The sequence below is a fragment of the Mustela lutreola genome, chromosome 1 (genome assembly GCF_030435805.1).
Source record: "Mustela lutreola isolate mMusLut2 chromosome 1, mMusLut2.pri, whole genome shotgun sequence".
Lineage (NCBI taxonomy): Eukaryota > Metazoa > Chordata > Mammalia > Carnivora > Mustelidae > Mustela > Mustela lutreola.
In genome coordinates this window covers 263,635,562-263,779,740 of record NC_081290.1, presented here as the reverse complement: position 1 = coordinate 263,779,740, position 144,179 = coordinate 263,635,562, and the positions used below count along the sequence as shown (strand labels likewise).

The 144,179-nt window shown below is 41.8% G+C and overlaps 3 protein-coding genes and 1 long non-coding RNA gene across 8 annotated transcripts; 2 read left to right on the top strand and 2 right to left on the bottom strand.

Moving 5' to 3' along the window:
- Window positions 1-25,795: 25,795 nt before the first annotated feature.
- On the bottom strand, window positions 25,796-36,882 carry LOC131811494 (uncharacterized). Its single transcript, XR_009345957.1, has 3 exons — window positions 36,651-36,882; window positions 35,576-35,650; window positions 25,796-29,515 (listed from the first exon to the last, which is right to left on the bottom strand). It is a non-coding gene; the product is annotated as an uncharacterized LOC131811494 (long non-coding RNA).
- A 20,845-nt stretch (window positions 36,883-57,727) lies between these two features.
- On the top strand, window positions 57,728-58,253 carry LOC131811489 (small ribosomal subunit protein eS24-like). The gene has a single exon (XM_059140104.1). The coding sequence runs from the start codon at window positions 57,759-57,761 to the stop codon at window positions 58,149-58,151; it is 393 nt and encodes a 130-aa protein (XP_058996087.1). The 5' UTR covers window positions 57,728-57,758; the 3' UTR covers window positions 58,152-58,253.
- A 10,995-nt stretch (window positions 58,254-69,248) lies between these two features.
- IFTAP (intraflagellar transport associated protein) lies at window positions 69,249-136,520 on the bottom strand. 5 transcript variants are annotated; one of them, XR_009345952.1, is made up of 8 exons: window positions 136,365-136,519; window positions 118,755-118,910; window positions 95,510-95,667; window positions 93,585-93,656; window positions 92,149-92,215; window positions 80,130-80,269; window positions 71,343-71,567; window positions 69,249-71,070 (listed from the first exon to the last, which is right to left on the bottom strand). XR_009345952.1 is itself a non-coding variant. In XM_059140076.1 (8 exons), the coding sequence occupies exons 3-8, from the start codon at window positions 118,885-118,887 to the stop codon at window positions 71,424-71,426; spliced, it is 714 nt and encodes a 237-aa protein (XP_058996059.1). In that variant the 5' UTR covers window positions 118,888-118,910; window positions 132,646-132,722; window positions 136,365-136,506; the 3' UTR covers window positions 71,328-71,423. The 5 variants fall into 5 exon arrangements, 4 of the variants coding, with proteins under 4 accessions (XP_058996059.1, XP_058996047.1, XP_058996065.1 ...); XM_059140076.1 differs by lacking the exon at window positions 69,249-71,070 and adding an exon at window positions 132,646-132,722 and having other exon boundaries at window positions 71,328-71,567; window positions 136,365-136,506; XM_059140064.1 differs by lacking the exon at window positions 69,249-71,070 and having other exon boundaries at window positions 71,328-71,567.
- Window positions 136,521-136,810: 290 nt separating this feature from the next.
- Window positions 136,811-139,794, top strand: RAG2 (recombination activating 2). Its single transcript, XM_059158517.1, has one exon. It carries the CDS (start codon window positions 136,831-136,833, stop codon window positions 138,412-138,414), a length of 1,584 nt encoding a protein of 527 aa, XP_059014500.1. The 5' UTR covers window positions 136,811-136,830; the 3' UTR covers window positions 138,415-139,794.
- The last annotated feature ends 4,385 nt before the right edge of the window (window positions 139,795-144,179 follow it).

The following is a 144,179-nucleotide window of genomic DNA, read 5'->3' as shown; positions in this document are numbered from 1 at the left end:
CTGCAACTGAAGGCTGCAGTTTCCCGCCAACAGAAAGGCCGCTCTGAGCTCATCATCTTTCTACGAAAGGAATGTGGTCATGGGTGCTCACTTGGCTTACCTGTAGTTTCTACTTCCTCCACACTGAGATGGATACATATATATACACATATGTGTGTGTGTGTGTGTGTGTGTGTGTGTATATATATATATATATATTATATATATATATATATATATATATGGCGGGGGAAGGGGAGGATGTAATGTTTGAGGTTTCTTCTGATTATCACTCAGTTCCTGTCTGTCCCAGAGCTAATACACATACATACACACACACACACACATACACACACACACACACTAGAGGTACAGAGAGAGAAAAATAACTAAAATACTACACTTTGGTTTTTTTTTTCAATTGATTGATTTTAAGGAAGAGAGAAGGGACAGAGGGAGAGGGAGACGAAGAGAAGCAGACTCCTCACTGAATGCAGAGCCAGACAGGGCTCAATTTCATGACCCCGAGATAATGACCTGAGCCAAAATCAATAGTCGCCCGCAGAACCAACTGAGCTACCCAGGTTCCCCTGAAACTAATGTTAATTAGGAACATCCTACATGTCAAGCACTGTGTTAAATGCTTACATTCATTATCACATTTAATCCTGCCAACAATGCTGAGAAAGAGTTGACTGGACAAACCTGCTATTTGCTGCCAGCATTCATTTCCCCCTGCCTCCTGGTAACAGTGCTCTTAACAACTGATGAGAAACCAAGATGGCTACATGCCTCACCATCTCCCCCCAAATGGTTTTCTGGCATTGCCCTCAGCCCCAGCTGTAGAAGTGAATCTTGACTGGATTCATTGGTCAATATATGCCTCCTGCCCACAGTGATTACTTCAAGGGCACACAAGACCTGAGCAGTACAGTCAGAAACCTCAGGAAATCTGTCAGGGATGTAGAGATATGGTCTCCTTCTATCCTGTGGGACTTGAACATAAGCACACAGCCCCATTATGTGCTGTCAGACATTCTGGACACATAAGAGAATATACTTCCAAGAGCAACTGCTAAAGAAATAGAGCCAAGGGAAAAAAAAAAAAAAGAGTAACAAAATGAGGGATTCAAGATGCTAGATCAAGCCCTGCCTGAAGCTACATTTACTCCTAGAATTTACTATTTAAACGATTTGATTTGAATTTTTTAGTTTCATGCAACTAGAAGTATCCTTTCTCAATGCAAACAGGTGTTATTATTATTCCATTTTACACATTAGGAACCTGAGGGTCAAGGAGGTCAAACAACTTGCCTTTGGTCACACAACAAGTAGGTAACAGAAATATCATCTGAACACAGGTCCATTTGGGTTCAAAAGTCCACGCTTTTGGGGCGCCTGGGTGGCTCGGTGGGTTAGGCTGCTGCCTTCAGCTCAGGTCATGATCTCAGGGTCCTGGGATCAAGTCCCGCATCGGGCTCTCTGCTCGGCGGGGAGCCTGCTTCCCTCTCTCTCTCTCTATGCCTGCCTTTCCGTCTACTTGTGATCTCTCTCTGTCAAATAAATAAATAAAATCTTAAAAAAAAAAATAAAAATAAATAAATAAATAAAGTCCACGCTTTTGAAGCACTCCACTCTGCTACCATGTAGTAGAAACAAGTGAAAATGTTTATAAAATGCAATTTTTTTTTTTAATTTTAAAAGTAGGCTCAAAATTGTAACCTCAAACCCCAGTTGAAATGAATTTTGTTAGTAACACTTTCACAACAAGAAATCTACCCATCACGTTAATCTCATGTGGCTGTTCAACAGCGACCATCAAACCCTGGGCAGCCCCAACTCCAGTGTCCTGGCCACTGTCCCCACAGATAGCACCCTGCCCAACCTGGCCCCTCCACTCTCAGCTTGTTCCCACCTTCTTAATCACTAAGAAACTGAAGATACTGGGTATTACACTCCTCAGTTTTCCTCTTAAAACCCATTCTGGCTGTCTCTGACCTATCGAGTAAAATCTAAGTTCCTGGTCTGATAGAACTTCGTTATTAGCCTGCAATTCATGGAAACCTAACGAGGTTTTGTCTGATATGACTGGGAAGTCCAAAAATGAATCTTCAGGAAGGTGGATCCAGGGACTCCAACAACATTACTGGATTCTGTCTGTCTCCCTCCATCTCACACCTTGTCTTCACCCCACCAGCAGCCTCTCTCCAACAGGGACCCAGTCAGTGGCCACAGGTCCACCTTCTTCCCAATCCGTCTGCTGCAGAGCAAAGAAAGCATCTCTTACTCGGTGACCATACATCAATCTCAGAGAAGACTTCTTGGTCTTGTCCCCGCCATGTGTCCCTCCCAACGCCAATCACACTGGGATGAAGTGGGACATCGTTACTGACAGTGCCACTGGGGCCTCCCAGAGCTGGACATTCACCAAGGGCTAGCAAATGGGCAACAGAATTACAGAGTGATTAAACAAAAGTCTAGAAGGACCCTCCTCTCCTCCGCTATCCTGACAATCTCATATTCTGTCCTAAAGATGGGCATTGCAGAGACACTAAACATCACAGTCTCCCCTAAGTTATGTGAGCTTTCATCCACCCGCACTTGGGCATAAACTATGCACTGCTGGGAGTGCCTCCAGCGCCTGGTGAATGCCCGGCTCAGATGTTTTTCCTCCAAGAATCCTTCTGTGATTTCCAAAGCAAGGTGAATCATACCCTCTTTGGGGACACCTCTGCCCCTGGCATGTGCTCTCATTGTTGCGCTTCCCACACCACACTAATATTTTGCCTACATATCTGTCTCCCAACAGACTCTAGTGTCTGTGAAGACAGAGACTGTGACATCCATCTTATTCCCAAAACGAAGCAAAATTACCCACACAGAAAAGGCACTTACTATTTGTTTACTAAATGAGTGATAAGTGAATTAATTAATTAACAATGACTGACTCCCTTGGGGAAATGATTAGCATGGCTGAAGATAAGGAACACTGAATGGGAACTAGGGAACCCAACTCCTCAACCAGTTCTTCACTTACTGAGTATGAGGCCTCGAACGAGTCATTTACTACTGCTGACTATTCCGTGCCCCATTTTTTAAAAGATTTTATTAACTTGAGAGAAGGAGGGAGAAAGAGTACTGTCAGGAAGAGAGGCAGAAGGACAAGAAGATGCGCCGCTGAGCAGAGAGCCCGACTGGGGCTCGATCCCAGGACCCTGAGATCATGACCTGAGCCGAAAGCAGACGCTTAACTCATCAAGCCACCCAGGCGTCCCATCTGTGCCTCATTTTTAACACAGAATAATGAGATGAGATCATCTTTACAGGAACCAAGGATCAGGATGCCACTGAGGAAAAATTACAACTTCTGAAGACTTTCAGGGAGTATTAATGACTAACAGAATTTTCCTCATATGGTTGAACAGATTCCTCTAAAAATAGGGCTGGATGGTAGTATTAAATCCAAGTTTGTTTGTTTGGTTTTTTTTCATCTTAATTGTCTCTACTTTCTAAACTTTCTACATTGACTATGCATTATCTCTGTAAAAACATTTTCGGAAGAGTAAGGTAATCAGTGAAAAATGACCTGCCTGGCAAAACAGAAAAACCATGAGAAATTTCGCAAAAAAAAGAAGACTCTTACAGTTGGGGCATGTTAATTTGTGGTAGGCTGAGTAACAACCTCTTCCCCAACATGGGCACATCCTAATGCTCAGAAGGCGTGAGCCTTACCTTATATGGCAAAAGGAATTTGCAGAAGTGAGTAAAGATCTTGAGAGGGAGAGATTTTCTGGGATCATCCGGAGGAGCCCAAAATAATCACAGGAGTCCTTGTAAGAGGCACACAGGATGGGTCCACGTGAGAAGTGATGCTAGCAGCAGAAACTGCAAGGATGTGCTCTGAAGACGGAGAGAGAGGCCACAAGTCAAGGAACACAAGTGGCTCCTAAAAGCTAAAAAAGGCCTGGAAATATGTCCTCTTTCTAAGAACCTCCAGAAAGAACCTCCCTGACATCAGTTCAGTGTGAAGTCAGACTTCTGACCTCTAGAACAGTAAGAGTACAAACTTAATTTTAGACTACATGTTTCTTTTATTTTAAAATAAATGTTATTTAAGCCACTAAATTAATGATAATTTGAGATGACAGCCATGGAAAACTCATATGTCACTCTAGACAAAAAAGACCAACCAAAAAAGAGGGGGAAAAAAGAAGAATTATCTCTATTTTCCAAACGTGGGAAAGGAGAGAAAGCGGAGATCTTCAGCTAGATAATGGGGGGGGGAGGCAGAAGGTCAGTAGTTTTCCTTCTCTCAGCATAGTGAGGTGGGGAGGAACTGAACCCAAATGAATCCAGAGAAATCCTAATTGGACATAAAGAGGAACTAGCTACTAGTCAAAGTTGGTAAGAGCTAGAATGCATTTCCGAAGGTGATTGTGCAAAAATTTCTTTAATGGGCTTCCTGAAGGAGAGTACTGGCAACAGTTAGGAATTTAATTAGATTTGCTGAAAGGCAAAATGGTGCCCTGGGGCACACTGTGCAGTTAGAGGAGGCTGTAAGTGTGCGTCTTCTGCTGGGAGGGCTGGGGAGCCAGAGCTGCCTGCGGTTTGAGTAGATGTGTTTCTCGCATAGGCATGGAAAGGGCTTGCGTAAAGCTGACCTGTCTGGCTTCTGTGTGTGGTTAGGAGAGGAAGTGTGAGCTACGAGAAAATGACCACCTATAAGGACCAGGGGGAGTTTAGGATGTTGGGAGGGGCACCCATAACTTCTTCAGAGGTCTGTGTACATGCATGTGTCAAGACCAAGCAGGTCAGTGTAAGCCCATGAACAGTATCCTCTAAGTCAAGCACAAGGGCTTCGAGGTCAGGCAGTCCTGAATCTGAACCTCAATTCTGTCGCTTACTCACGGTGCAACCTTTAGCAAGTGAACAGCTCCATGCTTCAACTTCTTCCCCAGCAAATACTAAGTAATTATCCCATGAGGCTTAAATGAGGTATTACATATAGAGTAGAATGCCTAGAAAACAATAAGTCATCATTAAAGAGTCATTATCTTTTTTACCTAGGTGTGGTCAGACCTAGCTGTGAGCTAGAGTAAGGTAAGCAGACAAGAGTGTCTTGGGGCCAGAGCAGCAGAAGACTCCCCGGGGCAGAGAGAACGCGCAGCCAGGAAACAGGCAAGTGAGCAGCACCAACACTGAACATCCATCCTCGAAGCGCCAGCATCCTGGGAGGACTCACTTCCGAAGCACGTGCAGTATCACATACAGCCAGCTGCCCTGGGCTTGGAAGAACAAGGTGGGGATTGAGAAGCAGACCCAGTGCCCACCTGCGGCTGTTCTGAGGGCTTCCTAGGCATTCTCATTGTGCTCTGAGCTCTCTACCAGGAGTGGCAAGTACATGACTTCGATGCCATCCTTTCCTCTCTTCCGATGCTCGTTCCCTTAACAAGTATTTGTGTGCTGTGTGCAGGGACCTAGCACTAAACACAACAGACATGAACAAATCCCTGCCCTAGCAGACTCTACAATCGAGTCTCATGGCAGACGTCACTCATCAATGAGTGGCATACTGCCCTTGTGAGCTCCAAAGCCCCTTTAGTCTTTCCCAATGCAATCTAGCTGTCCAAAGAGCCACCGCCAATCAATTAGAGTCGGTACTTAAGACGAAAACTCACTCGCATTCCAGCTTTGAGCTTATGTGATTGCTGAAGAGACACACTGATCCCTTCACAGGGGATGTCCCTGTCTCACAGCCGGGTGCTGACAGGGAAACGAGACCCCAAAACCAACCACCACCAGTGCAGAAATCGAGAATGTAATGAAATGTCTACTCTGATGACTAGCACTAAAATGGTCTTGCATATTTCACTGGTTATTACACCAGTCTAGGCTGAACTGATGAGGGTTTTATAGGTCATAATCCCAATTTCAGTCATTATATTCATGATCTCTGATTTTATAGCTCCAATCCCAGCCTTCATTCCACTACTTCACATTCTCCCCAAACACACACACACACACACACACACGTGCTTCATCAAGGAGAAGGACAAAATGGGTGTACGCATGCACAGCTAGTGGTCACATGATGTCACAGGAAATCATCCATGACACAGAGGAGTCGGTGGGCCCAACTTCTAGACTCCGCTCTTCCACTGACTCACTATGTGGCTTTTAGATATGTTCTCCTCTGAAAAATGGGAATAATAAAATTCATATCATCGTAACTTTGCAGCTTATCTCACATAGTTCTTTCCAGACTCTGATATGATAATATGTTACACATCCAGACTTCCCATTGCCCTGCTGACACTCAGGTGCTAAGAGGAAGTAAGTCACCTCCTACCTCCTCACTGAGCCAGAGGGACCAGGGGCACGTCAATGGTCACCGTACAGGTGGGCACATAGCATTCCCCCCGAGACAGCCCACTGAGGATGTGCTTGTCTTATGGCATCAGAGGGAAAGGAATGGGCCAGACAAAGAACATTTTAACATCCCTCTCCATCTATGAAGAGGTAGGTCCACGATTAAACCACAGAAAAGTAAAAGAGGAACATGGTTCCTGTACAGTGAGTCATAGGAAGTAGATTCACGACCCCATGGTTCCACTTTCTTGTGAAACCAGCTCTCAAGCTGAGCCCCCCAACAGCACAATACATGCCCCAACCTCCATGTGAGGATGTAATCCGGTTGCAGAGAGGAGGGGTGAGGAAGGTGAGGAAGCTGGCCTGGGACCAGGGCTTCCTGACACTCACTCCAGGTCCACACAGGCGGACCTGCCATTTGACTTTGCTCCTCTGTCTTATCTTTCCCTTCTTAGGCTTAATAAGAAACTGTTTCTCTGTTAAGCCAGAAGGCAAATAGAATAATATAAAAATACAGTGGCCAATAGCCACGAGTGGCTACTTAAATTAATTTAAATTGAATAAAATTAGATATTTTTTTCAGCTGTACAGCTCAGTAGCCATATGTGGTTAATCATTGGACAGCACTGGTCTAGACCCCCTAGAAGTGGTGAATATACCACATATATATTTCAATTGCTTTACAATGAGCTACGTTTTTATTAGAAAAATCTGTGGAAAACAAGGAAGACACTCCCCGGGCACAACAAGAAATATTGTTTAAAGGGAAGTGCAATTGCAGGAGACAATATCTACAAAATAGATTAGGAGAAAATTGTTAATATGCTTCATAAATTAACCTAAGTGCTGGAAAAACCTTAATGATAGATCATTCAAGGTAAAGAAATTAAAATGACAACAAAATATATGAGATGATCATCAGCATATCAATAATTTTAAAAATGAAAATAAAAGCGGGGCACCTGGGTGGCTCAGTGGGTTAAAGCCTCTGCCTTCGGCTCAGGTCATGATCCCGGGGTCCCGGGATCAAGCCCCGCGTCGGGCTCTCTGCTCCGCGGGGAGCCTGCTTTCTCCCCTCTCTCTGCCTGCCTCTCTGCCTGCCTCTCTGCCTACTTGTGATTTCTCTCTCTCTGTCAAATGAATAAAATCTTTAAAAAAAAAAAATGAAAATAAAAGCAATGAGGTAAAATACATGAAACCAGCAGGTTACAGAAGTGGTTTTACCAGGTGAAGACACTTTTACAAAGTAGTATCTATTGATATCATGCACATAAAATGTGAGACAGATTTAGAAATTGACATTTTTTCCAAAAACAAAGGTTTAAAGTGTTCTACAAATTTTGTTATCATGCTTTCAAAGGATGACCTTGCTTTATTTTCCTTTATCATCAATATTATTTCTGTATTAAACCTCTTCCCCACAGCCAACAAAATCAAAAGAAACAAGTCTGCTAAGCTTCTCAAAGAGCTTCTTAAAGCTACTTAAAAAGAATGTGGGATAGTTAATACGTACGAACGTTCTGCTGGGCTTTAATTTTTTTTCTTTTTCTTTGGATTTTCACATCCCATCCAAGTTGCTCAAATCCACTTGTCTATGAGAACACAGTTGAACTTGATTGGAAAAAGTACATTTTTTGATTCATAGAATTGATGAGTCTAAAAATGGGTCTCACTTCAGGTTCAGTTGGATACAGAGGCTCAAAGTATGTCATCGAGGTTTCTTCTTTCCAGTCCTAAATTGGTTTCCTGCTGGGCAATGTTTGTATCCTTTTCTCTAACAATGATCTTCCTATATACAGTCAGGAGGACAATCACCAAAGCCCCGTTTCCCAGCACCCCTGTTTAGTGATCCCAGTGAAAAGGGAGATTTTTCTCTCCTACCTTCCACAGATTAATTCTAGGTATAAAGTCTGATTGGTGCTATGATCTCATGCCTCCACACGAGGACACTTTAATTTCCAGGGAAAGGTTGTCCTCTTACACAACACCAGGGAGCACTGATCACATTCAAGTCTAGGTCAGTGGTGGCATTTGGAGTTGCTACAGTTGTGCTACAAGATAACCCTGTTCCCAAGGACAGGCCATTATGAACCTACATCATATAGGACTCCTGTGTCCAGGAGGGCAGGCTATGTCTCCAGAAGAAAGCAAATGATGGGAAAATGTTCTAGAGAGCCCAAATAAACCCATAATCCACCTCAACATATCACCCCAGAGTGAGAAGAAATGAAAAGAAAATTCTACACCGACCCTGCCCCCCATGCCTTTTTTGTGTATGTGAGCAGGGAGGGGCAGACACAGCATCTTTCCACCCTCAGAAGGAATCAGTATGTGTCTGCAAGATACTGCAGTGAGGAGCTGCCTTTCCTTTAAGGAAACAAGAACACACACACACACACACACACACACACACAGACACACGAAAAACCTTCCACTGATTTGTGATACAAATGACAAAATGCAGTCCATCTCGAAATACGGCTAGTGTCTGCTTCAGAAGCCACTTTCAGACCTGAGAACATTTTTTAAAGAGCTAAGACTCCAGAAATAAGGCACAAAGACTGGCTCATGTTCACAACATCTCACCTTTTCCAATTCACAACTCTGATGGACTCCTGGGTTTCAGAATGTGCCCTCACGAACCTGTGAATTAACCCACACCAACCCACTCCAGGGGCTGCCCTGGCAGGCCACCGGGGAGGCAGCTGGGCGAGTATAGGCCATGTCCTTGCAGGCTGCTCCTCCGACCCCAACAGTCAGCCCCTCCCACCACCACCCCCAGCTCCCCCACAGAGCTGCTGGAAGAGGTCAGCAGGCAGGGTGAGGGCAGGCACCCTCCTGTGCTTCCTGTCTCTCCACAATTAAATGGTATCTTGTTTTTGCTCCTCTGCATGTTGTGCAAAAACACACCTAAAGTACCTGTTTAAAACTACAGATTCCTGGGGCTTTTCTCAGGCTTTCTCATACAAATACCTAGGGGCAGAGGCCCAGGAACCTATACTCGCACCCAGTCGTCTAAGTCAATTTTGACACAAGGCACTGTGTTTGAGTTCGTTCGGCCCTTGTTTGAGACTCGGCATTATTGACAGAAAATAAAATCTCAGAGCCACTCTATGCCAGGTGTCCCTCTGGGAACTCTTGCTGACTCACATCACTATTTTCTGCTGGGGACCGTTGACACTCTCAGAGCCTACTGTTAGCAACGTCCCTGAGTAACTGAGTAACAGAGCTTTTGTTCATGTGGGCTGTATGTACTGATGTGTAACATATTAGCAATGGAGACGCTTCAAAATATTCAATAAACTCTTTACATGTTTACATTAATAATATATTTTCTAAAAAAAAAAAAAAAACTATACTTTCCAGAATGTAAAAAAAAATGGTGAGAGCGTGGCACTGTTTGACATCTTTAGAAATCTCTTTAAGGTGTGGTTCAATAGTAGACAGCCTTCCTATATTTGCTTTTACATTTAGTCTGTTGCTACAGCACGCATCATGTTGCCTCCGGAAAACTACATTGGACACTCATGAGAGAATGAGATCAAGAAAAGCAAATGATTGTTTAGTATTATTAGAAAAGTAAGTTTGACCTTATGATGGCTTTTGAAAGGCCTTCAGGGCCCCCTGGTTGTCTCCTAATCACACTGTGTGGACTCCTGTTCTGGCCCATCCCTCACACTACGTCCCCTCCGCCTTCACACACATGCTCGTTTTTCTAATTTCAGTGTTTGTGTATTTTGATGCCTTTTTAATTTTTACAAATGTTTGACTTGTTTCCCTAATCATGTGTGTGTGTGAGTATGAAATCATTAGCTTTTAGAAACAGAAAGCCACTCAAGCTAGGTCAAACCAAGGGATTTTTATGGTGAAGATACAAGGAAATTTCCCAAAACTCCACATGGGAGGTGCCACCAGGTCCCCTGTGTTTCTTCTCGTGGCTCTGTGGGTGGCCCCGCTTCCATATTGGTATCCTCTGCCAGGCTCTTACTTTCTCAAAGGCAGACTTTGGGTTACCATAAGGCTATCTCTAATGAACCCGAGTTCCATGTCCAACAACTTACTAGCGAGTCTTGATTTTAAAATCCTAGATGAGAAAATCTGATTGGCTCACTGTGAAGAAGTCCCCAGGAGGAGTGGTGTAACAAATCTGATGTTTTTATTTGTATCCATTGAGGACCACACAAGTAACCAAATGGTTCTCAATTCAAAGGTGGTCTAATTAGAGATCATAAACCAGGGTTCTTGGCACACTGGGCTGTCCTGCTCAGGTTGTGTGGGTCACAAAGAAGAGAAGATGTGTGGCAAAGAGGTAATGGACATCCTTAGCAAGACAGCCAGCACTGTTCAGTGGAAATATCATATGAGCCATGTATGTAATTTAGAGATTTTTTCATAGTCACATTTAAAAAATAAAAATAAACTGGTGAAATTAATTTTAACATATCTTAACCCAACATATCCAAATATTATTTCAACATATAATCAGTATTTCTAAAAAGCAATAGTGAGAAATTTCACATCTTTTTCTACAATAATCTTCAAAATCAAGTGTGCATAAGATATACCCTCAGTGGTACACTAAAATTTTCACCAGAATTACCTGATCTGTATTTAGAGCTCACAAAATTTACAACTGAAAAAGCAAACCCATGTACCTAAGTTGTTCCAGACATACTTAGAACTTCCCTTGTAGCTGCATCAAATATCAGTTTTAAATGTTTAATTAATTGTAACATAATTCAATTAAATTAAAAATTCAGTTTTTCAGCTGTATTAGCCACACTTTAAGTGCTTAATAGCCACATGTGAGTAGGGGCTACATTTCAGACATAGCACATGAAGGCTGAGAGCCAGAACCTGTTCTCATCCATTCTTTTGTGCCCCCAAAGCCAGCAGAGACCTGCCTGGCCAGGTATACCCAACAAGCACGGGGGGATGGAAACTGTCCAAGTTAGAAGCACTCAAGTCTAATTGCGGAAGAACCCTTAAAAGCTGCATGTCAATGTTTTGCTTTAACAAATCACATTATTTCAAATTCATTAAAGAACCTTGTTAGTTAAAGGACTCCTATTGTGATTTAACTCATTTATCAAATAAATCACCTTTCAGTCATTTGTGTAAAAAAAAAAAACTTCTTATATCAAGTTTAAGCAACGCATAGACATACAAAAAAACCAACTGAAGGCTCTTTGACAAGTGGGTAACCTAAGAAGCCATAAGCCACATCCTACACCTTCATGAAGTTGAAGTGAGTTTTTACAAAAGTCCTTGACAACCTGAAACAAAAAGGTGTGATTTCTGGTTCTGGTTAGCTGGTGCTGGCTCTACAGCTTATGCGAGTCCCCCCACTCTCACCCCCGCCCAACCTCGCCTGCTGTGAGTGGGGATGGAAAACATGAACAAAGATTGGTTGGTGAGCTAACAGCCTTAAGCTCTTTCCAACAGATGGCACTGTAATCAAAAGGACTGCTCCACGATGCCACAAATCAGATTTCCGCAAGGATCTCAGAAATCTGATGCCTTTACATCTGTCCATTATATTCCAAAGCTGGCCTATAGGTACATAGCCCATTTTGACTGAAGTGAATTATTTAAAGCCTCCCTTTGCTCAATCAAATAAGCATGTGAATGTTTAGTGATACCCGAACAACCTGCTCCTTTGTTCCTTCCGTCATTCATTTATTCATCAAACCCTCTTTGAGTGCTGTCAATGGCAGACGCCAAGCCAGGGGGCTAGAGACACGAGAAAAATAAGAAAAGATCCTGACTGTAGGAGCTCACAACCAGTTAGGAAAATCAGGTGTACACATAAATAACTGAAAAACACTGAGTTTTAGTACTGTGAATGAGACAGTTCTGTCAGGAAGATGGGGAAGAGAATAGAGGAAGGTTTGTGCATAGAAATAATCTTCAGATGGACGTAGAAATGTGGAGAGCTGTCTCTAGACAGAAGGGAAGAGGGGAGTGGAGGGTGAACATCCCTTCAGTGGTTACAAGAGACAAAGTCTCCTGCCTGGTCTCCCTGCTTCCACTCTAGCCCCACCATGGTCTGGTCACCAGTCACACAGTTGAAGGCATGATCCTTGTAAAAAGTCCATCAGATTCCATCACTCCCTGATCTCAAAGTTTCAACAGCTTCCTTACACACCTGGAATAAAATTCAAAGTCCTTGCCACAGACCAAGGACCTTACATGATGGGTCCTTGCTATATTAGAGATCTCCCCCCTTCCTTCCATGCCTCCTGGGCTCACCACTTAGGCCACAGTGGCCTCCTTTATGATTTTCAAACATGCTAGGCAAGCTCTCATCTCGGAACCTTCGCTAACGGCCTTCTTTGGCAATCCTACATAGAACAGAACTCTCCCATCATTCAGGCCCCTTGCCCTGCTTTATTTCTCCACACAGCACTCAGGACTATGACATTAGATCACAAATTTGGCTATTTTCTTGTGTACTATCTTCCTTCCCTCTCAGAATGTAAGCACCATGAGCATAGGAGCTCGATCTCTTTTGTTCACAAGTTATATCACCAGCTCCTGGAAGGTCCCTAGCACAAGTCAGGCTCCCCAGAAGAATTTGTAGAATGAATAAATAATTGAATGAACTGAGGGGAAAATATGCACATTTCAAGAGGTTGCAAGTACCCAGCATGACCAGTATACGAGTGGGGAAAGTGGCAGGCAGGAGCAGCTAGAAAGGGCTAGGTGCTCAGTGACCAGGTCAAGAAGGTTCCTGAACTCCTGACTAAGGGTTAGTGCTGTATTCTGAGGACTAAAGAGAGCTTGTGAAGTAAAGCTTGTGAAGGAAGAAGGACGCCTGGGTGGCTCAGTTGGTTAAGCAGCTGCCTTCGGCTCAGGTCATGACCCCAGCGTCCTGGGATTGAGTCCCACATCGGGCTCCTTGCTCAGCAGGGAGCCTGCTTTTCCCTCTGCCTCTGCCGCCATTCTGTCTGCCTATGCTCGCTCTCTCCCCTTCTCTCTCTGATAAATAAATAAAAATCTTTAAAAAAAAAAAAAAAAAAAAGCTTGTGAAGGAAGAGAATGACACAATCACAGCTGCAGAGTTAGAACACAAGTCAAGCTGCCATGTGGCGGGGAGGGACCGCAGGCAAAGAGGCATCAAGTTTGCTCATCTGTAAAATGGACATAACAACATCATCCCGGTCAGCGGCTACGGTGGATAGCATTAACTGAGCATTAACTACAGCAGCTACATGAGCTGAGGACATTAGTGCGTGCAAAAGACCGAACACAGTACCCAGCAAGAGGAAGCGATCAATAAATGGTATCCATCGCCACGCATGTTGAGGAAGCTCGGAGAATGATGTCCAGACTTCTGCTCAGGTGACTGACTGCTCAGAGCATGGTACCTCTGATCCCGATAGGACCTACAGAAGGAAAAACTCATTCCTCGGAACAGAGAATAAATCCTGTTTGGGGCAAGTGCCGTTTGAAACAGCTGTCGGATATCCAGGAGGTGAGACCCAGTGAGCAGTCTAATGTAAAGGTCTCCAGCTCAAAGAGGAAGTTTAAACCAAAAAGCCCCAACAAGAAATCATCTTACTGAGTTTTGAAAAGCAAACTACCATTGCAACAGTTGACTCCAATTCTGAGCCTCTCAGTAACTCCCGCAGATGTTCACATCGTCCTCCTTTGCATCTCGTCCAGACACAGAGGAAAGAGTTCCATGCACTCAGGCTCCTCCACATCCTTTTCCAAGCCCTCTCCACTTCCCTATTTTCCAGTGTGCCTCTGTAAGAAAGAGCCAAATAAGCTCCAGGAGTCTACACATTACAGCTAAGAGACTTCTTAGCTTTGAAGGCATTTTTTTTTTTCTCTAAGCTGAGTGAATTTTAAAACTCACCATGTTCCACTGCTACTCCTGCTTCTAGAATCTGAGCATGCGTGCATGAAGTAGGGTCTAAGGTGCTGGGGGATACGAGTCTGTGTCGAGTGCCCTGAGGCTACAGGTGTGAGGAGACCAGGAAGGGTAGAGATGTGGGTGGCTCTGGAGGTGGTGCAGAAAAAAGAGGCTTGGCTCTGGGCCACCGAAAGAGCAGTGGAACCAGGGCCACACAAGCATGTATGCATTCATGCAGTCATTCAACAAACAGCACGTAAACCGTGCTTCCTGCAGGGGAAGTAACAGTAAACCAGAGAGACCGTGGTCCCTCATGAAGCTTTGTGTCTCATCCCATTTCCCAGACCCACAGAGTTACTTAAAACACAGATCCTTCCTGTACGTTCTTCATTTTCATTTGTTCATTCAGCCAAGATTCATTGAGAGTGCGGTGCTGGTCTCTGGGGTTACAATGCTGCCTGGGATTGGACAGTTAGAATTCAGCTTGACCATCACAGTGAGGAAAACACACTATGCCAGGAGGGGTTGTAGAAAGGGCCCCGTGATAGAATAAGTTTGTCCACACATTTCTTGAGATTGCAATCCCCATTGGTGAAAAAAAATGTCTTTGTTCCCTCCCCTGAGTCTGGCCTGGTTCTGGGATTGTGTCAACCAGGACAATGTGGCAGAAGGGAAGCTTCCTCTAGGCTTTAAAAAATGGTGGTATGCTCTCTTGTGATGCTTGCTCTAGGCAACTGCCATGTGATGGGCCTGACAGGCCTCAGACTGCTGTGCTGTGAGGAAGCCCAAATTAGCTATGTGAAGGGGCTGTGGGGAGAGAGAGGCCCAGTGAGCTCTGGTTCTTCAGCCATTCCAGCCAAGTGACAACATTTAAGTGAAGAAGCCATCTTGGATATTTCATGTTGAATGGTAATTTGGCCTGAATGTTTATCTCACCTAAAATCCATAACTTAAAATCCTAATGTCCAATGTGATGGTATTAGGAAGTGGATGTTTGGAAGGTGCTTAGGTTATAAGAGTGGAGCCCTCATGCATGAAATTAGCATTCTTATAAAAAACACCTCACAAAGCTCCCTAGCCCTTTCCACCAAGTCAGAACACAGCAAGAAGGAATCAGCTATGAACCAGGCAGAAGAGCTTCTCTGGACCTTGCTGGCACCCTGATCTTAGACTTCCAGCCTCGGGAGCAGTGAGAAATGAATTTGTTTATAAGTTGATCAGTCTGTGGTATTTTGTTACAGCATCCCAAATGGCCTGAAACAGATGGAAAGGGCCTCTCTGAGGATGTGGCATTTCGTCTGAGATCTGAGGCATGAGAAAGATTCTGACATACAAGAACGGAGAGAAAGAGCACTCCAGGCAGTGGAAAGAGATATTTGAGATCCAGAGTTGGGGCAGTTCTTGAGGTGTTCAGGCAGCTGATATCCAACCTGTGGGGCAGAATATAGGGAGGAAAGTCAAGAGCTGAAGATTAGATTGGCGAGAGGACAGAGACAGACTGGGAAGGCCTCCTCAGCCCCGGCAAGGTGTCTGAGTTGTGTTCTAAGCAGAAAGGGAACGCCTTAAACCACTCTAAACACAAAGGCAACACAATCTACGTTACATTTTTCAGAGGATCCCTGCTGCTGTTAGGCTGGCTCTGTGGGTACCAGCTCTGTGCCTTTGATCACTGCTCCAGTACAGTCCCGAGAATAGTACCTATAGAAGGTGTTCAAAAAACAAACGTTAAGTGAATGCCTTAATAAGAATAGACTGGAGAGGATAAGAGTAGATAAAGGGAGACAGTAGGGAAGCCATGCAATAATCCAGGCAAAAGACAGTGGCCGTGGCTGGAGATGAAAAGAGGAGGGGAGTGTTGAGAAATAGAGGCAGAAGAGATAAGCCGCATCTTCAGGCTCTGAGATGTATCAGTTATATCACCTTGAGCAAATCAAACTCCCTGCACTTCTAATTCTTCACCTATAAAACCTTCTCCGTATAAAAATCTCTAATTCACACTAGTGTAAGAAGCTCATGAAAAAATACAAAGAAAGCACTCGGTCAAACTCTGTGTTGCAAATTCACGTGAAGAGGCAGGACTATAATTATTCCATTCTTCCCCTAAGAGCCTGGTGGATTCATCAGAAACACAGTCACTGGTTTTCATCAAATCTCCTAGTGTTGTAGGGTAGCAACTACAAGAGTCCAGTCCCTCTGGTCCCTGAAGCTGGCACCATGATTTCATGAGCCTCCTGAAGCTCCCCACCATGGTCACGAGAAGCCCCTTTCCATTTAGAGCAGCAGTTCTCAAATCTGAACACGCATCAGAAGCTTCTGGAAGGCTTGTTAAAATGCAGACTGTTGAGCCTCACCTCTAGAGCCTGATGCAGCCCACCCAGGAAAAAAACCAAGAACTGGCATTTCTTTTTTTGTTTTTTTTTTAAGATTTTATTTATTTATTTGACAGACAAAGATCACAAGTAGAAGAGATGCAGGCAGAGAGAGAGAGGAAGCAGGCTCCCTGCCAAAGCAGAGAGCCCGATGCGGGACCCGATCCCAGGACCTCGGGATCATGACCTGAGCTGAAAGCAGAGGCTTTAACCCACTGAGCCACCCAGGCGCCCCCAAGAACTGGCATTTCTAACTAGTGCCACGTGAGGCTAAAGCTACTAACGTGGGGTCTCCTTTGAGAACCGAGTGAGCATACACTCAATTGCCTTTTCTGCTTGGAGGGTCTCCTATTCTCAGAGACTCCTGAGACTGCCAGGAAAATTCAAGAACCGAAAGAAAACTTTCATCCACATTTCCTCCATATTTCTTTTTTTTTTTTTAAGATTTTATTTATTTATTTGAAAGAGAAAAAGAGATAGGGAGAGAGAGCATTAGTGGCGGAGGGCAGGGGTTGGGGAGAGAAGCAGACCCCCTGCTTAGCAGAGAACCCAACATGGGACTTGATCCCAGGGTCCTGGAATCATGATTTGTGCCAAAGGCAGATGCCCAACCAGATGAGTCACCCAGGCGTGCCTCCTCCATATTTCTTAATGAGATCTAGTGGTTCTTGTTTTAAACAACTATTTTTAAGATTTTATTTATTTATTTGACAGAGAGAGAGATCACAAGTAGGCAGAAAGGCAGGTAGAAAGAGAGAGGGGAAGCAGGCTCCCTGCTGAGCAGAGAGCCGGATGTGGGGCTCGATCCCAGGACCCTGGGATCGTCACCTGAGCCGAAGGCAGAGGCTTAACCCACTGAGCCACCCAGGTGCTCCCAAACAAATGGTATGTTTAAAAAGCCTGAAGCCGAGGGGGAGAGGGTGGCTGAGTTATGGACATCAGGGAAGGTATGTGCTATGGTGAGTGCTGTGAAGTGTATATGCCTGACAATTCACAGACCATACCCCTGGGGCAAATAAGACATTATATGTTAATTTTTTTAAAAAAATCTTTTTTTAAATAAATAAAAGCATGAAGGCAAATTGCCTAGCTTCAAAACTGTGTTGCATGACCTTGGCCTTGTACCTACCTCCTAGAATCAACACAAGGATTAGAAGTTAATACATGCAAAGCACTGAGAGCCGTAGCTGGCACCCAGTAAGCACTTGATAAATGCTTGCTGTTAGCATTATTATTCCAAAGTGTGACTCATGTAATTGGTTGTTTTATGGTTTTCACATAAAAACCAATAGGAAGTTCAGCTTCACCTCTGAAAAATGCATAGGACTGCACAGCCAGCGTTTCAGGAACAAACCTCTCTCCCAGCTTCATCTCACTTGTTAACCTGTCTCTGACTTAGAGGACTCCGTTCCCTCGCGTCACTCTGTCTTATTCAATCGTTATATGACTCTCTGCTCCACGTTCTTAAACAAGGTGAGTCCTACACATAAAAAATAGTTCTCCAGTCATTTATGCAGCTTCTTGACGAATAATCAAGGTGTTTCAGGTTCAGGATCCCTACACTTCAACTTCTTTGGGAATCTGGTCATTATTGCTTTATGTTCTCAAGCACCTTAAGCCCCCAGGAATAAACGAGACGTGAGAAGCACACATAAGAATCCAGATGTGTTTAAAAAAAAAAAAAAAAAAAAGTCAAATAAATAAATAAAATCTTTAAAAAAAATAAAAAAAAAAAAATAAAAAAAAAAAAAAGTACAGGTGTGTACACTTATTCTCCCAACCATCTTCCTGTCCTTTTGATTCTTGGAATGATGGAGAGTCTGCCATGCAGTTTTCACTGCCTTTCTCTTATGAAGACACGATTGACCTTCCATGGACAGAACAGTCTTTCCGTTGATTTTGCGGCATTCCCTCATTCAGGAAAAAGCTGAGTGTCTAGTACGTGTCACACGCTGTGCAGGGCACTGGGCAGGTGATAGCGCTTAAGACACTTTGTCCTCAAGGAATTCGGAATGTGACAAGCAAACCCATAAACAGGTAGCTATTACCATACTGCAAGACACACGCTCTGAATAAAGGTCAGCGACACTTGCTGAACACTTGGCTACGTGCCAGGCACGGTGGTAGGCATTTTACCTGAATGATCTCTTCTATCCTCCCGCTGACCCCACGAAGCAAGCACTGCCATTTCCCTCACTTTGTAGCTGCGGACGTGCAAGCACAGAGACGACAAGGTCAGACTGTAAGAGGCAGAGGCAGACTTCAAAGTCAGGCAGTCTAACCTCAGGGTCTGCACCCAGAATCTCTCTATTATGCTGCTTTTCCACAATGTAACAGGAACAACAATTGGGCAAATAAAGGTTTGAGAGATCTTTGGACCCAGTAATGCAAAGAAGTAGCAGTGGACAGAGAAAGCTAATTAGTGAGGAGAGAGAGGGCAGGACCCCTGGCAAAGCAGGTTAGGTGGCAGAATTGGGGAGCATTCCCTGGCATGGAGGCATGCGCTGAGGAAAGGCTGAGTAAGCGGCCTGTGGTAATGACCCGTAGAGCGTTTGGAGGCTGGCCACTGTAGCGAACTGCAGTACCAGCTCCCAGGAGGCCAGCCGGCCCCACACAGGTAGCCGTTTAATGTAACGTTCAAAATCAGCACTTTCCACAGAGTTCATCAACAGAGCAAGGACTGCTAAGACCTAAGGCCTAAAGAGGAGCTCACCTCCAGCCCTCACAGGTGAAAAAAGACGATGGATTTCGCAGACAGGGGCTGTCTGAGACTTTGGTGTCTACCGTGTTCTGTGCTTTAATGTTGGATTTGTGACCTATAATTAACAATCTTCCAAGTCTAGTTTTGGGTCCTATTCCAGCTGCCTATTGCTACAAACCCTATCACCCCAAAGCTAAGTAGTAAAAAATCCACCATTTTATGAAGCTCAGAGTTTCACAGGTTAGGACTTTGTGCACCCCAGAGGTGGAATGGCTTTGGGGTAGCTTGAATAACCGGAGACGGCCTGGACGATTCGCGGGGGGCCGCATGTCTGAGGCCAGAATTATGGATTCCAGATGAATTCCTAGGTTCTCTCCTACATTATACAAGCTGAGAGTAAAACACCAAAGACAGCTTCTTCGCTCAGATATTGGCACTTGGCGGAAAGGCTGAATAGTCGGAGCTCACTGGGCAGCTCTCCCCAGAGCCTCTCAGGGCCTGAGCTTCCTCACAGCGTGGCAGTCTCAGAGCACTCAGACCTCTGACATGGCAGCTGGCTCCCCTCAGAGCAAACATTTCAAAAGAGACGCTGCTACTTCTTTAGAGCCTGACCGAGGCATCACGTCTACCATATTGCACGGTCAACGCATTCTCGGAACCGAGCCAGGTGTAAGGGGAGGGGACAGAAACATTTCCTCTTAATGGACAAGAGAGTCAAAGAATTTGTGGACACACTAACTCCATCACAAGGCCCTTCCTCCAGACTCCACTGGTACACGCACTTGCCACACCATGACCTGTAAACTGAATTGTAACTGCTAATCTTAACATTATAACCCCAGAGGCCAGCACAACACTCTCAAAAAAGTTCTGCTGAATGAATGAATGGGTGGGTGACAATTAAGAGGGCCTGCCTTATATTTTAAATATCCCAAGGAATCTGAGGAACAGAAAACAAACTACCCAGAAATATTACTTGAATGAAATTACTAACATTTTACTCAGGAAGGTGCCAAAGAAATGTATATGTACACTTACACTTATATAATAGACACATTTTTGTACAGATAAATATGGTGGTTTTGTAGCTACATGAGAAAACAAAAATAACTATCCTGTAATTGTATAACTCATTATTCATACCGTGCTTGCCGTGTGCCCAACATTACGCTAAGCTCTTCACAAGAATCACCTCAGCACAGGAGGCTGAGCTCTGTTATGGACTGAACTGCACTCCCTGCCCCCAAATTCATATGTTGAAGTCCTAAACCCCACTACCCCAGAATGTGACCCTATGGGTTCTAAGATGGGTTCTTAGAGAAGCAACTGAGTTAAGATGAGGTCATTACGTGAGCACCCGTCTGATATGACTGGTGAAAAGGCAAGTATGGCACAGACACAGAGAGAAGACATGTGAAGACGCCTGTCTACAAGCCACAGGAGAGACCTTGGAAGAAACCAATGCTGCCAACACCTTGAGCTCAGGCTTCTACCTGCCAGACCTGTGAGGAAATAAACGTCCAGCGGAGAGACCACCCAGTCTGTGGCATTTCATGATGGCAACCCCACCAAACTCCTCCAAGGTCCCTGAGGCAAAGGGCAGTAATACTTACATCAAGCAGGAGAAGACCTCACTGCTTTCTCTGCCAAATGCCTAGGGAATGAAGGGAGGGTTGTGGTTTTTCCCTAAAAGCAGAAGAGTAGACCATAGCCTGCAGGAGATACTGGACATCAAAAAGAACCTCAGCGAGCCATCTAAGCTGTCAGAGCAGAGGGAGAAAATAAACCACTTCCAAAGTGTCAGAGGGCACCAAGGCCTATGAGCTGAGGATTGAAGGACGTGAGGACACTGGCGAAATATGGAACAAAAGGGGTTTTTTTCCCCATATAGTGGGGAATCCTGCCAATAAAACTTGCTTCTACAAAAGAAATAACTTCATGGTTCCACCGTGGAGTGTAAAGTTCCAGAAAGCCCCTGATATGGGCTCAGGGATGCTTGAGCTCCCCTAGGCACCACCAGCCCCATGACTGACCCCAACAGGCAGGTGGTTCCACACCAAAGGGGGGGTGAAGAGGAAGCTGACAGTGGAAAAGGAATACTGAATCAGGTTCCTGTGGCTGCTGTAACAAATTACAACAAAACTGGTGGCTGAAATACAGAAATGTATTCTCTCACTGGGCTGGAGGCCAAAAGTCCATAGATCACTGGGATGAAATCAACGTGGAGGACCTCTGGAGCCTTTAGAGAATCTGTCTCTTGACTCTTCGGCTAGTGGTGGCTTCTGGCATTCTTTGATTTATGGCTGCATCACTCCAATCTCTGCCTCTCGGTCACACTGCCTCCTCCCCTTCTGTCTCTAGGTCAAATCTCTCCCTGCCTCTCCCTTACCAGGACACTTACGATGGCATCTAGGACCCAACCAGTAATCCAAGATAATCTTCGCATCTCAAAGTTCTTAACTTACACATTCTTAAGTTCTTCACTTTATACATCAGCAAAAACCCTCTTTCCACCTTCAATGTATTTTACTGATATAAAAAATGTGTAACCATAGGACAACATTTACAGGTTCCCTGTAGGAACCTGATATCTTTGGGAGCCATTACTCAGCCTACTCATCCTTCACCTCTGCCTAGCAAACAGCATTCCACCAGCTCTGGAAAAGCCATTTTTGAGGCTGGTTGGGATGCTTTTCTTGACACGTTTCTCCGTCTGCGTAGACATTTGGTGGAACACCAAAATGCTAATTTTTCTAATGATAGGATTCTAAACACCTTTCACTCACGTTACATCTTCCACCTTTTAATTATTTATCTCTAGCAGGCAGGCTGTAGGATGCAGTTCACTGTGTATACAAAACATGCGCAGCTTCGCAACTTCTAATAAAGGTTTGCAAAGAGCTGCAGCTTCTCATGTTCGAATCCTCTGCAGGCTACTCCTGAAACACACAGAAAGTCGAGAAGAGTGAAGGTCTGGCACTCCGAGGCCTGAAGCCGCAGGATGGAGAGGATAACATAGGTGTGATTTTTAGGACATCAAGATGTGTCAGAGGGCGCCACGTCCATTTTACCAAAGCTAGCAACTATATCCTCATGTAACTTCCTCTCCTTATGGATCTGGCTGAGAGCTGTTCAAAAGAGGAACTTGCCGGAGAAAAGAAGAAGTCATTCTCAGAACACAGTGGACAGACTTGGTGACAGACAGATGCAGGCAGAGGTAACTGGCAACCTCCAAGCTTCCGGCCCCTCTTCTTGCACTGCCCCCCCCAAACAAGGATAGCCTCTAGCCAACATCTGGAGGCAGCAGCTGCCTCAGATTTCTCTCCTGGCCTCCTTTGCAGGTTCACTTCAGCATCCAGAACTCACAGGCTCTGTGATGTCCTGCAAGCTGTGTGTGACCTGCTCCCCTGTCTCCATCAGGTTCCGTGACTGCTCCTCTGGTTCTCCGATGGCCCCCTACCCTTCCACACTTTCACTTCCTCAGCTCCTCCCATGCTGTGTCACCTCTAGCTACTGTGGTCAACCCCTTGTTCCCACAATACTTCTAGTGGCCCAACTGATACACAAGAGATGGCTTTTCCCAAGCACAACTCAGCTTCAGGTAATGAACCAATAGTATTTCTCAAAGTTTAGTCCAAGATCCTCCTACAACCAGAAATACCTGGAGAGCTATTTTTTTTTTTTTTTTAAGATTTTATTCATCCACTTGACAGACAGAAAAAGAGAGAGAGAGAGCACAAGCAGGGGGAGTGGCATGCAGGCCAAGAGGGAGAAGCAGGCTCCCTACAGAGCTGGGAGCCCAACGCAGGGCTCAATCCCAAGACCTCCTGGTCATGATCCAAGCAGAAGGCAGATGCTTAACCAACTGAACCACCCAAGCTCCCCAAGAGCTATTTTTTTTAACTTATTTACTTATTTTAGAGAAAATGGTAGAAAGAAAGAGAGCACGGTGGAGAGGGGCAGAGGGAGATGAAGAGAAAAACTCAGGCAGACTCCGTGCCAAGCATGGAACTGACACAGGGCTGGATCTCACACAACCTGAGCCAAAACCAAGAGTCAGATGCTTAACCAACTGCACCACACAGGTGCCCCCTACCTGAAGAGCTTTTTAAAAATAAAAATTCCTGTTGCACCTGGGTGGCAAAGTCAGGTAAGCATCTATCTGACTCTTGATTATGGCTCAGGCAGTGATCTCAGGGTTGTGAGACTGAATCCCAAGTCAGGCTCCACACTGAGTGTGGAGTCGGAGATTCTCCTCTCCCTCTACCCCTCCCCCCGCTTACATTTCCCGCCCCCACCTCAGTCAAATAAATAAATAAATCTTAAAAAAAAAAATTCAAATTCCTGGACTCCCTTTTAGACCTAAGACTCAAAATCTCAGTAACAGGGCCCAGGATTCTGCACTGCAAAAAGGACGCCAGGTGGCTGTTGGGCACCTCCAAGTGAGAACAATAATATTACCACTCAGATTAAAATGTTTGAGATCACTGAGAACAGTAATGCAGTGTACCCCTACCAGCAGCATCTGTGAAGAAATACTACACTGTACTACAATTTTAGGTTGCACTTTCACGGCATGTATTTTATAAGCATATTCTTGCCATTGATGGGAGGCCCCCACATGTCCACATTTTCATAGGAGCTAAGGGACAGGTGCGGGCAGGGGTCCAGATATGTTCAAAAGTCTATTTCCTTATTCACAGAACCTTCACTGGCCTCTTGTCACGTGCTACAGACTGTATGAAGACGTGGAGATAATTAAGAGCCTCCCTTGTCCTCGTGGAGGGTGTGTTCCAATATGGGAAATTTAAATGTGATAAAGCTCACATTTATTGGATGTTTACCGTGTGGCCATTTACAAGCACTGTTTCATTAACACTTTAGGAAGACAGACTCTTATTGAAGTCATTCTCCAGGCAAGAAAGTTGAGCTCAAGCTTAATAAGCTTAAGCCCCAATGTCAATAACCCAAGACTCCTGAACTCTGAGCCTTCCAGCATCCTACAGAATAATGTAAGCTGGTCACGATTTACAGGCATCTTGGGTGTGAGGACTGAAGAGTAAATCAGGCTGGCAGAAACCATAAAGTGAGGAGGAACAATTTAAAACCCTAACGTGATTTTGGAACAATCTTGAAATCACCCATATCTCTTCCACCTCTTGGGCTTTGGTAGTTAGAACACAGAATTATTTCAATGCCCTACAAATCTGCAGATAAATGCTTGATTCCTTCTGTTAGGAGAGAGAGATCTGTTAAGACACCCTGACAATCCTCCATGTTCCCCTATGATATGTAAAAGACAATTTAGATATTCAGCAACCTGATGCGGGCCTTAACTGTGGAAGGCCTGAGGCAGTAGGAATCTAGAAGAACTATTTGCCTTGGTTATCTAAGTTTCCATATCAAAACTCTTCCCTCCTATTAGGGGAAAAAGGTTTCTCCAGTGGAGAGATACTTCTGTGATTGCTACAAACCTGGGTCCAAAGCTTGAGACATTAGACTGCCCTCTCCCCGGGAGGCTCTTGACATTCTGATAATAAAAATTGCCAGTTATGAAATGGCTTTTTCTTTGTATTTGAGGTTACTCTGGAAACTGCAGTTGGCCATGGCTCTGAGAAGGCTCTTGGAGCTATGAGAATAATCATGAGGTTAAGTAAACTAAGGTTTCCAGTCCTGGGACCCGGGATCCAGTCACAGCTGCCTCACTCCTTCGGAGCTGCTGGAGACTCCCACACTGCCAAGTTCCCAGGAATGTCCTCAGAACCTGTGACACACAGCACTCCCTGGGCCCTTCTCAGCTGAGCCTCTCCTATTTCCTATTACCTGACCAAGTCCCTTTGGAACAAAATACTTGGTACAAAAGACCCAGATTCCGTTTCCCTGCCAAATACCTTAGTATACAGTTGGTTACACAGTCCTGATCTCCACCTGGTTCCACCCTCTGACGGCTGGATCTTACCCTTCCTTGTAGGCCTCCAGGGCTGGTCTTGTTCATTTGTTCCCTTTTCTATGTGACGGCATCCTGGAATATTATTGATCTAGACGGGTCCTCGCAGGATCAAACACTGTCTGAAACACGTCAAAGATGGCTACAGCCACCACATCCTGAGCCTTACCCTCTCTCAGGTGGACAGTCGCATGAGACTCCGGCGTTTCAGCAGGCACATATGGCCAGAATCTCCTCTTTCCCCCACCAGATTCACTCAGCTTCATCTTCCTCTCCCATTTCATTCTCATATGCCTTTGTTGGAAATACATTAGTCCCTATTCAGTGGGTGTTTGACATTCTAACTAATAGAATTCAAAGTAGAGTCTTTGGTATGAACAGAACTGTGTCCACACCCAAAGAGAGTGCATATGCTCAACTCCAATGTGACTCTGTTTGGAGATAAGGCTTTCAGGAGGTTTAAGGTTAAAATTCCTAAGGCTTACGGTTTAAATTCCTAAGGTTAAATAAGGTCATATGGTGGAATCCTAATCCAATAAGATTGGTGGCCTTATTAGAGGAAGTCGTGTCTCTCTCTCCCTGTCTCTCCAGGCACAGGCCCCAAGGAAAGGCCATGTAAGTGCACAGAGAAGGCAGCTAACGGCAAGCCAGAAAGACAGCTCTCACCAGAACTCAACCACATTGGCATCCTGATCTCAGGCCTCCAGCCGGCAAAACTGTGCAAAATAAATTTCTGTGGTTTAAGCCACCCAATCATGATATTTTGTTATGGTAGCCCAAGCTAAGACAGTCTAGTTCTTAAATTGTAATAAATTATGCTAACAAAAAATACCATGATGGGTGCTATCATACAAATCAATACTATGCAATGTTGGACTAACCCAGCCTTGAGGGTAGGAAATCTCTCTAGAAGAAATGATGTCTAAAAGCTGAATCCTAAAGGATGAGAGGGATGGAAAGTATCTTCAAAGCAGAAGTGGCCCTGCATGTGCAAAACTCAGAGGATGAGAGTGACCATGGTTTCACTAGGCACTACAAGTACCTCAATATGGCCGAAGAGGAGAGTAGAAAGATTTAGAATGGCCAAAATTGGGACTGAAGATATTAGCAGGGATAGGTTGAGAAAGCCTTCCTGACCACATAAAGAAATTGAAATTTATTTTGAAAGTACAGAGAAGCCACCTGAGGATTTTTAAACAAAGGACTAACAAAACGGGAAGTATATTTTAAGAATGGTCATGGGAATAAGCAGCATGTCCATGTCAAGGATGCCTTCAGCAACAGCAACAGTAGTAATTCAACTAATATTTATTAAGAACTTATTATAGACCAGGAACTTTTCTAGGTACCAGAGATATAGAAGTGAACAAAACAGACAAAAACAAAGCAAAACAAACAAACAAACAAAAACCCCACCCTGCTCTCATAGCAACTTATTCTAGTATGCATAAACAAAGAAAAATAAAATGTGTCAGATAGTAACTGGAGTACCAGATGAGTATGGGTGAGCAGGTTATAGAGAGAATTTGCTAGTAAAATGACATTTGAGCAGAGACCTAAAAGAAGTGAGGAATAGACTGGTAGAATCTGGGGTCAGATCACCTTGGGAAAAAGAACAGCAAGGGCAAAGGTCCTGAGGTAGGAGCAGCCTGTCCCAGAAACAGGAGATGGTGAGAGAGGGGAGAAGGTGCAGAGCTGATGCCAGAGAGGCCAACTCATGTGGTTTCTTGGGATATACTCAAAACCCTCAATTCTTGGGCTGTCAGAGCATTGCTACAGCCCATGAAAAAGCGCACAGGATATAAATTCTGCCCCATTTCTGTTCCACACTTTGGACCCCAAAGCAGCTCTTCTTGGATCCAAAGTTTCTCTTGGACAGTTCTGCCATCTATTGACGACAGTCCCTCCACCAGATTCTCACACCAACAAGTTCGTTTTCATTCCTACTCCACTAACCAGAGAAATTTAAACCCAAGGAATTTAAATTCTAAGGAATCCAAAGGAAACTGGTACTAAACCATCACTTCATTTTTCATGCCACCTTTTGTTCCTGCGCCCAACCAAAATTCCCCCTTTCTTTCCCACAACCACACCCATGCGTCTGCAAATGTTGGAGAATTCCAATACTTAGAAGAAAAGATGGACCTATCTACACCAATGGTTCTCACACGCCTCCCATGAACCTGCCAAGAGCTGGATTTTCACTAAATCCTTAGTGAAATTTAAAAAAAAAAAAAAAAAAATAGTAGTAGTTGAATGGGTTTTCGTGAAATTAAATTTCTTCCACTTAAATTTCGTTTGGGGATCTGTTTTGATTAGCTATTGTAACCACCACCAAATACCTTAGCTATGTAAAACAATAAAAGTATATGTCTTACTGTGCTGACGATTAAGCTATTGTCTTTCTTCTCAAAACCCACCTTTTTCCATACTCAGCTATAGGGTGCTATGGCTGGAACTCCGCAAACCACATTCTCCTTTTTCTGGCTGTTTCCTGGAGGTTTTGCCAGGAGGGAGTGCGGCAAGGAGACTGAAAGACTGGACGAGGGATAAGGGACAGGTGCTCTCTTGGGCTGTTTTTGTTTCATCGTCTGTGTTTCTGCGGGTTGCTCTGTTTTGCTACAGCTACTGATGCTACCTGAGCACCAGTTCCTTACCTGGAGGATGCAGCTGATTCTGGAAGTAGCTGGCTCCACTTTCCAGGGTTTTTTTCCCCCCTGCTTTCCCAGATGAGCCTCATCAGGCTCCCAGAGAGGGGGACGCCGCTTCACCGGCCAGTGTCCCCCCTCCTTATAGTCTGAGTTTCAGCTCCGCGCTGGCTCACTTGGAGTCCAACAGAGTGAAGATGTTCTGGGTCGGCAGTGGCCATTCGGGCACACAGGTTCCTGCCTCCCCCGAAACAGCCCGGACTGGAGCTTCGGGACCTTAGCGGGAGGCTGGGCATCTGCTGAACACGTGCAAAGGAAGGTGTGGGGGGAGGATTTCCGGACCGGGAGAGCAAGCGCAGACGCTCACTTCCGCCTCGCCCAGCGCTCACCGGCAAGGCAGCTGGGAAATGTAGTCCAGCTTTTGTGGCCTGCGCAGCAGCCCTGCCGCAAGGTCCTTCCTATACCTCGTGTGAAACCCTCTTTCATGCGTTAGGGTGCTTAGTAGAGGATAGGTTTTCATGCCGGCAAAATAAGAGGTTACTCGTCCCCCAAGCCCCAGCGCTCAATAAGTCAGTGAAACCCAAAAGTTCGAGAACAACCCTCCCGGGATAACACCTGCTTTCCGTTGCCTTCTTTATGCTCACAGAGAGGATCTGTTTAGGTTTATTTCCAAGTTTGACTTTCTTTCCTCCTGAACGCAGTGATGCATAAAACTTCTCTCCCACTATAGTATGGAAAATCTATAGTCGTACCTCATCCTTGATTTCTAACATCAGGGTTGTAATTGTTCTTTAGCAAACAAGTATATTAGAGATTCCAGATGAGTGTTGAAACTGAGATAGCATTGGCCAAATTCGCTGAGCTCCCTAGAAGTAATTTTCTACTTAAAAAAGAAGAATACCGAGTTTAGTTTAGAACAAGCTCAAAGTTAGTTTTGTACTCGTTTCTACCTTTTCTTAAGCTTGCTTTCCAACTGGTTAAGTTAACGTACTTACACTTGGCTCTTTCATTAATCTTTGCAAATTATGGAATGTTTTGCATAAACCTCCGCCTACCCATAAATTGCTGTTGAATCCATATTGGGTAAGATCACTAAAGATAAAGGTCATCTGACCTTTAGAAGGTGACACTGATTATGAGGCCCTGAGGATATCATCCTTTTGCCTGCAAAATGAAAACAAATTTCGTCTTCAGTGCCATTTCTTTTTTTTTTTTTTTTTAAGTAATTGAACCAGAAGTTTTCAGGGTGAGCAGACAGAACCCTTAATTAATGCAGGAAGAATGTTTTACACCCAAGCCAGGACTGTGGGAGGTAAAGAGGCAATTAATAGTCTGTCTCTCTCTCTGTCTCACTCTCGCTCTCTCCCTCTCTCTCTCTTTATATTCATAACAAAACATTTAAAAGGAAAAGCATTATGCCAGCAGGGTTTTTTAAAGACAACTACTATTTCTTTTTCTTTTTCTGTAACTCCTGCACGTCCAGAATGAGCTAGACTGTGACTGACTATTGCTGGAAAATCTTAAGTTCTAACCACCCAGTGAACATCGAAACCGATGCATTAAAGACCTCCAGCAGCCTACTCCTCTTCCGTTTTCCCTCTCCTCTTCAAGAACACATCAGCATTCACCAAGTCACTGGAGCTAAAAAAAAAAAAAAAAAAAAAAAAAAACTTAGAATCGTTCTTGGCAGGTTCTTGTGTACAATTTCAGTGCACGTGGCATTGCATTGTGTGTATTTATTATTACTCGCTTCTCCTTCCAGCTACTGAAACCCAGGAACCCTTACTTGGTTTTGGATCTCTAGTGCTTACGTGATGCTCACACAGAGTCCACACCACGTAAATGAATTTTAGTTCTTCCTCTTCCCTAGCTCTTTATTTTTGGTCACCAAAAATGTCTCCTGATTCTGTCCTCTCCCCCAGTATCTACACCCCTGTCACTCTCACTTGAACTATCCAGAATCTTCACTTGATTATTCTCTCCAAGTCCAGGCTCACCCCCTCTTCTACCTGCCCTCCCACAGAGATGCCAAGTTACGGTTCGCCAACACAAGTCTAATCTACTTATCCTTTTGTCTCATACTTTCAGTAGTTCCCTAGCAACTGGTATAAGGTCCAAATTTCTAAGCATAATTTTCAACACAGCTTCCCTGCCCCAGTTCATTTCCAGAGACTTGCCCACCATGTATCCTAAGCTCGAGCCATTCCAAACAACTCATTATTTAATCAAGAAATACTCCTTTAGGGCTCTGAGTTTGTTCTTTCTCCTTTTCCATTCAAAATGCCTTTTCTACTCTCCTCAGAAAGCTCCTACTCATCCATCAACACCTAGAGATCCTGTTCCTCCACTAAAGTTTGTGCCTGTCAAAGGTAGGGACCAGGTCTAATTTATTATTGGGCTTCTGGTGCCTAATACGGTTTCTGACACCATCGGCATCAACAAATCTTTGTGAAGAGTAATTGCCAACAAGTATCTGGGAGTCTTTAGTATTCTGAATTCCTAATTGATATCTTCACTTCTATAAAGGCTGCATTCCTGCTTTTCAGGATGGCTCCCCAAACGTATTATTTTACTACATACTGGAAACCCTTCAGGACCTCTGCTCAAAATCACAGACATGATAATGTTCCTTTTTAAGTAGCTGAAGAAAGTGGATTTACTTATTTGACAAAAAACAGCTGGTGCAATAAACCTGAGATAGCACAAAGCTAGTCCTTTTTTCTAAAGATGATTATGATAATCTCATCTCACTAAATAATTTTCAAATTACTTCTATATACATTATCTTACTTGATAACATATTGACATGGCCGGCTAATGGTCAAATTCATTAGCAAGTCATCATTTGGACTTTGACAACAAAACGACAAAATCTAGCCCCAGCTCCTCCTCCTACTAACATACTTGGCCTTGGGAACATTACTCAACCTCCTTAAGCCTCCTCAAACCTGTGTTTCTTTGCTAGCAAAAATAAAGATACTGACAGTAAAAGTAATCGGTGTTTTTTCAAGGAAGTTTCTTTTGTTGTTTTTTATTTTTTTTACAAAATTGCATATATTTAAGGTATACAACTTGATGTTTGGATATACATGTTCTTTGTGAAATAATCACCATAATCAAGCTAATTACCATGTCCATTACTTCACATGGTTACCGTGTGTGTGTGTGTGTGTGTGTGTGTGTGTGTGGTGAGAACCCTTAACATCTAACCACTTAGCAAAGTTCAAGTATATGACACAGTGTTATCACAGTCAACATGCTGCACATCAGATCTCCAGAACTTACTCATCTCACATAATTGAAACTTTGTACCCTTTGGCTGACATGTCCCCATTTCTCCCTATCCCCAACCCCAAACAATCATCATTCTACTCTCTGCTTCTAGGAGTTTAACCTATTTGGTCAAAGGATTGTTACAGTAGTTTCAGGTTTTCGTGACTTTTAGATTAGACGTGTAAGTGAGCTCAAGCAATGTTTGTCTGTGCCTGACTTATTTCACTTTGCATGATGTCCCCCAGCTTCATCCAGGTTGTCCCAAAAGTTGGCTTTCCTTCTTTTTGAAGGCTGAATAATATTCTATTGAATATATACCACATTTTCTTTGTCCATTTATCCATCAATGGACACTTAGATTGTTCCCACATCTTTGTCACTGTGAATAATGCTGCAATGAACATGGGAGTGAAGTATCTTTTCAAGACCCTGATATTATTTCCTTGGGATGAATACTTCTGGACATGGGATTGTTGGATCATATGGTAATTCTGTTTTAAATCTTTTGAGGAGCTTCCATTCTGTTTTCCATAATGGCTGAACCAATCTACATTTCCAGCAACAGTGTTTAAGGGTTCCTTTTCTCCACACCCTCACCAACACTTCCCTTTTAATAACAGGCACTCTAAGAAGCATGAGGTGATATCTCAGTATGTTTCCTATAGGCAAACACTATTCTAAATGATTTCCACATAATTCATTTAATTGCATAAGAAGTGAAATAAATACCATGAACTGCCTTTAATTAGGGAACTGAGGCACAGCTAGTAAATGGTAAGGCCCGGGTGGAGACCAGTATTCTTACCCACCATGGAAACCACCTCAGAGATTTTACCCTAAGTACTAAAAGAGATCAAGTATATGCAGCCCTCAGTAAAATACTGGCACACAGTAAATGTTTAATAAACATTGGCTGTTCCTATTCTTATTAGCTGGAGAGGACAATAACAATCCTTCAACGAAACTCTAATGTAATCTAATCACCTGCCTACACCAAGCACCAAAATAGAATTATCCACTTCTCTTACAGCCTCAGTAGGAAAACAAAGAGGGGAGTAGAAGTAGCAACAAAATAAGAGTATATGGATGAAGGCAACTTAAAAGTCAAAGGTACTGTAGAAATGAATGGAGGTGCTGTGTCAGAGGCTGGAATTTTTGGAAGGGTGCCACAACACTGACATTTAATTGTCCTGTTGCCAGTATGGGGACTGCTCATCTTCCTCCTTGACAACCAGCCCAAGCCTATGAAAAAGTGAATAGGGCCCTACACTGTATTTTCCTGTGGAAACAATTCACATGATAATCTTGTCTGTGTCCACACAGGAACCAGCATGATACAGGGAACCCCTCCCAAATCCAGCCTTCCTCACTCCATCCCCATAGAACCCCTAAATTGGGCTCCCTCTTCAAATTCAGCTATCTTCTGTGTTTTACTATTTGACCAATTTTCTCCCCTCGAGACCACATGGATTCATTTCCCTTCCTCATGGTTTTACTGAAAGCCAATTAACAACAATTATCCCTTACAATAGCAGATTAATTAGAAGGAACTTTGTTGCTATAAGCATATCATATATGTCAAGTGAACATCTCCCTTTCTGGAAAGTTCTATGGCACGCTGTTCAATAGAACTTTCAGCAAGGTCATTATCTTCACTGTCTAATGACAGCCACTAGCTACATGTACATACTGGGCTTTTGAAATATGCTTACTGCAACTAAAGAAAGAGATTTTTTAATTTAATTTACTTTTAATAAATTTAAATAGGCAATTTAGGGAGTACCTACCATATTGGACAGAGCAACTGCACACTATTATCCACTTCTAGTAATCAGTGTGGTATGGGCTACTCAAAATTAAGGATCTGACCTCATAAGACCAAAAAAAGTCAACTTGGAGGAGGCCGGTCCTCTAAAGACATGATAACATATAGAGCTATAGCCCAAAACCAAGTATTTCTAAAATTTGCTTTCAGAAGAACTAGAAGGCCTGACTCTCAAACTGGCACTGTGCCACTTTATCGTTATTCAGTACAAGCACATAAAACAATTATTCTATCAGTTTTACAGAAAGATGAACAGTTCAGTGGCAGGAAAAGTCCAGAATGGACTGCTGGCAATCACAGCAAGTCCTGAAAGAAGAAATTAAAAATCAAGTATCAGCCAAAGAAAAGCCAACTAATTTGTCTCTATTCTTTCTCCCTCGCAGAAACGTATCCCCAGCCAGGCGTTGGCCTGGGAACTGCGGTGACTTGCCTTCCTATGAAGATCAATTTGCTAAGGAAGAGAGGGAAGGGACAAACTACACAAGGCAGGAAAAGAGCAAATGCCAAGGCTTTGTGAGAAGCCAAGTGTGTGCAAAGGAATATGGGGCGTGGATATTGAGAACAACAGGAAGCCGTTGGACTGCGTGGAGCAGGGAGGAGACGGGACCCACCCTGGGTTCTGTAAAGATGGCGGCAGGTGGCTGACGATAAGAGAGTTTGGAGTGGGGCAGCACAGCGCGAGAGACCAGTTAGGAGGTCTTTGCCACTGTTATGGCAAAAGAGATGGAAATTAAATAAAGTAATAAACAAACAAATAAGTGATAGAGCTGAGGACGGTGGGTGGCAGAGCCTAAGAGAAAGGGGCATGGTCAACAGGCAGTTAGGAGCAAAATTACTAGGGCTTCATAATGACTGCCACGGGGTAGAAAGGAAGCAGGTAATGAGCAAGAGGTTCTTCTCATTCACAGCTGAATGGAGGGAGAGGCTCTTCCCCGAGGTAGATGTTGGAAAGGACTGGATTTGAGGGAGGACCTAAGTTTCATTTCGGGCACTTGTCTTTGCAGTATCTTTAACACAATTAGGATGGCAAGTACACAGTTGGACATGGACCTTAGACACCAAAGGAACAATTTAGTCCCTACCTCTATTCTGTTTTGCCTTTTTTTTTTTTTTTTTTTTTTAAAGATAAGCTGGTAGTTTGATGAGATGTCTCATTTTTCAGCTCATCAAAGATGATGCCCAGGGGCGCCTGGGTGGCTCAGTGGATTAAAGCTTTTGCCTTCAGCTCAGGTCATGATCCCAGGGTCCTGGGATCGAGCCCCCGCATCAGCCTCTCCACTAGCAGGGAGCCTGCTTCCCTTCCTCTCTCTCTGCCTACTTGTGATCTCTGTCTGTCAAATAAATAAATAAAACCTTTAAAAAAAAAAAAAAAAGATGATGCCCAGAAGTCACATAAGTGCTTAAATAGACCAAGGAGGACTCCACAGCTCCATCCCTGTAGAACTTCCAACTGCCAACCCCTTCAGAAAAGACTGCACTCAAATTCATTTTGGAAATGCTGCAAACATGGTCAAGTCCTCACACACTCTGTCAAATGGCCATCTTGTATGGTCCTGCATGACGTACTCCAGAGTCCACAGGGGTCAGGCGAGAACTGGACCACTACCCAACTCCATCCCGTTGTTACATAGGAATAATTCGTATTGCTAAAATTGAAAGTTTTTAAGAGAAGCTGAAAATGTGAGGGCTTTTTTTTTTTTAAGATTTTATTTCTTTGAGAGAAAACACATAAGCTGGTGGAGGGTCAGAGGGTGAGGGAGAAGCAGACTCCCCGCTAACCAGGGAGCCCAATGAGGGGCTCGATCCCTAGACGCTGGGATCATGACCTGAGCCGAAGGCAGACACTTAACTGACTGAGTCACCCAGGCACCCCTTAATTTAAATCTCTAAATGTTTTGTTCATATTTATTTTTTTTTTAGAAGACCATCTGGGTTAAACAAAATCTCTCACAGTCCACACTTACTCCATGGGCCACTGGTTTGTGACTTTATCTCAGGGGCGGCACCTACAGAGAACTCATGTATCCCTGAGTTAATCCTCCCTAACTGATAGCCTTTCCCACTGAGTCTGAATGCACCCTCAGAATCCATCCCAACACAACGCTCCAAGGGAGATGATGTTCCAAAGCATTCAGAGCTATGGAAGTTGAAATTTATCTGCCCTGTATTTTCTGGCGGTAACCAATGTTGCTCCACAAAAACGTGAAGACGACACAAAATGCCCTCAATTCTTCCCCTCCCTTCAGGAGAAATTGCCTTGGGGCATGCACACACAAATGCCAAAACTCTTTGGTGCCTGTTTCTATTAGTGCAAATCATGTTTCCTGAACCTACAAACAATGTATTTCCATTTCTTCTGCAGCCGGTCTCTATGTATGGCCTTTTAAATACCACTGTAGCTCAGCAAAGTCAACATCTTTTTCTTTTTCTATTCACTCTGGGCCTTCACCTCTCCTCGAAACTTTTTTTTTTTTTTTTTTTTGAAATCTCTACAGCATTTCCCTAAACACCTCATTTTGCTTGATTAAAAACAAGACCTGGATGGTTTTCTCTGATTCTCTAATGTGATGATAACTGATGGAAAAGACTTTTCAAACACTGACCTCAGAACTCAAGTGCAGTGAGAAGATTCTGCAAGGCCTTTTTACTTCCTGCAAAGCCACTCGCTTTGTTTTCACCTGTGTTTCAATAAATGGAAGAAAGAGTTCCCATTCGTTCCAATTAGTTAAAAAAATAATCATTTTCTCATGCAAAATTAAAGCTTAGCAGGCACCTCTCTTTGGGAAGACATGAAGCTGAACACTTTTAATTTAAGCCAAACAAGCGCATTAAGAAGATGTATTTCTCTAGAGCTGTAGTCTTTCAGGGTCCTTGAATGCCAGTTATTGGCTTACTTTTTAGCCTGAGTAAAAGATCTTTTTGCTGCTGTCTTTAAGGATCACCATTAAGAAAAGCAGCAGCAGTTACCGCATTATTGAGTTTTCTTTGTCAGGGGAAGAGGGAGCAGGAATTAGAGTCTCAGACGTTGGATTGCACTGGCATTAGTTCACTGGGACCACCATAACAAAGCATCCCAGAAGGCTTCCACAACAGAAGTTTATTTTCTCACCGTTCTAGAGGCTGGAGGTTCAAGATCAAACTATCAGGAGATTCAGTTTCTCCTAAGGGTCTTTCTCTTTGGCTTGTAGATGGCTGCCTTCTCCCTGCGTCCTCACGCCGTCTCCCGTCTGTGTACGTCTGTCCTAATCCCTTCACTCACAAGGACACCTGATGTAGTGGAGTGCAGCCCACCCAAACGATTTCATTTCAACCGAATTATGTCTTTAAAGACCCTATTTCCAAATACTGTCACATTGTGATGTGCTGAGAATCAGAACTTCCACGTGTGCACTTGGCAGCCAGGGACGGGGGGCGGGGGGGGGGCACACAATTTAACCCATAATGATGACTCTGAGGATAATGTACATAGAGCGGAGTGTGTGTTTAGTGACAAACAATAGAAACTAATTCCTGCTGGTAAGTGCGAAGCAGCGGCAACAGCAACAGAAAGAAAGAAAAAACTCTAAGGCAGGAATGTAATCATGACCCATGAAGGGACAGGAACCAAAGACCGAAAAACTCTCAGAACTTCTCCCCCTCCACTCCTTCTGCTCATAGGTTTCTTCCCTGCCCACCTACCTCCTTTTCCTTCTCCCCATTTCACAGGATAGAATACGGTCCGTAGGCTTACAAGCCTACACAGGACAAATTTTACTATTTATCCAGATGAACCAGCAAGAAAAACCAGCCCTGATTTCCAGGGAAGAGACTCTGACTGTCCCAGCTTGGGTCAGGTGTTCACCATGGTCCCATTATACCGGGGCGATGTGGTCATCTGTTTCCAACGTGGCTGTTCCCCGTGAACTGGAGTGATCTCGATAGGAAAGGAGAGAGACAGGGGAGGTAGAGATACGTGATCATGGGCCTGCGAATAGGGCAGATGCTCTAACACTTGTCGCTGTATGGGTAAGAATGTTTGCATGTCCCACTCTTTTTTCAGACCCCAGGATATTGCTCCCCTGCTCACGAGCCTACTTAGATATTTCTCCTCTGGACGTGTAGACAAGAGGTAACTATAGCAACTGGATGTACAGGTAATTGCTATAAAACCTTGCCCAGGGGTTGGAAAGCCACGGAGAAACTGATCCCTACATTCGACCGGGGCACTAGTTCACAGCTAAGGTGAGTTTCTTGTCCCCAGAACAATCAGTGTTTTACCTTTTAAAAATAAAGAAAAGTGTGTGTGCCACAATTCTGTCTGAAAGCTCGGGCATTGAAGTAGACCCAGGAGATGCAATTTCAAACAAGACTCACCTTTTCATCTTCCAGGTCTGTGACTTGGCTAGGTCTCCGTTGCCTCTAATCTTTTTTGTTCTCTTGGCTTCAGCTGCCCACCATTTCCAGAAGCGGGCTGACGGGCAACGACCCAGGTTTAATGACACCACCCTTGGATCTAAAAAGACATCATTCCTTCAGATGTGGCCAGTTCATCCCCTAAAGGACCATTCAGCCTGTTAGGCATCCCAGAACCTGGGATGATCTCCCTCTTCCTTAATTGCTTCTCACCTGGAACTCACAGACACAAGAACAATACCCTTCCCTCTTTCTCTCTTCTAAACTAAATATAGAATTGGAATGACTCACTTTTGGAATTGTTGAGATAAAGAAGCAGACGTAATGTGGGGTTTTAGGAGCTCAGCTCTCCCTCTTACCAACAGTTTGGGAGACAGCTCCGTGAGGAGCCCTTGGAACCCGGGGCAAGGCTGCTGAGGTTCAAAGCCACGCTCCACCACTTACTAGCTCTACCTTAGGTAAGTTATTAACCTCTCGGAGCTTCGCTTTCCTCACAGAGGTGTTGGGATTCTTAAACAAGCTACTGTACCTGAGGTGTTTAGAGTTATGCAATTGATTGCTCTTACTATTGTTATAATACCAAATCTGGCCTGATGGGCTAAGGAGGGTTGGTCTCTGACAAGACACAGCGGCACTCCCCCTCCATTCCCCATTCAGGGCACTCTGCTCTCCTGCCTCCTTTTTTTTTTTTTTTTTTTTTTTTTTCCATCCTCCCCAGCACCTGAGCATCAGGGAGCCTCCTGCAACCTTCCCCATCAATACCCACCCGGAACTCACTCCCAAGGTAGCAGCCCTCTCCGAGAGCACTGTCTTAAGAGGCAGTTCCGTTTTCTCTGAGAAAAATACCTTCACTATCTTGTTTCCTTTTTTTGGATTTTTTTTCTATTTTTTCTCCCATAATGTGCATGCATCTATAGCCAACGAAGTTATGCCAGTTGTACAAAGGAGTAGTAAGATGCCAATGTCCTCAAGCTATCTCTGCCCCCACCATACTCACTGCAGCTGAGTTTGGAGCCCCTCCTCTCTCACTGGACCATGACATCAGCCTTCCTACTTGGTCACACTATCAATACTTTAGCCAATCCACTGCCCATAGCATTAGGAGTGAGCTGGACAGTTAGGCAGTCAGGGCCAGGGTCTCCAACAAGAAAATATGGGGTCAGGGCAGTTAAGATAAAACACCACTGACATCCTGTTTTGCAGCTTAGACAGGACCACACTAGCATTCTGCTTTGCAGCCTTTGCAGAAATGACTTCTGCAAAACATCCTAAAATAAGACCATTAACCACAAAGCATTTGTCACCATCACGGGCAAGGGGCAGTTAAGACATAAGTCCTGAGATGTCAGCAAAAAAGACCATCAGCACATAGACATTAACCTAATAGGTACACAGATGTGTGACCCAAAGCCCTGATGGGTACAACTCAACACACCCTGGTTGCTTAAGATAGTTCTGCAAAAGAGCTCCTAAAACCACTAAACTTAGAAACTCCAATGGCAACCCTCTTGGGTCCCCTCCCTCTCTGAGAACTTTACACTCTTGCTCCATAAAGTTTGCTTGGCTGCCCACCACTCTTCGTCTGGTCTACCTCTTCATTCTTCCAAGTGGCATGACCAAGAAATCCTGCAACGATAGTCCTAGCATAGGCTCTTCCTAAACATTTAATCACAAAGTAAGTATTTCCAGATTAAAAAACATTTAAAGATCCCTATTACTTAAGAGGTATGTTCCAAAAATTCTTGGCATGGCCCAGAAGCCTGCTTCTAGCCCCAACATACATTCTCCGTCTCGTCTGCTACCATCCCTCTTTCCCATCACCCTACACTCTAGCCAGTGAAAATCAGAAGCCATTTTGTGTAAATCATATGTTTCTTCCAGCAGGAATATTCCAGCCTTCTACTCCTCCACCTAGCTAGCTCTTACTTATTTTTCAAGCTGCCACTCAGCAAACATCTCCTCTAAAAACCGTCTATGTATCTCCCCAGAAATAATCCTCTCTATTCACTTCATATAGTATATATGACAAAGTTCCCTAATATTAGTTTTCTAGATTCTCTCCCACATTAAAAAAAAAAAAGAAAGAAACCTACTCTATTGAAATATGACTGACATACAAAAAGTATAAAGAATTCCTACAACTCAGTAGCAAAAAACAAAGAGCCCATCTAAAAGATGGGCAAAGGACCTGAATAGACATTTCTTCAAAGAAGACATGAGATTTGAAAAGATGCTCAACATCACTAACCATCAGGAAAATGCAGCTCAAAACCAAAATGTGTTATCACCTCACACCTGTTAGGATGCCTATCATTAAAAACAACAAAAGAGGGGCGCCTGGGTGGCTCAGTGGGTTAAAGCCTCTGCCTTTGGCTCAGGTCAGGATCTCAGGGTCCTGGGATGGAGCCCCACATCTGACTCTCTGCTCAGCAGGGAGCCTGCTTCCTCCTCTCTCTTTGCCTGCCTCTCTGCCTACTTGTGATCTCTGTCTGTCAAATAAATAAATAAAATCTTTAAAAAAAAAAAAAAAAAGATAAGTGTTGGCGAGGATATGGAGAAAAAGGAATCCAGGTACTGTGTTGGTGGAAATGTAAGTTGATACATTACGGAAACAGTATCAAGCTTCCTCCCCACTTTACCGTAAGTTCTTTGAAGTCAGGAATCATGTTCAATCAATCTTGGTACCTCCCTCAGCAGCAAGCTCCGAGGAGAGTAGGAGCTGTTAGAAAGATGTGATGAACGAATGAACGAGGCAGGAGGAAGGTGCTATTCTTTACATATAAAGATGACATCACCACAACCCTACCAACAGACTTCACTGTGACCCCCGTTTCCCAACATTGGCATGGATCATATGGATAGGTCCCTATTCCCTCATCCTTGGTAACTGTAGGCCCAATGATGACAGAATGGCTACGTGAGAGCCTTCAACTAGGCACAAAGGACTAGGGACAAAACTAGGCTCTACCCTTGAAGAAAATTCTAATCTCGGTCTCTATTAGTGTCACCCACTCGCCGGCTGAACCCGGCCCTTGCTCAAAGTTAGCTCACAGCATAGTCTGACAGTGGGGTTGAGAAATGGAAGGACATATCTTCACCAACCTACAGTAAAACTGAAAAAACATATGTGCTCCATCTCAGTGGATGAAAGACCCTCTTCCTCCCCACCTGCCTACATTTCTGCTTCCTTCTTTTCATAAAGAATAGCAAAGACGCTGGTATAAACATGAACATAACAACTCTGGTGTTGATTAAACTCTTCATCTTCACTCCCTTGCTAATCAACTACAAAAGCCTTCGATACACACACCAACCTCAGAAAGGTTTTATCACTTAATTACTATAAAACAACCCCACAGGTTAACGCATGCTTGATCTCAAAGGAGTGGCAGTAACCATTATGTTATTAATATCAATTTCACAGCTAGAAACAAGTAGAGAGAATTCAGGCCCAGAAATATGGCACAAAGTCTGAGTTAATGGGATGTGCTCCCTGCCCCCGCCCCAATACTACTCCCCAAAACTCAACTTACCATTTTGTTATGGTCTGAAATTCTGGAACCAGAAATGTATTCCTCTGGGGTTTTTGTTTGTTTGTTTTTTCTGTTAAAATGCAAACATCATATAGGTAGATCACATATCAAACCACGGTCAATCATTTATGCCTAAGAGAAATCTAAATAAATTTAGCCACTTTTCTAGGGCATTGGTGGTTACAGAGGATAGAGAGGGAATGTGAAGAAGCAGTGACTTGAGTAACTGAGGCAGGCCTATCATCCTGTATTGAAAACAAGGATAAAGAGGACTGAGGGTTTGAGAGCAATCCTTACCCGGTTCACACGTGTACTTCCTGCTTGGCATTGATAAAAGTGTACGTAGACAATTGTGTGGCAGTAAGAGGTTGAGGGGTCTGACTGCAGCTCAAATCCTATTCTGTAGGACTGAGTTACTGAGATCTGCTGCCTCTAATTTTACATCATCACTGGCATCCAAAGAATGAGGCAGCGTGAATCCAGCTTGTGTTTCACTGTTTACGGTGTATTTATTTCTGACAGGCTCTGGGTCAATAATTTTTCATAAGTCAAATCACAATATAGGTACTCCAGGAGAGAATTTGTGAGATCATCTTGAACAGTGAATATGTCTTGACTATTTTGTATAAGTGCATGCTTTTTTACATCAGGCTTGCTTGCTAAGAGGCACACTCACAGTGTATGCTACCTTTCCCTTTGGAAGGCAGAATATTTAGAACTCTATGGCAACTTCTGATTTAATTTACAAAATGCCTGCTCGGGTGGGCAAGGTTCTGCAGAGAGTCCTGGTGATCTCCATATGCCTGTGTGGAATGCACAGAATAAATATGATCATCCCCAAACCGCTAAGAGATTTGCTCACCTGACAAGTTGGTAGAGAAACAAGCAGACAGACTCTTCTCTTGGGAAACCCAGAGGATGCCAGGAACGAGGTAAGAGACTCCTTATAGCTACAGGCTCTTATCATAAGAACAACTGATAAAAAGGTATTTGAACAAAAGCCTCAGTTTCATTGAAATAGTTAATGGAAACTCAAGAATCATGACGTCTACCATTGTGTTACATAAGGCTAGACACTCAAGATTCTTCCAACACAGGTCAACAAGGTAAAGATTGTTGTGAATAGAAAAGCACACCTTATATCTCAACAACATAACTTGGTTTGCACATGATGATCCTTAAGAATATTTTCACTAACAAAAATAATTGGCTTAAAGCAGTACCAGGAGTGAACAAAGAACTTGGAAACAAGGGTGCCCACTAACAGACAAACCAAAGAAAGGGATCGCTGAATAGAAGAAAGGAAAAAGTCTACGAGGCCCTTCCAGAAACACAATCAATGATGTTGGCTCATTGGGACCTCAGCTGGACCCCAGGCAAATACTCCTCAAAAGGAATCTGCCTCCTTTTGCTTTGAATCTGCACTCAGCCATCTACTGATTAATAATATTGCTCGACACCCAGAACAGGGGCCACCCACGCACATGCAGGAGTTTTCTCTTGTAAACAATCACGTTGGCATCCGAGTTTATCTGCGAATCTCATGTGAATTGACAGGTGAGTCTTCACTGCTTTAAATCCGATCAGTTCTAAGTATACCGATAAAGCCCAGTCTTTGCAGTCCGTGGACAGTGAAAGCAGCTGCTGCATTTTACCACGGAGACTTTGTGTCTCTATCCTTTCCTTTCCCACTGATCTTTTTCCATTTCCCACTGTTGTTTGAAAGGCTAATTTTCTTCAATGGTAGGACGCATATGCAGTATCTATCCCACACCGAAAGAGCTAGTTGATCCCTTTTAATTGTGCGATTAAAAACCTATTCGAAATGGTTATGTAGCAGTGCAGAGATGCAAGACCAGACTTCATGATTTTTAGAAACACCAAATCTTAAGCTTTCCTAGTGCCACTTTAAGAATCTGAGAAAAAGCTACGGCCCCTCTCTCCACTGAAATGCACAATCACAAGATTTGGAGTTTGGGGGTGGCCCACCAATCCCAACTATAGACGGCTACTTCAGAAGCCTAATCTCATGCAAACCCTTCATTTTGTAGATGGAGAAACTGAGGCTCAGTGAAAGGAAATGACTAACTCAAGGATTACACGACTTGTTACAGGCAGACACAGAATGAGGTCTTTAACGTCTTCCCATCAACATGCGTAGGACTGAGTATTTTTTCACTTTATAATGAGGCTTGTTGACATCCAGTAGACACGGTCGTCCACAGAAAAAAGTCAGTCCATTCTGCTCATGCACCAGCCTATCCTGGGCCCTGGAAAGATCTCCTCACCCAGCCAACCCCCATGGGGTCGTCCAATTCCTGAGTCTTCATTCATATATTTTAAAAGGGTCGCTGAAGGAGGGAAGTAGAGCTGGCCAAACCAAACTGGAGAGGGACCCAGGAATTACCAGAGCTTCCTCAAGCAGCAACCTGAGCTACACATGATGCAAACTTCTGGTTTGCACAGTGATTTCGGTCAAACAGATGTGAGATTATAGAAAGAAAACAGACAATTTTCCTGAACTAACCAGGCTGGCCATGAGAACAGACCATGTAAGAGACCCAGGGAGGCTTCCCCTCAAGCCATTCCTCTGTAAAACATGAACTAATGTGTCTTGGAGATTTTATATTTCATGAAGTGCTTTCGGGTACAGAAATCAAGTGAAGAAGGAAAAATAAAAGGGAGGGAAAGGAGCAGCAGATCCTTAACAGTAAATGTTTTACTTCTAAAACAACCCTGAAACCAACACCTCTTTTTTTTTAACCCATGAAGAATCAGACTCAGAGTAGTTAAGTAATGTACAAAGCCACAGAGTAATTATCAGGATTCAAATCCTGGTATCTGAGGAAAACCCTGTTCTACGGAGGACAGATTTCGATTCTAGAAGGTGAAGCTGCTGTCCTCATTCATGCAGCGCCTGAATTTTGGAGCCTGAAAACTCGCGGGTTCACGTCCTACAGCAAGCTGTTGATTCCATGGGGTCCATGTGTCTCCACACAGTAAGCAGGGCACGAAAATGAGAATCACGCGGTTGCCCATTCTTTGAGAAACACGGGTCTTGAGTAGGGACTCACAGAGACCAACCGCATTCACCACACCCGGGAGTTTGTTAGAACGGCAGCTCCTGGGCCCACCCCTGACCTAGGAATCAGAAACTCCATGGTGGGGGCACCCCACACTGTTTGACCAAATTGTCCAGGCGGTGTAAGACCCACTTAGCCAGTGGCATACGCTCCTTTCTCACGCCCTGCATAAAAGAAACTCATTTACACTTGAACCCTTTCTAGAACAATTCTAACACCTGAAACCTCAGCTTAGGAATCGTGGCAAGACATTCAGTAGGTCCTCCAAGTCCCTCAGACTTGGCAGGAATCCAAACGCCACAGCATTTGATTGTGCCTCATAATTCATTTGGTCCCTTTCCCCCAGGCACAGTCAGAACTCCCAGGGCTCAAGAATGGTTCAAAGAACTCAACCCCAAAATTGTCCTCAGAGATCGCTTCCTACTCAAGAGGGAAACAATGCCCAACAATATCGTTTGCTTAGAAACATTTCACCACTCCAAATTTTTTTTTTTAATTTTTATTTTTTTTTTTTTATGGAGGAGCTTATATTAGAAAATAGAGTTTCCTCCAAGAAACCCAGCAGGGTAGGTTGTAAGACTCTGCTTCGGTGCTGAGCTTGGCAACATGATGTTGGTATGTGGGCCTTTCACAGTTTCCGTATTTCTTGGTGGGTGGTTTGTTTTATGACACTAAATGTTCTTCTCAAACAGGTGTTGGCTGGATGGAATAAAACTAATTAGTTCGATCTTGGGGAAAACTGAGCCTATATGCTGGAATTCAGACTCTTGTCTGCATTTGTTATTTGCTTGAATTACAAGAGTGTTCTAACAAGGGGTGAAAATGTATTACTTTTCCTGGAGTATGCTATATTTTATCATGGAAAACACAATCAGTGGTACCAAATACAAGTATAATGTTCGCTGGTTAAACCAACACCGTCCTGTGTCTCCCAATTTATTGCTTAGCAATTGAATTTACCTGGAGCCCAGCTGCCGGTGAAGGTTTTGCAAGGAACGATGCAAGATGCAACATTGCCACCATGTGGTCCCTGGCTAAAAATGGCAGCGGCAGAAAGAAGATCCACCCCCATTGCCATCGAAGCCCTGCTTCCCAGCCCTCCCTACGTGCTTAATCCTTGTGTTTGCAGCTCAGCAATCAGCTGGATGAGGAGAGACGAGACTTATTTCCAGATGGACACAAGGCATTAATCAGACGGTGCAATAGTACCGGGTAATCAGCTTACCCTTAGGAACTCCCATTTTCACCTCTTGTTCAATATATTCTGTTCTTTCCCTCCCCTGTTCCTTTTCTCCTTAGTAGCTATTATAGGACTCCTGCTGAATTGGACTCATTACCATTCCTGAATCTCAGCTGCTGTTATTTAGTGCCCTCTCCCCTATAAGTCCCCCCACCACACACACACACACACACCCAGCTCAAATCGTGGGCCCCACAACCATTCTGACCCTCCAGGCTGCACAAAGTCTGTGCCCAATGATTAGGAACCAAATCTCACCCTGGTCTGTAGGAGGGAAAGGAGGAGGAAAAAGTGGAAAACTCCGAAAACTTTAACAGTGATCCCTCCAGCAGGTGACCTGCCTGTTCTCTGACATTTCTTACCTTTTTATGAATCATGTGGGAGTTTTGAGTTAGTAATAATATCAAAGAATCTCACGAGCCACCTATAACTTTAGGAGAAAAAGAATTATTTTTCCAGATGAATCAAAGACCTATATGGGTAAGCTTTTTTTTTTTTTTTTTAAATTTATTTGTCATAGAGAGAGAAGCGAGAGCGAGCACAGGGAAACAGAGTGGCAGGCAGAGGCAGAGGGAGAAGCAGGCTCCGTGCCAAGCAAGGAGCCCGATGTGGGACTCGATCCCAGGACGCTGGGATCATGACCTGAGCCGAAGGCAGCTGCTTAACCAACTGAGCCACCCAGGCGTCCCTGGGTAAGCTTATTTATGTGCAAAGAAGAATTCCCAAGACTTGCATTAGGTTTCCAATATCACATGATGACTTACAATCAGCCAGTGAAAACCTTGAGCATGTACCATGGGTACATGGTACCATGTGCCACATATGTTTTACAGGTAATAACCAGAACAGACACGGTGCCAGCTCTCACGTTGTTCCCCGTTCAGAAGGGAAGACACGTATTTAATTTCATCTTTTTTAAGATGTTGTTTATTTATTTTACAGAGAGGGGGAGAAAGGGAGGTCGAGCACAAGCAGGAGGAGTGGCGGGCAGAGGGAGAAGCGGACACCCCACTGAGCTGGGAGCCCGATGCGGACTCGATTCCAGGACCCTGGGATCATGACCTGAGCTGAAGGCAGACGCTTAACCAACTGAGCCACCCAGATGCCCCTAATTTAAAAAATGGTAGATGAGATCCGTTCGACAAAGGAGAAGTACAATATATAAGGGTTGGCTCCCCACTAGGGGATTTTCTCATCTCTCCCAAGTGGAGGCAGTACAAGATCGCCAGAAGAGCATGGCTTTTAAATCAGATCAGATTTGAGTTCAAACCTTCCCACCCATCAAGCTGGGACCTGGGCAGGTCGTTTCAATTCTTGAAGGCTCAGTTTTCCTAGCAATAGAATCAGTTCATAATCCCCCCTACTTCGTGGGGGGATAGTAAGAGGATTAATGGTGATATTTCTTGAAAGCATGCACAAGTTTTTGGCACAGGATGATAAATGGTAGACTCTCCCCCACTTCAACCAGCACACTTCTAATAACAAGGGTCCCTTCATAGCACCTTCTCATGCAATTTGACCTTGTAGCTGGTGTGGATGTAAAGACTGAAGGCTAACTGAATATCCCAGAAAAATCTGGTCATCCCATATTTCTACAGTTACCCCCATATTATTAGGAACCCTATTGCCTATCAGGACCTGGCTAGGTCCTCCTTGCCCATGCAATTTCTCATTCTCAAAATTGGCTATTTCTAATTCTCAAAATACTTGCTTTCAAAGCTAAATACGCACACACACACATTCTTAGTGTCTGGGAAAGTGCACTATTTGCAATGGGAGTTGAAGAATCTCTTTCACTCCCATACTGTGTCTGACAGCTTTAGTGTTTCTTTCTTTTTTTTTTTTTATAAGTTAAATTCAAAGTGGCTTTTACCCTCATGCCTGGAGATGAGTTGGCACTGAATGTAAATTGAGACATTTGGGCTGACCTGGAGAAGGCAGGGTAGGGGACTGTTCTATGGGAATAAGCATGTTTTGTTTGTTTGCTAACAGCTCTAGCCAAACCTCCTGCCAGTTGGTTCAGGCTCCCAGACGCTCTGAAGCAGCTGGGAAGCTTTTCTCCCACATTCCCTCCACCTTGGGAGGCACTGCCTCCTGCGGACACTTTTGTAAACAGAGGTCTGAGCTGGGAGCTTACAGAGAAAGCTGGGAGATACTCATTCCTACAGAATTCTAAGAAACACAAAACACACACTGTAGCACGATCAATATTCACTTACACTATACTCACATGTACAAAAACAAATAGCCTTTTTATTCCTCTGTAATTGATCTGGCTTCCTTCACAGACCCGCACCCAGTTGACAGCAGGGGGCGGGGGGAGAAAAATAGAAATGTTTGTCCAGCCTAGTAATCTCGTTTTTGTGGGTAGCACCTCTCTGCTTGGATGACTTGGATAACATGCTCAGTGTTTCAGAGGCTGATCCCCTCTTCCTCCTAGGATGGCTCCTTTGAGGATGGGAAGATCCATGGGACTTCTGTGACCTCCAGGGACAGAGGGCAGGTGGCTGGGGTCCTTAAAATGTGGGTTGACCTCTGCTGCCGCGGGCTCAGGCTGGGCTGACCCCGGGATGGAGACCACTGAGGCCTGACCCCATTCCCTGATCATTCTGCTGATGCCTCTGAAGTCTATGACTGGCCTGACCATCTACATTCAGAGCTTGCTGGCGTGGCACACATACCCCTGAGGCCTGGCCGGAGAGCCTTGACCTGCTGTCCTCAGCAACACCAGCTGCTCTGCCCACTGAAGCAACCCCTTTCTACCAAGCTCCTGAGTCAAGCTCTGTAATCCAGGACCAACTGAGTGGCTCGCTTTGGGGACATGAGGAATTCTTAGGTCCCTTCAGGCCACTTGAGAATTCCAGCTGGTTTAGAAGAGCCAGGCCCTCCTCCACCTAACCGGGATTGCTGACCAGTGCCCTCTAGTGATCATACCCACAGGATCCTGCAAACCCAGGATGGGCCAGATAGACCCAGAATCCCAAACCCACGGCAAGTGTTATACTCTCTCTCTCTCTCTTTCCCCAGGTCTCCAGGTCTCAGGTCCAGAAAAGAGAAATTCAAAACCGTGTGTTTCTACCCCATGCCTGAGGGGTAGACTGTAAATTTTCCACTTTCCCTGCAAATTATTATCTTCCTGGACATCAAGTCTACCCTACCTGTCCAAGGCAGAGGGAAGAGCCTCTGGGTGTGGAAATCTCTGTGCTTTAATCCACTGAGGCCTCCTCTTGATGGGGGTCGGAGGGGCTCAGGAAACCTTCTCCTTGCTCAACAGAGGCCTTATCTAGCTGCAGAATCAAAAAATACTACTTTAAATACCAAATCCAGAATATTAACTTTTTCCCTTTGCAGGCCTCTGGTAACCCCTCTAAGAAGTTCAGAGGATGCCTCAGTCATCTAGGGAGAAGATGATGCATAGAGAAATGCAAAATTAAGTTAAAACAAATTTCAAAACATCACCCTGTCCTGTAATATTCCCCCAGCTCTTCGGTTAAATTCTCCAGATCTTTCCCCAGTACCTGCTACCATCCTCAAGATTAGAAGAAGTGCTACAGGAAGTACAGGAGAAACAGAAGGCGCGGTGCCAACCTCAAGGAAACTTCAATCTAATGGTAAGAAACCCTCTTGAATAGTTATAAAAGGTAAGAGCTGACTTGCCTGAACAAGGGGTAAAGTCAATAAAAGCTCTAACTGGCAGTTCAAAAGGCACTCTCCCGACCCCCGATTTCCCTTCCATTTCTGCTATTGTGAAGTTCTTTATGTTTTTAATCTCTCCACTGCTTGAAAGCAAAGCACTGAAGCAAAGAGAAAGCCAGCCACTGCTCGCGCATGTCTGCAGACAACCCTATTGTCGGGAAGAGAAATTCCCCAGAGTAGAAGCCGAGTGGCTAAGGACACCTACCCCCCGCCCCGTATCAGGACTGCATATGCAATTTGTGCCTATAATTATTTTGATGACTTCACGGGTCACATAAGGCTTTACCAAGCAAACAGCCACTAATTAAATATTATGCAAAATGTCTCCTTCCCATGCAGTCTTCTATATGCGACATAGAGTCCACGGAAAGAAAAGTCTTACATCGAGGATTTTGACCTGTCTGCTTTAATTTCAGCAAGACCCCTTCAGAGAATGATTTTTTTTTTAAATTCAACTTTGGTAGACCGAAGACTTAAAAGGACAGAACCAAATGTTTCCAGGAGTTACCTTGGCTCGTGTGTGTGTGTGTGTGTGTGTGTGTGTGTTTTCCTTCGTGCCTTGTTTAGGATTAGCCACAACACGTAATAAGCCAAAGAGAGCATGAAAAGTCACATTTGGAAGCCAAAATATCTTTACTGGATTTTCCACAGTAGTTTTGAGGATCACTTAGATTTCCACCAAAAGGAAAACAACAACACCACGAGAAGAACAGGAGACATGCTGACAGGGTACCAAGGACAGATGACAGACAGGAAGAAGGGAAGGTCACTGATCAGGGACTTCCAAAGAAGGTTTTCTATCCTCAAACTCTGGTCTTCACAGGCTTCCCTGGTTTTCTTTATCCTTTTGCTCAATGACCTTCTCCAGCAAACAGATCTCGCAATGGTCTCAATGTCCGGGTCCCTACCCCACAGTGTCATGCTATTAGGAAGTGGGACATTTGGGAGGTGATTAGAATTGGAGGAGGGCGGGGTCCTCCTGAGTGGAGTCAGTGCCCTTGGAGGAGGTCATCCTCTACATACTGTTCTAGCGATTCTGCACTCATGGGATAGCCTTTGATCACCTCCTTTTGTTTCCTTTGAAAAATCAAAGACTGACTTATCCATGGAGCTCCCATCTGCAGTAAGGGGACCTTTTTCTTTCAAAGAATTTTGACTTTGTCAAGCTCCTCCTGTCCCAGTGTCTCCTCCATCACGTGGTTAGGATCCCTGTAAACCCATCCGCGATCTTTTCCCATCACCAGGCATCTCTCCCAACGCTGCTCATACTTGCTTTTCCATTCCAAGTTCTCCCTTTGCAGGACTTTCCCCAGAGCATGTAGGGCCTCTGGCTATTCAGAAGAACCTCCTTGCACAGGGGCCACCGGGCCGAGCTAGACCCCGGCCTCAGGGCGCCCAGCGAAATGTCCCCTACACAAACAATTTCCACTCCTACGAAATCAAGCTCCATCAGCTTCATTTCCAGTGGGAGGCTGGTTTGCAACCCGATTTTGTCTCAGGGGCCACAGGAGCCCATTTATTAGGGCTGTCTTTCAGGAATGGGTCAACTTTGAGGCATAAAAACTATTTGCTCAGGAAAAACAAACAAACAAACAAAAATATTTGCTCAGGGCAGACCCTTTAAATGAGAAAGTTCTAAACTGCTCCAAATAGTCCTCCTAAGTCCTGTGCCTAGAATATCAACAAAGCGTCTCAAGGTCTTCTCTTTAAGGTCCACGGAGGCGCTGGCCCTTGCTGAGAAGGGGGGACACCTGCTCACTGCCCAGACTGCTCCCGGGAATTCAGGAGCCAGAAAAATTCACTTCCCACCTTCCTGGCTGCTCTTCTAGCCTCCACTGCTATTTTGGCTTTAAATATATCCTCGGGAGATTCCAGTTTGCATCCAAAATTGCAAAGACCGATGAAGAATAGATTTGGTCCCCAGGAGAGAAGCAGGTGAATTGAAGAGGGGGTGTATATAAAAGGCGTACATAGTCATCTCATTTCTCTTGAGCTCAGCTTTTATGGCTTCATTTAAGAATTTTGTGATTTGCCAGAAAATCAGGCAACTCTTCATAAATTAGAGAATGCATGCTATAGACAAAAGAACATAAATGTTGGTTGTTGGTGTTTTTTCATAATGTTCTTGCTTTTGTTCCCCCTCTACTTTGCAAATTGTTAATATTTGACTCTCTTGGTTCAAGTTCATCTAATATCTTTGTGTCAGATGTCTTAATTTCTTGCCAAGTAATGGAGGGTAACGCACTAGCAGAACAGGTGACTGTCTAATGCAAAGTGCAGCTGAATTTTACTTGAAGTATATTTTACTCGAATTATAATTCAAGTAAGATAAATCCTTCACCATCCCCACGTCCTTTTCACATGACCTGCTGTCCGCAGTTCTCTGCGAAGATCCTCAGGTTTCAAGGAACCTCAGGAGGTCATGAAAACAGATTGCTGGGTCCATCCCCAGAGCTGCTGGCTCAGGAGGTCTGGGTTGGGATCTGAGAATTTGCATCTCCAACTTAAGTTCCTAAGTGATGCTGATGTTCTTGTAACAGTAAATATGAATTTGAAATTTTTTTTTTAAATTAATTCTCGAGGTACCTGGGTGGCTCAGTCAGTTGAGCATCTGCCTTTGGCTCAGGTCATGATCCCAGGGTGCTGGGATTGAGCCCCATATTGGGTTCCCTACTGGGTTGGAAGCCTGCTTCTCTCTCTCCCTCTGGGACTTGTGGTCACTTGTTCTCTGTCTCTCTCTTTCTCTGTCGAATGAACAAATATAATCTTTAAAAAAAATTAATTTGGGGTGCCCGGGTGGCTCAGTCAGTTAAGCGTCTGCCTTTGGCTCAGGTCATGATTTTAGGGTCCTGGGATCAAGCCCCGCATCAGGCTCCCTGCTCGGCGGGAAGCCTGCTTCTCCCTCTCCCACTCCCCCTACTTGTGTTCCCTCTCTCACTGTGTCTCTTTCTGTCAAATAAATAAATACAATCTTTTAAAAAAAAATTAATTCTCCTTGAGGGGAGGAAAATGGAAAAAGACCTTCCCCCACTCCCTTGTTCTTCCCTTGTTCTGTCCCTGGTTCTTGCCAATTTTACAACCCAGAAATGTTTCCTCAAGGACCAAGGAGTCATTTCTTTGAAAGGTACTCATCAAGAAAGATAGGGCCCCATCTCACGTTCCTGGAAGGGTAAGAGCCTAACTTCATGGATCCATATTACAAATCCACCTTCTGTCATAAAGATATTAGAAATTTATTTTTCCTTTGAATAAAGGCACCTAGCGAACACAAATCATCATCCCAATTATCAGGTGGATTTGGGATGAACTATGTGTGGCAAAAAGTGCTGTCACATCCTCTTACTTGAGGACTAGTTATCATTTCTCTTGAGAACATGTATGTAATGGGTTGTATCTGCTTGGCTATATTAAAGGGTGAGTTCTCAGGGCACCTGGGTGGCTCAGTCAGTTAAGCGGCTGCCTTCCACTCAGGTCATGATCCCAGAGTCCTGAGATCGAGTCCCGCATTGCTGCTACTCCCTCTCTCCTTGCCCCTCCCCCCACTTGTGTTTCTCTCGCACACTCTGCTCTCTCTCTCGCAAATAAATCTAAAAATTTAAAAGTGTGAATTTTCTTTCTGTCTTTGTAATTTCTTAGCAGATTGCCTGTGATGCACATCACATTCTAGTTTAATACTTAATTTAAAAAAACTGTTTTCTCTTTTATCTTTGTGGAGATGTTACTGGATTGCCAGGAGTCTTTGTTTTTCTTTCTTCCTTTATTTTTTTTTTTAATGTTCCAAACTCTCTGTTTTGAATACTTACCATGTTTTTGCTTTTTAAAATATTTTAATATTATACCATGGAATCAATGTAAAAATTAAACACAACTGAATGCTATTTAGTTTTTCTGGATTAAACAAATAGGGATTAAATCAGGAAGGATGGGTAATTCTGGAATATTCTGATCCTCTTCAACACAACTGATTATTATAGACCTTGGTTTCTCCATCAGAACAAGGAGGATTATGCAACGTATGTTAATCAATTACAGGATTCAGAAGATGTTTAAACATCTTCTCAGTATGTTCCAAAGTACAGTAAACATCTGGCTTAATCACACACCAACTATAGATAGGCCTTCCTATCTGTAAAGCTTTTTTTCTTTCAAAAATAAAATAAAATATAATATAATATAATAATAAAATAAATAAAAAGACCATAGATTTGGAAGCAAAGAGACTTGGTTTTAAAACCGGGATAAGCCATTAACAGTGGGTGTTTGGTCAGGTTATTTAACCTTGCTGCAGAGGTTCCTCAAGTGAAAGTGAGTTAAAAACTACCGTCAGGGAGGAGTAGCATCTCGTACTCTTTTTTTTTTTTTTTTAAATATTTTATTTGTTTATTTGACAGCTAGAGAGAGAGCACAAGTAAGCAGAGTGGCAGGGAGAGGGGCAGAGAGAGAAGCAGGCTCTCTGCTGAGAACCCAGCATCTCGTACTCTTAACATAACTTCCCCATCTAGCTCTGTCATTCAAAGGGATCAGAGTTCTTAGCTGCGCAGTCGCCAGCGTCTCCATTCGTGACCTCCGTAATTTGTCCTCTTAAAGCAACAAAACAGAAGTTGCAAATGATCGTACAACCAAAAGCCAATAAAACTCATCCTGGCTTCCAGATAAGAAACAGACCTTCTGGTTTGTCCCTTTAAGAAATGAGAATTCTGGGGCGCCGGGTGGCTCCCTCGGTTAAGCTGATGCCTTCCGCTCCGGTCAGGATTCTGGGATCCTTGGACTGAGCCCCGCATGGGTCAGGGCTGCTTCTCCCTCTCGTTCTTCCACTCCTCCCTGCTTACGTTCTCTCCCTGTCTCTCTCTCAAATAAACAAATTAATCTTGAAAAAAGAAGAAGAAGAAGAAGAAGAAGAAGAAGAAGAAGAAGAAGAAGAAGAAGAAGAAGAAGAAGAAGGGAGAAATCAGAATTCTGAATCCACCACACAGCCAAAAATAAAATAAAAACTCAACAGCAGCGCGCTCCTATCAGAGAGGCTTACTGCTTTCACCCAATTCATCATTCTGTGGGACAAATCAGCATCACGATAGCATGTTTCAAATTAATTAAAAGACATTTCTTTCCATCCAAGGTATAATCAAGGCAATTTACTTCCAAACATAATCAAGAAATTATGTAAAGGAAGATTAACCATATGAGGAATTTTTTCATGTATGAAGTTAATTGATTTTCATATTTTTTTTAATGTTTCCAAGGATTCTGAAAGACTGGGTTTTCTAAAATGTCTCAACTCAGCGGAGTTTTGAAATACTTCTCCAAAGGAGATGACACTTTTTGCCAAAAAGTGCTCCCAGGCTGTGGAGGACACTGGGGCACTTAGTGCATTTGTCACGGACCTGCTGCTACATTCAGGGTTCCTGGAACTCTTGGTCAGTATTCCTTCTGAACATGCCGAAAGGGGCAGGAAGAACAATGAAAACATATCCTCTCAGGAAAGCTTGGAGCAACGCATCTGTACCATCCAGGTGGAGGCGAGACCCTTAGCAGCTCTTAGAATGGGAGAAGAACCAGGGATGAAAGAGGCTAGCTGTGTTTGCTCATCTCTGATTTTCGGGGGCAGAAAAACAAAACTGTTCACCTGCAATTATCAGGAGGACTGGTACCCTCTGCCAAGAGCCAAATAAGAGCTTTATTTAGACAGCAGACACAACTGTCATGACAATGGGGATTTGAAAAGGTTTCCCTGGTCCCAAATCTCTAGCTAGCATTTCCATAACCCCTTAAATTTACTTCTGAGTCACTCTAGGGAAGCCCTCTCTGACCCAAATATTGTGGGAGGGCAACATTACAGGACCATGAACAGTCTTCATGCATGTTTGCCCGGTATCCTGACAATTAAGGATCCCTTTTATTATAGCTTCTACACACGTCTGTGGAGTCCATGTACCGAAGGAGCTTGCCAATCAAACTAATAGCATTTATTAACAATTCTCTGTTCCCTATGTTTTTTAACTAATACAGGACAAAGAAAATGGCAGTGTAAGCTACGGTCAGCACAGAGCTACCAACATCACTACAGTGATTTGATGTAATCCCAACCAAAATCCAGTAAGAGCAGTTTAGAGACAAAATTCTTGAGCCAGAGCACCTGGACTAGAATCCCAGTTCTGTCACTTGCCAACTGTGTGACTTTGTGATAGTTACACAACCTCCCTGTACCTCAATTTTCTCATCTGTAAGCTGCTAGTAATAATAGTACCAACCAATAGGGTTGTTAGACTAAATGTGTTAATATGAAGAACTTATAACACTGAAACATAGTAAATGCTAATTTATGGTAGCTCTAGATTTTTTTTAAACAAACTTATTTCTCAAAAAATCTCCAGGAAATGCTCCTAGAAACTTATGTTCCTGGATATTTGGATCTCGTGAATGACTTTACATAGAGGCCTTTTAAAAATTCACCTTGGGGTACCTGGATGGCACAGTCGGTTAGGTGTCAGACTCTTGATGTCAGCTCAGGGTTGTGACCTCCGTGTCCTGAGATTAAGGTTGTGAGATCAAGGCTGTGAGATCAAGTCCTGTGACAGGCTCAGCACTTAGCGTGGACTCTGCTTGAGTTCTCTCTCCCTCTTCCTAGGCGCCCCCTGCTCGAGCATGTGGACTTGCTCTCTCTCTCAAATAAACAAATAAATCTTTTAAACACTTTTAAAAAATAAGTAATTCATCTTTTTTCACATGACTCTCACCAGTGTAATTAATCATACCATTAACACCATCTCTCTGCCCCAGGTGAGATGAAAACAAATACAAGTTATCTGCAGCAGGCTGTTTCAGTAACACTGATCTAGATCTTTTAAAATGACTATTTCTTCATTCAATAATGTTCCCCCCATTTTATTTGGAAACTCAAGATACGACCTTTTGTCTGATAGAAGACATGCAGTTGGAAGAGAGAGCAGTAATAGAAGAGCAGGAAAAGTCCATTGGTTCCATCAGATTTCTGGGGGAAATAGGTCAAAATGTCCTAACTGCTAAACTATGTTACTATGCCCAGAGAAAATGAAGTATCCAGTAATCTTGGCATAAAGAAAGATCTCTGAAATTGACAGTGGCCTGATCTTTCTAAGTGCTGATATGGATAAGTATCCAGAAGATGAGACAGCTGGGCTGTGCAATCCCCATGCCAGCCAAGCTTAGGGCCACAAGCACTTGGGAACAGACTCTGTAGACAGACACCCCCTGCTTCCATCAGTTTCCAATACTGGCTCTGTGACCTTTTCTTTTCTTTTTTTTTTCCCCTGGCTCTTTATTCTTAAGAAGCCACTCTGTGGCATGATTTCCTCATTTTTAAATTAGAGAAAATACCTGCACCTACTTTATAGGATTTTATAAGGATTAAATGACTTAATTATGTAAAGCTCCTAGAACAGTGACTGACACAGACTGTGTTACCTAAGTCTAAACTATTATATTTATTTTAAAAAAAATACAAATTCCTAGGTTTCACCCCAGTTCTAGTGAATCTGAATCTGCCATTCTCCCCTGAGTGATTCTGATGTGGAACAGCTTTGGGAACTACTGATTGGTGACTTTATTATTATTTTAAATGAAAATATCATTTGGTTATTTCATTTAAAATATCTCCAAATGGGGGATGCCTGGGTTGCTGAGTCCATTAAGTGGTTGCCTTTGGCTCACGCCATGATCTCGGGGTCCTGGAAGTGAGCCCCACATCAGGCTCCCTGCAGGGAGCCTGCTTCTTCCTCTCCCATTCCCCCTGCTTGTGCTCACTTTCTCTCTCCCTTTCTGTCAAATAAATAGATTTTTAAAATCTTTTAAAAAATAAAATATCTCTAAACAGGTCAAAAGTTACAAACTTCCAGTTGTAAGATAAGTAAGTCATGGGAATGTAACGTACAGCATAGTTACTATAGCAAATAATACTGTGTTGCCTATTTGAAATTTGCTGAGACAGTAGATCTTAAAAGTTCTTGTCCCAAGAAAAACATTGTAACTCTGTATGGTGATGGATATTAACTAGACTTACTGAGGTGGTCATTTCACAACATATACAAATATCAAATCATCACTTTATATACCTGAAACTAATGATATATGTCCATTTTACCTCAATTAAAAACATTTAAAGAAACAAGCCATTTAACAGGAAGAAGGAAAAAAAAAATATCTCCCAATGGCCCAGAAACAGAAATATGAGACAGTTTGATGGATCTAGACCTGCAGTTCTAAACTGAGATCAACTTTGCCCACCCCACCTCGCCCAGCCAGGGCACTCTTGTCAGTTTTCAGAGAATGGTGCCTGTCGTAATTGGAAGGGGAGCGCTCCTGGCACCTAGTGGATAAAAGCCAGAGATGCTGCTAAACATCTGACATACAATGCATCAGACAGCCCCAAAATGTCAATAGAGCTAAGATTTGGAGAAACCCTGATTTGAACCAATGCTTCTCAAACGTTTCTGTAACATACAAATTACCTGGAGATCTCATTAAAGTATATATTTTGACTCTAGAGATTTAGGGCGAGGCCTGAGAGTCTGCTTTCCTAACAAGCATCACTGGAGAGCCTGTTAGGGTAATCTCAAGTCCCACCCCAGATCTGTTAGCTCAGCATCCATATTGTCACAGTTTCTCTAGAGGACTTGCATGCACAAGAGAGTTCGAGAAACATTGCTCAAAAAAATCTAATCAGATTCATACTCATCCACCAAAGAGAAAGCTATTTTTCAGACATTGACAAAGAGTAAGATTGAACCTTATTCTCCAGGCGATTTTTCTTTCATTTAAAAATGATGTAGAACTGTCCTCTCCGGCTGCTTGAAGCTCGGCCGCCATCATGAACGACACAGTAACTATCCGGACCAGGAAGTTCATGACCAACCGACTACTTCAGCGCAAACAAATGGTTATTGATGTCCTTCATCCTGGAAAGGCAACAGTACCTAAGACAGAAATTCAGGAAAAACTAGCCAAAATGTACAAGACCACACCAGATGTCATATTTGTATTTGGATTCAGAACCCATTTTGGTGGTGGCAAGACAACTGGCTTTGGCATGATTTATGATTCCTTGGATTATGCAAAGAAAAATGAACCCAAACATAGACTTGCAAGACATGGTCTGTATGAGAAGAAAAAGACCTCAAGAAAACAGCGAAAAGAACGCAAGAACAGAATGAAGAAAGTCAGGGGGACTGCGAAAGCCAATGTTGGTGCTGGCAAAAAGTGAGCTGGAGATTGGACAACAGAAGGAGTAAAGATGCTGCAGTGGCTTTATCTTTGGTGATTGTGCAGATTTTTCATGAGAGGATTAATAAACTAAGAATGTTAATGTGAAAAAAAAATGATGTAGAACTGTGGGCATCTCAAGAGATGAGTCCCTGTGTTGGGACATTCAGAGTAGGGCTTAGTCAAAGCTCCCCTCCACCCCAGATTGTAGGGGCATCCTGGAAAACTGAAGGAGAGAGAGGCAAGGAAGGAAAGAAGGGGGAAAGGAAAGAAGGGAGGAAGGAGAAAATAAAAGAAAGAAGGAGAGAGAAGTAGGAAAAGAAAAAGAGAAAAAAAGGAAAGGTAGGGATAGAGGAGGAAGAAAGAAAGGAGGAAGGAAAAGAAAATGAGACCTCAGGGTTTGGGAGATGCCCCACACAAGATTAAACAGAAAAAAGTTTTCTTTACTGCATGACTTCTCAGAGCCTTTAATGTTCTAATGTGTGATTTGACATTCCAATGAATGTGTTTTAAATGTTTGATCATAGAAGCTTTTCACTGTAGAGTACGTCAAGTACTTGAGGAACTCACTACTACTTACCTGAGCATGGAAAGGACTGCCATGTCCTCTTCCTGGACCACTCAACTCCTAGGTACTTTGTACCCCTTAGAAATCAGAAGAGACACTAATAATAAAAATAACAGCCCCCATTTTTATCGAGCACCTACAAGACACCGTGATAGAGACTGATACGCATTTTTTTCTCGTCATCACAGCAACCCTGCAAGGCAGGAATTAATCAGTTTACACCAGAGAAAAATAAGGCATGGAGACACTGAGAAAATTGCTCAGATCCACGCATGTTAGTGAAGCTAATCCAGCTCCATTTGATGGAACATTATGCTCCATGGCACAGAGGTAAAAACCAAGAGCCCCCTACCAGACTCAAATCCCGGCTATAGACATCTGGTCTCCTTGAAGCCCCAAATTCTCCTCTGCTAACAAATGGCCTGGCCTCTGTCCGGATTTTTAACCCACATCTCCCTCAACCTACTGCCTGGGAGCTCAGGCTCGCTCTCAGATTTCCCAGGAGGATTATGTCAGCACATCCGGCCCGAGAGGATGCCCACCCAGCAGAAGAAGGTATTGGCAGATGAACAGCTCCCATCTGGGGTGTCCCCTCACCTGACTCAGTACCGAGTAAACGCTGGAGATTTGGCATCTGTTGTCACAGTGGAAAAACAGGCGGTCCTCACACTGGACTTGACTGGGCAGCTTATCTTGTCACCTGATCCTCTGCGTTCATTACCCCTCCCCCCATCAGAAGCAACATCTGTACAACATCCCACTACTGAGTAATTATTCTGTACCAGGCACCCTGCTAAGTGCTTCCAAGTACCTCTTACAAGCCTAACAGCACCATGAAGTAGTATTACCCCCATTCGAAGAACAGTTAAGTAAGCGCAAAAAGGGTACATTATTCACACAATCCCCTAATACGTGCTGAAGTCAAACTCTGCTCCTCCTGATCCCACAACTCCTCCTCTTGCCCCATTAAGTCCTAAAGACCCTTGATCAAACAGTGAAATGCTCGGAGAACGCTACTGGAAGTGGATTAAAGAGGAGGCAAGGAAAAATCAGGCGTGTTGCTTGCTTTGCTCGTCAAAGGTACCTCATGAAGTTTTCTTGGCAAATATTTCCAACGACAGATGTGCAAACCGAGGAAGGCTGCTGTAACACACAATTGTATTTTTCCAGCCAAATTTACCACGAAGTGGGACTTTGGTTTATGTCAAAACAAGAGGCTAAACGTGGGTGCACAAACTCCAATTTCACAGAGATGTGGATTTGTAAAGAAAGTTCATCAAATCACAACACTGGAAAATGGGGACTGTGGAAAGCCACGCACAGAGCCTCAGCCTAGTTTGGGGTGAAAAAGATCATCGAGGGTCCTTTATCCTGGGCTTCGAGACCCTACAGGCCTTTTTCCTCTCAAAAGATGTCCTTAGGATATCAGTTACTTCATCTATAAAATGAGAGAATGGAACTAAACAGTCTCCAAGTGCCTTCCAATTCCAACTTTTATGTCTCTCTGAAATGGCAAAAACAGTTTTAAATGGCCCACGGGGAGCAGCTTATAGAACATTTCTTGGAAGAGATGTAGATAGAATCGGTCCTCTCCACACATGGGTCTTCCATGATCTGTTCAAGCTCAGCTTCCTGCTTCCCTGTAGTGTGGACTCCTGGAATTCCCAGTCATTTCTTGCTTCTGCTTTTTTTGGGGACCCACAAGTGTTACACACAAAACAGGAGCCCTGGACTCCCCATAACCCGCTTGTGATGGGGGACAAGCCGAAGGGGGAAAGAGCAAGAGCCAGCTCGATTTCCCTGCAACGCCTTCCACCTGCCACGTCATGTCATGTTGCTCCCTGTACTTCCGCACCTGGAAGCACAATGACATTGTCTATTGGCCTTGATTAGTGCTTCTTAAACTATCTGGTGGGGGAGGGGGACAGTTTTGTTTGTCCATTTGATTTCCTATCCATCTCAGATAGAGAGTTTATAAAATAGAATAACAGTGAATTACTGGCGGGGGGGGTGGGGAATGAAGTGCTGCCTGGGTGTCACGGCAATTTCAAATTGCAATCAAAGTTTCTAAATGTTGACTCTTCATTTCCCAATTTGTCTCGCCGCAGACCTCCAGCAAACCGCTCAGAACAAACAGTTCACAGAACCACACAGGACAGTCGCCCACACAGAGCGGTACTGCCCTAAATCCCTTTTCAATTCAATTCCAGACATTTATTAGGCCATTCCGATGTCTGTGCTAGGTGCTGTGGGCACCAATGATATTTAGATGACTGGCTTAAAACCTCTTTCAGATGCTGAGATGAATCCGAATGAGGCTGGGCCCATTCAAAGTGAGAGTGTTATTAAATAATCCATAGGTTTTAACTTGAAAAGAAGGAAGATTGCATGTGGCTTGAGAAATATCACATCCAAGTCAGACGATGATGTTTAGGAGAGAACAAAACCTCCTATAATATCGTGCAATGCTGTGTTTGGAAGTTCTAGAAAAATCCCAAACTGCTATCAACATGTTTCTCTTTATCCTGGCTTTAACCCTGGGTGGTTAAAAGAGAAACCTGTACAGTAAAAATTTAAGATTTGGCCTCAGGCCCTCTCATCCACTCACCCTGCCTATAGCTAAGCCCTCATGGAGTCCCAATCCACTCTGCCTCCAGAGCAGGTCCTGAATCCTGCCACCCGCCACCATCACCTCCCACCCGGGTTACTGCAATGCCAGCCACTCGGCTGGTTCCCGTGCTTCTTCTCCCAAACCCAGGACAACCCCATCAGGCAGAATGGAGCTCTTAAGCTGGAAATCACCTCAAAGGTTTAACAAGCAAGCCAGTGGCTTCCCATAGCACTGAGATGGAAATCCAAGCCTCCACCATTACCCACAGTCTCTGGATCCCCCTGACCTGTCCGATCTCACCTCCAACAACCTCTGCGTCCCCTCTTTCCACCCCAGCCACATGGGCTTTCCTCCTGCTCCGTTGACCACAGAGTCTGTTCCCCCTTGAGGGTTTTAGCCTGAAGCCTGGGTCAACCAGGAAGACGCTTTCTCCAGGTCCCTGCAAACTGGCTCCATCTTACTGTTCCACTCCCAGCTCCCCTGAAACCTCCTTCGTGAGGCATGCCCTTCCCACCCAAATGCTCTCCGCCACTTCACCAGAACGGATACTCCTCCTAGCATTTGTCAGTAATAGGCATTATGTCTTTTTCCCCGCTTTCGCTGCAGAATGCCAGGGCCTTGCCTATAATAAGCACTCAATAAATATTTATTATCTGAGTTGCTACTTGGTATGAAGAACAATGAATTCACTTTTTTTTTTTTTAAAGATTTTATTTATTTATTTGACAGAGAGAGATCACAAGTAGGCAGAGAGGCAGGCAGAGAGAGAGAGGAGGAAGCAGGCTCCCCGCTGAGCAGAGAGCCCGATGCGGGACTCGATCCCAGGCCCCTGAGATCATGACCTGAGCCGAAGGCAGCGGCCCAACCCACTGAGCCACCCAGGCGCCCCAATGAATTCACTTTTAAAAGAAGAGTGCAGTAAAAGAAACTGAGGGATTTGTTTGCTGACTTTCTTGAGATTTAATTACACGGAGGATTTTGATGAAAAGAAGGAAAAATATTGTAGTACATTATGGCGCTAACGTGTGGGAGTTTCCAGTGTTTACCCCTGTCTCCATCCTGGGGCTTTATTAATGAGCCACTCTCTTGTATGTGATAATGTATTACAATGAGTTCCATTTGGTTGTGGGTCAAGATAAAATAGCAGAGTGTAATTTAAACGAAACGATGTTTGCTTGGCGAATGGCAGACTCATTTAACATTTGCTTCCTTCTTTCTGCACATCAGCCAAGCACTCCCCAAGTTGAACAGACCCAGCCTCCCTCCCATCTACTTATGGGAGGAGATAGACAAGCCAGCTGCTCAACAATCTAATCTGACCCCTGAAAAATGCAAGAATCAAGGTGGGCCCCCAAACGGCCACTCGTCAAAGACTCACCACCTTGCCTGCCAGCCTTTGAACGATCATGGGTCTCCTGACAGCCACCTGTGCTTTTCTGAAAAGTCGGGCAGGTATTCACCACCTGGTGACTTCTCAGAAGCAGCTCCATGTGCCAAAGCAGGGCACTGGTCCCAAAGGGGTGGCATTCCCCTCAACAGACAACCTTCAAAAGATGGGCAGCACCTTACGCCCACCTGTGTTAACTGCCAGCTGCCCACAAGAGAGGGTGCAGCGGTGGGAATGCCCCTGTTATCTTGGGCTTTCATCACTGTGGCAGAAAGAAGCTGTTCTTGTGGGCTGAGAGGGATGGATTTCAAGGGTTTCTTTGCCTTTGAGGTCAACCCTTCAGTACCACATGATGAACATGTGCCATCTGCGATCTAGCAAAGTGTCCAACAGGGACAAAGTGTCCAACAAGGAACCAGGACAGGCTAAGAAAATATAACCATAACAATAACACAGGCAGAAGGCAGAAGACAAATGTTATTTGTCATTGATGATACATAATCGAGATGAGCCTTCTTTCCCCAAAAGAACATCGAGCTCAACTTGTAGAAAGTTATAAAGCAAGTTGCTTCATTTCTGCTCTTTGCTGCAAAAAAAACAGAATTTGAAGCAGTGGGTCTAGCTAGCATAGCACTTGGTCACCCCTGGATTTCCTGGGATACTGCATTGACTTCTCTTTCCTGTCTAAATGGGCCACTCTGTAATGTCATAAAGTATATATTTGTTTTTTGGTTTTTTTTCCTTCTCCGACATCTCACCTGAGATGCTGCTGGACATGCAGTAGACACTCAGGTGATACTTTGTATTTTCTTCATACTTTCTATTTTGGTCAATCATTGTTTAAAATGCAGTAACTGTCATATTTTGGGGACATGAACATGGGAGCACACTTTCTGCAAAAGGTATTTCATTTCTCAGTCTTAACTATTGTGATGGCATTAGACTGGGTATTTATCTGTTATGTAGCATATTAGAGTTTAATTTCAGGATGATGAGAAGGGACCCCTTCAGGTGCCATCTGGGTAAAACCCTCTGTGATCCTTGCAAATTCAAGACAAGGACTAAATAGGATACAATAGACTTGTTCGGGGTGACAAATACGGAAGCCATTATGGAAGCGAAGACACGTTCCAGAAGTGCTATGACCAGCACTTTACGCAGGCCCTGACATGTAGGCAGTCCACATGTCCTTAGTGTTTCTGCACACAGCAGCATCTCAAGGCCAGCACCCCAGACCTCCTCTGCAACTTGCATACATTCTTCTGTTTTCTTAAACTGCACCCCCTTCTCCAGAGCTCTGTGCACCTGCACAAGGGCAGCCAGGTGTTCAGTCGTTTAAACACAACACAACACAACACAACAAGAAACATGTGCCTCTCTACGTTACACTTACACTCGGTGGACTGGGGTAAGCAGACACAGATGCTACAGGCAAAGCCACAGCCCAGAACAATAGAAAGGAAGAGAGTCGAGTAAAAACAAATGCTGCATGTTTTTTTTTTTTTTCCCTGAAAAAGGTTAACAAACTCCATTTCAGCCACACAGACCAATCTGTGAAATTTGTTGACATGTGAACGTAAGTCAGATTCACTGCAAAATAACATATATACACAGACATAGAAAATATATGCAAATCTGCATCGATTACAGGATGACACTTTATCCAACTGATTTCAAGAGAGGCATAAATAAGCCTCTTCAGGAATCAGCTGACCTTTATTTTCCAAGACACTGACCTTCTTAAACCCAAGGATTTAGGAAATCATTTTTGCAAAGGCATCTGAGACCAGGGTTTCAAATAAAAAATGCCCCAGTCTGTGTAGGACTCAAATCCTTCCCAGGTTTTGCCCATCCTCGTGGGGGCGGGAATGGAGGGGGAAGAAGAGAATAATTAGTGATTTTTTTCTGCCTGGTTGTTAAACACCCTAATTACTTCAAGCATCATTACTGCCACTTGCGCATAAGCCGTCCTCTGAAAAGACTTTTCAATCTAAACTAAAATTGATGCTAATTTCTTCTGAGAATATAGCCAATATTAACACAATTTGGAGAGTTACTGGATTTACTTTTTAAATCTTAACAGGGATGTCAATATTCTAAGTGCACAAAATGAAGATAATCCACTGGCCTCTGAAGTAGAACCAACAACAACAAAACTCTGGAAAGACTGGCCATTTTTATAGACATGAAAAGTATTACAATTATGTATCATGTGCCATAGCCATTAGTACTGACTTGCCATTATTTTGATACTCAACTGTCCTCTTAGACTTGTTCAGGAAACATTTACTAACATTAGAATTATATCGTTGTGGGTTTTTCCCCCCCAACTTTCGTACTGGATGGAATTACTTTTTCTAATTGTTCTCTCAAAACCTCAACATGCTGGCCTTGCTTGTCCAGATATTTTGCATTCATTTCTTTACCCTCAATTCAATGGACTAATAAGTCATGACGTTAGCTATTTGTTTCTATAGCAAACGGCAGCAAAGGAGGCAAACGCTAGAAAAATATTAGTTGAATGAATAAATCTTCATTGATCCATGTTTAGGGCACTCAACCTGGATTTTATAAGTCAGTGATGCCCGTGGTGAGAACCACGATGTTCAAGAAACAGTGCTTCCTAACGCTGCAAGAGCAGTGGGATCTGGTGCTTGCCGTCGGGAATGGGAGGGATACGTGCACACAACTAATTCAAGGCAGAATGAGGCTCATGGTGTGACAGATATCAGGGTTCGGGAGAGATGAAATTATATCTGGTGAGAGACTGAAGTCTTCATGAAGTGGGTGAACTCTGGGGTCCATCTTCAAGGCCGAGCAGAAATGCAGTCGGCAGAAATGAAGGGTGACCGTCCAGAAAGAGAGAACAGTCGGAAGGAAAAGCGTGACGGTGGAAGGAAGCTGCGGCAGCTGCGTGTGGTCTGCTCCATGGGCTTCATGGGCATACACAGACACGGGGCTGGAATGCCAATTGGGGGAGTTTTTAAATAAATAGACAATGAGCTGCTAAGGTAGTTTTGAAACAAGCTAAATGCCATGAAGATGGATATGAAAGCAATGTGTAGAACAAGCCGGAGTGGTGAGAACAGGGGCAAGTAGAGTCTAACCGGAGAGGAGGGAGGCTTCCAGGAGAAGGGAAGTAGAAATCGAAGGTCTGAATAACAGCAAGCAGGATACAGGGAAGGGAATGCAGGGAAAAGGTAGCGCAGAGGCCAAAGCAACAAACTTTGGCGACCAACGTGGTGCCATCAACAGGAACAAGAACATCAGAAAGGGGAAAAGGAGCCGCTTGAGGGGGTAGTACACGAACGCCTCGTACATGTTGAAGGCCGGCAGCCGGAGATCCACCACCCTGGGCTGTCTTCTCGCCCCTCCCTCAGATCAAGGATCCTAGAACAGGGATCCGAGCCACCCCATGTTCACGCCTGGCGCTTTCTACACACGGCAGGAATATCCATGACCCTCTCGACATCTCACCCCACTTCCTGTGGCTCGTTCATCCAACATGGTAAGCACAAGTGCGTCCCCTCAAGACGTAACTCTTCTCAACAAGACCGAGGGTAACACACACCGCCTTCACCTTCCCGGTTCTGATGGTCTCGGCCCGATGCCCACTCCTGGCAGAACAGGATGTGTTTTCTTGGTGTTTGTCTTTTGTTCTGCTGTTCATGGAAATGGTTTTACTGTTTTGTGGACTTAAAAATAGTCTAAAATGCAAAAAAGAAGATACTATACCCACTGCCATAAAAGATGGGGATGATCAAGTTGAAAGGATCTCAGTACAAAAAGAGGAAAACAGGAGAGAAGGAGTATAGGATAGGAAAAGAGGGAGTGCATTACAGGAGCAATCTAAGGAGTTCAACAGCTGAAATGTGGATGTTCTAGGAAGAAAGAAAAGAGGAAGAGAACTAAAGGAAGAGAATCATCAAAAAATTTACTCAAGACAATTTCTCAGAACTATGGATGTAGTTTTCTTTTCTTTTCTTTTTTCTTTAAAGATTTTATTTATTTATTTGACACACAGAGATCACAAGTAGGCAGAGAGGCAGGTGGGGAGATGGGGGGCAGGCTCCCTGCTGAGCAGACAGCCCGATGTGGGGCTCGATCCCAGGACCCTGGGATCATGCCCTGAGCGGAAGGCAGAGGCTTTACCCCACTTGAGCCACCCAGGCGCCTCCTGGATGTAGTTTTCTAAACTAAAAGCCTACTGAGTGCCTAGTATCAAAGGATGAAAATAGACCTGTGCCAATAAACAGCCTACATTTTCAGAAAACTGGGGATAACTAGATTACATACACTTCCAGAGGGAAAACCACGAACAGCCCAGCCCTGCATCCTCCTCTCCATGCCGACCCCTCCCCAGGATAGCACAGCGCACCCCGCCCTTTCCACCCACCTCCCCTCAAACCTAAGGCAGACCATGTCCCTCCTCTGCTTAAACCCTTCTGTGGATTGCACTGCACTTGGAATAAATGAAAATATAAAGAAAACGGGGGAATTGGACTTTAAGACACGTTTAAAGTTTGATGATTCTTAGGAGTATCAACATGTTTCAATGAGGGGCTGAAGGATTCTGCTTGATAGACAGCTACCAAAATGGAAGTTTTCCTCTTCCTACCTCTCTCTTCCAGGCTTGTTTTCTTTTCCCTTCCCAGTTTGGCTGTAGTCCATAGTCCATACTCCTCACCGCAGATGGTTGGCCGAATCAGTTCCCACATGAATTACTCCTGAAAGGGATCTTTCGTGGAAGAAATCGTAACAAAATTTCCAAAGAGCAGCTGAGAAGTGGGTGAAGTTCCCATGTGAACCAGGATTCTCTCAACTCTCCACAAGGTTATGGTGAGGAAAAAAAGAAGGCACATGGAACACGGAACAGTTCTGTTCAGTCAAGCGAGGCGTCCCAAATTGGCCGTGGCCATCACCTTACCATGAGTCTAGGAAGTAAGGACTTGTATATTCCCATATATAAACTGAAAAGGTGTCTACGAAAATTGCTCAACGTATGTCTAACCAAACTGATATGATGAAATGGACCTCCAGGTTATTCAAACTAATAAACTTATCCTTTCAGGCTTGATTCATTCAATAAATGTTTACTGGACACCCACTTTACTCCAGGCCTTTCCATCAATAAAAAGAGTAAGTCTATACCCGCTTGCAGCTTGTGTCCTCGTGGGAGCATCTGGTAATAAACAAGGCAAGGTGAGGGGATGCGCAGCGACAGGGCGGAGGCTGTGAGACAGGAATTACTTTAGAGAGGGTGGTCAGGGGCAGACTCTGGGGAGACACAGTCCACCTGAGACCTGAAGAATGAGAGGATCCAGGGGCGTCTGGGTGACTCAGTGGCTTAAGCCTCTGCTTTCGGCTCAGGTCATGATCTCAGGGTCCTGGGATGGAGCCCCGCATCGGGCTCTCTGCTTGGCGGGGAGCCTGCTTCCTCCTCTCTCTCTGCCTGCCTCTCTGCCTACTTGTGAGCTCTCTCTGTCAAATAAATAAATAAAACATTAAAAAAAAAAAAAATGAGAGGACCCAGACATACAAAGACCAGTGGGTACCAGGCAGAAAGAAGAACAAGAGTAAAAAGGCTGGTGGTGGAAACAAGGTGGTGTGTTTGAAAAATTAAAAAGAATAGCAACTGGTCATAGCATCACAAAAAATAAAGAAGATAGTTCAAGACGGGATGGGAGAAGGAAGCAAGGCCCAGACTATGCAAGGGCTGGGAAGACCATGGTGAAGAATATGGATTTCCATTCATCTATGGAGAAATGGTTTTCTAGAAAATTCTTGGTAAGACTTAATAATAAGACCTAAAAGGGGCACCTGGGTGGCCCAGTGGGTTAAAGTCTCTGCCTTCGGCTCGGGTCGTGATCCCAGGGTCCTGGGATCAAGCCCCACATCAGGCTCCCTGCTCAGTGGAGAGCCTGCTTCCCCCTCTCCCCCTCCCCCTGCTTGTGTTCCTTCTCTCACTGTCTTTCTATCAAGTAAATAAATATTTTTTTTTAAAAATGGTGAATCTTTTCTTTATTCACGACACCAAAATGCTGCATTTTGGGAGTCCAGTCTTGTGAACAATTAGATCACGATGTGTTGTCTTCAAGGCAGTGTGTATATAGATCGTGTGTTAAAATCTTGTCTTAACCTCGCAGATGCTCTCTCATTTCCACATCGTATCAATCAATAATCCTTGCTTGTTTTACTTCCAAACCTCTAATCACATCCATGCCCTCCACCTCTACCTCCAGCGCCTTAATTCGAGCTCTTATCATCTCCTACGCAAACTATTCCAACAGTATCCAACCAAAAACTCCTCCTGATTGCTCCCGAGCAAACTCAGATGTCACCCCTTGATGAAGATTCCCCAGCTCTCTGTTCTTGATTAAATATCTCCACTCACTTTGCCCCAGTAGCTTTCAGTGCACACCACTCTTCCAACACGGGCTGCCCCCTACAGCAGGGCTGGCAAATAGAAATATGCACGATGTGTGTGGAATATTAAATGTTCTAGAAGCCTCACTAAAAAGGGAAGGAGAGATCAGTGAATTAAATATTTTATTTAACCAGAGAGATTCATAGCATTGACCCATATCATTTTAACATGTCATCCACGCACAAAAAAATAAGAAGAGAGTCTACAATTTTTCATGTTAATTCTTCAAAAATCCAATATGCATTTCACATTTATAGCATATTTTAAATTAGGTACTAAAGTTGTCATCAAAAATAACTGATCTGTATTTACCTGTCATAAAATTTAAAGATGAAAAAAATAGATTCCCATACCTACATTGTTTCAAATGTATACCTGAAAGTTTTATAATAACTCTATCAAATATCGACTTTAAAAAAAAAAAAAGACCGGGGCCCTGTCTTTCTTTGTCATTGGCATACAGTGTATTAGTTTCAGGTGTATAAAATGGGGATTTGACATTCGTACACACTGCAGAATGGTTACCACAATAAGTCTAATCACCTACCACTTGTCACCTTACAAAGTTAATAGAATGTTTCTGACTATATGCCCCATGCTGAACATTACATTACCTTTTTATTTCACATCAAAGGGAAATTAACATTTAAAAATCCGTCCCACGGTCATCCTAGCTACACTTCCCGTGCTCAGCAGCCTCGCGCAGCCTCACGCAGCGTCAATAGCTTGTGGCTATTCCATCGGACAGCACAGCTCTGCTGGAGTTAGTGTACGCATCTATCTTCCAAACTAAATCAGACCACGTCTAATTTACCGCCTCTTCCCCATTGCCTGGTTTAAGGTCTGGCACGAAAATAGTGTTTTATGAAAGTTTGTTCACTAGATAAAGAAAAATAGATGTGGAAATCACATTAAAACAAGAATGTCCTTTGTAAGGAATATCAGTGGCACCCACAAGCACAGGCCTGCATGAAAACCCATTAAGCCCACGCACACTGGACTTGTTACCGATTCCTTTAATAATGAAAATGACTTCATGCATACGATTCCCCCTTTTCCTGCGCCTTCCCTGTTCTTTCCTCCTTCCGTGAACACATTTATGCGTATCCTTCCCAATGAGCACTTCATAATATGCTTCCACATCCTCCAGTTACTTTCTCTACCTAAGTCTTGCCTTCTTAAATTATTCTAAGCTTCTGGATAGAGACACCATTCCTTGTACTTTGTAACGATCATCACAGAAGGCTTAATGGCAATGCCAAAGTACAAGAATTTAATATATGACATATAATCAATTCTCAGATGCCTCCTTTTCAGTGAAGCCTTTCCTGATCGATCCTAGGAGCCCAACCTCTCAGCACGCACATTCACACCCCAGTCTCCGGAGAGCTGGGACCAGTGACCGCCCCCCCACCACTGTGTCAGTTTGTCTCTACGTGCTACAGTGTTTCACCCCCAAGGAGGTGGGATGATGTTTCCCATCTTTGTTGCAATAGCGCACATTACCTAGCTGCTGTGCTATCATCAGAACAGACCCTTCTGTTCCGTGCACCGTGGGTACCCTGGCAGGACGGGTGACGCTGAAGCAGGCACAGGCCAGGGAGTCCCAGGGCACTCTGTGCCTGGGGTGCCCTGGCAGAGGGGCTGGAGGTGAGGCAGCGTGTGGGACAGCAAGTCCCTGAGCTCTCCAAGCAGAGGAGGTCCTGGCAGGACAGCTGAAACTAAAGTGGGGTGCCAGAGAGGAGGAGGCTTAGGAGACAGGCAAAAACAGGTGAAGGAGAGTGGGAGATACAGGCTTCCAGTCAGGGGAATAAAAGGCACCACCTAGGGAATATAGTCAACGATAGCGTAATAGTGTCGTATGGTGACAGATGGCTGGTACACTTGTGGAGAGCGTAGCATGAGGTCGAATCACTATGCTGTACACCTGAAATCAATGTAACATTCTGTGTCAACTACACGCAAATTAAAAAAAATTTAATTTAAAAAAATGGACTCTTCTGTGGGTATTGCTTCCTGTCCCTATTGGCCACCTCCATCTCCCCTCGCCTGCCATGGGATTTAGCAACACACGACAGAGGAGAATCCTGTAAGTGTACAGATCTCCCTGGTCTTGTTAGTCGTAGCTCCCTCTTGACAAAAACTCTGATCAACTCATGCACAAGAAAATTTCGACAAAGGGAATCCTAGTAGGTTTACCTTTTATTCTAATGTTGCTTGTATAACAACAAAATAAACACGAACACAAAGATGTCTCCATGAATCAGCCGTGGGGTTCCTCTAAGTCTGTGTCGGTGATCTCTCTTGCTTGGACAGCTGTGTGATCGCATCAATCTCTGCAGGAGTGAACTTGGGGGTTAGCATCACAGCGTCATAATCAAATTCTTCGTCAAGTGAGAAGGGCTGGACTTCATCTCCGAGTGTCTGTAAAAGATAGAAGGAGAAAAATCCTACGATCGCTGTAAATGAGGAAAAAGTTGAAAACATAAACTCCCTATTAATATTTAATTCAACTTTTTTTTAGAACTTCAGCACTCTCCGCTGATTAAGCTGTTTTTAAGTAAAGGAATAAATTCAATTATTCAATTTGACCTAATTTAAGTCTCTTAATATGCCCCATTTGTACCATCCTGCATCGGAATGAATATCATTAACTAATTCCACCCACGGCAAGAATCAGAGAGTTTCTCTTGCACACATTCATTACATTTTTACCACTTGCAGTGTTAGGGCTCGAGGCATATGGAAAAACTAAGAGTTACATTAAAATGTGAGAAAATATACCTTGAGATTTGGATCAACCTTCAACACACCTTCACCATTTACTAAAAAAGACTTGTATCTATACAACAATTTTCAAGATAAAAATACTCTACACTTATCATACTTACTTCTTCAGATAATACTTGTAACTCTGCAGCCAATAACAGTGGGAATTAAAACACACACCATCTCCTAAAAAATTCTAGGATCTCTTTCTTCTCTCAAGAATTTTAAAAAATATTACAGAATTTATCTACAAGTCAGAGTAGCTGCAAAGCGGCACAATAATTCTGTACCTATTTATTCATAATCTGTGAGTTTAAAGACTTCCTAGAGGAAGGTAGATATTTTCCAATAAACAAAAAGAGAATACACATTAAATCACATTGTATTCACCTCTTAAAGAGCTGCTCTGAAAGCAAATGCTTTGTAATACAATAAAATTACCTGGCAGTTCTATGTAACTCTATGATATGTATGGCGATGCTAAAATAATTGAAAACTATGGTTTATGGAGGAATGAAAAAAAAAATGCCCTGAAGCTATAATCAGCTTTAAATATTCTTGCATTCAAGATTATCTCATTGAGTGGATTTTGCAATGTTCTCAAAAACAGACCATGTAGCTGAGAAACCATGTGCTGTTATTAAAGGTGGGGGGGGGGGACATGAAAAGTCGGTATCTCCTATCTGTTTGGCAAATTGCATCTTGTAGTTAGGTGTGCAGTGCTAATAGCAAAGATGTAGCCATCTACCATCCTTTCTAAGTAAAACCAGCAAGAGAACAGACTTCAGAGACTTGTTCATTTCCTCTGTATTTGGAACTGTCTGCAGGCTTTCCTGACAAAGGCAATGATGGGAGCTGCCACTGAGTGAGTTCCCACCTCATGTCTGCCCCAGTACAAGGAACAGGGTGGGTAACAGCAGTAATCTTCAAACAACCCCTCTTCTGAAGCTCTGAAAGGTTAAGTGACCGGCCTGGGGCTGTATCGTTAGTAAGGGAAAGAAGCAAGACTGGAACCCAGGGCAATCGGTTTCAGATGAAGCTTACCCTCTCAACAAAAACACCAGCAAAACTCAACCTTGGACTTCTCACTAAGCCAAGTCATAGATGGCTCTTGCGGAGAAAAGACCTTTTCCAAATAAGCTAAGTAATTCCCACGGTTTATCATAAAATCCATATCGAAGGCTCCATGTAACACCATGACTGTCTTGAAAAGAGCGTGCGTGCACAGGAAGCCAATCGGTTTACAGAGTGACCGATCTGTCCATTTTGGTCACTCTCTAAGATTACAATTATCTCCACAGTGGAAGTGACAGAGTGGTAATATGGCTAAGAACAGCTCAAAGGAGGAAACATAAACAGTCTTCTCCATCTCTACTCAGCAGGGAGCACTGTGGCTAGCAGGCCTGGCCACACCCCACCCTGAGCCGATTCCAACAGATCCTGGGAGAGGACCAGAAAGAGTCCCCTCTCTACCAGTGTATCCAGCCTGATGGGATTCTTGCTGCCCTTTTATGGCTGGTTCGAGGCCTGGCATCCACTTATCGGCCAAGTTTCAGGCTGCAAGTACCCACGTGGGTCCATCGCATTAGGAATTTGAACCATCGCCCCACCCCCAGCCTCTAAAACCTTACCTACCCTGTACCAGCCACTCTCTAGATGCAGCCACTTTGCTTTCACCCACCTCCTTCTGAGGCTGGAATGCATTTAATAGGAGACAAATCTCTTTGCTGTGCTAAAATCCCGGTGATACCAGACCATCCTCCTCACATTCCCTCTATACAACACAAACAACCCTCACATTCCCACCTCCCTCCCCTTTACTTGTTCACTCCATAAACACGTATTGAGTGTTTAATATGTGTTAGATACAGGGAACACGGGATGAAAATAGCAAAATCTGTGTCCACCAGGTATCCTCCCTTCAGGGAGAAGACAGAGCAAATGAACAATTTCTACATCGTGTGCCATGCTCTCCAACTGAGAAATGCAAAGAGGGGCTGCAAAAACATAGAGGGGAAGTGCTGAGGCTTACCTTACCCTCAGCTGGGCATTGCTACTCTCCAGAAAATCCCACTTGCCTCCTCATTCAACACCCAACTCATGACCCACCTCGTATTAGCAACCCAGAGAGAGAACAGCTTGTGTGCCGTACTTCTAGACTCTCTGCTAAGGGTTCACTCCCATGGCCCACTTAGCTCTACAAATGGCCCAATCCATCACACCCTTATTCCTCTGCCTTGTCTGAGGTCCCAACATAACTTGCAGCTGTAATATCCAACACTGTGGTACTAGAGATGTAGAAGTTTATCCTTAAGTAGAAAAATCTTGTTTTCCTGTAAGTTTTTTTTTTTAATACACTTAAATTTTTTCTGTTAAGGAGTATGATTCCCTTCATTGGTCATTCAGTATTAACCAAAACAATAGCAAGGAATAAAGGTTTTAGCTGGTCAATAAATCTGATGGCAACACGAGAGTTACTCATTTATAATACATTTAGAGTTACAAAAATACACCTAAAAATAGAAATTTCTTCACTTGGAAATGGAGTTATAATGGCAGCTATTGTTAAATTAACTCTCTAGGCAATCAATTCAGTGCTGAACTACAAAAGCAAGAAACCAAGAAGAGCAGTAATTTCATATTTGCAATGCCAAATGTAATGATATTCATGACATTTCAAACCATTTGAGGGTAGCCCTGTAATGTGGCCAGTATGTCCCTGATTCACAGTGTCAGAGGGGCGCCCTCCTGCGACCATTCAGTGACTTTCCATTCTTTCCACAAACTCTATGCGCCTATGAAATTCTAGACACTGCGATAGACACTGAGGATACAAAGATGAAGTCTTGTCTGACATCGGAGAGAAAGGAGATAGACATTTAACAAGTCAGTAGAGTTAAACGGAGTAAGTACAAACAGTATGTTGGGGGTGATGGGAATAGAGAAGAGACACCTAAACCCACTCGGACTATAAGGTACTGGGAAGGAATCAGAGACGGCTTCCTGGGAGAGTTGATATCCAAGCAGAATCTTAAGGATATTAGTTAAAAAGGTTGAGGGAAGAACTTTGCAGATAAAGGGAGTTCTAGTGAGCAGGACAAGGAAATAAGATGCCAAGTTTCACATGTAAGGATCTGCAAGTAGTTAAGTGTTAAGGGAGAGAGAAACAGGAGATGCCAGATCACGACAATCTTAGATGCTATTTATCCTAGATATGATGAAGTCATTGAAGGATTTCTTCAAAGAAAGGTAGATACTTGGTCATCCATGCATTTCAGGTAAATTCCTTCATTCCTTCAAATTTTAACCAAGCAACTACAATGAGGCAAGTGCTGGACGGACTGCTTTGTGAAAACCAGAAAGACGCCCTACCCTCATGGAGATTACATCCAGATGGGTTACTTTGAAGAGTAAGAAGAGGGTAGATTTGGAGTCAGGGAGACTAGTTAGGAGCCTGATAGAGCAGTCCAGGCAAGAGATAACGAAAACAGGAAGCTGACAGCAGAGATATGAAAATATAAGAAAGCAAAACTGGCACCACTTGAGGACTGATTTGGATTTGGAAAAGCAAGAATGCATGAAGTGAAGCAGGCAAAGAAAGACAAGTTTGGCTTTGGACATGTTGATTTGAAGGCACCCAAAGGAATCTAGATAGAGATATCAACAGGCCACTGAAAACCAGAACCTGAAGCTCCGAGAAAGGTCTGAAGCTAGAGATGTGGATTTGAGGACAGAAGCAGGAAAGGTAAAACCTAGAGAGGAAAATGGATCCAAGTATGTTAAATGGAAAGAAGTTTAGCACGGACCCCTGAGCAGTACCAACTCAGGGATGGATGGAGGGAAGCCCCCAAAGGAGGCAGGGAAAGAACAAAGAGAGAAATGTACAAAGAATCTGGGGAGAGCAGTAAAGTGAGAACCAGAGGACCATGAGGGTCAGGCACAGTAGAGCGATCCATTAGGGCGCCTGGGTGGCTCAGTCGGCTAAGCGACCGACTCTTGATTTCAGCTCACGTCATGATCTTAGGGGTGTAAGATCGAGCCCCATATAGCACTTCGTGCTGAGCATGGAGCCCTGTTTTTTCCCTCTCCCTCTGCCCCCCACTTCACTCTCTCTCTTTATTAAAAAAAAAAAAAAAAAGGACTGGAAAGTGTCCACTGAGATCTGGCAGTTACAGAGTAAGTGGTACCTTTATTCTGAATACATCCAGGCAGGTGACTAGAGCCAAGGACCTTCTGCAGGACACTGAATGAGGAATGAGGGGGAAAGAAGCAGAGTCAACGAGTGGGGTCAAGTCTCATAGTTACTGGAGTCTAGACGAGAACAGAGGGAGAAGAACGGACAGTAATCCAAAAGGGCCTGAGGTAGAGAGAAGGCTTTTTCCCTTTCCTTTTGTTTTGCTTCATTTCATTAAGGATGGGAGAGACTCGAACATGTTTACATGGTGAGGAGAATGAGGCAATAGAGAAGGAGAGAGAGAATGGCCCTGACCGTGTTGTTGTCGCAGATAAACACTCTCGGTGGGTAATGAGGTTTTTCTTTTATTTATTTGTCCATTCAGTATTTATTGCATGTCTACCATATGCAGATAGCACTGAACGCGGCACTACTTCCTACTTTTTCTGCTTTTTAATTAAGCTTATGAAGACACACATCAGTGAATTCAGAGTCCTCCAAGACAAGGACCACATTATGTAATCCAAAGCAGAGGTACACTGCAATTCAGAAGACATCACGGTGATCTTCAAAATGGTAGCTTTTAAAATGCAGTCAAGTTGCAATTCTACTTGTGTATTTCGGCTCTCAGCTACTGCGGCCCACGCTGGGAATTCTCTTCCTTCGAGTTAGGTTCGTTTCAGGGTTCTAAGCTGTACGACTCCAAGGCTTTGGGATTACAAACTGAAATTCTCATTTATTTCAAAGAGGAGAATGGATGCAATGGAAAACCAAATCCCCTGCTACTAAAAAGAAAACAACTGTGAATTAAGTTATTAACTTGTTATTTTTGCCTAAGGAGCTGAGAGAAATATGTGGATTTGAGGGGTCTCATTTCAAATCTAATTGAAATCTTTTCGTAGCCTCTCAGGGAATAGAATTTGCACAGTGTTAGAAAACGGCTAGTTTCCTTAAAATTGCTCATGTGACTCATTCAAAGAGAGACCCTGTTACCAGAGAAATCATTTTCATTCATAGTACCACACAGGCAAATTAGAGAAAACAGAACTAATGCTCAAATCAATAAGAGCAGCATTTAGCTGTAGGCTATCTGACAAAGTAATATAGTAAATAAACCATCTTTATAGGTGAAAAAATTTAGAGTCCCATTACGAACCAGAAAAAAAGGAGATCTCCCATTGAAATACCACCAAAGTTTCTTCTATGATTTGGGGTTGGGGGAAAAGGGTGGAGGAGAAACACACAATTTTTCATCTTCCCAATGTTACTATAAAGCTGTTACTAAATTCACTGAGACAGAATTACTAAGGCAACAAGTTATTCACAAACGGAAAGATGGAATGTCCTTGGCAAATGTCTGACTCTAAAGGGGAGATGCACATATATAAAACCCCAGTGACAAAATTAGGAAAAAATTTAAATTGGTCTAATCTGTATGAGGAAGTCAGAGCCTCTACTTAGAGGAGGTCAAGACATCCAGGATTCATTTTCATCTTTGAGACTGATATCACAGAAAGAAGTTACCATATTTAGCCCCAAATTGCCCCTTGGTTGGTCCTTACAGGATATATTTGCTAGAAATTGATTATTATGATGTTTTACTGGCAGTGAGTGCTTTAAAATAAGATTAACCAAGGCATAGTTGGTAAAGTATTAGGATTCTAGACAGTTCTGAAAAGTTTCTCTAACAAATCGTGGTCAGAAATAAAAATCCCAGCCAAGATAGTCTAGGTATTTGAAAACCAGCAAAAGCTCTCCATCTATGTTTTCTAAGTTTGCCAACACAAAATTTGTTCAGATCATTTTGATTCCAACATTTAAAAAATGTTCACATTTTCTGGGAAGAAATTGATATTTCTTTTCAAGATACAATCATATCCAAGGTTTTAACCTGCATTTTTTACTGGCTACTTGATGGATTCTAGGAATCATTCAGTTTTTTTTTTTTTTAACCCACCAATGGAAACGATTTTATAACAATTTCTATAATGGCACTAGGTGCCATGGCCACTGGCTGGTCCAGCAATTTGTATGGTCACAACTGAAGTCAAGAGCATGAACAAGTCTTTAAAAAGAAACTGATTCCTGCTAGAAATAACACTGCAATTTTAGTTTCTTACTACTTGGAGAAAGCAATCTGTAATTCAAAAAGCACATTGAAGAGTGGCTGTCCCCGCTACCAGTTTATCTGGTAGCCAATTCAGGGGTTTAATACAAGCCTGCAAGCCTCCCAGACACACTTCTGTGATGTCTGTAAACAAAAATTCTATGACAAAGAGGCAATTTAAAATGGGAACATGTGGATTACCTTTGACTGAACGACTGCTTCCATAACAGAATGTCTTTTTTTTCTTTTAAAGATTTTATTTATTTATGACAGAGAGAGATGGGGAGAGGGGAACACAAGCACACAAGCACTGGGGAGCTAGAGAGGGAAAAGCAGGCTCCCCGCTGAGTAGGGAGCCCGATATGGGGCTCCACCCCAGGACACTAGGATCATGACAGGAGCTGAAGGCAGCCGCTTAATGACCGAGGCACCCCCCCACCCCCCTCCTGGTAACAGAATATCTTTAAGTGATAAGATCTGTAGTACCTGAATGATCAAATAGGCAATCCCTAGGAGTTTTATGAGGAAGCAGTAATAAAGAGCTCTTCACAACTTCTTGTGCCTGAGACATTCTTCTGTTGGGAGTAAACATGGTGATCAAGGTCACACCCACCACCAGCAGCCTTAGTTAGTGCGTGTTTCTAACGTATGTGCAGAAGAGCTGCAAACAACGACAAATGATGACTTTCTAGGTGTGCCAGTGGGACAGGAAAGGCATGGCAGAGATTCCGTGCCCCCTGACTATGAAGCGCTGGGCTAGGTGACACTTCCCAGTTCCCCCCAGTGGCTGGACAGGAACATACGGTGAAGTGGTTGCCAGTGGAAGGTGAGCAGAAATGAAGTCCTGAGTCCTAAGCCCTGGGGAAATGTGCAGCTCCCACACTCTCCCCTGCTGCCCCTATAGCAGGACCGTGACCTGAGCTGGAACATTCATAGGAGGACAATGTCCTGAGGCACAGCAGAGATCCAGAGAGAAGGAATCTGGGCCCTGGGGAATATCTTTATTTGAGCAGGGAACAGAGAAAACACTCACTTTAAAGGCTTTCCATAGGTGTGTGGATGGCTCAGTCAGTAAAGAATCTGATTTTGGCTTAAGTCGTGATCTCAGGGTCCCAGGATTGAGCCCCATGTTGGGCTCCCACTCAGTGGGGAGTCTGCTTCTCCCTCTCCTTCTGCCCCTTCCCCACTCCCTGTTTATGTGTGCTCTCTCTCTCTCTCAAATAAATAAATAAAATCTTAAAAAAAAAAAAAAAAAGAAGAAGAAGAAGAAGGAGTTTTCCATAGACTGTTATCTGAGGGAAATAAAGTTCTATCTCCTTTTGGCCACTGACTTACTGTTGGGATTCTCTACAGCAACAGCTTGGCCTTACCTTAACCATTACAAGATGTTTATAGGACCTTGGATACAAGAGTAAAAAGCAAACGGCCAGTCCAGGCAATAAGAGAGAATCTATTGCATAGTCCCCAGATAACACTGTCCTGCAGCATGGTCTACGTCATGAAACAAAAATAGTTTCCACGTAAAGAAGACATAACTGCTCTCCGTGTTTAAAAGAAATCTGCAGCGGTGCCTGGGTGGCTCAGTGGGTTAAGCCTCTGCCTTCGGCTCAGGTCATGATCTCAGCGTCCTGGGAGCGAGCCCCGCATTGGGCTCTCTGCTCAGCGGGGAGCCTGCTTCCCCCTCTCTCTCTGCCTGCCTCTTGGCCAACTTGTAATCTCTCTCTCAGTCAAATAAAATCTTAAAGAAAAGAAAAGAAAAGAAATCTGCACATTAGAGATAGATGGCAGTCAGAGGGACAAGATTAAGCAACATGAATTCTAAATTTTTCCAAATCTAAGAAAAATAAAAAAGCACAAAGATATGGCAGCATTTCACTGAAAGGACAAGTTACAAAATCAAGGCAATTTCAAAACTGACTGAACTCCCTATGGATACCTCTTCTGTTTGCTCGTTGGCTCCTCTCCCAGCAGGCCCTGGCTTGACCCCAGGGGCGAAGGGCTGGGCCGCAGAAGGAATATAAGAAGGGACACGTGGGTAGAAGTCCTCCTCCACTTCCCCTGGAAGCAGCAGCAAGTCTGTTGGATACAAAATATTTCACGTGATGCTTTCATCAAGTTCACAATTGACCTACATCACCTAAAAGCCTACAATAATCAAAAGAATGAAGTAAAAATGCTCAAATAAAGTAGGTTCGTTGGAGACAATGCCTGCCCTCATTTGGGGATTTACCGAGAAGATTCCCTTTTCCATAAAATAGAAGTCATTTGTGCATTTATTTTTATCTTACTGTCTCAAGGTCACATTCGATCCAAAGGTTTGGGAGAAGGATTGTTTAGGGACTGACTTGATCATCCCTCTTACCCCCAACCCAATTTCTACCTCTGTAGGAAAATAAGGCAAGATGCTACCTTTGCCTCATTTTCCCACATTTTCCTGAGGGATGGAAAGAAAGGAAATGAAGTGCTGAATTCATCCTGTAACACTATGGCAAAAAAAAAAAATCATATATATATATATAAAACAGTGATGCCAGCAGGAAAGGACTTTAACTTTCAGCAGAAAAATGAAGTGCTCTGTCATATGCTGAATTCACGGTCTGATGTTCGATCCCACAAACAACTTGTTTCCAGCTTGTTTAGCACCATGACAAGAATTCAATAACCAATCTGGGTTTTCTGATCTGTCCGTTGTAAGTGGATCTGTGGCCTTATTTTTGCATGTGTGACGGAACATGGGGCATCACCATTAGATCTTCCACAGCTTTCTTTAAGGGAGACAAAAAAGAAAAACAAATAGAAGCACAACAGGCCTCCTCGTGGATCCGGGCTTTCATAGGACCAGAAGGGCTGCTGGAGGTGGCCAGGAACTTGCAGCTGTCTCAGGACCATGCTGCCTGCTACTCCACTCGATGATGATCCTAATGAAGACACTAATTAAGTTCTCAGTGGAAGTGATTAATGAACAACAGGCGTGCCTTGGCGGTTGCCAATGGCAGCATATATAGGGAGATAATTAAGCCGGTATTGATATTCAAAAACTGAAACTTACTTGAAATACGTCTCTCACAACTGCAGATAACACCAGCACAAAAACATGTTAATTACAAAATTCTTAGGACTCCAGCAACAGAACATGGTCAGCCTAGAAACTGAACCTGTGAGTGGGTAGGGAGATCGTGAAGAAGATACTTCTACTATGATTCATTATTGGATCCTTAAAATATGACCAAATTAGAAGAAATAAAAACAACAGTCAACACATATAGGAGCTGACATTTTATAGGCATCAGTTGAGCTCATCCTCCCAAGGATGCTATTACTTCCCATTTCATAGGTAAGGAGCTCTGAGCAAGAGAAGCAACCTTGTTCAAGGGGCCACAGCTAGAAAGTGTCAAAGCCGGGAAGTCGGGCAGCAGAGCCCATACTCTGCCCACATGTCACATGATGAACTTCTTTTATTTATTTATTTATTTATTTTTAGGATTTTATTTTTATTTATTATTTGAGAGAGAGAGAAAGAGACAGAGTACATGAGAGGGGAGAGGTCAGAGGGAGAAGCAGATGCCCCACTGAGCAGGGAGCCCGATGCGGGACTAGATCCCGGAACTCCAGGATCAGGACCTGAGCCGAAAGCAGTTGCTTAGCCAACTGAGCCACCCAGGTGTCCCCGTGAACGTCTTTATATTTTTACTTATTTATTTATTTGTTTAAAAGATTTTATTTATTTGACAGACAGAGATCACAAGAAGGCAGAGAGGCAGGCAGAGAGAGAAAGGAGGAAGCAGGCTCCCTGCTGAGCAGAGAGCCCGATGCGGGGCTCAGTCCCAGAACCCTGGGATCATGACCTGAGCCGAAGGCAGAGGCTTTAACCCACTGAGCCACCCAGGTACGCCCCCAGGAACTTCTTTTAAACAAGCAATTTCATTACATAAATTATTTAAATTTATCAGATTATACAACCAAACTCAGAGACAAGGAATGTCACTGCCATAGCACATTAGCAAGGTTAGTCAGTATTAAGTACACATAAACATTTTATACCCAGAAGCAATGTTTTTAAACTCAGTAAGGCTGATGGAGAGGTTGGCTTTCTAAGATACCTATTCATGAGCTCCAACGCACCTCCCTCATTGAGCTCCCTGCTGTAACTGCCTAGGACTGACACAAGCGTGGTCAGGGGCCTGCCAACAACAAAGGCAAGCAGAGAAAACCTCTTCATGGGAAAACCAGTACCTCTGAGATGACCGGCTGAGAGCACAAAACATCAGTTCAGACGTGAATCAAAATCAATTCTGCTTTCAGAGCTATCTAAAATGTGACTGACGATATTACGCAGTGAGGAGGACACCTCTCAAATTCCTGTGCTGAAGCTCGTTGCCTCCCCGATATGTTTGCAGAGAAGGGAGGATTTTCAACAAAAATGGTTTCTTTCCTAAAGATTTTACTGCCATGGAAACAATTCCCTCAAAACAACAAGATTCAGTTTCCCCTACACTTCAAATTCTTGCCGTTTGTTTTTTCAGTGTAAAAGCAAAATGCACAAACGCGTATTCACCAACGTCTGACACAACACCTGACACACAGCAAATTCTCAACAGATACTTGAGACGGGAAATGAATTCCCGCACTTCCCCTTCTAAACCGAACAGTAAGTACCAAGAGTTACCTGCTAGGAAGACACTGTAGATGTCTATATAGAGTCCTCACCCTCAAACACTAAATTCTGTTATAGGGGTAAGATTTTCACACATACAATCAATCAGAGAGTGATCAAGAGTAAAATTGAACAGCATTAGCCCTACAGAGGATGGATTTATAAAAGAGTGACACTAATATGTACAGGGATAGTCTGGTAAGATGTACTTTATGAAGAAGACTACCTTATCTTTCAGCCATTTTAAAATCACGCATCGGTTTATTTATACACTCACAGTGTCTCAGAGAGAAAAATTATTCTATTCATTGGTGGGGGGAGGGGAAATGGAATGTCTGAAGTCCTTTGTAAAATTCTCCAAAACTGAAATGCTTTATTAAACTTAACTTGTTCTTATTTTTTTTAATTTTTTAATTTTTTAAAAAAGACTTTATTTAGTTATTTGACAGATATAGATCACAAGTAGGCAGAGAGGGAGGAGGAAGCAAGCTCTCCACTGAGCAGAGAGCCTGATGCGGGGCTTGATCCCAGGACCCTGGGATCATGACCTGAGCCGAAGGCAGAGGCTTTAACCCGCTGAGCCACCCAGGCGCCCCTTAACCTGATCTTATTAACTGCTGTTTCTGAAACAACCAAAGGCCTTGTTTTCATCTTAACTACACACCATTATTTTGGCTGACGTACATTGCACAGTCCAGCCCTCTCTCAGAAGTGAATGTTCGTGTTCCATGGCAAGCCTGGTTGAAAACACTCCCATCTCTTCTTTCTCACTCCATGATAAGAATGTCAACATTTACAAACTATGTGTTTATGCCATTTGTATTTCTGTATGAAGTCAATAATCAACAGTCAAAAGCTATAATCAGATAATCTAATATAACATTAAAAAGTAAGCAATCTACCTGATATCTCATAATTTGGACAACAATATTTAATCTGAGTGGCATATTTATAAAAATTAACCAATCTGTTCCTTTGTTGCTATGTAGAAATGGCCAAAATTTTCTGAAATTTTGGGCCCTCCCCAAAACTAAAAAGAATATAGATAAGAACTGTATTAGTAAATAAGGCCTCTTCAGCACACGGTTTTTTGTTATGATAGTCCATCTCACTGGTTCTTTTTCTTCAAAATTTTTGAGGACCCCAAAGAGCTTTTGTTTATGTGGTTTATATCACTCAATATTCATCATATTAGAAATTAAAACTGACAAATTTGCAAATATTTATTTATTGAATCACTGACAATAATACCATTATATGTTGAAATACATATTTTTATGAAAAATCTCTTTCTCAAAAACAAAGAAAATAGTAAGGAAGAAACACTGTTTTACATTTTAAAAATTTTGTAAATGCCTTAGGAGAAAAAAAATCTAGGTTTTATATTTGCTTCTGCATTCAATTTTGGAATATGCTGTTTCAGTTGAAGTAAATGAAGAAAATCTAGTCTTCACAGAAATGTAGTTGGAAAAGAAAGGAGTACTTTGATAGTCTTTTTATATAATTGTGGATATTTTTCTTTGATGCTATACCAGATCTTGACAAACGATAAAGTTTTAAAAAATAGTTTCAGTGTGCAATCTGAAACTATTTCAGTGAATTTTTCATACTGTTACATTAAAATTCATTGGTCTATCTTACACACTGAACAGATCTTTCTCCTATGCATAATTTTGTAACATCATAAATTGGTCATTTGGAAAATACTGGTTCACTGTTTTATGTAGGTCTTCCAAATGTTGACACATTTCATTATATAGTATAAGGATCACATTAGTTAACATCACCAATTTTATCAGAATAGTCATCAAATATTGGGAAGCTGTCAAGCTCACAGGACTGGATACAAGTTTTCCAAAAATGAATTTTCACTTGATCTACTGCCAATTTTATCATTGGCAACGAATATTACCAGTGTTTCTCTTGAAGGGACAGGCTTGCTTCTTTCATTCTGAGAACTATAGTTTGTCTGTCAGTCATTCTTTTAAGTAAAAATGTTATTCCATGAAAGTAAGGGGCAAAAAAGAACTCGTTCAGCACACCATGCAATCACACAAGTGTTTTCCCATGAGACAACCAAGTATGGCAGAATGCCCCAGAAGTGCTTTGTGCATACCTATGGTTTCAGAACATAAAATAGTAAAAAGGGTGTATTCAAGAATCAAGATTTAATAAAATTAATAATTTTTACCAATTCATCAAGAACATGTTCAATGGAAAATAGCACTCATTTTATTTTATTTTTTTAAGATTCTATTTATTTGTTTGAGAGAGAGAGAGAGAGAGAGCGAGAGAGCACCAGTGAGGGGTAGGGCAGAGGGAGAGGGAGAAACATACTCCCTGCTAAGCACAAAGCTTTCCCTAGGAGTTTCCCTAGGAGTTCCTAGACCACATCCCCAGGGGTCTACTGGTCTACCTAATACCATCTAACCCTCTGATCAATAAAAATAATAAAGCTAGATAAGTTACCAAAAAATCAACTATTTAAAGGCATTGGTGAGGGGCCCCTGGGTGGTTCACTGGGTTAAGGGCTCTGCCTCCAAATCAGGTCATGATCCCAGGGTTCTGGGATCGAGCCCAGCATCAGGCTGTCTGCTCAGTGGGGGTCTGCTTCCTCCTCCCTCTCTGCCTGCTTCTCTGACTACTGGTGATCTCTGTCTGTCAAATAAATAAATAAATAAAGGCATTGGTAAGCTACCAGGGTAACCAGGGTAGCCTAGGACTTGAGTGGCCAAGATCCCAGAGAGATGGAAAGTACCGAGAAGGGAGTCCAAGAGTCTAAGATGCTTTTCAACTCGTGGCATTTACTGATTTTCAAGGAGAAACTGAGAAGCCAAAATAAAGATGAGAGAAGCTAAGAAGCTCAGAAGCTTAGCAGAATTGCCAACAGAAATCATAGTGTTATGAAGAAAAAAATTAGAGTTCAGGGTCTCCAAGAAGGCGATGCTATGATTTACCTTGAAGGGCCACACCCTAGAAGTAAGCAAGAACTAGAAGGAGAGCAGCCCCCACAAGGCCTTGACCCCAGTCCTAAATCAGCCCAATCCCAGACTGGATGAAGGTGACCTTTTACTACTCTAATTGCTAGCAAAATGTTGAACAAAAGCTATGCTAGAAAAAGATAACATCATCCAGTCCCTATATATTCTATATGCTATGTTCAACATTTAAACAAAAATTACCACATATACAAAGACATGAAATCAAAAGGAAAATGAATAATATAAATAGACCCACAGGAGATCCCAGGTATTAGCATTATAAGACATGAACTTTAGGGACACCTGGGTGGCTCCAACATTTAAGCATCTGCCTTTGGTTCAGGTCATGATCCCAGGGTCCTGGGATCAAGTCCTGAATTAGGCTCCCTGATCAGTGGGGAGCCTGCTTCTCCCTCTGCCTGGTGTTCCTCCTGCTTGTTTTCTCTCTAGCTCTCTCTCAGGCAAATAAATAAATAAAATCTTTAAAAAAGAAAAAAAAAGACATGAATTTTAAAATAACTGACTAATATGTTCCCCCCAAAATACATTATAAATGGAGAATTCCACCACAGAACTGAAATCTCTCAAAACAGATATTCTAGATCTCTTTTAAAAGCTAAAATAACTGAGGGGCATCTGGATGGCTCAGTTGGTTAGACCTTGGACTCCTGATTTTGGCTCAGGTCACAATCTCAGGATCAAGAGATCAAGCCCCACACTGGGCTCTGCACTCAGTAGGGAGTCTGCTTAGGATTCTCTCCTTCTCCTCTCCATCTGCCCCTCCCTGCCCCTAGTCTGTCTCTCAAAAAAAAAAAAAAAAAAAAAAAAAAAAGCTAAAATAACTGAAATATCCATGGCTTTTAACAGAAGACAGACATAATTGAAAAAAGAATTAGTAAACTAGAAAACAGATGGTAGAAATACTTTTTTTTTTTTTTTAAGATTTTATTTTTTTACTTGAGAGAGAGTCCATACAAGTTGAGGGGAGGGACAGAGGGAGTGAGAGAGAAGCAGACTCCCAACTGACCAGGCAGCCTGATGTGGGGTTTCTATCTCAGGATCCTGAGATCATGACTGAGCCACCCAGGCATCCTGATGGTAGAAAATATTTTAACTGAAGCAAGAAAGGAAATTAAAAAGGATGGAAAATGCAGAAAAGAACATAAAAGATAGATGTATGGAATATGGTGAAAAGATCAAGGCACAAGTAATATATGAAAAGATAAGTGCTGAGAATTTCCCAATATGTATAAGAATCTCTAAAAACCCCACACAAAATAAATTCAAATTAAATAACACCAAGGCACAGTGAAAGTACTAGAAAAACAAAAGAGAAACTTATAAAAGCAGAGAAATGAGAGGGAAAATATGTTATCATCAAAGGAACAACCAACAGATTGACATCTGGTTTGCAACAATTAATACCAAAAAGAACAGATTATCATCTGTAAAATACTGAAAGAAAACAATTACAAACCTAGAATTCCCAACTGAGCAAAAATAGTGGGCAATGAAATAATACAATAATAGCTGATTAATCTAAAATAAGCAAGAAATGAGGGGAGAGGGAGGCATAAAACTGGCAGGACAAATAGAAAACAAAATTATAAGGTACTAGGTATAAAGCCAAAGGTATCAGCAACTACATTAAGTGTAAATGAACTAAATAAAAGACAAAATTTTAGAATGTGTGTGTATAGATGCATACATATAAACCATACATTGCTTTCAAGGGACACATTAACACCTATTTTGAGAAAAAAAATGCACAATAAATAAAAATGGAAGTGAAAAGGAGGAGAAGATAGTGATGATGAAGGAAGACTTACTTCACTGGGTGGGGCTGGCATTGGACAGTGACAATAAATCATAGCTCTCTATCTTCAAATATAGAAACAAAAGAGGAATAAACACAGAAGTCAGAAAGATGAGGATTAAAACATGAGCTTTACAACTAATAGACCTGAATTTGAAAACAGAGCTTGTCCAGCAGTCACATTTGGGCTTCTTATGTATCAACCTTTCCTACAAGTCTAGACCATGGGATTCCATTTAACAGGAAGTCCACACAGCTGACACGGATCCATCCAGGTATAAGAATAGCTTCCCTAGAGCTCTTCAAGTCAGGCTTCAGAGAGTAATGCCTCCAGATGTCTGCCTAGAGTTGGTTCCCAGCCTCAGCTGCATAGGAGAATGACCTGAGAAGCTTTAAATATCAGACTACTGAAAAAGAATCGCAAAGGCAGGACTTAGGTATCTAATTTTTTTTTAAGTGTTTCTACTGCGTCTCTAAGGTTGAAAACCACTGAATAAGGTAGGCATTGGGCCGCCTGAGGTGTGTCTACTATAAGAAAGATGGCACAGACACAGAGGAGAAGACATACATCTTCCAAAGAGCATGAACCTAAAAGAAGAAACAAAGGGGCTGATCCATAAATACATAGTTTCTTTTCCCAATTTCTCTACATAGATAAAGTCTTACATTTCCCTTGGGGAGAAACGGGCAGAGGATTTGGAAAGGGCAGAAGTATCTTCCCAGTTCTGTGCTCTTCTCAGGAATGGAGTTCAAGTTTCCTTGTATAATTGTGAGGCTCGGGCAACTGGTTTGCCCTTGTAGTGGATGTGACTTTCAAGCTAGGCCTTCATAGAGAAATTTGCACATACAAAAAATTGGAGGAACAGGAAAAAAAAATGGAGGAAGAGTGGATGAAGGAGAATTTGGAAGGAAGGATTTTTTTCTCTCTCAAGATGTTTTCAGTGATCTTCTGGGCAATGATAGAATAATTTTTTTTTTTTTAAAGTAGACTCCACACCCAACATGGATGCCAACATGAGGCTTAAACTCAACACCCTGAGATCAAGACCTGAGCTGAAATCAAGAGTCAGATTCTTAAGAGACTAAGCCACCCAGGCATCCCTGAAAGAATGATTTTTAAAGTACTATGTATAAAATAAGAAAAATACCTAAATTACAAGTTGGCTGAAATATGTCTTTCTGAGCTCAGGACCTTCAGCGACTCATTCTTTATATCGCAGGCTCTCAGCATTCTCCGATCCTACGGACAAATTGAAGTTCCCCTGCCATAGGTTCTCGTGACACGCAGAACAATTTAGAAACCTGTATTAGTGATTATCTGGTGAATGTCTGGTCAATGAATTCAATGAGGACAGAAGCCGGATCTGCGTATTCTTCATTAGATTCCAGGCTCCGGCCAGCGTTGTTCCAGGTCTGTCGAATAACAGTCCCAGGCCATTCACTGGCAGCAAAAGCAGCTCGAAGTTGCAAATAAGGAAAGAATTTTTTTTAAAAAAAGAGGTGGTTGGGGACTTCATTAGAATTGGGAGTATCAGACAGCTTGAAAATGAAAATCAAATAAGGTTGCCAGTCTTTGCACAGGGCTGAGTTGCCTGTTCTCACCCAACATGATCCGCCACAGTGTAAGCACGCCTGCCACCAGTCAAGTGACCTGTATAAGGGGCACCTGGGTTGGCTCAGCGGGTTAGGCCTCTGCCTTCAGCTCAGGTCATGATCTCAGGGTCCCGGGATCAAGCCCGGCATTGGGCTCTCTGCTAAGCGGGAGCCTGTTTCCCCCTTTCTCTGTCTACCTCTCTGCCTACTTGTGAACTATATCTCTTAAGTAAATGAATAAAATCTTGGGAAACAAAAAAAGAGAGAGACCTATATAAGACAAGATGATTCTAGAATAAGACCTCAAAAGACCATCTCCAAGCAGTCAATTGCACTCAGCCAGGGCACCTGCTCGGCCGAATAAGGGGAAAAATAAATAAAGATGACCAGAAGATTCTTCCTGCTCTAACGCCTCAGCATAATAACCAACACCTATTCCAAATAATCATTTTTCTGGACAATAGTCTGGGGCATGACAGTAACCATGAGGTTAACTACCTGACCTTGAATTCAAAGGAGGAAAATGTGGTTAATTCGATGTCAAATAAACACAGGGCACCAAACTCCCTGGTAAATGCTACCCTCAAACAACTGCTCAATTCAGTTGCACTGCCTTGGCTCTTCTGAAAAACCATCTCTGCCGGGGCCGCCCAAATGATAAGCCAAATCCTAGGAAAGAATCATGCTCCTGAATCTTGGGGAATATTTATGAAAGCAAATACAGGGAACAAATAAATTCAGTGATAGAAAAACAATACCCAGCTCTCTTCCACGTTGCCCTGGGCAAATCTGTTGCTTAAACAATAACAACAGGATCTAATCAGTAAACCTCTCGGCTGCCAAAATTATACAAGCAACTTGCCTATTTAAAATGTCACATTTCCCCATCTGATATAAATATCTGCCGTCTGCTCACATTCCTAAAGTGTAATACAAATTAGGCCCAAACTAAAATCTACCGTGGCACAAACTAATTTTTTTTTCCCTTTCAAATGACCTAGATCTTGCATTATAAAAATTGTGAAGCCCTGGTGGTCTTTTCAGTAATTGGAATAGGTCAATGAAGCCTGGGTTGCTTTTCAGCCCCGCCTGTCCACATTATTTTACACATGGGATAGGCTTGACTAGCTCATTCTCTCTACAGAGACCTGGTTCAGCCTCAGCAACCTCTTATACAACACCACAGCAACACTGCCTGTTATCTGATTGCTGGGAAAATCATAGTAGTGAGCGTTTTTTATGCTACTGAATAGATCTGGTAATAAAACAAAACAAAACCAAAAACCACACAACTTGAAAAATATTTTTTAAAAAAATGTGGAAATAATGGAAAAGGTAAAAAGGCTAATCTGAAGACTAATATAACTATAATCAGATTTGTTGCCTATGTAGGTTTATGCCAGTATACAGATTTTCTCATTAATGCCAGGAAGCAAGAAATGTAAGCCATGAAAAAATACCCAACCTGTACACTTTGGTGCCTTCCTATAAAATTAAATTTATATTGCAAATGTACTACATGCAGACCAGAACCATTTGTCTCCAAGTGTCTTCCTTGGACACAGCTATATCACGATCCCCTGGGGTAGTGGTAAAAAATGCTGTCACCAAACACCTTCTGAATTAGACTCTCTCTTAGGAACAGGACCCAGGAATCTGCATTTTCAACATCTCCTGTTCCCCTCAAATAGTGTGCTTGCTTTGCAAACCCAGCTTCCTGATAAGTCCTTAGCTATCCCTTCTGATCCAATCGGACCCCCTAAGCTGCTTACATAGAGAAATTCAGAGCTGCCTGGGGTTTTACAGTTAAGAGAACCTCTCCCTGGAGCTTGTGATTCCTTTAGATCTCTGATCTCACTTGAACCAAGTTAAGTAAGGAAAAATTCCATGCAAAGTCTAGTGGTTAATAGAGGGCAGAAGAAACAATACTTTCAGTGGAGTAATGTGATGTTTGGAAGCTGAATAAAAATGTTAACTGCTTCCAATCTCGAAAGCCTCTCAAATTCGGGCAACCAGAGAAGCCAGAGCCATTCCCAAACCACCACCACCCAGCACTGTCACTTCTGTGTGATTATAAACAAATCACCTTCCCTAATCATCAACACCAGCACCCATGTTTGTGATTACCTAAAGCCTATAACCAACAATTCAACACCAGCAACCAAACCCCCAAGGAAAATAGCCCCTTCCCTAATATTCACTATCAACTTTGAGATATTCTTGCACATTAAATTAGGAATGAGAATTTTCAAAACAAACAACTCTAATTTTGAACATATTTCAAAGGTCTTTTGAGCAACAAAGGATACCTATGTTTACACAGTAATGTCAAGCAGGAAAGGAAAAAGGCCTCATATGCATAAACATCATTGGACTGGCATTAAGCCTCCCCCAGTCCAGCTCAACTGGAAAAAACGCCCCAAAGAAACATTTACAATATGTCTTTACTCTTTAGTGTTTGGCTTATCTGTTTAATAAATACTTATGAAAGTCAAGATTTTGATTTTATTTTTTATTTTATGATGAGTTCTGCTATTTTTATGATCAATTGCTATATGATGTTATCTCTCAATTTACACGGCACTTCTAAGATATAAAGAGTATGACTCAAATGGCGCTCCTTGAGAAAATTATCCAAAATTCAACCATGTGGAGGCATGTCGGGGGAGGGGGGCACCTTTATTTCATTTTAGACCAAAGACTTCACAACCTTCATCATGCTTTGACCTTTCGGCTGAAATCTTTGTTACTGAAAAAGAAATCGCAGGACTGTAGTTTTCCCTAAGTCAGGGAAGGCGCAAGTAGGGCTTGCCAAAAAGAAAAAAAAAAGAAGAAAAAGCTATCTAAAAGTCTTACTTGTAGTTTCTGGAAAGAGGTCAAGCAGTATAGATAGAGGAAACAGAAAGCATACCCTTACTCATTTGGGGCTGAGTCTCTTCATCCACATCCAAATCTTCTAAATCTAGGAAATTGTCTACCTAGAAAAGAATTAACATCATTGTTATGTATATTAGACCTAATGAAAAAGTGCAATTAAGAATCAATGAATCCACTTCCACAGCATTCAAAGTGTGCAACTGAATCCACTTTTCTCATTAACTTTTGAGTCCCAGCTAAAGGTCTTTGTGTTCACTGTGGTTTCCCAGAGATATCTGAAAGAAGCAGTAAATTTGGAAGTTGGCCTGGATTTCGTAGGCACCATAGTAAGATCTCTATACTGAAAGGGAAAGAACAGTCTGAGGAGTTTTTTGAAAAGGGACTCTCCCAGGATATATACCACCGCCGAGACAGTCCAAAACAGTCTCTACTTTTTGTTTTCGTTTTATTGCTTTTGCTTCTCAAGCAAATGATGGTGGTGGGTCTGGCTATTACCATAATGGGCTTTTCACTCTACAGAGTCAGAGAGAAGAAACTAAAGAAAGCAAAAGAGAAAGGCTCATTCGAAACAAAAATCATCCTGCCCCAGGTAAATCACAAAAGAGGTGAGTGGGACCAAAAATCAAGTGTTCTTTCTTTCCAGCAAATAAAACTGAAAATTACTTCAAAGGTAAAAAGCAGAGCAAATGACCTTTACAGCCACAATAGCAGCATTTCAATGAAAGACTATTCCACGTGGAATACTGCTTTCCACAGCAAGCTGACAACGAGACATTTCATATTAACAAAATGGTAACATTTCAGACACGAACTAATTCATCTCAGGTGAATATCAAAGAGTGTAAATAAGAAAATGATTTCACCACCGGCACAAAGGAGACCTAGCAGAGTAAAGGCGTAATGTCGAAATGCCTTTTATGCTCATGACCTAAAACGTGTTCATAACAAAATACCATAAAATTACAAATTTAGATCTCCTAAGTGGAATTCAAAACATAGCCTAGGTCTTTCTTCCCCTAGCTCTACACCCCAGACCACGGCTCTTACATACGAATTACAAATGGTAGCTTCCATTGCTTGCACGTACATAACTGCAGTTCTTTCCTGGCATCCAAGTGACAGCAAAAATTTATCTTCCCCACGATGGTTTTAGTGCCAAAACTGCTAAATTGTCATTTCTCTTGATGGTGTATGTTCAGGGTGACTGGAGTCATGTTTCTGTACTCAAGAACCCATTCCATTTGCTAAGCTTTGAGGAAGAAAGATCTGGAACCCAGCCAACTGAACGTAGTTTAAGATATTTAAACACCAATTAAAAATCATATATATATATATGACAGAGAGAAAGACAAAATCTGCTAAATTCTCCAATTTTGTATGAGTGACAGCAAATGGGTCCTTTGGGATTTTTTGTTTTGTTTTCAATTTTTTGTATTCTTTGCCATGGAAGAAAACTGAATCATCCCTTACCTTCACCTTTCCAGCCCGATTCAGATCACCTTGAAAGGAACTGCCAACTTTTTGGCCTTCATCTATCACTATCTGAAAAAGAAAAAAAAAAAAAAAAAAAACAGTGAGGACATCTTGATGAGAAAATGAAACAACCAAAAATAAAGGAGCTGATCTTGTAGCCCTTCAGGCAATAAAACTCCCCTTCCGGTTTTTGTTAATTAGCTATGCATGATGGACCAGATCCACTAAACCATAGTAGTGGTCAGGGAATAGTTTTCAGGAGGTCTGACTTCTACTTGTGCTTGTAGACTCATCCACAGAATAACCTAGAGTAAATTACTTAACCTCAGTTTTCTCATGTGTAAAATAGGAACACTCCCCACCTCATTACCCCACCCCCCATCCCACCCCAATGCACCTCTCAAGGACAAACCAGAGAATGCTAATACAACATTTTCAAGTTATTAGGAAACAATATCATTGAACAATTCATTGCCTCTCCACATGCTGGTTAAAGACTCAACAGAAAATGCCTCTCCAACTGCCAGCAATAGCCAGTATAAAGTGAATCCTCTAGGGGGAAAAAAAAAGTTCTAACAACACCCGGGTGGCTCAGTTGGTTAAACATCTGCCTTTGGCTCAGGTCATGGTCCCAGGGTCCTGGGATGGAGCCCTGCACCAGGCTCCCTGCTCAGCTAAGAGCCTGCTCTCCCTCTCTCTCTACTGCTCCCCCTCCTTGTGCTCTCTCTCTCTCTGTCAAATAAATAAATAAAATCTTTTAAAAAAAGAAAAAGTTCTGGTCCCATAATCATTTCATTGGATGTTAAGTTCTGGAATTAAAACACTATAGGCCTCTGGCATACAGAAACACTTTTCTAACACAGAGACTTTTGTTCCCTCATATGAAACCACATCTCACATATAATTTTGTCCACGATAACACAGGAAGACATGATGAGCTAGAAAATAGAAAACTGGGGCACCTGGGTGGCTCAGTCCTTAAGTGTCTGCCTTCAGCTCAGGTCATGATCTCAGGGTCTTGTGATCGAGCCCCACATTGGGCTCCCTGCTCAGCAGGAAGCCTGCTTCCCCCTCTCCCACTCTCCCTGCTTGTGTTCCCCTCTCGTTGTGTCTTCTATCAAATATAAATAAAATCTTAAAAAAAAATAAAAGAAAGAAAGTAGAAACTCAAATGTTGTAAAAAATACAACAGCTTCCACTAGGGTTCCTTGAAAATTAAAAAACCATAGCTAAGGAGAATATAAATATTGTCTATTAAGTCTTAAAGATTAGGAAGAGAGCATCCAATATTTAATAACAAAATGTTGGAAAAAATAAGATAACAGATTTTACTTTAAGAGATGAATCCAGAGCAGATAATAGAAACTCCCATTTAACACAGAGAATTATAAAAAGCAATTCTTTTGTCCAAAATAGAGGACAAGCTAAAATATGTAAATAATTACAAGAATTTTTAGATGGCAGTTCCTTAAAGGAACTTAAAAACTTGGGGTTAACCAAGTTACCCTCATAAACACTGGCTGCTGAAATCATAAAATGTAATGACGATTTTGGGGGTGCCTGGGTGGCTCAGCCAGTTAAGTGTCCAACTCTTGGTTTAAGTTCAGGTCATGATCTCATGAGTCCTGGGACTGGGCTCCACATTGGGCTCTGCACTTTGTAGGGAGCCTGCATGACCTCTGCTCTTCCCCCAACTCTCACTATCTCAAATAAATAAATAAATAGATCTTTTTAAAAAAGGAAAAAGAAATATAATAATGACTCTTAATAAAGTTTCCCAATGGCACTCCTTCCAGAATTAAGAATCTGAGTTACTGATCCAATAACTGTCCAATGTTTCTTATGTTTTTACAGTTTCTTTCTCTTTTTAATTCATAAAGAATGCTCTTTTTCCTGTTTCTATAAATGTGCTATGACATTACCTGTTCGTCTTCTGAACATTGTGATGAAGTATGAAGAAAGACAGCTTTGTTTCTAAGATGATGATCATTTGGTTCATTTTCATGAGCAAATTTTACTGAAGGAAATACGTTTTCTGAAGAATCAGTTCCAAATGCTCCTCGTTTGGTCACATTATCCTCTGAAATGAAAGTTACACATTAGAAAATATACAAACACCCAGTCTTGCTTATTTTGCATTTCCTGAGTCTTTCTTCCAAACAATAACAACAACACATGCTCTTCAAAGTCTACAAGCAGAATGTTTGAGATACTGAGCACTCTGAACTTTATAAAATTTTTTCTAAAAATGCATAGAACGATAACACTATTTCATTCACTTTTCAACAAATACTAAGTGCTTACTATTATACCCAGCACTGTTCTCAGCCATTGTTAAAAGGTCAATGAAGTATGGTATTTGAAAAACTCTTGGACATTAATTATCTCATTTTTTCCCTAAATTTGAAGGGAGGTTTTCCTTATATGGAAGCAATGTATGTGTCATTTTAGAAAGTTTTTAAGAGAAAAAATTAAAATTAGAAATAATTCTGCAAAACAGAAAAGCTATAACAATTTTTTTTCAATGGCTATTTTTCTCGTATTTTATCTGTGGATCCATATACTTCTAAAAAGCAATGTTTGACTATTCTTGACTATTTAAAACTATAAACAATTAATACTTTTGTACTAAATCTATGCATATTCATGATTATGTTCTTAGGATAAAGAAAGTCTAAGATTAATCCTAAATTAAGAGATTGAGAAAATTATGATAACATGATGCCATTAACAGAAATGTGGGGGATAAATTCAGATGAGAGATAATGAATTAAGCTTTGATCATGTTCATTTGAAGTGCCAGTAGAAATTGTGAGGGAAATGTCCCAGAGGCAGCTGCAAATGCAGGTTAAAATGTGGGCGAGATATCACAGCAATAGGTAAATATCTGCTAAAAATCACACTGAGATAATGGTCTAAGCCATAAAACTGCTTCCTATATTAGAATTAATCGTTAGGGTTAACATTTACTGTGTGTCAGATAGTCTTTTATGAGCACTCATAAATCTCATTTAAAGCCCGCAACAACCCTATAGGTGGTTACCATTAGTAACCCCATTTTACAGATGAGGAAACCAAGGCCTACAGAGAGGTCGAGTAACTTACTCAAAGTTACATGGCTAGTGGGGCACCTGGGTGGCTCAGTGGGTTAAAGCCTCTGCCTTCGGCCCAGGTCATGATCCCACAGTCCTGGGATCCAGCCCCGCATTGGGCTCTCTGCTCAGCGGGGAGCCTGCTTCTCTTCCTCTCTCTCTGCCTGCCTCTCTGCCTGCCTGTGATCTCCGTCAAATAAATAAATAAAATCTTTTTTTTTTTTAAGATTGTATTTATTTATTTGAGAGAGAGACAGTGAGAGAGAGCATGAGAGAGGAGAAGGTCAGAGGGAGAAGCAGACTCCCCCTGGAGCTGGGAGCCCGATGCGGGACTCGATCCCGGGACTCCGGGATCATGACCTGAGCTGAAGGCAGTCGTCCAACCAACTGAGCCACCCAGGCGTCCCAAATAAAATCTTAAAAAAAAAAAAAAAAAAAAAAAGTTACATGGCTAGCAAATAGCACAGTGGGGATTTGAAGTCAGGCCTTTAGACTCAGAATCCACACTCCCAACCACAGTGTTATGCCAACTGGAGTAATATAGCAGATAAAGGCAAAGAGTCCTTAGAAAACAGAAGAATGAAGCAGAAAAAAGACAAAGAAAAAATCCTGGAAAAGAGACAAGAGAAGTTTACAATAGCACCAGAAGAAGCAAGAGTGCATAGAAGTGGCTTGCTGCAAATGACCAGAGCAAATGCAGGAATCTGTGTAGTGATCAACAGAAGAGTGATAAAGAGATTCAAAAGAGGTCAAGTGGCAGAAATCAAGCAACAAGCAGATTGGAGAACCCTGTTCCATCTCCTTATGGTACTCCACCATGAAAAAGCTCCAGGGTCACAAGGACTGTCTGATCTGTGAGCTTTGTAGGCAGGTATCTGCTAAAGGCGTTACAAGACAGCCTAACCCAGCCCAGTGGCCAAGCTTGTTTCTCTTGAGCTGTCAATTGCACGGCTTCAGAGTCAGTGAGATTCTTGTTCACAGCCGGGTGCAACTCCAGAGTCCTTTGTTTGCTTCCTTCTACCCCATCACCGGCAGAGTTAAGACATGTGGGGGTACCTATAGGACATGAACACAGAGATACTGCTGGAGCACAGAGGTCATGTAACCTAGTCTATAAGCCAGTGAGGGAAAATGCAAATACTAACTGCACCACTTTCTCTTTAAAAAGAATTAAGAAATAACACAAGTTCAGGCCAGCTCTCTCTACTGACTCGGGAACCAACATCTGTGACTCCTAATGCTTTCCACGGGCACAGTAGAAACTCTAATGTGAAGCACTAGTCTTGGCAGGGGGCAGTGAGGGAACAGAGGGGTAGGAAGGGGGAGAGTGAGTGAGGTAGTGGGAGGGTTGCCGAGAATACTGCTGGAGTAATCGACAACAAAAAATTCTCTTCCAAATCCACAGGCTGAATGCTTGAGGTACTAAAAGACCAGAGAAGTGAGGTAGAGAAGGTCATGGGACTTCTCCTCCTGGACTTTTTTTTACAGCCACAGAGGGGTCCTTCATCAGTCCTAGGGCCAAGATAAGTGATGGTAGCAGGGTGGAGGGAGATAAGCGTAGTAACAGGAGGAGTTCCTCAAACTCCATCAAAGTTAGAGGCAAGAAGACTACTCGTGACTACCTGTCATTCTTCCTCAGTGCACTGTTCTCATAGGAGGTGGAAGTTTCCCTTCTCCCTGCTTATCCTTTATGTCTAGCACAACCTCAATCTAGTATTGACTAAGAAAACACTATGTCCCAGCACACTGTTGTAATAGTCTATTGACTTAAGAACCTGAAAAGCACAGCGATGTCTGGGAAGAATAGATGCTCTGTAAGGACAAGCTCTATTTATTCTCATAATCACTCAATGTACACCTCTGCCATTTCCAATAAAACATGCAGGTTATTTGACAGATAACCTGATGAAACTCCTTCAAAATAAAAAGCAATGTATCACAAAGTCCCAGGTTCTGATGCCGACGTTGGACTATTGTTGGGGTCTCAGATCTAACAAAATATTTGGCTCATCCTTTTAAAACTTTATTTCGTAAACATAAAGCTTTCATTTAAAAATACCAGAAGATTCAGAAAAGAATGTGTTCTCTCTCTGACAGAACCTATAGTTGAGGCCTCCTTCCTGAACCTTGAAAATCGTTCCACCAGAATATATACTCGATCACTCCAAAGACCCAGAAGTGCTTCTCATAAAAGCTTTTATCTTTTTTTTTTTTTTTGAAAAAGCAGCAAAATATAAATCTCTTGGCAAAATAAAATAGGAAAAAAAGTTCTTTTTTTTCAATATGATAATGTCAAAATGGCAGATGCTGGCACAGCCCAGAATCCAAAGTGGCCTACAGCCTGATCAGAGAGCCAGCTGCTGCCTCCTGGAGTTACCCCGGTGGCATTCCAAACGTGCCACCCAAGTGTCCGTCTCATCTCCTTCTGTTTCTGTGTTCCATTGAGCCCTCTTCCCCCTTTCATCTTATCCCTAATGCTCCTTGCTTTGAAATAAGTGTCAGACATAATACACTTTAGAAATCTAGCAGCAATATTTCAGAGCACAAGTAGGTTACTGAGACCTGAAAGAGAGTTTCTCTGGGTATTTCTGAGTGGAAACTTCAATACAGATGAAACAAAGGCTTTTTGTTGTTTTGTTTTGTTTTGTTTTTTTCCTCTCCTAAAGGTTGCATTATTCTGAAGCAATGGAATTTCAATTTTCTTTTGATACCAAACAGACACGCTTCCAACAGATCTCCCTTTCAAGGCCACCAACTAGACCCACCGTGTCTAATTTCAGGCCAAGGAAAAAGATTTCACTCCTTGAAAAGGTCGAAACCACAGATGCCTCGATAAATTAAACACTGATCGCATATTGATTGTATAGCTTCTGGATGAACGTGACCGCTTTCAGAGAACTCCACTTTGAAAGAAAAAAAAAAAAGTTTTAAAAAATTCAAATCCATCCATACAAAAGTCAGATTAGACTAGACCCCAGGTGCGGAGAAACATCACTGCACTGGCAGGAGAGTTTTCACAAATCAACACAACCAGCATCAGAATTCATGACCAAATCCCGACAACAACCTCCAGTGTCTTTACTTCTGCACCAGGGTCAGTGGCAATGTAAATCAAGAGCATGTTCTCAATCGTGAAGAGATATTGACCATGTGGCTAGAAGGAAAGAAAACTTCTTGGGGGGGAAATTCTGTGCAACACTGGATATTTGCAAAAAGCCCTCTGCAAAGAGAATAGGGGCTAAGCAATCATGCTGATAACAAGGCTGGGTACTTTGAAAGTCAGGGGGTGATTTTCACATTATATTCCTAGCCTGGAGCAATGTTTCTCTGGACAATAATATTTGCTCTTGATTTGTCCAACCAAACTACTTCACTCCACTGCTTCTTGATCACATGCTCCTTGGTATCCGGCCTCCCCTGGAGCGATAGTCATTAGGATTAAATAAGCAATTTAAAAACCAATCAATCATAAATCAGAATAAATCCAAAGAAGCTAAATTCAGCAGACAAATGTTTTGTCTAAATTCCCTTCGCAGTGTTCTGAATTCCAACTGTTTTATGTTCTTCATTTGAAAGGGCACAGGGAAGAGAGGATTACCTCAGCCCGGCCAGTCAGGAATAATTGTGCTTTCCCCCAGGCTGGATGATAATTGACTCATTATTCACAGTCATAGCTCTCAAGCTGCCAAGACACAAATGCACAACCCTGGCCCAGGGAAAAAAAAAAAAAAAGTGTGTGTCAAAGCCCAAGATGAGGGGCACAACAGCAGTAAGTTAACATTGTTGAAACATCCAGTTTTAGGTACTCATAGAGAGAAAAATGTGAAGAGAGTGTAAAGTGGTTGAAAGCTGATTTATGGGAAGAAAATCCGAGTGGCCGTTGAGTCATACAATCCGTTCAGTCTGGAAAATTATACTCCAGGCATCAACTATATGCAAGGTGACAAAGATGGGGAGCCCCAGTCCCTGCCCTTACAGAGTTTACACACCAAGAAGTTAACCCAAGTATGTCAACCACGAGAAGAGAATACAACCATGGAAGACAATGGAAGGGAGTCCAAGGTAAGAGAATGGCAAAATCACAACAGGTTTGGGAGAATCACAAGAGGCTTCACATAGACATGGAGCATCTGAGTTGGGCTTTGAGAGACCGCAACAAATTTCAACAGGCAAGCACTGCTGAGGTTATCCCACAGAGGGAAAATGGCATGAACAAAGCCCCCAAAATGGGAAAGCAAAGCCCCTGGGGAAGAGTCACAAAGTATTCCAGGAAGATGGGAGCACATGTGCTGTGACACATGGAAGGGCTGATATTTGGAGGGCCTGACAAAAACTCTGCAGTTTATCTAGGCCTTGGAGAGTCACAATTAGAGCTATGCTCTAAGGAGAGGAAATGAGTAGAAGGGAGCATTGCAGACCAGACACTGGTGTGAGCAATAGAAAGTCAAGGTAGTAATCCAGGTAAGAATTAAAGGGACCCTGAGCAAAGGATTTAAGAAAGAACTCCCTTTGTGAGTTCTTTTTTCATCTGTGAGACAGAAATGAAGACATTATCTCCAAGTGGTTATATTTCCTCCTCCCTGTAGATAACTCAGAATATGCACCTTATCTTCCCACTGGAATCTGTACTATTCTTCTAATTTGGCACACCCTAAGTAACTTCTTTTTTTTTTTTTTTAACAATCTCTGTGAAGATGGAAGTAGATAATACAGCACGCTTGCAACCTGTGAAAGGGATTACACTCTGGTGCAAAAGAGGCTACACATCTCACCCCACAAGATAAGCTCACCTTCCCAGTGGATTCAGCCACGGAAGTGAGGTGGCCCGCGGTAGCAGCAGATAGGGCACATTTGAACAAAGCTTTCCTTAGCTCCCAGAATCCTTAACAGGGTGACCGCTGCTGCTGACATGTCTACACAAGGTAGGATCTTGTTACATCCAAGAAGTTCCTTTCTTTTTCTATCACAATCCTTACCTACTTAAAACTTCCAAGTCTATGCACATACACTTCATTTTCTTAGTCGGAAATATGAGGACAGACAAACAGGTCTCTCCTCATTCTTGAGCCAAATCCAGAGTCACAAGGCCATAGACTCACCTAGGGAAAAACTTACAATAAACATCTCAGTATCCATGAAGAGTAGCTCTACTTCTCCATTAATGACGTATAATTTACTAAATTCACTTATTTTAAATGTACAATTCAATGATTTTTAATCAACACAGAGTTGTGCAACCATCACCACAATTAAATCTTTAGGTCACGTCCTTCACCCCAAAAAGGTCTCTGGGGCACATCTGAAGTCACCCCCTGTTCCCACATCTAACTGCAGGCAAACCATACCACTAATCTACTTTTTATAGCTATAGATCTGCCTTTTCTAGACCTTCCATATAAATGTAATCTTACAATATGTGGTCTTTGAGCCTGACTTTTTCACCTAGCACACATCTTTAAGCTTCACCCATGGTAGCATATATCAGTACTTCGCTCTTTTTTATCTACTGTGTGGAGAGATGCCATTCTGTTTTTTCCATTCACCAGTGAATGGACAATTGGGGGCTTTCCACATCTTGTACCCCCTTGATTCTGAGGCTGAGTTTGATCAAGGACCACTACTGCTAACCCAGTTCTGTGCTGTGCCACTACAGGATAAAGCCAAAACAAAAGACAGAGTTCCAGCCTCCTCCACACCCAGACAGTGGGAAGAATGCACATACTCAGTGAAGCTAAAACTCTCTCATCATCTCTCTTCACATGGTCACAGCCTTACAATGAGGCCACTCTATTACATAGTCCTGTTTTCTTCAAATTTATCTGAAGTCACCTGAAACTACCTTTCTTATTGTTCATTGTCTACCTCTTCCCAGTAACGTAAGCCTAAGGAAAGCAGGGACCTCTTGGTCAGGAAATCACTCACAGTTCCTGAAAAGGAAAACATTCGTTCTCCACTCCAAAGGGCATGTAACATTTAAGACCGAACATAGAGTGATGCTCAACCTTTCCACCAGGGAGTTCACTGTGTGAACTGAGCTGGAAGATTCAAGGAAGAGTTAAGAAAGTTATAAGATGGTCAACTCCACTCAGATCATGATCTCAGAGCCCTGCACTGGGCTCTCTGCTCAGCAGGGAGCATTGCTTCCCCTTCTTTCTGCCTGCTGCTCTGCCTACTTGTGATCTCTCTCTCTGTTAAATAAATAAATAAAATCTTTTTTAAAAATAAATAAAATCTTTAAAAAAAAAAAAAAAAGGAAAGAAAGTTATAAGACATGGCCTTTGTCTATGAGAAACATATAATTTATTCTCTTAAAACCTGTACTCACTCAAAGGCACAACATTTTGCATATCTTTCAGCCAGCATTTCCATGTCTAAGAATTTATCCAAAAGAAATAATTAAGTATGTGGGCAAAGATTTCACTACAAAGCCAAAAATGTCTAATATTTTCCCTTGAAATTTTTTACTTAATCAAGGCCTCAAATTTTTGCATATCTTTGAATTTCCATGTGTAAAAATGTATCCAAAGGCCATAAATAAGAAGGGTACAAAGAAAAAAAAAAAAAAGCATACAAAGATGTAGCTACTGAAAAAATAAATAAATAAGGCCAAAAGCATTACTAGGAACCTACGACGCTAGCCATGTCCACGCCTCAGCTGCCCTCCATACCCTCTGACCTCAGCTCCCCCCTCTCACCCTTGTTCCTGCCACTCAGGCCACAATGACCTCTTCCCTGCTCCTCAACCAGGCCCAGAGCTGCTGTGACCAGGCCTCCACACTGGTGGTTCCCTTGGCCTCAAATGCCTTTCCTTCAAGAATCTATAGGCTTTCCTTCATCAGCTCCTTCCAATCTTCACTCACATTTTACCTTCCCAAAGAGGCCCAACAGCATCATTCTACATAAAAATGCAACCCTATACCTCCCCACCAGCACTCATGACCCTCAGATCCTGCTCAGTATATTTTTTTGTCTTTACCAGAACAGTTACTATCTTCTAACATAAATATTTTTCTTACTTATTATGTTTACTGTTCGTTGCTCTCTCCCCCTGCTAGGATTCAAATTCCCTGAAGGGTAATGACCTTTGTCTCTTTTGGTCACTTACGTGAGCATTACTTGGCACACAGTAGGTGTTCAATAAACATTTACTAAATGAATGAGGATAGACAATGCAACATCATCTGTAATAGCCAAAAATTGGAAATAACTAAATGTCCAACAAAAAAGAGAAGGGCGAAATAAATTATAGCATATCCACACAATTGAATACTATGCAGTCTAACAATTCTATTAAATTATCATATTTATTAATTGGGAAGTTCATAATACATTATGTGAAAAAGCAAGGAACAAAAAGTATGCATAGTATGATATCACTTTTATACAATAATTATAATAAATTTGCTGAATATATAAATGAATGAAAATATTAGGTTGAGACTTACTATAATTTAGGTACTGTTAATATAAATAAATATAAAAATATATGTGTGGTTTTTGTATATATGATTATTTAATCCTAATAACACATCTGTGAAGTAGAGGTTATTATACCCATTTTACAGATGATAACACTGAAACTCAGAGATTCTAAAAACTTTCCCAAGACCACCTCATTAGGAAACAGCGGAGCTCAGATTCAAATCCTGGTTGTCTCTAAGTCACATGTTCATAGCTAATAAGTGCATCTATACACAAACTAATAGAATAATTCAGCAAGGAAGTATACACCCATGGTTTATCTCTAAGATACAGGATTACAGTTTTATTAATTAGTTAACTGGATACCGCTTTAGTTGTATGAAACAGACATGGCTATTTCATTAAGCATGGCTTAAATGAAATAGAAGTTTATTTCTCTCTCATGCATTAATACAGAGATGCAGAGAATCCATAATAACATGGTTTTTCTGCTTCCCAGAATTATTCTAGAACCCGGGCTACTTCTTCCTTTCTGCCATCCCTAGGGCACCACCCTTCTCCAACATGGTACACAATGGTGCACGACCCACTCTTGCTCTATGCAAGAGGATAAAGAGGAGAAAGTGTGTACCTCTGTTCCCTTCCGTCATTAGCAAAGGTATAGTTTAAGCTCTTCTATCAAGGAGGCACCAAAACAGAGCAGCTCAAACAGGAATTTCATTTCTCTCTCAGGTAATAGTTTAGGGCAAGTGGGCAGGCTGTGTTCCATGAGATGGTCCAAGCACACAGGCTGGCGGGATGCTGTGCCATCCTTGGCACATGGCTTCCATATCTGTGTCTAAGGATCACTCCCACAGTTGTCTATTTCCGGCTGGGAGAAAAAGATTAAAGGAGCCTAGGCCATGTTTCTTGAAGATATCACCCCAGAAGTTACACGTATCAGTTCCCCTCCCTTCTTATTGGCACAAACTTGGGCAAACAGTTATACCCAGCTGCAAGGAGACTCGGGAATGTCATCTTTATTCTATACTGCTATAGAAAAAGTGTATTTTTTGTTTGTGTGTGAAGGTGTGTGTGTTCATGCCTTTTTATTTTCTTACTTTCCTACCATGAACAAAAAAATAAACTTATCGGTAGAGGTGAAAAGCACTTTATCTAACCAAGTCTCTTCCAATCTTTAATCTAGGGAGAATACCTACAAGCATCTCCTTCCTTCTTAAAAAGTTGTTCCTAGAAATACTAAGAAAAGAATACATATACATACATAATATCTCACATTCACATTTCTTTATATTGTAGACACAAGATTCTTTTAATATTCAACTTTGATGTCCCTCTTTTAAATCCTAGTTATCTAATCATAAAATTTTACATCTCAATAAGTTTTAAAAGTACCTTCATTTATAAAATACACAGCAAAAAAGGTACAAAAAGCACTGAAATTACTGGAGGAACACTTCCTAGAAGGTGACAACATACCTTCATGCCTATGTGGTCTCCCTACACTGTTGCCTGTGCACTTGCCAATGGCAAAATGCTCATAAAGAACATAGTTCTTCCAGCAATAAGACAAGTAGCCAGATTTTCGCTGTGATGGAATAACTCTGGCCCGTTCACACATGCTCTACAATCCTTCAGACTTGGGACAGAATATACGCTAATCCAAAGCTCACCTTAAAATTCTGTAAGCAAGTATACCCTGTTCTCCCTATCAGAGATCAGCAAGATCACAGTAAAATTATTCCTCTAACCCATCATTCTTTGTCTACTGTCGAAGTTCCTTTTTAAATAATATAAAATGGTGACGTGACATTAAACAAAAAAAAAATTATGGTGAAAGTAAAATAATAGTTCTTACTCCCTGGGCAGGGCATGTAGATGATTTCTTCATGAAAGCTGTGGACCTTATTCCTGGGAAAATGCAGTACATACAAAAGCAGAGAATTTTATGGAACACAAACATTTCCCCCTCCTCTCCTTGATCTCATTCAGAACATATTTCTGAAAGTTGGTCTAGAAGTCAAGGCTCCTGGTCCATCCATACACTAGCACTGTTGAACTAAAATTTGGGGACTGATTCCCCAAGAATCCACATTTTAATAAGCTTATTAAATGATACTTGAGGTAAGACTCCCAAGGAAAGGTTTCTTGGAGTAGAATGCAAAAATTGAGAATTAAAAAGAGAGGGAGGTACAGGCTTCTCATTATAGAATGAAGAAGTTCACAGGGATGAAAGGGACAGCACGGGGAGTAGAGCCAATGGAATTTTAATATTGTTGTATGGTGACATAGCTACACATGTGGTGAGCACATTACAATGCACAGAGTTGCTGAATCACTATGTTGTACAACTGAAACTATGTAACACTGTATGTCAATTATACTTCAATTAAAAAAAAAAAGATGTAGTATCTGATATCTTTGTCAAAGTATATAAATACCTTTGCTTCAAGGTTCTGTGTCGACATACTATTTAGTCTATCCACCAGAGGCCAGTGTAGGATTATTCCCTGAACTGTGCAGTCTTACACTATACGAGAGACTCTATACATAGATACTACACAATATATACCATACAGAGTTCATTTTGACTCCACCAAGGGTGTGGACAGCTAACACGGTAAACAATACTTTTACCTTCTTTATATTGTAGATTCAAGATTTTTTTTTTACTATTTAACCTTGATGTTTCCCTTTTAAATCATAAATAGCCTCCACAAATAAAAACCACACTAGAGTACATCTTTTTAAAACCTACCAAGTACCTTCATGTATATTTCATCGGCTTCACCTCACAACCATATGAGACATACTGAGCAGGCAGAATTATCCCTCATTTACAGATTCAGAGAGAATAAGCGGCAGGCCTGCAGTGTCAAAGAATTAATAAGTGCCTGGACCAGGTCTTCTGAATCCTGAGCTCAAAGAGAACCCTTTCCGTAACACTGGCCCTGCTCGCAACAAAATGAGAAATAAAAGGGCAGTACACTAAACTCTTCATAAAACCAAATCCCATCAACCTAAAAAATCTTCCTTCACCCTGAGATCATACCCTCCTTCTGCCTGCCTACACAGTGATACATCAACTTAAGACAACCTTTTTTATGCACACAGGTTGGAGAAAGTCAGGGACTGCGAGGTTTTTCTACGCTTTTACAAATAAATGCTTTTTAGGAGTTTTCAAACTGCCCAAATTTGCAATAATCCAGGACCCATTCATTGGTATAAAGCATTGGGGCAATGCAAGAACACACTTAAACTGTACATGTCTCTCACATTCCCTCATTTTTTTTTTTTTCCAGTGCACTTCAGGGTGTCCCTCATTTAAAAAAAAAAAAAAAGCTTGAAGTCAAAAAAGGAGAAAAAACAGTCTGAAAAATCTACTGTTCTAATCATTCTGATTTCTCTTTTTTAAACTCATACAGAGGGTTTATTCTAATCTAAAACTGAGTCCCCCAGACCAAAGGCAATATTCTGCATATTGTTTTATCAGCACTACGTAAAGAGTGGTTAGTATTAGCTTACCAACTGACCTCTAACTATAGTGTGCTTGACTGCTAGTGTGCCTTCACACATCTGGAGCATTTGAAACGCAGAGCACACAGAAATAAGTAAGAATGACGTATCAGACTAGGGACTCTGTCTCATTCATCTTATATTCCCAGATTTTAGCTCAATGCCTAAAATACAACAGGAACACAGTCAATACGGAAATGATTTCAACATTTGCAAGAAGAACTGCAGTGACACTTTTTAATTGGGGACTAAGCCTAATACCCAGAAATTAGATGACTGGCTACAAGTCACACAAAGCATAATTGATGGAGGAGAGGAGGAAAACGTGGCACTTGATCCACAATCCCTTTTTTCTAATCAGCAATCCATACACTATAAAACCTAAGGCAAAGTCAGGCTAAGCTCAAAAAACACATGAAAATGGTATGATTCTTCTCTGTGTTAAAGAAGCAGTGGGCTTCAAGGAGAACGAGTTAACTGGTGCCACTTAAACCTTTCTCATCTGGAGGGAATCCAAGTAGGAGGGGGAAGAAAAAAGACACTAACAATCTCAAACTAGACAGACTGTGGTTTGATTGTCATACAAAGAAGATGTGAGTTTGGCTGCAATAAAGTTTCCTGTTTGTATCCCTTTGGGTTTAGCTGACCATTTCAAAGAAAATATTATTGGTCTACGGCTGAGAGATTCCAGATTTGAAAGCCACACACATTTGAATACAGACCCATTCAACTGAATCAAAGGATACAGTCTTAAAACCACCTCAGTTCCAAGCTACACAATTTACTCTTTCTTTTCAAGCGTAACAGTACATTTAACAATGAATAATAAAAATAAAGTCTCAAGTTAAAGACCAATGCATACAAAACAACTGTGCACTCACTCAATATTGTTTTCATCAGCCTCTTAAAGGCTGACTGTGACCATCTTTAAAGTTTCTTTGGCCACTAGCAGTTTTCTGCTTGTCTTTTGTAGAAGTTCAAGATTCCATTTGCCTGGGACACTTGGGTGGCTCAGTCGGTTAAGCGGCTGCCTTCAGTTCAGGTCATGGTCCCAGGGTCCTGGGATCGAGTCCTGCATCAGGCTCCTTGCTCCGCGGGGACCCTGCTTCTCCCTCTGCCTCTGCCTGCCACTCCACCTGCCTGTGCTCTCTCTCTCACTCTAACAAATAAATAAATAAAATCTTTTTTAAAAGATTCCATTTGCCTAAGAAAATTTACCTCTCTCATCTATATCCACACACACAATATATATAATATATATATATATATGTTGAAAACATATACAGAGAATCAAAGAAAATTATTCTTTATTTATAGGCCAACCAAATTAAAAATCTCATAATATTTTATTTCACTGAGAAACAAATTTATTGCAACAAAATACTATGCGTTAAAAACGCTGCCAAAAATAAATTTTAAAGCTTATAATTCAAAATGTTGTAAATACTTAAACATATTTTCTCTCCTTTATGCAATTACACCTGAACTATAGCAGGCACAGAAAACAAACGATTATCTATGGGCCAAATATTCATGGATAGAATATGAATCATAACAACCACAGCTGAACATTTACGCTAATATATCTGAAACAAAATAGCTTAATCAGCTCAAAATGCATCGTAATTTGAGGGGAGAAATTTCCTTCTATCACGAACCAGTGGTTTTCTGTGTTTCCTAATTTGTCAATTTGTTCCCTAAATGTACTGATTTAGTGATGACAAAAGGAATAGAGAAAAAAATGAAAATTGCTTAATTACAGTTTACAGATGTTCCCCCAGAGAGAAAGAGTAGGGTAGTGCTGCTGGGGCTGTTTCTCCCACCAGGCTTGGCTCTGCTAATGATTTCACTTCGTTCCACACTTTTTCCTCCTTCAGCCTTCTAGGTGGTTTTTGGTACTCTATTTTGATGAAGTCGTCACATACATATGGCTACTGATATAAAACCAATATAAACTGTATTTCTGTTCAGGGTCCTTGCAGGGCTCTCTAACTCCAATGTTTCTCCCCTCCTTTGCAAAATCACTTGCACTGTCTGCTTCTCTGTGTGGGGGACTGCATTACCAGAACTGTAGTCTCAAAACTAGTGGAGCCAAATTACTAGTTAAGAGCCTTATGAATGTAAAAATTCCTGGACCCCTCACTATAGAGCCTCTCATTTAATAAGCCCAGGATAGTGTCTAGAAACCTTTAGTCTTTCTTTCTTTTCTTTTCTTTTTTCTTTTTTTTTTTTTTTTTTGGAAAGCTTTAGTCTTATATAAGTTTGATTTATATCAATATAAAACCATGTTCTTTTTTTTCCCCACTCTTTCTAGCAATACAAAAAAAAAAAAAAGAGTCAATGAAAAGCTTCGATGGGGCTTCCTTATTCTCTCCCTTGAGATGCCAAGATGCCAGACTAATTAGTGGGTTTTTTAATCACCTGGTTGCTTTCATTAGCAAGTCCTCCTAGGATGTCTCCTACAACTTTCCCTTGAGGTTAACATCCCAGTGGCCTATGTCTTCAGTCGAAGGATGGTGGCTGCTATTTGCTGGGCTGTTTCCACCGTGGGCTTCGCTGTTCAACTCCCATTTCCAAATATGCCTCCCAAGCAGCCTTTTTTTTTCCCCCTCAGTGTGACTAACGGAAAATTTTTTTATAAAAAGGAAAAACAGAAAGACTGCAAATGGCCTGTGAACTGAAAACACCACTCAATATTCAGTAGGGAATTAAAGTGCCTGATAACAACCGCCCAGAAACGGGGGTGTGCGTGCCACCTGGAAGCAGAAAGCCGGCCGTTCGCTCCAGCTTCCTCTAGCCGGTGATCTGCCAGTTGCAAGGGTATCAAAACAATGTTAAGCCCGCTGGTCTTTGTCTAATACCGACTGAAAACAACCGCAAAAGGCTACACAGCAAGGATTATTTTTTGTTTTGGTGTGTTCTTTTACGAGTGAGAGAAAGCTGTTTTTTATGCTCCACTGAAATTTCTTTCCTGCTCTGAGATTGGTAAGAGGGCCAGCTGCTTTCGCTTTTTCTCTGTGGTATTTTTCAACAGCCTACCTTAAATGCATCCTTCAGACAGGGAAAGGACTCTCTGTACCCCTATGGAACTTTAAAGATGTGTTTTTCTAGCGTTCCCATTCAAAACAGCTTTGGGGAACAAAATGATATGTCAGCTTCGGAAATGTGTTGTTTTATGCGCTGTCACCACTTTCATTTTTAATTACATTTTCTAGAGGTTGTCAAGTATGCGGAGCGATATTCCTTTGCCTGAACTGACAACTCAAAACTTATCAGTCCAGAGGAGTGAAGCAAATCCCAGCTCAGGATTCTAAGCTCTTGACAGAAGTGACGCCCAATAAAAAAAGAAACAAAAGCCTCCTGAAAACGAGAAACATGGACCTTTGAACAGGTCCCTCTGCCTCTGCGGGCTTGGCCTCTCCCAGGCAGGACACCTCTGACTGCTCTTAGACTCTTTCTTCTCCCTTGTCCTCTGTGACTCTTGTTGCCAAGTGCCCCCAGGGTCTCATTACCCTTCCCTGCTTTCCTTGTCCCCCTCTCCTGGTCCATATCCCTAAAGCTGTATTTCTGTTCAGGGTCCTTGCAGGGCTCCCTAACTCCAATGTTTCTCCCCTCCTTTGCAAAATCACTTGCAATATCTGCTTCTCTGTGTGGGGGACTGCACTGCCAGAACTGTAGTCTCAAAACTAGCCAAATTACTAGTTACTAGTAGCCAAATTACTAGTTAAGAGCCTTATGAATGTAAAAATTCCTAGACCCCTCACTATAGAGCTTCTCATTTAATAAGCCCAGGATAGTGTCTAGAAATCTTTAGTCTTTCTTTTTTCTTCTTCTTCTTTTTTTGAAATCTTTAGGCTTATACAAGTTTGACATTGTAAAAGTCTTTTTGATACTCAGCCAACTTTAAGAACCACACTGGTCTCTAGCAGATCTGCCCAGTAGAAATAGAACATAAGCCACAGGTGTGGTTTTAAATTTTCAAGCAACCACATTTTCAAAAGTTTTGAAAGTGAAGTTAATATTCATAATGTATTTTATTTAAGCCAATTTTCCAAAATATTGTCATTTCAAATGTAGTTAAAATAAAAATGTTATTGAGGGGCACCTGGGTGGCTCAGTGGGTTAAGCCTCTGCCTTCAGCTCAGGTCGTGATCTCAGGATCCTGGGATCAAGCCCCGCATCAGGCTCTCTGCTTGGCAGGGAACCTGCTTCCCCCTCTCTCTGCCTGCCTCTCTGCCTACTTGTGATCTCTCTGTCAGATGGATAAATAAAATCTTAAAAAAAAAAAATTTAATTAAAAAAATAAATAAAAATGTTATTGAGGTATTTTACATTCTGTTCTCATACTAAGACTTCACACCCCTGTGTATATTTTGCATTTATAGCGTTTCTCAATTCAGATGTGAATTTCTCATCAGAAATACTTGATCTGTATTTGTAGTAGTCAACCCCTCTTTCTTGAGGAATTTGTTCCAATACTTTCAGTGGAAGCCTGAAACTGCATATAGTACCAAACCCTATCTATACTGGTTGTTTCAAGTACATATATACCTATGATAAAGTTTGATTTATAAATTAGATACAGTAAGAGATTAACAACAATAAAGTAGAATAATTACAACAACATACTATAATAGAAGTTATGTGAATGTGGTCTCTCTAAAATATCTTATTATACCATATTTACCCTTTTTCTTCTTGTGATGATGTGAGATGATAAAATGCCTATTGGAAGAGATGGAGTGATATGAACGAGGCAGCAATGTGATGGAGTGTTGGGCTACTAGGACCTTCTGATGAGAATTCAGAAGGAAGACCATCTGCTTCCAAAGCCTGGTTGACCACAGGTAACTAAAACCATACAAAATGAAACCACAGATGGGGGGTGGGGAGGAACTACCATGTATCTCACAAAATTTACATTTGAAAAAATTGATTCACACATCTAAGTTGTCCCAAAAACATTTAAAAGCTTTCCAATAACTGAACTGAGAAGCAATATTTTTATTTAAGCTTAAAACAATTAAAATTAAGTGAAATTTAAAACTCAGTGAGCAGCACTAGCCACACTTCAAGTACTCAATTGCCTGCCACATGGGCTAGTGGTCTGTACTAGACAATGGGACCTAGTGATCACATCATACGGTAACTGTACCTTCCTGAAATTTGCAATGGTGACAGAGCATTGGCATAGCTCCTTATAGAACTAAATGTGAATAAGTAAAAAAATATATATATATGGATTATACTCTCTTATGATTACGTAAGATTACTAAAATCTAAGATAAACTGAAACCTATTTAGAGGTTTTGAAACCCTAAGAGTTTGGAATAATCAAAGGCCGGACCACCACCAGTTTATAAATCCACAGGCATTGGCCATTTGGCCTGAATGTCCTACCCTCAGGAGGAATTTAACAAATATGAAGGAAGAGGGAGGTTGAGTCAATGGGCTTTTTTTTTTTCAAAGACGCATTGAAATAATAATAAAACACTAAAATCACAAAGTATTGCAAGTGAAATGAGAAGAGCATCAAGAGAACTAGAAATGAAATCACACATCAAAATCAGAAACAAAATCTTTGATCTAGACATAGGAAAACAGGTTAGAGTAGATAAATACAGCAGTGCATAGAGAGCTGTTATGTGGTAATATAGAAACTGGTAAAATCACTGGGGAAGGGTCCTACGTGTTCTAAGATTAAAAGGAGAGAATGAAAAACAAAGAATTAGTTAACAGTCATAAAAATCACAGTAGATTCATTTCAATTTCCAAACTATTTTAAGTTAAACCGTTGGCAAAGTGGGTAACTTTAATGGAACTTAATCATGCAGCCTGAAGAACAAAATCAGAACAATGACACTATGTGTGTCTGAGAGAGAGACAGACAAAGAGAGAGAGATGTTAAGATCTGGGTATAACTACTATAACCCTCCCCCCAAGGTTTCTACTATATGTAACAAATGGACTTGAAACAATTGAATGTCCATTTCTAAGTCACTGGCTTCTTAAATATATAATTTCTGTGTGACCACAATATGAGTAGTAACTAGCACTCTAAAAACTGGGAGCAGATGGCTCCCAAATCCGATTGTGCAGTAATCTTGGTGTGAAAGAAAGTTAGAAATAACTCTCACCCTTACTAAAACAAGGCTCCATCTCCACCTCCACCATATATTATTTAAAGAATATATATATTAGTACTAAAACAAATGGAAACATGATCTAAAGGACAATCAACAATGGAGGCATTTTGAACATTTTTCAATTTGGCTCTTATCTGCCAAAACTTCCTGCATTCTATTTTACTTATGTCTTAGGACCCAAGGCAATTTTTGGTTCAGCAGTTACTGCAGACTCACTATGGGCATCCTCTTCAATGGGTAGATTATACTGTCTTCCCCGCCCAAGTCAGTGCTGTATGTCTCTCTTATGAGCTCTCACAAAATTCTGTATTTTCCACCATTCTGGTACTTATCATACACTCATGTAACTTTTTGTCTACTTATTCATCTTCCCTCCTAGATTATGAGCTTGAAAACATAACCTATATCTTATTTTTGGATCCTCATCACCTAAAACAATACATAGACCATTAGGAGACACAGATTAATGAATAAGTGAATAAAGGCATTAAGAGAAAATCATATACATTTTCACAATCTGTGTTTTTATAACTTAGGCAAATGACAGAAATATGTCAGACAAAGGAGGGAAAAAGAGTGTTTTTCCTGTAGATGGATAGTTTAAATCATTTTTTTTAAGATTTTATTTATTTATTTGACAGACAGAGATCACAAGTAGGTAGAGAGGCAAGCAGAGAGAGAGGGGGAAGCAGGCTCCCCGCTGAGCAGAGAGGCTGATACGGGGCTCGATCCCAGGACCCTGAGATCATGACCTGAGCCGAAGGCAGAGGCTTTAACCCACTGAACCACCCAGGTGCCCCTAGATGTAGAGTTTAGAAAGACCTGTAAATTAGGGATGTCTGGGTGGCTCAGTTAGTTAAGCCTCTGCCTTCATTCAGCTCAGGTCATGATCCCAGAGTCTTGGGATTAAGCCCCTCAGAGGGCTCCTTGCTCAGTGAGAAGCCTGCTTCTCGCTCTGCCTTTATCCCTTCTCCCCGCTTGTGCTCTCTCTCTCTCTTTCTGACAAATAAATAAATTTAAAAAAAAATTTAACCTGTAAATTAATCACATTCACAAAGAAACTGAGATGCCAAAGATTGAAACTTAGCCTCTTATCTTTACCCACAATAATATCAACAACATAATAACATCTTCACCAATAATGAATAAAACCAAATTCTGCACACTGACTTTCTTTTTTTTTTTTTTTTAAGATTTTATTTATTTATTTGACAGAGAAAGATCACAAGCAGGCAGAGAGGCAGGCAGAGAGAGAGGAGGAAGCAGGCTCCCTGCTGAACAGAGAGCCCGATGTGGGGCTCGATCCCAGGACCCCTGGATCATGACCTGAGCTGAAGGCAGCGGCTTAACCACTGAGCCACCCAGGCGCCCCTGCACACTGACTTTCTAATACAAATCTTGCAACTTGGTCTTACTCTCTTGAACTGATGACAATACTGAGAATTCAATTATAACTGTTTGTTTAAAATAAATAATTAATATGTCTCTTTAAACATTTTGATAGAAGATTGTATTTATTATCAAGTATGTACCATGATCTAAGAAAAACAGAATTGCTTTAAAAAAAAAAAAAAAAAAACCCTGCCAAACGTGATCAACATCAACATACTGGAGCAAAGATTTTGCTACAATATTTACAGTTTCCAGTGATTTTCCAACAGTCTGAAGCAATGATGTGAGTTTCTTACAACCAGGCTATAGTTAAATTTTTTCCAGGGAAATATTTTTAATAGGATTACTGACCCTTTTAACACTCTTGGAAAGAAAATGAATCCTATAAGCATTCTGGCATATAACTATTATAAAAATAAATAGAACAGTCAGTCAGGGGAAATCGTAATAGACTTGAGAAACCAAACTCTAAAGAAATGTACATGATAGTGTATTGGTAACCACTTTCACAGGGAGAAGATTCTACACATTAGCAAAACTGAGCACACGAAGACAGACGAAGGGCTGGAAAGAAGGGGCAAAGTCTGAAGAAACAGCTTTCCTGTCTTCCTTAAAACAGAATCACAATCACTTCGATCAATTCTGCGGGCTGTCACTTGATGCTCCGGCTGTCCCTAAGGGCTGTTTGGTTTTTCAGAAGGTACTTAAATGTTTCAGGGGGGACAAGGACGCTTACTGATTGAAGACACATTTTTGCACTCACGATTCTTTGTGCTTTAAGAAGAATTTTTTCAGGTCATTAGTTTATAATGTGAACTGGCGCCTAGGGATATTTTGAAAGGAGAAAAAAAAAAAGTGCGCTTGGAGATGCAGTTTATGTGACTTGCGTCATCATTTATTTCAGCTCAGTTTGGAGCCCAAAACTGAACTTGCAATGAAGTCACCATATCTGCAACAGTTTCTTTCTCAGCATGCAATGACCTAACAGAAATCTGAGAACAGAATATATACCCCTTGGCCTCAAAACAAAAACATTATAACCTCTTTAAAATATCTACATGCTTGCAAGAAGTTCTTACTGTTTCAGAGTATGAAAATAAAGTCAGTTTTACAACTAATTTCCAAAAATAATTTGGATTATCAAAATGCCACTGGCATTCAGAATGTATTAATCCTGCTAGTGTTACTTGTTTCCAGGACCCTACCCCAACCATTCACGCTGCGCTGTTAGGTACAGAGAGCATGGAACAAAATCCTTAGGCTCAGGGAAGGCAAACATCTTCCCAAACCCAAGGTCACAGACCAAAAGATGATTTGGCCATGAATCAAGAGTAGTTGGATCCACATATCCTGTCAGAGGAGATCATTCACAACCCCAAAGTAAACTAGATATTACCTAATTTTTCCATTAAGTGCAAACAAAAACACAGTCCGCAGTTTAAAATTGTAAACAAAACAAATCTGGATATTCCAGTGGATGAGGGAACAGAAGGCTGGCAGAGGGCAAAGCAAAAGCTGACACTCTACTCCTCCCCCAATCCCTGGGTGGGACAAGTATGACATTCTTTAGGAGTCTCCCAACTATGTTAATGTTAATACCTTGTTAAGAAGGGGAAAAGGACCTGGACAATGACAAGGCCTAATGGCCTCCAGTATTCTGTAGGTCCTCTTTAGCATATGAAAAGTTCTCCATCATATATAACCTGTCACGCCTCACAACCCCGGGGCAGCAGCTCTTTCTGCCTGTGGGTCCTGTCCCCGTGCTTTAATAAACCATCATTTTGCACCAAAGATGTCTGAAGAATTCTTTTTTTTTTTTTTTTAAAAGATTTTATTTATTTATTTGACAGAGAGAGATCACAAGTAGGCAGAGAGGCAGGCAGAGAGAGGGGGGGAAGCAGGCTCCCCGCTGAGCAGAGAGCCCGATGCGGGACTCGATCCCAGGACCCTGAGATCATGACCTGAGCCGAAGGCAGCGGCCCAACCCACTGAGCCACCCAGGCGCCCTGTCTGAAGAATTCTTTCTCGGTCATCAGCTCCAGACTTCACCCCACTGCACCTCACCTACATTCTAAAACTTCATGACAACTATCTTGCAAAAGAAGCAAGGTAGACTCTGGACGCCTGGGTGGCTCAGTTGGTTGAGCATCTGCCTTTGGCTTGGGTAATGACCCCAGGGTCTTGGGATAGAGTCCTGCATCAGGCTCCTTGCTCCATGGGGAGCCTGCTTCTCCCTCTGCCTCTGCCTGCCACTCCCCCTGCTTGTGCTCTCTTTCTGACAAATAAATAAATAAAATCTTAAAAAAAAAAAAAAAGAAAGAAAGAAAGGTACAATCACTTTTCCTTTTCTTCACTGTAAAAACCTTTCTTACACATTTGTTAAGGACACATGATAAATGGTTTAAAATCATGAAGTCAAGTATCCTGACAAATGTCATCACCTCGGGAGATTCTGAAACTCCCTGTTCTCAGTCAGGTACACATTAGAATCCCCAGGGGGAATTTTTACAAAGTGCAGGTTTCTGGGCACCCGTTAAGACTCTGAGGGGGCCCCAGAATCACCGCGCTCTACAATACCCTCCGCTGAGTCCACAGTGCAGCAAGGGGGGAACCTACTGCCTCACAGATGTGGATTGATGACCCACAAAGGACCAGAATGAGAGCAGGTCAGCAGCAGGCGGGCTGAAGCGAAACCCAAAACGAAGAGGACAAACTCAAACGCCTACAGGCACCACTTGGGTGAATGAAGCAGGTGAGGCACACGCACAATGCGTGAGAGCCAGAGGGTGTGACAAACGGGGAGCTCACACAGCAAGGGCTCCCGAACTCTAGCTGCTATTGCCATCAGGGAAATAAGAGGTAACAGGTCTCCTCTCTTAATTGGAAATACACAAAGCAAGTTATTATTTTTATGTAAAATTTCCCATCCTTTAAATGTTAGTTCAATAAAAAAAAAAACACAAGACATAATGAAACAGGCAATATGGGTATGGCCTTTAGGCTTCAATTTATCACTTCCAATCTAAAGGATTGTTTCCATTCTCTAGAAACCCTAGCATCATCATCATAACGATGACAAGAACACATACCTAGCATTCATTAAGTATTTACAGGCTTGCCACTAGGCTCAGAGTTTGACTTGAAATTACCTCAATTAACCTTCATCCTTTAAGGTACTGTTTTTACCCCAACCCCAACTCAAACCCCTCCGCCAAGGTCACGTGCCCAGAAAGTGGCAACACCAGGATCCAAATGGATACAGTGTAACTCCATAGCCTATACTATGCTGTATGTCTTAAAAGTTTTAAATACACTTTTAAAAACCTCTACTCTTTGCAGTTACATTTCTTCAAAAATAAAGGAATTACACAAAATTATTTCTCAGGTCCCTGTTGATTTTCAAATGCAATGGCTCTGACTCCATAATACAACTCTTGGTTGTATAAAAATGTTGGTATTTATATCCATCTGTCTCAAACACCTGATTAAAAGAAAGGAATGGATGCTTACTGCACAGTCTTTTTGAAAAGGCGGCAAAGACATAAGATTATAATAAAATCTATCTCTACTGCTGTAGAAAGTCTACTTCTCCATTTTACCTTTTGAAAGATGAGTAAAAGTGCTCAGGAATTCTTCGTATGTTTGTTCATGGCAATTTACAAACTTATCCAAGACTTCTTCAATTAATTGATCTTCATCCATGATCTCCAAATCTGATATTTGGGCAGGCATTCCTTCTCACAAGGCCACTTTACCTAGGAGACAAAGAAAAACACGAACTAGAGAGTTGTGCAGGACCAGCCTCCTTGAAAATGCTGTAGAAACCTGCAGAAATTCAGTCTTTCAAGGTGAGATGGATTTCAAAGTATGTCAACCACGCATCCAATGACAACAATAATAGCTTATATTCATAAGCTACTTATTTAGCATTTACTATGTATGAAGGGCTGTTCTGAGCATGATAATGTTAACTTTGTAACAATCTGAGCTCAGGTCAGAGCCAGTAGGTAGAAGTAATGGGTTCTAGAGCCGGATCCTTAGAACGCATGCCCTTACACACTTTACGATGTTTTTCATTCTATCTGTTACGTGACACTCTGGCCCCACCATGTACTATTGTACTGTTGCAGCCAAACAATTGACTTGTCTGTGCTTTAACACACCCAGCGACTCGGAACTCTGAACATTCCAAAGAAACCTTTGGACAGCTCTATTAAAGACCTCTTTTAAACTCTCTCCCTGTACATTTCCCCAACTGGTCCCTGAGCACCTGAGATCATACTGAATAATTTCAATCCTTCTTCTACAGGACAGCTTTCCAAATATTTGAACAAGCCTATGCTGTACCTCCTCAATTTTATTTCACTCACTTAAATTTCTTTTTCAAAACCCAGCTCAGAATTCGGTTTCTCTCTTAGCCTTCCATCTCCCATCACCCCAGAGAGCTGATCATAATTTCTCTGGGCTGCTTCTGGACTCCGACATACATTGTATTAGAAATAGCTGTGTACATTTCTGTGTCCAATTAGACACAAATCCCATGAAAGGCAGGGCCCCCGTCTTTTCATTTTTGTACTCCAAATGTTTAACAGCTTAGGATGGGGCATACAGCTGGCAATCAATCAATATGAAGCTAAAATTACTCATTTAAGCAGGTACAGTAGTCAAATACTGCTAGAAGCTGGCAAAACATTCAACTAAAGTCACCCAATTATTTCACCTATGCCTAACATGACATAACTTCAACAGTTTCCCCCCTCCTGCTTAATCTACCCGGAAAAGATTTCATACTGTCTGCATCTCCCTTCAAAATATACAATTCTTGGGGCACCTGGGTGACTCAGTTGGTTAAGCAACTGCCTTTGGCTCAGGTCATGATCCCAGAGTCCCAGGATCCACATGGCACTCCCAGCTCCACAGGGAATCTGCCTCTCCCTCTGACCTTCTCCCCTTCTCGTGCTCTCTCTCATTCTCTCTCAAATAAATAAATAAAATCTTTAAAAAAAAAAAAATGCCATCCAAAAATGAAGCCAAGATCCCAGACATGGTCTGGATCCCGTGAAACTGGACTAACTCTCACATTCCAAACACTGCACTGTGTCGCCGACGCACACCCACATTGCCGGTAGCCTGCTCGCACTGTCAGTTCGTTTAACACACTGCTAAGTGCCTGTCAGCTGAGACACAATGCTTCCATCCTTGCAGTGCGAACTTAGTTTTTCCTTGTGATATTTCATCTTGTTAAATTCCATTCATTCGGTATGAAATATCATTCTTGCATAGCTTTGAGAAATTTACTATCTACAGAAAGCAGAAGAGTCTTTACTGCCTACACAGTCAGTGTAATTCGCGGGGAATAATAAAAAGGAGGGGGTTCTCCAACAGTGTACAGCAGGAGGAGAAAGGGCCGAGCTTCTTCCGTTTCTCTAAAACAGGGGAAAACTTTGTTATTTGTTACTCATTTTATTTGGTATTTACCAAAAGTTCAGAAAGACACAAAAGTGTTCTCATAAGATGACATCTAACATCATCTGGGGGCAAGGCCTGATTCGAATTAACATGAAAGTATTTACGGCTTTTATTTCTTCTACTCAGGGTGACTGCTCATACATTTCCCTGAAGAAATCTTAACGAGCTTGTTTTTGAGGTGCTTTCCCAGACCCCACTGTAGATTTTGTGTCATATGTGGTATTATCCCTGATTACCTTTATAAACTCCAAAAAATTCTGAATTCTGAAACACATCTGACCATAAGGGTTTTTAATAAGCAACTGTGACTCCACACACCCCTCACAGGATCGCTCTGAGGATCAAATGGGCACACACGGCCCTTCAGAACTGCCAGCCACCATGATCATGATGGTAACAGATCAGACTTAGTATTATACTCTGCCCTTGACCTGCTTTGACTGTGACCCCTCTGCCTCTGAGGGCACCAATGTCACCTAAAGATAAATAAGATAAGCACTCATGGTTTACACCTCTAGATAAAAATATGGTGTTGCAGAACCCCCCAAAATAAGATGGAAATAACAGGGGCAATGGGTGGCTCAGTGGGTTATAGCCTCTGCCTTCTGCTCAGGTCATGACCCCAGAGTCCTGGGATCGAGCCCCGCATTGGGCTCTCTGTTCAGCGGAGAGTCTGCTTCCCTCCCCTTCTCTCGCTGCCTGCCTCTCTGCCTACTTGTGATCTCTGTCTGTCAAGTACATAAATCTTTAAAAAATAATAATAATAAAATAAATAAAATAAAATAAAATGAAAATTTTCTACAGAGCTGTAGATGAACTCAAAACCAAAGAAACGATCTCAAACTATTTGTACCTGAAAATTAAATATAGGAAAAAGCATCACTTAGGGTTTATGCAAATTTACCTGTAACACAGCCAGGCTTTGACAAGCCAAAGTTTAATAAATTATGCTGCAGTTACTAGATAAAAAATAATAAATTTTTTTTTTAAGATTTTATTTATTTATTTGACAGAGAGATCACAAGTAGGCAGAGAGGCAGGCAGAGAGAGAGGAGGAAGCAGGCTCCCTGCTGAGCAGAGAGCCCGATGCGGGACTTGATCCCAGGACCCTGAGATCATGACCTGAGCCGAAGGCAGCGGCTTAACTCACTGAGCCACCCAGGCGCCCCTAGATAAAAAATAATAAATAAATTTGAAGGTGACTGTTATTTCCCTGTCAGTAGGATATGTATTTAATTACAGGAATGTTAATGTCAATCTGCTTTTCCAGAACTGGACCCCAGCAAAATTCCAACTCTGAATGACATCAATCTCTCCCTCAAACCATCTTGGGTAATCTCCTTCAGCAAGCAAATACCAAACAGAAGCAGCCAGGTTGTGTTTTATATCGCTGTAAATGTCTCCTTGTGGATGCTTTAAAAGTGATCATAGAAATTCTTTCAAACTTCCTTTCCAATTCTCAAAGTGGTATATTTTGAGGTTTTTAGCCTTAATGCATCTCAGTTTTACCAAAGGGAAACAATTAACAAGCTATGTACAGCGCGCATTCAAACTCCTTCAAGACCTTTAATTTTATTCATGTGGTTATCACAATACAGGAGAAGAAATGTTTTTATTGACTTTTTAAAGACTTTTGGAAAATCCAGTTTCCTAAACGGTCATTATTTGAAGAGTTTAACAAATACCCACCTGCAAATTCATAACTTTCCTTATCTATAAAAATACATATAACCCAATGTTGAAAGTCCCCAAGGACTGACAGAGCAGATAATCATTTACCAGACAGCCAAAGTGGTTTATGCAAATCCCAGTGGTTTTGTAGAAGGAAGTAATGTTTTTTCAGTTGCCATTCATGTATGTTTGTGTTATCGTGAAGTATTATTTCTAAAAGAAAAAAAAAAGGGAGACACACTTTCCCGTAGTAGGGTTCTTTGTTTTGGTTTGATTTTTATGTTTTAAGGCTTAGAGCTCTTCATGAAAGGCCCAGAACATATTGTGAAGATAAGTAAATGTGTAGAAATAATGACCAGTAAATCACACATAACACTTTTACAATCACAGCCATTAGGAGGAGACACAGGGAGGATGTTTTGCTCTACTTGGACTAGTAAATTTCACAGGAAGACCACAGGTTTGGTTCTCTTCCTCTCCAGTCACTGAGAAATGGAGAGAAAAATCACATTAATCTTCCTGGAGTCCTGTTCCTATCACTGAATAAAGAAACTAACAACCTCCCAAATTAGTTTGTGTTCTGTGCTCTCCGAAAGGACATCATTATGAAAATATGGCATGTGGAATTCTCACCATTGACTTAACGCATCTTTGATGTTTATCTTCGGATCTCTGCTTAATGCAACCCACCTAAAGAAAATGCAACTTTCAGAAGCAAGAGTGGTTAAATCTTTGGAAACAAGTCGCCACGAACTAGTCTCCTCTCAAAGTGTATAACCTGTTTTTTAACAGCACAGAGAGCTGTGTGTTGGTAAAAATAGGGTTGTCTTTTTTAAACTGCAAGGTTTACTGCTGATATTCTAAAATAATAAATAACACATTTTTAAAGAGTTGTGCAGAGGCTGTCAAAATCCACTTTCTCAAATTTTCATAGTTCTGCTCAATAAGAATCTCCTGGTGTGCTGAACGGTAAGATGGAATATTATCAAAAGAATTCACCTTGCCTACGGAAATGAAACCAACAACCTTGGTACTTCACAGGATGGGTCTCCTTTTATATTTCAGAAAATGGGCAAATCTCAAAAAGACCAAATTACATAGCAAGTGTACAGATTTATTTATGGGATAGAAGAGACCCAGTATGAACTGATTTCCTCTTCCTTGACTGAACGACACCGATTTTACATCCTTTAATATTTTTCATGTCTTTTAGATCGTATTAAAAAGAGAGAAAGAAATCCAATGACTGAAATTGTCACAGATTCTCAGGGTTGAGAGAAACCTGAAGGCCATCTAATCCAGTGATAGAGAATAAATCTGAGAAAAACACTTTGGGTAGGGTTTTTGTCAAGAAATGACTATTGATAAGAAACAGTAATGTGGTTCTCATATCAAAAGTAGTAATAGCATGCTTCTGATGATGAATTTCAAGGCATACATAAAGTCGGCAGGAAATTAAGGAAAAGGCAGCAATCTCACCCAGATGGGTATACCCAGGCCTCCAACAACACTCTGTACCCAGTAACATGCAAAACACCCTGAGGAAAAGAAAGGGAAAGAATATGTGTGCGCGCGTGCACGCGTGTGTGCATGTACGGGCACAGTAACTCTTCTACTGTGTTTTATCAGCATGAGATAAAAACTGCCATTCTAGCATCAAAGAATATGCTGTACTTTAAGTTATAAACTTTTCCCAATGACCCTTTCCTAATACTTAAAGGCACAGAATTCTTCACTATCACTAAAATGTTGATGCCATAAGCATCTAGACCTCTATATAGATTTTATTTTATTTTATTTTTTTAATTTGACAGAGAGAGACAGATAGCACCAGGAAGAGAAGTGATAGGCAGAGGGAGGAGGAGAAGCAGGCTCTCCACTGAGCAGAGAGCCCAATGTGGGACTCATCCCAGGACCCTGCAATCATGACCTGAGCCAAAGGCAGACACTCAACCAACTGAGCCACCCAGGCACCCCTTGACCTCTATAAAAAGACTTCCCCAGGGTACCTGCATGGCTCAGTCCATTAAGTGTCCAACTCTTGATTTTGGCTCAGGTCATGATCCCAAGGTTGTAAGACTGAGCCCTGCTTAAGATTCTCCCTCTCCTCCCTCTGTCCCCAGCCACTTCCTCTCTCTCTCTCTCCTCTCTCTCCTTCCCTCCTCTGAAAAAAAAAAAAAAAAAACAACAAAAAAACACTTGCTCTAAGTACACTTCTGCAGTAAATTTTAAAGGAAATACTTGGAGTTGGGAAAAGCTTGGAGATTACTATTGACTACAGAGCTTATGAAGGCAGAAGCAGTACTGCCATCCAAGCAAAGGTCTTAGTAGTAGGCATTTTCAGGTACATTTTTTTCCTTGACAAATCTCACTGTGAGGAAAAGAGAAAAAGCAGACACCCATTCTAAAAACTTCATCCAATTAAAAAAAAAGAAATGTGGACTAAATACATGCTTACCATGAACACAGATCCCACAATAGCTACCTTGATAGAAACAGATCTTGTTCCTTATCCTAAAGAGGATTATAACCTATGCATCCTATACAGGACTCCATTTTTGGAACAGGAATGACTCTGATGACCCATGTCGTGATTAGTTTTACATTAGAGCAATATGGAATTGCTCTAATGTATGGAATTGCTCTAATGTGTTCATGTCATGATTAGTTTTACATTAGAGCAATATGAAATTGAATGAAAGTATTTTTAAATGAAGGCTGTAATAGGAGTAAGAATAATAAAAACATCTCAAGGTAAAATAGTGGATTTTATAAAAGAAGCACAAAAAAATACAGACAATCTTTAGGACATAAGACTAGGCAAAGAGTTCTTAGACTTGACACTCAAAGCATTCTCTATAAGAAAAAAAGTGATAGATTATACCCCATCAAAATTCAAAACTTTGTTCTACGAAAGATCTTGTTAAGAAGATCTCTTTAAGATCTTTATGAGATCTTGTGAAGAAGAGGAAAAGAAAAATCACAAACTAGAAGAAAATGTTTATAAATTACAAATACAATACAGGACTAGCAAATAAAATATTTAAAGAACTCTCAAAACCCAATATTCAAGAAAAATCCAAATTAAAAAAACTAGAGACATTAACCTTTTACCAAAGAAGATATATAAATGACAAATAATCTAATGAAAAGATAGTATCATTAGCCATTAAAGAAATACAAGTTAAAACCACAATGAGCTATCACTACACACTCCTCAAAATGGATGAGAAAAATCATCAGAAAAATTGTGGGGATTCAGCCACTCTGGACAATAATTTGGCAGTTCCTTTCAAAACTAAAAATGGACATACCCTACAAGCTAACAATTCCATTCCTTGGTATTTATCCCAGAGAAATAAAGACTTACTCCCGTGCAAGAACTTGTATATGAATGTTCATAGCAGCTTTACTCATAAGGCAAACCCAGAAAACTACCCAAAAGTTCTTTAATGGGTGAATAGTCAAGCAAACATGGTGCATCCGTACCACAGAATACTACTCACCAACAAAAAAGAACAAACTATTACTTGCACAACAACTTGGATGAACCTCAAAGAAATTGTGCTTAGTGAAAAAAGCCAATCTTGAAAGGCTACATACATACTGTATGATTCCATTCATGTGACATTCATGAAACAACATAATTATCAAGACAGAGAGAGACTAATGGTTGCTGGATTAGGGATGGGGGAGGGGATGGATACAGATATAAATAGGGTAACATGAATGGGGTAGTGGTGATACAGCTGAGTATCTTGACTGTGGTGGTGGTTATACAAGGCTACACATATGATATAGTTTAACCACACACACACACATTAGTGTATATATAACTGGTGAAGTCTGAATATGTTTGTGTTTTGTACCAATATCAGTTTAATGATTTTTTATGCTATACTACAGATATACAAGATGTTAACACTGCAGAAGGCTGGAGCAAGGGTGCATAAAACGTCCCTACGCATTTTTTTTTTTTTTTTGGCAACTTTACGTGAGTCTATCCTGTGATCTGTAATTATTTTGAAGTTAAAAGTTTACAGGTGGGTGGGGGGCAGAAGAGCAGCAGAAGAAGGCTAAGTCAATGAAAGCAAAAAAGACTTAAGAAAATCATCACTAAAAGTTTACCAAGAATGTTGGAAGTCATGCATGTTGATTGTCTTCCCCCCTGCAGAAAGTTCTGGGGGGATGGGAGTAACACTAATCTATAAAATAACATGTTTAAGCAGGAACTTTTCTCTTGAAAAATTTGCTTGCCTTTCCAGCTCATCCATCCAAGCTACCGTAATGAGATTTCTTGAGGCTATCATTCATTAAGCCTTGCTGTTCATCAGCAGATTGTATAAAATCAATTTTATTTCCCCAAAATATACTCTTCCTTCAAGCTGTTTAAGCCAATCCACAAATGTCTGCATTGACTCACCGAGGCAGGTCAACTGAGTATTAGACTGTTTTCAATTACACAGTTATTAATTCCATTAAACAAAGAAAAATGCAAACCGTTAAGCATTCAAACTTCCTCTTCCCACTCAATCCCTATTGTTTTATAAAAAGCAGATTGCCAGTGGATTTGGTATCTGAAGGATATACCCATAAGACAAATTTCAGAAAATCTACTATTTTGGAAATCAGACTTCTTTTTCACTATCACTTTTGTTTATCCCATTTGTTGAAAAAGTTCAAGTTATGGATGATCACAAGTAAATACCCTGTCTTCACCCCCTAATAAACCTCCTACAAGTACATTAATTCTAGACTAGCACATTTATCAAGAAAAATGTTCAATACATGTCTTTCAACCACATTCAAAACTGATCTCCTATCTTCAGAAATGTAATCAACTACATCAGTGAGTTATGAATGATAACAGTTAAGTCTTGCACTGAACATTTTTTCCTCAAGGATCCTAACAAAGCTGTGAATCCAGTAGACGCAGTAGTTTCTGGGTCAACTTCAGAGCTCTATAATCACTCATTAGTATTTCAATTGTAAGAGATTTTTTAGCTCAGTTGTAATCCCATCTTCGCATGGGATGCCCCATTAATGTGGGGCATTAATATCCCATTAATGCTTATGTCTTCTCTACTGCAGAACAACTTTAACATAAAGGCAAACACTCTTAATTAAAGTTATCCCCTTCTAGCCAGCTTCCTGAGCCTGTCAACCACCTGCATACTGCACAACACTTCTAAAACACCAGAAAGCCTGCTTTAAAGCAAAATCCACACAGCTAGTCAGGAGCAGGTGTAGACAAACCCAACTAAATCAAGTCTGCTTGCAGAAATTAATTTCTAAGTGTTTCAAAATGCCAGATCTTGCTAATAAAATCGACCTTTTCATTTGACATTCTCTTAAAAGAAACAGGATTTTAAGGATGCATTTCTCAACTATTTTTTATTCTAAATTCCTATGGCTGGAATAATAAATGAGCTTTCAGAGGTCGTACAGTGCTTTCCCAGATTCCAATTAATCTCACCATTTTATTTGTAATTTTACCTCAATATATACAACATAACATACATACACCAACATGGCTTCTATATCCAAAGAGAGTAACTAAGAAACATAAAATACCTCCTTCTCTAAAAATAAAAATTTTTTTTTTTAAATTTTTATTTATTTATTTGACAGACAGAGATCACAAGTAGGCAGAGAGGCAGGCAGAGAGAGAGAGAGGAGGAAGCAGGCTCCCCGCTGAGCAGAGAGCCCGATGCGGGACTCGATCCCAGGACCCTGGGATCACGACCTGAGCCGAAGGCAGCGGCTTAACCCACTGAGCCACCCAGGCGCCCCTAAAAATAAAAATTTTTGAAGTGAATTTTTTTCCTAGTACAACATTGTAAATCACCTCTGAAATTTTTCTCCATTTTATTTTATGGCAAAGAGTGCACCTTAAATCACAGAACAATGAAACATAGGAAAATACCAGTCATTCTCGTCAGGTGGCCATATTTAATTAATTGCCCTAAGTAAAAAGTGACAAGTCACTTGTCATGTTCTTCTCTTGACAATCCATCACACTAACTGTAGATTACTTCCTTCTATATATTTCCTCTTTTCTCCTCTTTGCCAGTTTCAGTTGTAGCTCCCATTATGGGAGCTACAAGTATCTCTTTTCCTATGCTATTTGTATTATTTCCTTAAAAATCAGCCACTTATTTAAAAAATAAAAATTATCTATTCCCATCGGAATGCTATGAAAAGTTGTCACTAACACTTAACTAATTCATCAAGCAACCATGTAATTTGTTTCCCCATTTATAAAATGGGGATAGAAATGCTTGAGAGGCACTCTGCACAAAAACAGTCACGAGTTCACACAAGAGTGCTTCTCCCCTGCCTCCCCTCAACCCACCCTGTATAAAATCCCTGCAGCTGTGTTATTCTTGTCACATGGTTTAACTTCTCTGGCCTTAAGCTGTTTGAATGCACAACTAGAGGGACTGGACTTGAAGCTGTCTTCCATCACTGGCATTCTGTTTTTCTCCAGCAATGCTTCCTAACTGTTCGGTTACTATGTCAGTACAGCCTGCTACTTTCATCTCCCTGCTGCTAAATAAACAATATTTTATTCTGTAATTGCATGGACTTGCATTCTTTCATTATCCGCTGGTTTTGGATGTAAGGTAGGCAAACCAACATATTTCAGTTTAAATTTGATTCTGCCTCAAGGTTTAAGAATGAGCTGAGCAACCTATAATTATGATTTCTTGGTGAACTTTTCAGAATTTTAAGAGTGAGTGTAAGAAGTATGTAAAGTTGCTTCGTCCTACTACCATGTATGTTCCTTAAAGGCAAGCCCTGTGTCTGTGATAATTTTTCTCATTCTCCAATGCCTCTGTACATAGTGGATGATCAGTAAATACTGTTGATTATTTCACATTTAGTCTCTATGCTGAGCACTTTAAGCAAACTAGGATCTTGACTAACATCACTGCAAGTTCAATGTCCTCCTAATGGTGTGGCAAAGGCTGAGGGCTTTAAAACCCATTTCCAAATGTGTTGCTAATTTCCAGATGCTTCAGGAAACAAATAACCCATTCAGCAACAAACCGCCTGTTTTTTTTTTTATGTTAGTAGTAAAATACAAAGGCAAAAATACTTGCATAAACATACCCATGGTTTCTGTGTTACATTGCTTATTTTGCATTTATTATGGAGATATCCAATATGTCAATTTTATGAGAGCTGTCATTGATGCTGGAATTTCAAGTACTACAATCATTATATAACACAATAAACAGGTTAGGGAAATAATCCAATACTCTTTTGCAGACAAAGAAAAAAATCATCATGGAAGTAACTAGGAGAGATGACGAGGCTTTTTTAAAGGACGGACCAACACTTCAAATGACGAAAACCAGCCAAACAACTGAGCTACTCATCAGTTTTTAAAAAGTCAACCCTGACACTATATCCTAAAATTTTGCAAAGAATTAAAATAGTCACTTGTTCAAATGTATTTATAGTACCATCATCAGACAAGATTTACTAAGTACACTCTCCAAACACTTTATATCCATTAATCCTTACAATAAGGCAGGTAGCATCTCTGTTTTAGAAATAAGGGAACTGAAGCTCAAAAAGATGATTTAGCTAGTAAGTGGCAGAACTGAGACTCAAAGTCAGACCTGTTTTCCTTTGATCACGCATTCTATCATCTAAGCTACATGGAAACTGATTAAATGACCAACAATTCCATTTACTTAATGGAATTCTAGGAAGTTATTAAAAAATTATAAAGGTGAAAATAAAATATACGATTATAGTGTATATGAAATATTATATTAAAAAGATAAAATGAAATTTAAATGTACTCTCATTATAACCAGGTAAAATGTATATATATTTAGATAAACATCATAGTAGAGAACAAATCAATAAAAAATTTGATGATTAGTTGATGGGCTAATGAGTGGTATAGATTTTTCCTGAAGTAACTGTTTTTAATGAATCGTTTTAAAATTAAATCAGCGATAGTAATCAAAATAGTGTGGTATTAGTGAAGAATTGACAAACTGATCAATAGAACAGAACAGAGAACAATGAAACAGACCTACATAAATAAAATCAACTGATCTTTAAAAAAAAAAAAAAAAAGAGCAAAGGCAACACAGTACAAAACAGAGATAGTCTTTTCAACAAAGATTCTGGAACAACTGTATCTCCATAGGTAAGAAATGAATCTAGCCACAGACCTACACCCTTCACAAGAATTAGCTGAAATGGACCACAGACATAAACAAAAAAAAGCAAAACCATAAAGTTCAGAGTTCACAGGAATGGCAACAACTTTTTAGATACAACACCAAAGGTATAATTCATAAAAGAAATAATTGGTAAGATGGCCTTACTAAAATTAAAAAACTTCTGCTCTGCCAAAGACACTGACAAGAGAATAAAAAGAAAAGCCATAGACTGGGAGAAAATATTTGTCAGAAATATTTGCCAGAAGCCCAGCTGATTATCTAAAATATGCAAAGAACTCTTAAAATTCAAAAATAAGAAAACAATCTGATTTTAAAATGAGCTGAAGGGGTGCCTCAGTGGGTTAAAGCCTCTGCCTTTGGCTCAGGTCATGATCTCAGGGTCCTGAGATTGAGCCCCACATCAGGGTCTCTGCTCAGCAGGGAGCCTGCTTCCTCACCCCCCACCCCACCCCTGCCTCTCTGCCTACTGGTGATCTCTCTTTTCCCCTCTGTCAAATAAATAAATAAAAATCTTAAAAAACAAAACAAAACAAAAATGAGCTGAAATTTAACAGACAACTGACCAAAGAAGATATACAGATGACAAAAAAGGGACATGAAAAGATGCTCCACATCATACGTCATCAGGGAAATACAAACTAAAACAACAATGAGATACCACTACACAGCTCCTAGGATGACCAGAATCCAGAACACTGGCAACACCAAATGCTGACAAGGATGTACGGCAACAGAAACTCCCATTCATTGCTACTGGGCACTGAGCACTTTAAAGACATGAGCTGACTTAATCTTTTTCTAACAATCTTTTGAGGTGACTACTTCTATTATCCCCATTTCAGAGACAGAGAAACAGAGGCTTTGAGATTAAGATGACTCCACAGGCAAACGGCAGGCTGGCAAAGAAAACCACATCACTTTGATGCCAAAGCCCATTCTCGTAATTATTCCGCTGTACAATATTATACCGCAGCTCCTGTATAAAATTGTACAAAGGAGGCCTCCAATAATTGGAATGACCTCTGAGCTTTGCATTAAACAAAATGAAACTGGGGCGCCTCAGTGGCTCAGTGGGTTAAAGCCTCTGCTTTGAGCTCGGGTCATGATCCCAGGATCCTGGGATCGAGCCCTGCATAGGGCTCTCTGCTCAGCAGGGAGCCTGCTTTCCTCCCTCTCTCTCTGCCTGCCTCTGCCTACTTGTGATCTCTGTCAAATAAATTAAAAAAAATAAAAAATAAAAAAAATGAGACTACTAAAGAGCAGTTCAAAATCAAAATGATTGGCATTGGTATTGGTGGTCTCTACTTTAGGAAAAATAATTTACCACTGTATTCCTAATAGTATTAAAGTCACAGCAATTATATTTATTCTTTTCTATATTTTTCTAAAATGTTTTTAATAAAAACATAAATCAGGTTGCAGGCAGGATTTTTTTTTTTTTTTTTTTTTTGTCTTTACAAATAGTGGATTGTGTTTCTATTGTTGCTCAGTAAGGAAATAGTTAAATCTTGAGCGTATGTATACCCTGGTGGATATCTCCCTCAACCATCTAAAGACAAGAAAAAAAAAGGTCACAGTCAGTTACTCCCGTTAGATCAGTGTTCACTGGAACATCTGTAGGCGCATTTACGTACTCTCTTGACAGTGAGCCTCCTGCTTGCCACAGTCAGAGTGGTCAGTCAGTGAATCTTCCCCAAGTGCTGACATTTAATACCTGGTCTAGCGGCAAAGATTCAGAGAGGGGTGAGTAGCCCTTCTGGCCTTCAGGTAGGTCCAAAACCTTCATTTCTACCAAAGCTAAAAGATGGGCACCCACGTTTGTCAACTTTCAGGGAAAGGTGATGCTTCCCTGTACAGTCTGTTAGTCACAGATGGACTGGGTGTCCAGACGGGGAGGGGATACTGTAAAATTCGGAACTATGGGGCTTTCTGGTGTCAAGCTACTGCAAAGATTTAATTCCTGTGGCATCAGAGCCCATGTACATAAATGTTTCTCTGGCATAAGTGTCAGAAAAAAGACCTAAACCTGGTTTCAGTGCCAGGAAAAAAAAAAAATCAAATAATATATGCCTGGAACCTGATTAGCTGTGCAAGATAGTGTTAATTCATGGACGGAATGACTACAGTTACATGAGGTTACCTGCTATTTTGGAGTGATCAGGAAAACATGGGCAACACCGATCAGTAAGATTTAATGCCTCCGAGTACAGTACCTTCCTTTGGAAGGAAAAAAGAGTTAGTTCAGACACAGGAAACTACAAACCCAGACCTCACACCATTAGTTCTCTTTTGATTCTCAACTATGCCCCAGCTTCACAGTGAATAAATGAAAACCTCCCTGCTGAGGAATGTTAGCATGGGGTTGGGAAAATTGTATAAATTTATTGGTCCTCTATTTCTGTCTTTTAAAAAGAATCTTTCATGTGTCAACTTTGAAACTTCCTTCAGTTGAAGAACAGTATCTTCTTTTTCAAAATCTACCTTTTTTATCTAGCCTATTTAAAGAAAGTAGATTATTTTAGCTCTAGTATAACCTTTCAAAAACTCTTAAAAACCAAGATGTGATTAATATAGTCATATTAAGACCATGGGAAATATACAATAGTCTACTCCAGTGAAAACATATTTAAGTTAATAAAGCAAATTTGAAAAACTAAATAAATATGGCAGAATAATATGAAAACACTTTCAGTGTTTCAATATTCCTGTTTACTCTTTCAATACCTAAGTCATCTGGTCATGGTTTAAAATGGATATTCTAAAAATTAAATGCACAAATACTTAAAGTGTGTCACCAGAGGAAATAATTCATCCTACTAGTAATAAGCCTCACCACTGTTTTTAGGACCCTAAAATCATGAGGTATACCAAGAGCGGGGCATCAAAAGAAGGAAAGGTCAGAAATCTTTAGGGACCCAAACTAAGCTACAAAAAATGGGTAGTATTTTTTATGCCTTGCCTAAGAAAATGTGTCTGTTAATCTACAGTAATCATGTTTTGACTTATGAGAAGCCAAATGCCCTATGACAACCTTAAAATGAAGCCAATAGGCCACAATGAACACTTTAAAAAAAAAAAAAAAAAACTCGCTGTTTAAAAGCAAATGCTCTTGGTGTATGTTCATCCCTTGGGATCTAGAATGCATTACCCCTGTATGGCTTGCTCTACATCCCAGTAACAGTCTTCAGAGGTATCTAAGATAAACAGGCTTTGGCTTCAACGCTCACTCCACCAAAAAATAAACAACTCTCTGACAATCATCACATATCATGCTAAGTGTAATCACTTATGGTTTTCATTTACTGAATTGAGGGTTAACAGTATTTCCTTTTAATTCCTATGGAGAGCATTTTCTTAGTTCCCAGAAGTCTTCTCTTATGTATATTTGGATAGGCCCCAAATAAAGAAAACACCCATGTTATTTTGTAAGTAGGCCAAGTTGCTGAACCTATAAACCATCATGGTCTAAAGAAGAGACAGGCTTGTTTTTGCAACTTTAGTAATAATGCTTCTCACTCACCGTGTCCTCATTTGGTTTAATAACCCACAAGATGGGGGGAAAAAAAACCCCACAAGATGATTATTAAAATATCACATCTTGAGGAATCTCCTAAGTAAACTAAATAGAAGAGAACATTTAGCAATTAATTACATCTGATCTACAGAAGTGCTTCAAGGCAAAAGCACCCCCCTCCAAGATATCATGAAGACTGACCATAGATTCTAAATGGTCCAAGGAATCTTTGCAGGGAGAATAAAAATACAGTGTCAACTAACATTTATTAAATGCTCATTATATACCGGGCACTGTGCTTTGTGACTTACATGTGTTATCCCGTTTATCCTTCAAAACAATCCAATGAATACGTACTAATACGATTCCCATTTTACAGGAAAGAAAGAACAGAGGAAAAATAACTTGCCCAAGATGGTTACACAGCAACTAAGTTTCAGAGCCCGAATTTGGACTCTGACTTCATAGTCTGCCTATTTAATGAGTGGTTAGAGAAAGGGTAACAGAAAAATAAATGAATTATTTCCTGTTATTTAAATTGAACTCACCACTAGCTGCTCCACTGATATGCTTATCCAATTCTCATTAGTCAAAAAAATTAATCAGTCTAAACCCACGGACCAGATCCCAGATCCTAACTCCCTTCTAAGCATCTCCAACATTATATCATCTGCCATGACTGCAGGTAATTGTGTACTAACAACCTTCCCTTTGGTAAGTTAAAGCATAATTATAAAAACTATCACAGTGTGCAAAGCCCTGTTCTAAGTGCTTTACGTGTATTAATTTACTAACCATAAATAACCCCGGCCAAGGATGTAGTAATTACCTCATGTTACTGATGAAGAAACTGAGATAGTGAGATGTAAAATTACAAGCTCATAGCATTAGTCGTGAGAAACAGGATTTGAATACGGTCCACCAGCTTGCAGAGTCCAGACTCTGAAGTACTGAGAGCCATATTCAGAGACACTCTTTCAAACTGTTTTTGAAGCATATTAACAATTTACTCTTGGGCGCGCCTGGGTGGCTCAGTGGGTTAAGTCGCTGCCTTCGGCTCAGGTCATGACCTCAGAGTCCTGGGATCGAGTCCCACATCGGGCTCTCTGCTCAGCAGGGAGCCTGCTTCCCTCTCTCTCTCTCTCTGCCTGCCTCTCCATCTACTTGTGATCTCTCTCTGTCAAATAAATAAATAAAATCTTAAAAAAAAAAAAAAAACAATTTACTCTTAACAGTCAGGAATCTGTACTATTTTGTTTCCTCTAACCTTTGGTGTCTAGGACTTCACTTTTACAACAGGGAGCTTACTTTTAAAGCTCCTGGAATCTCTGAAGGTAAGTAACAGTAATAAAAACTAACTTAATCAGGTTTCCTTCATCTAATAAATACCTTTTTTAAAAAGTACTATAATACTGGGGCACCTGGGTGGCTCAGTGGGTGAATCCTCTGCCTTCCGCTCAGGTCATGATCTCAGGGTCCTGGGATCGAGTCCCGCATCGGGCTCTCTGCTCAGCAGGGAGCCTTCTTCCTCCTCTCTCTGACTGCCTCTCTGCCTACTTGTGACCTCTCTGTGTGTCAAATAAATAAAATCTTTTTTTAAAAAGTACTATAATACTAGTATTAATCCTAAATAATTCTGGCACCTCTTTGCTTGGCGCCTGCTTACTACAGAATTACTGAAGAATTATTTCAAACGTCTTGGGCTGAAGAGAGAAATCTGAAATAACAGCCACTATTTTTTTTTTTCCCCAAGAGAGAGAGTGGGAGAAGGAAGAAGAGAAGGATGGAGGAGGGAGGGAAGTGGTTAGGAGTCTTCTTTGCTTCGCTAAAAGAATCCTAAACACCGGAGCAAGAGCGACTGCGGAAAACAAGGAGCCTTAGCAAGGCACCACGCTCGCTAAAATCGAATTCCAGAGTTTCCATTACTGAACCATTATCTGGTCACTTCTACCCTGCACTCCAGGTAAACAGACGCTGGTCCTTGGCCTCCGTAAAATAGTCAAACAGTGGCAACCTTTGTGACCTCCGTGTCCCCCTCGTCCCACGCCCTCCCCCACCCCCCGACCCAGCAACCTAGGGACCCTCAGAGCTGCAACTGAGTCCAGTCCCCCAAAGCGTCCCGGCGGGAGGAGTCTGCAAAGACGCCTCGGCCGGGCCGTCCCTTCAGGCTGCGGTTTCCAGGCAACCCCACTGGAGCCAGAAGTTGCTGTGCCTCCTACCGGGTCACCCGTTTAAGAGACCCCGGAGAGGAACCGGCAACAGCCGGCGGCGAGCTGCCTGACGCCCCTCCTGGGGTTGCGGCCTTCCGGGAACCCGGATGTTGGGTATGGGTCGGCCACTCTCACCTCCCATTCCCTAGTTTTCCGCTTTAGCTCCCATCTAGTCACTTCGCACTTTGAGCGTCTTTATTCAGAGAGGCATCCTAGGAGTCTCCTCTCCTGTAGCAACAAAAAACAATCGTAGCGCCGTAGCCCGATGAGAACGGATTCCTGGGAAATGTAGTTCTTTCTGCCAACAAGCGGTGACTCTGTGAGGAAAAAAGGACTACAATTCCCAGAAATCTAAGGGAGACTAGTCCATGTCTAAAACATGTCCCAGTTGCTTGGATCCTCTTAGGAAGAGAGGTTCTGTGGCTCTGTGCTTCTAGATGCCCGGGTTTTGCTAGTCCCACTACAAGCTTGTTGAATAATTTTTTTTTTTTTTAACAAGTTTAACATGTGAGGTGATCCAAACAGTGATTTGTTTGGAGAGATATATGTCATATTTTTTTTTAATTCTTTCAGATAAAAGATCTCCACAGGATCAGAAAATATGTCACTACAGATGGTAACAGTCAGTAATAACATGGCCTTAATTCAACCAGGCTTCTCACTAATGAATTTTGAGGGGCAAGTTTTCTTCTTTGGCCAAAAAGGCTGGCCAAAGAGGTCCTGCCCCACTGGAGTTTTCCACTTTGATGTAAAGCATAACCATCTCAAACTGAAGCCTGTCGTTTTCTCTAAGGATTCCTGCTACCTTCCTCCTCTTCGTTACCCGGCCACTTGCATATTCAGAAGCGGCGTAGAGTCTGAAAAGCAACAGTACATCATCCATGGAGGGAAAACACCAAACAATGAGCTTTCCGATAAGATTTATGTCATGTCCTTTGTTGGCAAGAACAACAAAAAGGTTACTTTTCGCTGCACAGAGAAAGACTTGGTGGGAGATGTTCCTGAAGCCAGATACGGTCATTCCATCGATGTGGTGTATAGTCGAGGGAAAAGTATGGGTGTTCTCTTTGGAGGACGGTCATACATTCCGTCTGCCCAAAGAACCACAGAAAAATGGAATAGTGTAGCTGACTGTCTGCCCCATGTTTTCTTGGTGGATTTTGAATTTGGGTGCTCTACATCATACCTACTTCCAGAACTTCAGGATGGGCTGTCTTTTCATGTTTCCATTGCCAGAAATGATACCATTTATATTTTAGGAGGACATTCACTTGCCAGTAACATCCGCCCTGCCAACCTATACAGAATAAAGGTTGATCTCCCACTGGGTAGCCCAGCTGTGAACTGCACAGTCTTGCCAGGAGGAATCTCTGTCTCCAGTGCGATCCTGACTCAAACAAACAGTGATGAATTTGTTATTGTTGGTGGCTATCAGCTTGAAAATCAAAAGAGAATGGTATGCAACATCGTCTCTTTGGAGGACAATAAGATAGACATTCGCGAGATGGAGACCCCAGATTGGACCCCAGATATTAAGCACAGCAAGATCTGGTTTGGGAGCAATATGGGAAATGGAACTGTATTCCTCGGCATACCAGGAGACAATAAACAGGCTACTTCAGAAGCTTTCTATTTCTATATGTTGAAATGTGCTGAAGGCGATGTGAATGAAGATCAGAAAACACTCACAAATACTCAGACATCAACAGAAGACCCAGGGGACTCCACTCCCTTTGAAGACTCAGAAGAATTTTGTTTCAGTGCAGAAGCATGTAGTTTTGATGGTGACGATGAGTTTGACACCTACAATGAAGATGATGAGGAAGATGAGTCTGAGACAGGCTACTGGATTACTTGCTGCCCTACTTGCGATGTGGATATCAACACTTGGGTACCATTTTATTCAACTGAGCTCAACAAACCTGCCATGATCTACTGCTCTCATGGAGATGGGCACTGGGTCCATGCCCAGTGCATGGATCTGGCAGAACGCACGCTCATTCAACTGTCAGAAGGAAGCAACAAATATTACTGCAATGAGCACGTGAAGATAGCAAGAGCACTGCAAACCCCCAAAAGAGTCCTACCCTTAAAAAAGCCTCCACTGAAATCTCTCCACAAAAAAGGTTCTGGGAAAATTATTACTCCTGCCAAGAAATCTTTTCTTAGAAGGCTGTTTGATTAGTTTCACAAAAGCCTTTCAAATTCACATGCATCAAAATTTTAAACCCATTTTAAAGAATCATAACAATGATGAAAATTATATTTCTAATTTTTTAATTGAAAATTTCTGGGTTTTTTTTTTAGTTTTATGAATTAAGTGCCAAGGAAAAGTGCTCATAATACAATGCTAAATACTTGAAAATAATTTACTCAAAGATATCTTAAATGAGAATTTCTAACCTGAATTTTTTCATCCAGGGAATCCTAAATCAGAAGCAGTAATAGTAATCAAGATATACTTATATCCCACACAGGATTTTTGGTTACAAGTAAGCTATAGGGTACTTAAGACGAAGTAAAACTGTTCAAGAAACTAACACCCAAAAAATTAAATAAATTATTTTGCACAATATAACAATTTGGTGGCTGGCCAAAAATTAAAACCAAAATCACTTATATCCCACGCTAGTGCTCTTTGTACACCTCTAACTGTAAACTGGTGTCTTAGTTATACCTGTGAGCAGAAGAAGGTCCCTATAGCTTATGTAAACTATAAGACAGTCTCCATTGACATGAAGGAAGAGAAAGGCATCTACAGCAAGTTTGTTACATTTTATCAAGTTACCTGCATGAACTTGCTTCAGAGGATCCCCCCCACCATCTGGTGCATGGAAGATGAACCAAGGCCAGTCACTTGAACAAATTCTTTTTGAGAGATTTAATGAAAACTGAAGTCCACTGCTACTTAGAATTCTGGGAAAAGAGAATAAAAGTGAGAGCACACTAAGAAAGGACCACTGATTAAATCTCATAAAGAGCAACAGTATTATTTCCCCCAAATAAAAAAAGTTTGGAGGATTTTCTAAAGTTAATAGGTAGACGATTTTAAATGGGGAAAAACAAATTTGTGTGTGTATGCGTCTAGTTGATATGTGGAGTTTGCTGCCAATGAAAATTATAAAATCAATGTGCTTGCAATGGTTCATTTAGATACTGTCTTGAAAGAAAATTAAAAAGACTTCATTTTGAGGGTCCAAGACATCAACTGATAATCAGATGATCTTAAAGAAATGTCATTCCTTTTGGAGTATTTTTCTGGCAGAGCCTCTCACCTTATCCTAAGAGCTGAAGCCGTGGCTTCTTATTCATCAGTCTTCACTGAAAGTCCACAGTGTATGTGTGAATTACTATGGCCAGATTTAGGGGAAACGTGACCATATAGGAGATAAACCCCCGGAACACAAGTTCATCTACACCAGTTCCGTGTGTTAGATACTAAAAGTAATTTGGATAAATTAAATCACGTTCAGTTCATTTTAGTAATGTTGCTTAATGAATATTCCTTTTGAACCTTTTATTATACCACTGTTTCATTTTTTGTTGTTTTTGTCATCTATGTAAAACTAATAGAATATTAAAATGTCTTCCATTGGTATTGATTTCCTCCAGTTATTAATTCTCCCAATTAAAGACAAAATTTTACTATTTCATTTTCTCAGGATCACTCTATTTGATTTCTTTTTTCCTGTTAAATGGAAGTGGTAGACGTTAAAACTGAAATAACCTTCATAGAGTTCAAAAGAGCTACTTCCTCAAGAGGTAGATACATTCTATTATCTTGACTTGTCTATAGTGACTAAGCGCCTAAAGAATTATTACCACATTTGTTTTGTAGTCAGTGAGATGAAGATATGATAACCAAGTGATTTAATTCTGAGCCCACTGGGTTCTGTAGTTAAACTCAGATCCCACCAGCATAGCTTCTTCTGTGGGGTGTGTGTGTGTGTGTGTGTGGTATATAAATGTATGTTACAAAAGCAAGTACTTTGGTTTTGCTTACCATCTATTTGAGTAAAAATAGGTCTTTTTAAGTCACCTCACCAGTGAGTCCATCAAATGTGACATTGAAGATAATGAGACTTCTGTTCTAATAATCATATGCAAACATTCAACTGAATCACATTAGAAGAGTACTCACTTCAGTGATGTACTGCTTTTGCTTAAAACGTTTCTCTATTTTTTTGGATTTTATTTATTTCTTTGAGAGAAAGAGCATGTGAGAGTGAGTGGGAGGAGTAGCAGAGGAGAGAGAAAGAATCTGAAGCAGATTCCACACGGAGCACAGAGCCCAATGTGGGATTCAGTCCCACGACTGCCATGAGATCATGACCTACACCGAAACCAGGAGTTCAACCAAGGTCAAGCAAGTTGAGCTTAACCAACTAATCCATCCAGGCACCCCATAGTTAAAACATTTCTAGGACTCACATTTTAGTCACCTTCAGGGCTATGGTTTATTTCTCTCTCTCTTTTTTTTTTTAAGGTTTTATTTTTTTTATTTGACGGGTAGAGAGAGAGCACAAGTAGGCAGAGCGGCAGTCAGAGGGATACAGAGAAGCAGGCTCTCCACTAAGCAGGGAGCTCAATGTGAGGCTCAATCCCAGGACCCTGGGATCATGACCTGAGCGGAAGACAGACGCTTAGCTGACTGAGCCACCCAGGTGCCCCCTCATGGTTCATTTCTTTGAAGAAATTTAACAACTGCCCCTCTCCCACCATTAGAGATGGAATTGGTTTCTGGAAACAGACAAACATCATCCAAAGCCTAGTAGGGTCTAATGCTCAGTATTATATTACCACTTTAGGTAAAAAAAAGAAATTCTGAGTACAAGCTACAAGATGGGCTTTCTGATAGGGCACATAAATAAGTTCTAAAGATAAATCTGGAAATGGTTTACGCAGAATAGAATCAATAAATAAGTATAGGGCTTTCCAAGGTGATAATTTTAGTCTACAAGTACAAGTGAATTTAATGTGTCAGGAGGAAGGGAAGTGTAAGAAAAAGAAATGGGCTAAAGGCCCTGGGGTGAGGTGAAGGTCATCACCTTTGAGGAACTGAAGGGTCAGTCTGGCTAAAACATAGTAAACAAGGGGAGTATGGAATGTCCTGAGCCTAAAGAGAGAAGCAAGGGCCAGCCCCCTGTGGTCTTCCTTAGTAAAGTCACATACAACTTCATTCACAGTATTTGCCCTGTCCCCTGTACCTCCTGTTTCACTACTTCTTTCACTGCTTTCTTTCTTTTATTGTGCTCAATTTCTAGAAATGCTAAACTAATAACATTTCTAGTGAGAACCCCTAGTTGTCTCCGTACTCAGGGTTTTTGACAAACCCATCCTCTCTACTGGGCATACCTTTCCTCTTGTGCTTTATCACTCCGGCTAATATTTAGTCCAGCTGGCCCATTCCTGCCCACTCCACATCTCAGTTCAGATGCCTGCTCCCCAGGAAGACTGCTCTGAACCCCATCACCTCCTTGAGGGCGCTAGCAAATCTCTGCTTATATACTCAGAAGTACAAGAAACAAAATTGTATTTTTCTGTAACTTATATTGTATTATGCATCCTTTTTATTGTGGGTTGGAAATTACATTTCAATAAATTTAGGGTCCTCTCTCTTCACCCAACTTTTTTTCTGAGTTCCAGGGAGAAACATAATGCCTGGTTGCCAGGAGTAGGAGTGATTGGCGGTGAAGCGTCTGATTCTTAAGGTCATCATCCTTCTCACTAGCTTCCACTACAACATCCACGCTCCCACAGGCCCTGAGGATATCAGCTTAATGATGACTCCTGAGTTGTGTATCAGCCTTAACCACAAGAAATCATTAGATCTAGTTCTCTCTTAGCTGTTTTTGGGTCCCTAGTGGGCTCACATAATAAGGAGATCATTCTGCCCCTTCATTTCCAAGCGTGGCCACAGTTGTCTCTGTGAGGCCACCTAGGACTCAGCTGTTTTTGTACCACTCTTGAGCATTTCGTGATAAATTTAGATTGAATAAGCAGCTATTCTAATCTACAGTGACAAGAATTCCACATTATGTATATGCCACCAAATTCCACTCTAGTATAGAATATTGTCCTTTGACTTGGAATGTATCATAAATGATATCACATTTCCCCAAACCTAGTTCTGTCAGGAAACATCTAATAAAGCACATTTATTACTAAGAGAGCTAACAGCTTATTCTGTCTCTAGATATCAACCCAGTAAACGTGTATTGGTTTACATTATAATTTTTAGAATAAAAGGAAAATGCAGGCTCTGTGGATCCCCTGTTTCCTCCAGGATCATGACCTGAGCCCAAGGCAGACGCTTAACCAACTGAGCCACTCAGGTCTCCCTCATCAGCCTTTTAAAAGGGTTATGGGGTCCTCCAGATTTGTAGCTGACTGGCAGAAGTATGGGCAGACTGGGCACCTCATTTATGGCTGGTATCAAAGTGGGGGGCAGTCTTATGGGACTGAGCCGTTCACCTGGGAGTCTAGGCTAACTTTGGATAGTTAATGTCATAATTGAATGGACTTATGGGACATCCAGTAGGTATTAGAGAATTGGAGAATTGATCACTGTGGGTAAAAACATGTCAATGAACTTCTCAAAGACAAAAATGGAAAGATATGTGACAGACCTCAAGGTATTTATTTAGACCTTGATCAGACCTTAGCATAAAAATACACATACTTGGCCTGCAAGTAACTCAGTGTGTATTTTGTAAGGGCAGAGATACATTGTCACTATCAGGAGGGGGCAAAGGATTGTATAGAATCCAAGGAGAAAAGGAACTTCCCACAAAGAAGAAGGAAAACTGTCATGGGAAGAAATGCTAAATTCATGAAAAGATGATGGTACAGCCAAACCTCCCTTCGTGCTGGCCACAGTCATCTGAGGGAGTGAGATATGTGAATTAGCAGGCCTGGTATAATTGACATTAAAAAAAAAGTTTGAAATTACTACTTTGTCATTTAAATATATATGCATGACCTTTCTCAATCTCGGATAAATCCCCTCACAGTTAGACCTTCCGTAAGCATTTCACTCATGTCCCATCCCTGACTTGGCATGGATGACAACCATTGTCTGCTTAAAACTCTTCAAAGATTTCCATTTGCACTGGGTAGGGTTCAAAGTCTTCTCCCAGCCCACGCATCCTGCATAACGAGGCCTCTGCCTGATTCTCCAGACACGCAACTACTTTCCTGCCTTCACTCCTTCTGCCTCTGCCAGATGGAACTTTCTTCTGTTCCCAGACCCCACTGATTGCTCTTCAGCTCAGAGCCTTCCCACAGGCTAAGTCGGCTCCAGGTCCATCCCTCCTCATCTGCCCCCACCTCACTCCCTCTACCCATCTCTCCTTCAAGGTTCCTTCTTCCTAGACACTTTCTCTGATCTCCCAGTTTAAATTCCATTGTCCTACTGTACTCAGATTGTACTCAGTACTTTTTCTTCCTAACACCTACTAGAGTGTGTTGTGATGCATTTGTTAGGCTTACTGTGGTTTTAATTTCTACTTCCACCTAGTTCTTTGTGAGCAGAAACTGTGTTGTTCACCACTGTATGTCCAGGGCCAAGCACACACTGCCTGGTGCAGAAGACATCCTCCACATATTTCTTTAAAATATGGACTGAGGGGCTCCAGGGTGCCTGGGTGGCTCTGTTGGTTAAGTGTCTGACTCTTGATTTGAGCTTAGATCATGATCTCAAGGTCGTGAGACGGAGCTCCGTGTCGGCTCTGCACTGGGTGCGGAGCCTGCTTGAGATTCTCTCTCTCCCCCTCTGCCCTACCCCCCACTCATGCACACACACTCTCTCTCTAAAAAAATTAAAATAAAATAAAGGCTGAAGTAGTTAGAAAGGGTACCAGGAACAGTATAGAATTTAGCTGGGCCTTAAAGAGCAAAGAGATGCCTCCTTCTCAAATGCAGTGGTAACATTCAAATACTTAGTGAAAG

Coding starts and splice junctions, on each gene's coding strand:
- IFTAP (XM_059140064.1), bottom strand. CDS start 118,887: ATGCCTGCCCAAATATCAGATTTGGAGATCATGGATGAAGATCAATTA. Junction 93,657..95,509: donor AATGTTCAGAAGACGAACAG/GTAATGTCATAG, acceptor TTTCTTTTTCAG/ATAGTGATAGATGAAGGCCA. Junction 71,568..80,129: donor CCAACGAGCAAACAGAAGAG/GTATCCATAGGG, acceptor TATCTTTTACAG/ACACTCGGAGATGAAGTCCA.
- RAG2 (XM_059158517.1), top strand. CDS start 136,831: ATGTCACTACAGATGGTAACAGTCAGTAATAACATGGCCTTAATTCAA.
- LOC131811489 (XM_059140104.1), top strand. CDS start 57,759: ATGAACGACACAGTAACTATCCGGACCAGGAAGTTCATGACCAACCGA.